Source organism: Hordeum vulgare, chromosome 1H (assembly GCF_904849725.1).
Source record: "Hordeum vulgare subsp. vulgare chromosome 1H, MorexV3_pseudomolecules_assembly, whole genome shotgun sequence".
In the NCBI taxonomy this organism is placed as follows: domain Eukaryota; kingdom Viridiplantae; phylum Streptophyta; class Magnoliopsida; order Poales; family Poaceae; genus Hordeum; species Hordeum vulgare.
Window position 1 is genome coordinate 127061464 of NC_058518.1, and position 144179 is coordinate 127205642.

General features: G+C 44.0%; 1 protein-coding gene across 1 annotated transcript; it reads right to left on the bottom strand.

The window, feature by feature from the left end:
* Window positions 1-56162: 56162 nt before the first annotated feature.
* Window positions 56163-58165, bottom strand: LOC123426939 (acyl transferase 7-like). Its single transcript, XM_045110863.1, has 2 exons — window positions 57574-58165; window positions 56163-57494 (listed from the first exon to the last, which is right to left on the bottom strand). The coding sequence occupies exons 1-2, from the start codon at window positions 58021-58023 to the stop codon at window positions 56643-56645; spliced, it is 1302 nt and encodes a 433-aa protein (XP_044966798.1). The 5' UTR covers window positions 58024-58165; the 3' UTR covers window positions 56163-56642.
* Between the last annotated feature and the right edge of the window lie 86014 nt (window positions 58166-144179).

Below are 144179 nucleotides of genomic sequence, written 5' to 3' on the forward strand. Positions count from 1 at the left end.
GCTTAAGACAGGAGGGTGATAAGAGTTCTTTCATTCATGGCCAATAAAGCGCTATAAAAGACTCTTATAAAAAGTCAGGTCAAATATTTCAAGTCGCCTTAAGGGCGATGTAAAGATTCGTGCAAGAGCTATCATCAAAAACAGTACTGATTTATGGAAAAGGGACCTATTACATGGCTCTCAGGCCAAACTCAATAAATTTACTTTGCTGGCGCCTCGGGATCATCCTGATGTGAGCTCTGGCCGACTTCGATTTGCAAGTCACCCAGTACCCAATTACACCTGGCCAAAGCAGCAAAGTCATCTTCATCAGTCAGAAATGATGCCAGGTCCGCCTCCAAGTCGAAAGGATTCTTGGGTCGCCGAGGAGTTAGGCTGGTCGTCACAAAGGTTGGCGGGCTGACCTTCTTGTTTCTACTATCATAAGCCGCCTGGTATTTTGTTAAGTCAAGGCTTGCGGCAAGTTGAGTTGCGGCCAGCCGAGAATTCTTGACGACTCGCTGATAGTCCACTTCAACAAATTCGGACCCATCGTCCTTGAGCTGAGGAAAGCCTGCGGCTACTTCTTCTACGTTGATTTCTGGGGCATATGCCAAACAGCGACTCACGGCAGTCAGAATACCTCTCCGGGCGGCTGACCGAGTTAACTCGCCAATCTGAGGGGGAAGTGTGGACAAGCAGCCAAGCACCTTCTTGATGGAAGTGATAGGTTCTTTGGCACCCATCACAGCTTTAACTGTCAAGACACTGCCTGTGTATAATTGCTCTATCAGCGTGTAAATCGCCTTCAGCATCAACACACAGTCTTCTTGAAGGTTGGCGGCTCTTGGACCTAAATCATGATAATTAGTGACTTATCATAAGTAAAACAAAGAAGAGAGGAGGAGATCAAAGGTTTAAGTAAAGCTTACCAAAGACGGCTTGCGTCATGTTGGAAATATGACGCTTTAAGCCGGACAATTCCTGTTGTACAGTGGCCAGCCTAGCTTCAGCTTTTTCTGCCCTCTTCAAGGCGGCATTTTGTTCAGCTTGAGCTTCTTTCAACTCGGCCTTAAGTTTTACCAGTTCGGTCAATGCCAATTGACATTTTTCCTCCGACTTAGCTCAGGCGTCTTGTTGTCCAGCTAAATTTTTCCTTAGCTTGCCCAGCGCAGATTCGGTCTGAGCAAGGTTTTCGTATTGAAAGTTTAAAATAAGGACAAGTCTCAAAATTATTGCAAAGCAATATCCCTGACACTTGGGGGCTAATGTATAATTTTTTCAGAAATTATACAAAAAACAAGACCCGGCTCATCTTTGTACTGATGACCCGGCCCTTGGGGGTTACTAGTCGCGAAGCTTTTTCTAAATTTTCGAAGACCCGGCTCATCTTTTTTACTGATGACCCGACCCTTGGGGATTACTGGTCGCGAAGCTTTTTCTAAGTTTTCGAAGACCCGGCTCATCTTTTTTACTGATGACCCGGCCCTTGGGGGTTACTTGTCGCGAAGCTTTTTCTAAATTTTCGAAGACCCGGCTCATCTTTTTTACTGATGACCCGACCCTTGGGGATTACTGGTCGCGAAGCTTTTTCTAAGTTGTCGAAGACCCGGCTCATCTTTTTTACTGATGACCCGGCCCTTGGGGGTTAATGGGAATAATATAAGTAACAAAATTTACCTCATGTTTGTTGTTTAACATCTTCAGCAGGTGTTTCTCTATCTCATAGCTTGCCTCCAGACGACTTGCAAAGCCATAACAGAGTTCCTTAAACTCCAAATTTGCATAGTCGGAAAGTTTCGCCTTGGAGAGCCCAGACTCGGGAATGGCCTGAGAGGATGATGCTACATGTTTGGACAAAACTGTCGATGCCGGCTTAGAAAAGCCAGAGCCAGTAATAACTACAGCATCTGGGTCTTCTGTTGTCATCAATGGGTTCGACGATTTAGAGGCATCCGTTGTTTCCTTCGGCGATTCAGGAAGATCCACTTGAATCGCAGGCTCAGCCTGATCCGGATCGTCTTGAGTCGGAGTTGATTTCTTCAGGGGTTCTGAAGTTGCAGCAAGAGTTGATCCACTGGTTTTTCTTTTCTTGGCTTGTGCCCTAACAAAAAGGAATAAGCACGTTAAGGAATTGAAAAGATCGTTATTCTCAAAAGTCGAGGCAAGGTTATCAAAAGACTTACCCCGGAACTCGAATCATTGGTGGAAGTGTTGACATCACTGAGTCGCTGGAAGTGGGAGGAGAGTTCTGCAAGAGTTATACATCAATAATACAGGCGGGTTACAAATGTGATCCAAAGAAGCACGAATAATGGTTACTCATGAAAGTACCACGCTTGGCTTTCTTTTGTTCGTTGCTGGTAAGCCAGATACCAGATCGCCACAGTGACTCGTGTTTTCCGGTTTGAGGCGTCTTGTGCTTTCTTCAGTAGGAAATTTGGATCCAAATAAGCATTTGGATGTGAGAAGGGAACTTTCCCACATATTCGCTGGGTCGGCTTAGGTGGAAAAGGAGATGAATCGGAGGAAACAGAAATTACCTCAACAGAGTCTTCTTGGCTTTCATTATCTTCATTCTATTACAAGAAGAGAGAAAGATATAAATAAAAGGTTAAAAGTGACAGGTGGCGAGTGAAAAGAGGACGGATTTGTACCTCTGAAAGTGCATCGCCGACTTGAGATCCGTCGACTTCGGATGGCTCAGCCGCAACGGATTTTCCTTTGCCCTTGGCTTTCTTAGAGGGCGGCTTAGCAGTTTTCATGGATTGCTTTTTAGGTCTACTGGACCAGAACTTATCGCTTTTCTGAAAAGGTATATATTATGAAACCATGACAGCAATGAAACATAAGGGATAAATACTGAGGGCGGGTCAGGTTTGGTTACTTTGGGCGCCGGGTTAATCTTGCAAAAAGGCTTAAGGCCGATTTGGTCGCACTTTCCCGCAGGCTCGCCAGTGATCTTTTTGATGATGGCAACAATGTCCTTTTCTGTTAATGCTGTGTGAAAGTAGCATTGAGGATGATCCAGAATGCCATCAAACTCACACATCAGACCACCTCGACGGCTCAGAGGAAGAATCCGCCATTCAACCCAGCAGCGGATTAGGTCAACCCCGGTAAGACCATTGTTCGTCAGGGATCTTAGCTCAGATAATATTGGGATGAACTCCGACTCTTCTTCCTCGGTGAGCTTGTCTAGGAGCTTGAAGTTAACCGGAAGGCGGGTTGACCTGTAACCCAGAAGCTTGTTCTCACCAGCAGGAGACGTCTCTTGACAGTAAAACCAAGATTCGCCCCAGCCCTTGGGATGGCTTGGCATGATGAGTGAAGGGAATGGACTATCCCTACGGCGCTGGACGTTGACGCCGCCTCCAAACTGGGGCCATTGTGGAATTCCGTCTGGCAATTCAGATGAAAAAAATGCCAAAATAGAGGGACAGAAGGCTCGATCCGCAGATAAGCTTCACAAAGAACTTGGAACTGGCTCAAATTGCTTATGGAATTGGGTCCCAGATCCTGGAGTCAGACGTTCATGATGGTCAAAGCGTCCCTAAGAAATTTTGATCCGGGCGGCTTAAAACCCCGTTCCAAATGTTCAACAAAAACTACTATTTCCCCTTCTTTGGGGTTAGGGAGATCTTCTCCCAACCTGGTGCGCCATCCAATGACATCTTGAGGATCCAAACAGCCTGCTTTCACATAATTAGCTAAGACGGCGTCATCATCCTTGGTAGGAAGCCAGTCACTCTTGAAAACGGCGCCCATGCTACAAGTAAGTAAAGATATGATATTACATGTCTTGGACACCTACTATATGGGATGGAATCGGTTCATTTAACCCGCCGAGTACTTTGATTAAAGAAATATTTAACCCGCCAGACCAAGAGGCCGGGTTGGGTTGCTATGGCGACTTATGGAAGTAGGGTTATTCCCAAAGGCTACGTTTCTGAGGATGGTAAAATCTATTCATTCTGAAGCACTAAGGGGGGATGAAGACTACAAACGGCTTTTCGCAAATAGTAAATGAGGAATGGATCTACCAAACAGATGTGAAAACCTACGAATATAACTGGGCACGAACAATTTATTATCAAGTGACGCCCCTCGTTTGGTGAAGACATTGTGTCCAAAGATCCGCGAACACAGCGGATAAGTAAAATTATTCAGGGCACTGGCTACCCTATCGGCGCTCATGCTAATCGATTCGAGGACGATGAGAGACTATGAGCGAAAAGCTTCAAAGGTACGGCAATGTCTCAAGCTCAAGCAAGGGATGAACCTACTCCTAAAAGGTAAATGAAGGCCTAACCTGATGCTCTCGATCGAAGAAGGCCGATGGTGACGGAGATCGTTGAAGAAGCGCGGGGGTCCCGACGAACGAAGAGATCTTCGGCGGCGGCGGAGTTCGAGACGAGCAACGAGGTGGTTGATGATGATGCGGTGGTCAATGGCGGTGGACGGGTTGTCCGCGGTGCGAGGCTTGACGACGGCAACGGCTTATGGGTGGCGCTGAAGTTTCTTGGACGAGGGCAGAAGGTGCGGCCGGCGGCGGAGCCCTCGGGAGACGATGAGGCCTTTTTCTGTGATAATGGGGGAGACTGACGAGACTGGTAGGTGGGAAGCACCAACCCTGTCCCCCCCGCCTATTTATCAGGATGGGCGCTGGAATCGAGGCGCCGTGAGCGGGAACCGCTGGGGAATAAAAAGATTCGCCATGATGACGTCTGAAGATTTTGGGATAACGATGCACTAAAGATCCGTTGGGATTATGTTAGTTTTCCCGAGAATCGAGGGATAAGAAGATGCCACCAGGAAATGGTTTGGCGACTCAAAGATTTTTTAGGTGCCGGATGGCGAGTCACAATTTCTGACGCATGGAGAAAGGCGAAGGAGTGAATCACCTTCAACTGAGCGGAAGCATTGGCATGAAAGTTCAAGTCAATCTGGGGCCTAATGTTGGGGATATTACCTATTAAATGACCCTCCCAAGATGGGCCAGGTTACCAGTAAGGCGATTCATCCTCTAGGTTATTCGGGCTTCGGCCTGGCCGGTTCAAGGCTGCGGGACGGTTATGATTTCTGGAAGGTCTCCGGGTTTTGAAGGACGGCGACTTAGAGACCACAATGGTCACGAGTTGTAAGAAGGAAGGGACTCTTGTAAACCCTAAGGCCTCGACCTATATATAAAGGCGAGTCCTAAGGAGGAGAAGGTCAGGTTAGAAATCATCGAGTGCTAGGTTAGGCGAGTTACGCCTCCCTTGTAATCGAATCCTCATCAATACACACAAAGCAGGACATAGGCTATTACCTCCTCTCGAGGGGCCGAACCTGGGTAAATCGCCGTGTTCCTCCCGCTTAACCCCTTTGAGTCGCCACCAAGGTGCGATGGCTCCCGTACTAAGTCCTTTCACGAGGACATCTGCCGTGACAAAACCACAACAATTATCATCCCTTATGCAGGCCCGAGAGCCGCCAACCTTCAGGACGACTGCATCTTGAGGCTAAAGGCGATTTACACATTGACTGAGCACCTGTATACTAGGAGTGTGCTGGCCGTGAAAGCAGTGATGGGCGCCAAGGAACCAATCACATCAATCAAAAATATGCTTGGCTGCTTATCTACCCTTCCAACTCAGATAGGCGAGTTAACCCGATCAGCCGCCCGGAAAGGGGTCCTGACTATGTTGAGTCGGTGTTTGTCGTATGCTCCAGAACTGAAACCCGAAGAAGTGGCAGCCGGCTTCCCACAACTCAGGGACGATGAGTCAGAATTTACTCAAGATGATTATCAACGTGTCGTCAGGGAATCGCGCTTGGCGGCGACTCAGCTAGCAGCAAGCTTGGACTTGTCAAAATACCAAGCTGCTTATGACGAGAAGAACAAGAAAGTAAACCCGCCAACCTTTGTGACAACCAGCTTGACTCCTCGTCGGCCCAAAAACCCTTTTGATTTAGAGGCGGACCTCTCGGCATTCTTGAATGATGAAGACGAATTTTCCGCTCTACCCAAATGCAATTGGGTGTTGGGCGACTTACAACTTGAAGTCGGCCAGAGCTCAGGCCAAGCTGACCCGGAGGCACTAGCAGAATAGATCTTTACTGAATCGGCCATCCGAGCCATGTAATAGTTTATTGTAGAAAACAATTCCTTGTTGCGATATTGAAAAATCTTGTGTTGCCCTACGGGCGCCTTATGATGCTTTACCCGCCATGTTAGTAGAGATTATGACCATCAACCTGTTGGGCTAAAAACATACATCAAACCATCTTAGTGAGTAATGGATGATAATAAATAATAACTGACTCAAGAAGTTCTGGCGAATTATATGCAGAAGAGCCTGGTTCAAAAAGATCCGCGAGTCGTAAAAAAAATTTGAAACCTCGTGGCCGTGCCAGGAAGGTGAAAGTAAGAATTTCGTCGGCTCGTTCAAGTCGCGACAGGATAGGACGAGTTAGATAAACTCAAGTGCTACTCGAAGGAGACTTTTTTGTGTAAAAAAGCTCAAGTATTTAGACCGGCTGATCAGGCACGAGTCAAGCTTCAGTGAAGCAGGTTCAATGAACTAATGGTTTCTCTATTCTCCATGTGGGGCGCTAGCCGGTACCATGCATGTTTTAACCAAGGTGAGTTCAGGGTCCACAGAGCGGATTGACTCGCCAAGAGTTCATGGGTCCATATGGCGATTCGGCCAACACACAGTCCAGTATAACCATTTGTAATGCGGTAATTTTTTGCTAGCCAAATGGGTAGTAAGGCTGATCTCGGTGAGAGGAAGCCCCCAAGTGACCAATGATTAGGGGAAAGACCGGTCATAGGATTGTAGAAGCGTATACGCTCTTACCACAAAACGACTTGGGAGCTAATAGCCCCCAAGTAAGCCAGCCTAATCCCCAGAATCATATAAGGCGCCCATGTTTGAATCGTGCGCTTGTAACGACTTGATCCTCTTTGGCTTATCGATACCCACTGTTGTAATAAGTGCAGCATGGCGACTTATGCTCTCTGGTATGGATAGCGCCCATGCTTGGGCGACTTGTTGAAGAGCAATAAAGATCCATGCTTTCAATAAGATGAAGTGGCAGGAAAAACCCAGAATTCGTGGGCATCAACTTTATTGCTTTATATAAATGAAAGACTTACAATTTTTTAAAAGATGAGAGAAGAAAAAACGGAGCCAATAGCTCAAGTGTAATAAGGCCACAAGTGGGCTATGCTCCAGGGGCGAGTTGACTCAGCCTCCATGGTTGGCTGATCAGGAAGAAGATTAGCCAGATAGTATGAACCGTTGCGAAGGTTTTTGCTGACGATGAACGGTCCTTCCCATCGTGGTGACAACTTATGCATGCCATTGCGATCTTGGATCAAACGGAGCACTAAGTCGCCCTCCTGAAAAGCTCGGCTCTTGACCCGGCGACTATGATAACGCCGCAAGTCCTACTGATAAATAGCCGCTCGGGAGGCAGCCAGATCACGTGCTTCCTCCAAAGCATCCAAAGAATCCTCACGTGCCAACTCGTTGTCCTGTTCCACATAAGCAGCGACTCTGGGCGAGTCATGCCTAATGTCACTGGGAAGAACGACTTCTACCCCGTACACCAGGAAAAAAGGAGTAAAACCCGTAGAACGGTTCGGGGTGGTCCGGATGCTCCATAATACTGAAGGCAACTCCTCAACCCAACACCCCGGGGTGCGCTCCAGGGGAATCATATGTCGCGGCTTGATTCCTCGTAGTACTTCCTGATTCGCCCGTTTCGCCTGCCCATTAGATTGTGGATGAGCGTCCGCAGATACATCAAGCCGGATGTGCTCACGGTGGCAAAACTCCTGCATCGCTCCTTGTGATAAATTTGTACCATTATCAGTGATAATACTATATGGGTATCCAAACCGGAAGATCAACTTTTTCAAGAATTTGACGGCCGTTTCTGCATCACAGCTGCCGACAGGTTCTGCTTCGACCCACTTGGTGAATTTATCAACCGCCACCAGCAGATGAGTTTTTTTGTTGGATGACATCTTAAAGGGGCCAACCATATCTAACCCCCAGACCGCGAAGGGCCAGGTGATAGGGATCATCCTAAGTTCTTGAGCCGGCACATGGGCCTGTCGGCCATAACGTTGACAGCCATCACATCGACGAACTATCTCTTCCGCGTCCGCATGAGCCGTCAACAAAAAGAATCCATGCCGGAACGCCTTTGAGACCAGGGAACATGACCCGCCATGATGCCCTCAATCTCCGGCATGGATCTCATTCAGAATTACGCACCCTTCATCGGAAGAAACGCATCTTTGAAATACCTCAGAGGTACTTCGCTTATATAATTCGCCGTTGATGATGACCATGGACTTGCTTCGACGGACGATTTGGCGAGCCAACACCTCATCCGAAGGCAACTCGCCTCGTGTAAGGTATGCCAAATAAGGAAGATCCCAATCCAACGTAACACGGAGAACCGCCACCAGCTGGGACTCAGGATCTGGTATCGCCAACTCCTCTTCCGAGGGCAATCTCACGGAAGGATTATGCAAAACGTCCAGAAAAACATTAGGAGGAACCGGCTTACGTTGCGAGCCGAAACGTGAGAGGGCATCAGATGCTTCGTTGAGTCGTCGGTCGATATGATCAACTTGGTAGCCATGGAAATGACCCGCCACATCAGACACGACACTTCTGTAAGCCACCATCAAGTGGTCCCGGGAGTCCCATGTACCCAAAACTTGTTGAGCCACCAGATCAGAATCGCCAAGACATCTGATGCGCGTAAGGTTCATCTCTTTGGGGAGCCGCAAACCATGAAGCAAGGCTTCATACTCCGCCGCATTGTTGGTGCACGGGAATATGAGTCGGAGAACATAACAGAACTTGTCTCCCTCGGGTGAAATCAACACCACGCCAGCCCCCGAGCCTTCCAATTGCCTAGACCCATCAAAATAAATAGTCCAGTACGTGAGGTCACGCCAGTCTTCCGGAATCTGCAATTCGGTCAAATCATTGATGAAGTCGACCAATGCGTGGGGCTTGATGGCCGTGAGAGGAGTATACCACACGTGGTGCGGCCCAAGCTCAATCATGGCGATTCGCCCCGTCTAACATCCCAATTTTCCAAATTGGGAATGTTTTACATTGTAGCTAAGCATCTATGCATATCGATTTAAATAAAGTTTGCATTTGAATTCTTTCGACTTTTGCTTTTGCATTTCTATTTTTTCTTCACACGAGAAGTGCCGGGAAATAATCTCTTGCACGCAAGAGAGAGCGGAGAAAAATGACCCTCCAAAGTGTGAGGCATTTTCGAAATATTTAGAGCCAAGAAAGCCGAAGTTTTATCGTGAAAATAATTGCAAAAAGAAAAATATAGCATAAGGGTTTTTTTCTGAAAAAACATTTTTTTAAAGTTTTTATTTTTGCCTTGGAAAAATGTTAATTGAGTAGAGGATATTTTTCTGATCATTTTGGTGTATAATATCTTATATTAATTATTTTATTTGTTTCCTTTTATTTTCGTTTTAGTTTCAGTTAAAAAAACAAACGGGAGATATATTTTTCCTGGGGCGAGATCCCCAATCTCTCGGAATGCAAATCCCCTGCCCAACCGCAGCGCCAGACCCCCACAGTGCCACCTCTCCTTTCTTTTTTTCATTTTCTTTCACACTTTTCTTTTATTTTTATTCTCTCTCTCTTTCCTTCCCTCTTCTTCTTCCTTCCTTCCCTGTTCTCCCGTGATATTCCTTTCTCCCAGCGAACCTGAAATTTCCATGGCTGGCTTGATTTCTTTCCCCCTCGGCCATCCCCCTTCCCCTATAAAATCCGAACCCCCACGCCGCCCTCGCCCCGTTCCACCCCCACGCCGCCCTGCCCAGCCACCACGCCGCGCCCGCACAGTCGCCGGAGCTCCCCTTCAAGCTCGACCAGCAGAAGTTCTGCTGCCTCCCCCATCGCCCTGCTGCCTTCCCCTAGTGCCTCCCCGACGACCGGAGCCGACTGCCCCCTCCTCCGCCACCCCACCCCCGCCGGCGACCAGCCCCCACCCTCGCGGGAGCAGCCACCGCAGCGCCCAGCTCCTCCCAGCCACGGTGAGCCTTCTCCCTCCTCTAGTTTTTCCTTCTGTTGTTTTTTCCACCGTAGGATCTTAGATCAAAGGGTTAGATTAGATGTGCATACCCCTTCGGTTCTTTTAAAAGAACCGACGGTTTTTCTGTCACTTAAAATGAGCCGAGTAGTTTTCCTTAGATTGCGGCCGTATGTTAGTTTTCCCTCGCAGCAAACACCCATCAGCCAATCAGAAACTGCCACGTGTACCACTGTCTGTTAGAATCTGTTTCTGTTTAATTCCAAAAATGAAAAGTTTCAAATTTGTTTTGATCATAGATTTTGATCCCGAATTCCAATGGAGTTGAAACTTGTTCCAGTAGATCACAATTTTGCTGTAGTTTCTAAAAACATATAATTTGTCTATGTTTGAAATTTTCAAATTTTAATTAGATCAGATTTAGTTTAAACCTTGTTTTGCTTATTCCAGGAGTTTAAAAAAATTATTTTGATTTGATTCTTTTTGCTACTGCTTCCTAGTGATTATATCTTACTGTGATATAAGTTTCAAAGAAATTAAATATTTTTACTTGGGGTTTTAACAGAAAAAACTTTCTGCCTTAGTGACGTATAGTGAGTTCTTTCACTTAGGCCATAGCAACTATTTACTTGTGATGTTATTTTTACTTGTTGTTTGATTGTAGTGCTTAGGGTGTGTATTTTTTTGTATCGGTAGATCACCCGGAGTGCGAAGCTTGTTACTTAGAAGCGCTCGATCAAGACAACTATCATCAAGGCAAGTCATTTTGATCATACTATCTCCTATGTTTTTCGATGCATGGTAGTTTCACCTTTCCTTGCCCAATTGCATGCTGCTTAGGTACATGGAAATTTTAGTATAGGTTGTAGTATCATGTGGTAGGCACACAACAACCCCGATACTTGGCCCCGGGACGACAAATTACATATTGCTATGCTTGAGTAGACGGGATTTCGGTTGAGTGCATAACACGAGTGATGCGAGGATGATTAAATAACCAAGACCGGTTAAGACAAGATTTTCAAGACCTCGTGATGCAATGCAACTCTGGGTGAAGGACGGTTGATCGGCTCCCTGGAGAAACCAGTGGATGACCTGGGATGCTGGAGACGGCCATGACATCTTGCGGAAAGCTTCACCCAGGCTCGAAGAGACGGACGGAGGCTTCAAGACCCAAGGCTTACCTGCACAGCCACAAGTCATTATGGGCTCTGGCTTGGGTGGACAACGCGGCGACTCTGGACAGGCGGTGCTAGCAGATGTAGAAGAACGGTAGGAATGGATGGGCACCGACAGGGATTCATAGGGACCCGTTGAAAGACCATGTTTTGATCATCCGGTCTTCAAACACCCTGAAGTGCGAGGACATACTCGGAGGCGATCAAATCTTGTGGGGAATGTGTGCAAAACTCTACAGAGTGCCCAACCTAATCAATTAGCCGTGTCCACGGTCATGGACAACTTGAGCCGAAGGCATTGAAATTCCCCTGAACTCTCGACACAACTTAATAATGATGTGGGTGTTAACAACAACTCGGGTACGAGAATTGGTTGGCGGAACCATCTCGCTAACAACAAACAATGTAGTAATATTTTGCTTCCAGCCCTCTTGTTGTAGGAGAAAATTGGCTTTATGCAAAACTTGTAGCCCCACCTGCCAAATATGCATGTAGAGATAGTTGATTATTGTTTTACCTCCTATCTTTGATGACTTGCCGGCATATTCCATATGCTGACCTACAGGCTGCAACGTATCATGTTGCAGAGTACTTTTCCGACCAGGAGTTAGTCTATGATCTACGCTCAGCGACATGCCCTGGAGTCGGATGGAATCGTCTACCTGATGCTTCCGCAAGTCTTCGTTAGATATCTCATGAGAAGGCCTTCAGCCACTTTATTGTAATCCATTATTGTAATAAAGTACTCGTTATGATATTTCGATTAATAAAGTTGTGTGATTGAATTCTTGATATATACATTGATGTACTGAGTGTGTACTAGCATGATCTTGGGAAGGTACGGAAACACCAGAGGCTTGACTCGTATTGAGTCTGGTCGCTACAAAAATGGTATTCAGAGCACAAGCTGACCGTAGGACGTAACCTCTAGGAATGGAAAAGCCTTAGGAAGAAAACTATTTTCTTATGTCTATAAATCCTCTATTTCCTATTCTGATCATTTCTGACTTCTCTCCGATTTTCCAATGTTTTAGATGGCCACCTTCATCCCCGTTAAGTTCACGGAGTTTTGCCAACCCGACGCCACTATGCCTTTCGAAAAGGAGCTGCTACAGATCACCAAGGACTTGAGGATTGCTCTACCGACTATCACAGGGAAGCCGACTTCGTCTTACCCGGAGGATTCACGCTACAGGATCGAGGTGCACATTCCCGAAAGGACATTCGAGCCGCGCACTGAGCGAGTAGATTTCAAGTTCATTGCACCCAACTGGATTCTCGGAAGGGACATGGCGGTCCATTGTGCACTCGGACGTATCAAGGAAGTGTACAGAGGCTGCCCTATTTCACCGGACCTATTCACAGTATCCCGGAGAAGAGGAGATGGAGAAATCATCTCAAGCAAGACCAAGGACGCTCTCCTGTCCTATGCCCAGACCTTGGAGAAGCACAGCGGGACTCTGGAGCATCGTGTGATCAAGGACGCCAGGAAGATCAAGCAACTATCGCTCCGCGAACTCGAACTCGAAGAAGCAGCTCGGGAAGCCCACTATGAGCACGAACTGGAGGTGAAGGACTTTCTGGAGAGGATCGAGAAGCTGAAGACTCGAGTTGCATACCTGGAGGAGGAACTGGACATGGGCGAGAATCTTCATCCCGAAAGTGACGTAGCCCCCTTGATCAGCAATGACGAGGACTATGAAGAAAGCTCCACCGAAGGACCCACCACCATGCTTTTCTCAGGAGGACACTTAGACTAGACCACCAAATTTATTTTATCGTTAAACGCTTCGGCCGATGTTAGGTTATCGAATTTTGTATCCCCGTGTGTGAACCTTTGTGATGGTATTGAATAAAATGTGTGGTGTGATACTTGTTTGTTGCATTTCATATGGGTAGTGTAATTACTCTTAGACCATTGTTCTATGCTAATCTCACACCTCTACAAACATCAGATGCCTCCAAGACGTGCCCCTACTTCCAACTTTCCGCCGGAACTCACCCAGTTGATTCAGCAATAGAATACCCTGATGCAGCTGATCATCCAAAACCAAAACAATAACAACAACCATCATGCACCCCAGGCCGACAATCTCACCCGTTTCCTGAGGTTGAACCCTCCGACTTTCTCCAGCAGCATTGAGCCCATTGTGGCAGATGATTGGCTCCGCAAGATGGAGCGGGAACTTATCACTACTGGTTGTAGCGAAGCTGAGAAGGTGCGCTTTGCCGCGCATGAACTTGAAGGCCCTGCAACTACATCGTGGGAGAACTACACCACCACATACCCCATTGCTGGAGCCACTTGGAAGCAGTTCAAGCAAGCCTTCCGCACCGCACATGTCTCAGCTGGTGCAATGAGTCTGAAGAAGCGTGAGTTTCGCAACTTACACCAGGGAAATCGCTCTGTGGCTCAGTATGTCGATGAATTCAGCATGCTCACCCGTTATGCACCTGGAGATGTGGCCGATGATGCGGCCAAGAAGGAAAAGTTCTTGGAGGGACTCAATGATGAGCTGAGCATTCAGCTGACTGTAGCCACCTTCAACAACTACCAGGAGCTGGTAGATAAGGCCCTCATCATGGAGGGGAAACACCAGCAGATGGAGAACCGTAAGCGGAAATATGGGAATGGAAAGTTCAACTCCGGCACTCAGCAGAACCCTTGCTACACCCCCTATTCAGGGAATACCGGGACTGGATCCGGTAAGTTTGGAGGACACGTCCAGCATAACCACCCAGTGCACAACCATGGAGGCCACAACCATGGAGAAAATGGGAACCACCGCAACAACAACAACTTCAAGAATGGCGGTACTGGCACTCAGCATCATTCAGCTCTAGCTCAGAAGGATCTGAATCACATCACCTGCTTCAAGTGTCAGAAGACGGGACACTATGCCACTGAATGTCCCGAGAACAAGCAGGGAAATGGAAACGGCAACGGCAACTCTGCAGCAAAGAAGCCCAATCCTTTTCCTCGAGCTCAGGTGAATCACATTGATGTTGAAGAGGTCTATGATCACCCCGATACTGTGGTTGGTAAGTTTTTGCTAAATTCACGTCCAATATTGGTACTTTTTGATTCCGGTGCAACGCATTCATTCATATCAAGGGTAGTTGTGGAAAAGTATAGTTTGCCAACTAGAACCCTCAGCCAGCCTATTAAGGTCAGTTCCCCAGGAGGCATGATGACAGCCGGTATAGGATGCCATGCTTTGAGTCTCAACATCGGGAACCATAATTTTCCCACCGACCTCATCATATTAGAGTCCCAGGGATTCGATGTAATCCTAGGCATGGATTGGTTGCCCAAGTATGAAGGGAATATTGATTGTGCCCTTAAGTCTATTTTGCTCACCACCCCCGAGCAAAAGCGGATTAAGTAAGTGTCTCAGCGCCCGACACGGAGTAAAGGAGTAAACTCTCTCACGGGAGTAGTCCAGGAGGAAGTACCGATTGTACAGGAATACCCAGATGTATTTCTGGAGGAATTGCCGGGCATGCCACCTGATAGAGAGATTGAGTTCCTGATCGAGCTATTACCCGGAACAGCCCCAATATCCAAGAGACCCTATCGGATGCCCGCAAATGACTTGGTAGAAATCAAGAAGCAAATTAAGGAGTTGTTGGACAAAGGGTATATTCGCCCAAGTTCTTCACCTTGGGGAGCCCCAGTGCTCTTGGTTGAAAAGAAGGATAAGTCCTTGAGAATGGTTGTCGATTATCGTGCATTGAACGAGGTGACCATCAAGAACAAGTACCCCTTGCCGATGATCAATGATCTGTTTGATCAGTTAGTTGGAGCCCGAATATTCTCCAAGATTGATCTTCGATCCGGGTATCATCAGTTGAAGATTCGTGAACAGGATATACCCAAGACAGCCTTCACCACTCGGTACGGCTTGTATGAGTACACGGTCATGTCATTTGGACTGACTAATGCTCCGACATATTTTATGAATCTGATGAACAAGGTATTTATGGAATACTTGGACAAGTTTGTCGTGGTGTTCATCGATGACATACTGATATTCTCCAAGAACGAAGAGGAACACAAGGAACATCTGCGTCTAGTTCTGGAGAAACTTCGAGAGCATAAGCTGTATGCAAAGTTTAGCAAATTTGAGTTTTGGTTGAAGGAAGTCGGATTCCTCGGACACGTCATCTCAGGAGAAGGAATAGCAGTGGACCCTCCCAAGGTCGCAACAGTCACCGAATGGGTAGCACCCACTTCAGTCAAGGAGATCCGCAGTTTCCTTGGACTTGCCGGATATTACCGGAGGTTCATTGAGAATTTCTCAAAGATCACCAAGCCCATGACAGAGTTGTTGAAGAAGGAGTCCAAGTATGTTTGGACTGAGGAATGTGAAACCAGTTTTCAAGAGTTGAAGAAACGTCTGGTTACAGCCCCAGTGCTGATATTGCCGAACATTCGGAAGGATTTCCAGGTTTACTGTGACGCTTCTCGTCAAAGACTTGGAGGAGTGCTCATGCAAGAAGGTAAAGTTGTAGCCTATGCATCCAGACAGCTCATACCCCATGAGTTGAATTACGCCACACATGAGTTGGATCAAGCAGCCGTAGTGCACGCTCTCAAGATCTAGAGACATTTCCTGATCGGAAATAGTTGTGATGTGTACACTGATCTCAAGAGCCTGGAATATATCTTCACACAGAAGGAGTTGAACCTCAGACAGAGGCGATGGCTAGAATTGATCAAGTACTATGACATGAGATTGCATTATCACCCAGGTAAGGCAAATGTTGTAGCCGATGCGTTGAGCCGCAAGAGTTATGTGAACACACTCATAGTAGGAGGGTTACCCCAGGAGTTAGCCGATGATCTCCGAGAGCTCAAATTGGAAATAGTTCCAAGAGGATTTGTTGCCACACTAGAAATTCAGTCCAATTTGACAGAAAAGATCCGCGAAGCACATAAATCAGACAAGGAGATAGCTAAGATTAAGCACAAAATGAAAGACGGGAAGGCTAAAGGTTTTCGTGAGGATGAACACGGAACTTTATGGTTTGAGGATCGCATTTATGTGCCCAATGATCCCGAACTCAGGAAGTTGATACTTCAGGAGGCCCATGATTCCCTGTACTCGATACACCCAGGCAACACCAAGATGTATCTGGATCTGAAAGAAAGTTTCTGGTGGACAGGAATGAAGAAAGACATTGCCGAGTTTGTAGCAATATGCGATGTTTGTCAGCGAGTAAAAGCCGAGCATTAGAAGCCAGCAGGTTTGCTCCAACCTCTGCCGATACCCGAGTGGAAATGGGAAAAGCTTGGTATGGACTTCATCACAGGATTACCCAGGACCCGTTCTGGCTATGATTCTATTTGGGTTGTGGTCGATCGTTTGACCAAGGTAGCTCACTTCATTCCTGTGAAGACTACTTACACGAGTGCCAAGCTGGCCAAGATATATATGACCAGGATCGTATGTCTGCACGGAGTACCGAAGAGCATTGTGTCAGATAGAGGGACTCGGTTCACATCAAAATTTTGGCACCAACTGCATGAAACCTTGGGAACGAGATTGGAGTTTAGTACAACTTTTCACCCACAGATAGATGGACAGACATGTTGACAGCTTGCGCACTAGACTATGGGTCTAGTTGGGATGACAATTTTCCTTATGCCGAGTTCTCATACAACAACAGCTACCAGACCAGTCTAAAGATGGCTCCTTTCGAAGCTCTATACGGAAGGAGGTGCAGAACACCGTTCGAGAGAGTCAATCAGATTCTGGAGGACATGTTGAGAGCTTGCGCACTAGACTATGGGTCTAGTTGGGATGACAATTTGCCTTATGTCGAGTTCTCATCCAACAACAGCTACCAGACCAGTCTAAAGATGGCCCCTTTCGAAGCTCTATACGGAAGGAGGTGCAGAACACCGTTGATGTGGGATGGAGTTGGCGACCGACAACTTTTTGGTCCCGTCCTTATCCGAGATTCTGAAGAGAAGGTCAAGCTAATTCGTGACCGACTCAAGATATCTCAGTCCAGGCAGAAAAGTTATGCTGACAGCAAACGCAAGGAAGTAACATACGAAGTGGGAGACCGAGCATATCTTCGGGTGTCTCCACTCCGAGGAATCAAGAGATTTGGTGTGAAAGGAAAGTTAGCACCCCGATTCATTGGCCCCTACAAAATTCTTGAACGTAGAGGCGAAGTTTCATATAAACTGGATCTGCCGGAAGGATTTTCCGGAGTTCATGATGTCTTCCATGTTTCCCAGTTGAAGAAATGCCACGCTGAGATGGCCGATGTTCCATTGATCGATACAGTGCCCTAGAGGCCATACAGCTTGAAAGTGATCTGACGTATGAGGAGAAACCCGTCAGGATTCTCGAGACTGCCAACAGAGTTACCCGCAGCAAGATTATCAAGTTCTGCAAGGTGTTGTGGAGCCACCACACCGAGGAAGAAGCCACCTGGGAACGAGAAGAGGATCTTCGTTGAGACCACCCGCACCTATTTTCTAGCCAACCCGAATCTCGAGGGCGAGATTCATCTTAAGGTCGGTAGGTTTGTAACATCCCAATTTTCCAAATTGGGAATGTTTTACATTGTAGCTAAGCATCTATGCATATCGATTTAAATAAAGTTTGCATTTGAATTCTTTCAACTTTTGCTTTTGCATTTCTATTTTTTTCTTCACACGAGAAGTGTCGGGAAATAATCTCTTGCACGCAAGAGAGAGCGGAGGAAAATGACCCTCCAAAGTGTAAGGCATTTCTGAAATATTTTGAGCCAAGAAAGCCGAAGTTTTATCGTGAAAATAATTGCAAAAAGAAAATATAGCATAAGGGTTTTTTTCTGAAAAAAACATTTTTTTAAAGTTTTTATTTTTGCCTTGGAAAAATGTTAATTGAGTAGAGGATATTTTTTTGATCATTTTGGTGTATAATATCCTATATTAATTATTTTATTTGTTTCCTTTTAGTTTCGTTTTAGTTTCACTTAAAAAAACAAACGGGAGATATTTTTTCCTCGGGCGAGATCCCCAATCGCTGGGAATGCAAATCCCGTGCCCAACCGCAGCGCCACACCCCCACAGCGCCACCTCTCCTTTCTTTTTTTTTCTTTTTTTCCCACTTTTCTTTTCTTTTTTTTTTCTTCTCTCTCTCTTTCCTTCCCTCTTCTTCTTCCTTCCTTCCCTGTTCTCCCGTGATATTCCTTTCTCCCAGCGAACCTGAAATTTCCATGGCTGGCTTGATTTCTTTCCCCCTCGGCCATCCCCCTTCCCCTATAAAATCCGAACCCCACGCCGCCCTCGCCCCGTTCCACCCCCACGCCGCCCTGCCCAGCCACCACGCCGCGCCCGCACAGTCGCCGGAGCTCCCCTTCAAGCTCGACCAGCAGAAGTTCTGCTGCCTCCCCCATCGCCCTGCTGCCTTCCCCTAGTGCCTCCCCGACGACCGGAGCCGACTGCCCCCTCCTCCGCCACCCCACCCCCGCCGGCGACCAGCCCCCACCCTCGCGGGAGCAGCCACCGCAGCGCCCAGCTCCTCCCAGCCACGGTGAGCCTTCTCCCTCCTCTAGTTTTTCCTTCTGTTGTTTTTTCCATCGTAGGATCTTAGATCAAAGGGTTAGATTAGATGTGCATACCCCTTCGGTTCTTTTAAAAGAACCGACGGTTTTTCTGTCACTTAAACTAAGCCGAGTAGTTTTCCTTAGATTGCGGCCGTGTGTTAGTTTTCCCTCGCAGCAAACACCCATCAGCCAATCAAAAACTGCCACGTGTACCACTATGTGTTAGAATCTGTTTCTGTTTAATTCCAAAACAGAAAAGTTTCAAATTTGTTTTGATCATAGATTTTGATCCCGAATTCCAATGGAGTTGAAACTTGCTCCAGTAGATCACAATTTGTCTGTAGTTTCTAAAAACATATAATTTGTCTATGTTTGAAATTTTCAAATTTGAATTAGATGAGATTTAGTTTAAACCTTTTTTTGCTTATTCCAGGAGTTTGAAAAACGATTTTGATTTGATTCTTTTTGCTACTGCTTCCTAGTGATTATATATTACTGTGTTATAAGTTTCAAATTTTTTAAATACTTTTACTTGGGGTTTTAACAGAAACAAGTTTCTGCCTTAGTGACGTATAGTGAACTCTTTCACTTAGGCCATAGCAACTATTTACTTGTGATGTTATTTTTACTTCTTGTTTGATTGTAGTGCTTATGGTGTGTATTTGTTTGTATCGGTAGATCACCCGGAGTGCGAAGCTTGTTACTTAGAAGCACTCGATCAAGACAACTATCATCAAGGTAAGTCATTTTGATCATACTATCTCCTATGTTTTTCGATGCATGGTAGTTTCACCTTTCCTTGCCCAATTGCATGTTGCTTAGGTACTTGGAAATTTTAGTATACGTTGTAGTATCATGTGGTAGGCACACAACAACCCTGATACTTGGCCCCGGGACGACAAATTACATATTGCTATGCTTGAGTAGACGGGATTTCGGTTGAGTGCATAACACGAGTGATGCGAGGATGATTAAATAACCAAGACCGGTTAAGACAAGATTTTCAAGACCTCGTGATGCAATGCAACTCTCGGTGAAGCACGGTTGATCGGCTACCTGGAGAAACCAGTGGATGACCCGGGATGCTGGAGACGGCCATGACATCTTGCGGAAAGCTTCACCCAGGCTCGAAGAGACGGACGAAGGCTTCAAGACCCAAGGCTTACCTGCACAGCCACAAGTCATTATGGGCTCTGGCTTGGTTGGACAACGCGGCGACTCTGGACAAGTGGTGCTAGCAGATGTAGAAGAACGGTAGGAATGGATGGGCACCGACAGGGATTCAGAGGGACCCGTTGAAAGACCATGTTTTGATCATCCCGTCTTCAAACACCCTGAAGTGTGAGGACATACTCGGAGGCGATCAAATCTTGTGGGGAACGTGTGCAAAACTCTGCAGAGTGCCCAACCTAATCGATTAGCCGTGTCCACGGTCATGGACAACTTGAGCCGAAGGCATTGAAATTCCCCTGAACTCTCGACACAACTTAATAATGATGTGGGTGTTAACAACAACTCGGGTACGAGAATTGGTTGGCGGAACCATCTCTCTAACAACAAACAATGTAGTAATATTTTGCTTCCAGCCCTCTTGTTGTAGGAGAAAATTGGCTTTATGCAAAACTTGTAGCCCCACCTGCAAAATATGCATGTAGAGATAGTTGATTATTATTTTACCTCCTCTCTTTGATGACTTGTCGGCATATTCCATATGCTGACCTACACGACTGCAACGTATCATGTTGCAGAGTACTTTTCCGAACAGGAGTGAGGCTACGATCTACGCTCAGTGACATGCCCTGGAGTCGGATGGACTCGTCTACCTGATGCTTCCGCTAGTCTTCGATAGATATCTCATGAGATGGCCTTCAGCCACTTTATTGTAATCCATTATTGTAACAAAGTACTGTTATGAGATTTCGATTAATAAAGCTATGTGATTGAACTCTTGATATATACATTGATGTACTGAGTGTGTACCAGCATGATCTTGGGATGGTACGGAAACACCAGAGGCTTGACTCGTGTTGAGTCGGGTCGCTACATCCCGTTGCCTCTCGGTTTTGGATGATGTCCCCAAGAGGGGCAGAGCTAACCACCGTGATAGGATGTTCTTGGAAATAGTGTTTGAGCTTCCAACTCGCCATAAAGACCCCATAAACCAACTTCTGCCAGTGCGGGTAACGTTGTTTGGAGAGGGTTAACACCTCGCTGATGAAATACACCAGGCGTTGCACCGGATACTCTTTTCATTCTTCCTTCCGTTCGACAGCTACTGCCACGCTCACCGCCTTGGAGTTCGCTGCAATGTATAGGAGCATAGGCTCCTTTTTAGTCGGGGCGGCTAAAACTGGCGGGTTGACCAGCTGCTGCTTCAGGGCTTCAAAAGCTTCATTGGCCTCGTCCGTCCAGATGAAACGGTCAGATTTCTTAAGCAAATGATAGAGGGGAATAGCTTTCTCCCCCAGGCGGCTTATAAAGCGACTTAAAGCCGCGATGCGACCTGCCATGCGTTGAACTTGATTAATATTCGCCGGTTTCTCGAGAAAAGTAATTGCTTCGATTTTGTCCGGGTTGGCTTCAATGCCGCGTTCGGATACCAAGAAACCCAACAACTTTCCTGCAGGAACGCCAAAAACACATTTGGTGGGATTAAGCTTCATCTGATACACCAGTAGATTGACAAAAGTTTCCTTGAGATCCTCCAAGAGGGTCTCCTTCTTATGAGTTTTAACCACAATGTCGTCAACGTAAGCATGGACGTTGCATCCGATTTGGCCATGGAGACAGTTTTGGATGCAGCGCTGGCAAGTCGCCCCGGCGCTCTTGAGCCCGAACGGCATGGATACATAGCAAAAAGGCCCAAACGGGGTTATGAAAGCTGTCTTCTCCTGATCTTCCACAGCCATCTTGATTTGGTGATATCGAGAGTAGGCGTCCAAGAAACACAAACGCTCGCAGCTCGCCACCGAATCAATGATTTGATCAATGCGGGGAAGGGCGAAAGGATCCTTCGGACAAGCTCTATTGAGGTCGGTGTAGTCGATGCACATGCGGAAAGTGTCGTTCTTTTTTGAGCACCAGGACCGGGTTAGCCAACCACTTAGGGTTGAAGACCTCCACGATGAATCTGGCGGCCAAAAGACGGGCGACTTCTTCCCCGATTGCCTTGCATCGCTCCTCATTGAACCTGCGAAGATATTGCTGAATCGGCTTTGCTTTAGGGTCAACATTAAGGTGGTGCTCAGCGAATTCTCTCGGTACACTAGGCATGTAAGAAGGTTTCCATGCGAAGATGTCCCGATTCTCATGGATGAATTCGATGAGCGCGCTTTCCTATTTGCGATCCAGACCCGCCCCGATAGTAAACTGCTTGGATGAGTCGCCAGGAACGAAGTCCATCATCTTAGTATCATCCGTCGGTTTGAACTTGAGGGGCGGCTCAGCATCTGTTGTCGGCTTCTTGAGAGGTGACATATCTGCCGGATCAACATTGGCTTAGTGATACTAGAGTTCTTCTGCAGCGCAGGCGATTTCTGCGTAAGCCGCATCTCCTTCCTCACACTCCTTTGCTATCCTCCTGTCACCAGGCATCTTGAGTTTAAGGTAAACATAGCAGGGGCGAGCCATGAACTGGGCGTAAGCCAGCCGCCCAAACAACGCATGATAAGGGCTCTTTAGCTTGACCATCTCAAATATAAGTGACTCGCTCCTGTGGTTGGATGTTGTACCAAAAGCTACAGTGAGTTTGACCCGCCCAATTGGGTATGCCGACTTACCTGGGACGATACCATGGAAAACTGTGGTTGACGGCATTAGGTCTTTCTCGAATAGGTTCATCCCTCGAAAGGTGTCGAAATATAATATGTTGATGATGCTGCCACCATCCATAAGCACCTTTGATAGGGTATATCCTCCGACTTGGGGGCACGACCAATGCTAAGTCGCCGGGGTTGTCAATTCTGGGCGGGTGATCCTCCCTACTCCACGAGATAGTCTGCTCGGACCAGTGGAGGTACCTGGGGAGTGCCGGCTCAGATACACTATCTGTTCGGTACTTCACCTTCTTGTCTCGCTTACAGGCACTGGTGGTAAACACATGGTATTGCCCGCTGCTTAATTGTTTGGGATTGCTGCGGAATCCGCCATGATCATCTTGCCCCTGTGGGGGTGGCTGCTGAAACACTCCGGGCGGGTTACACCGCTGCTGGTTATGCATCGAGTACTGGCCACTACTTGGTTGCGAGCCGCCCTAGGCCCCTGGTTCGGGAAAGCCGCTGAACGGGTTCTGGCGTTGATTAGGTGCACCGAATTGTTCCTGCCGTTGGCCCTGGTCACCGGTTTGACCCTTCTTGATTGCCTCTGCCCGAAATTCCTGCATCACGTAACAGTCTTCCCAAGACTGAGTCGCCGGTCCATCCGCCATGGCATGGTGTGGGCAGGGGCCCTTAAGTATCTCATTATAGTTGCGCGGCTTCTTGCCACTGTAACCCCTCTTCTTCTGGCGATGGTTGCCATTATTAGCACTGGTATTGGCGACAAAGTCCGTGGACCCTTCCTGCTGCCTTCTTTTGCCATTCCTGCCATGATTATGGTGGGCGCGTCCCTGAAACCGGGTGTGATTTTTGGATGACTCGCCTTTCCTCGAAAGGTGTCGAAATATAATATGTTGATGATGCTGCCACCATCCATAAGCACCTTTGATAGGGTATATCCTCCGACTTGGGGGCACGACCAATGCTAAGTCGCCGGGGTTGTCAATTCTGGGCGGGTGATCCTCCCTACTCCACGAGATAGTCTGCTCGGACCAGTGGAGGTACCTGGGGAGTGCCGGCTCAGATACACTATCTGTTCGGTACTTCACCTTCTTGTCTCGCTTACAGGCACTGGTGGTAAACACATGGTATTGCCCGCTGCTTAATTGTTTGGGATTGCTGCGGAATCCGCCATGATCATCTTGCCCCTGTGGGGGTGGCTGCTGAAACACTCCGGGCGGGTTACACCGCTGCTGGTTATGCATCGAGTACTGGCCACTACTTGGTTGCGAGCCGCCCTAGGCCCCTGGTTCGGGAAAGCCGCTGAACGGGTTCTGGCGTTGATTAGGTGCACCGAATTGTTCCTGCCGTTGGCCCTGGTCACCGGTTTGACCCTTCTTGATTGCCTCTGCCCGAAATTCCTGCATCACGTAACAGTCTTCCCAAGACTGAGTCGCCGGTCCATCCGCCATGGCATGGTGTGGGCAGGGGCCCTTAAGTATCTCATTATAGTTGCGCGGCTTCTTGCCACTGTAACCCCTCTTCTTCTGGCGATGGTTGCCATTATTAGCACTGGTATTGGCGACAAAGTCCGTGGACCCTTCCTGCTGCCTTCTTTTGCCATTCCTGCCATGATTATGGTGGGCGCGTCCCTGAAACCGGGTGTGATTTTTGGATGACTCGCCTTTCCTCGGCGAGTTGGCTTTGCTGCCTTCCTCTCCTCGATCTTTAGTATCGTCCGCCTCGGCGTACCGAGTGAGGGTGTCCATCAATTCACCCATATCCTGGACCTTGGCTTGAGTCGCCCCAGCTTGTGCACCAAGGGCTCATAGTGGCAGTTTTGCTCCAAGAGCAACACAGCTTGAGCCGCCGTGATGCCATCTGAGGAGTGGATGATTTCTGCAACCCGCCGCGTCCAGTGGTGAGCCGACACATCGGGGCGCTGAACGAAGTGTTGTAAGTCGACTATCGTCATCGGGCGTTTGCAAGTTCCCCGAAAGTTTTTGATGAAACGTTCTTTCAGTTCAGCCCAAGTCCGGATGGAGTTGGGTGGCAGGTTCTTCAACCAAGTGCGCGTCGTCCCTTCGAGCATCATTGTAAAGTACCTGGCACAAACCGCTTCACTTACATCGAGCATGTCCATTGCGATTTCATAACTCTCAACCCATGACGCCCGCTCAAGGTCCGGGGTGTAATTGGGCACCTTCCTTGGTCCTTTAAAATCTTTCGGCATCCGCTCATTGCGAAGGGCGGGGGCCAAGCATGGCACCCCTACTTGCCTGCCGCCTCCGATAAGAGGCGCTTGGCTGGTTTGAATGTCCTGGTGGTCCGGGCCAGGCGGGTCCCGATGGTCAGGCGGGTTAACCTGAGGTAGGTGTCGCGGTCCGCTGGTTATGGTGGGTTGGTCCTCTGGCCGGCTTCTGGTGCGGCTCGTCTGGGGGGTGGAGTGCAGCCGATCGAGGCTGTGCGAGAATTGCGCGTTTTGAACCACCGCCGTCTTCAACATCTCAACGGTGTTTCTTGCTTCTATTTCAGCCGGAGTGTTGCCATAAATCGGAAGGGATTCCTAGTGGCGAGTTGCGGCCAGCACGTTGTCCACGGGGTTGGAAAAGTGGCCCCGAGGCGTCTGGAAACGGGGAACGCGATCAACTGTTGGCTGAAGCAGCGGGTTTGGTGGCTGAGTCGGCCCTCCTCCTAGAACGGTTCCTGCCTCGGGGGTGCGCGGAGTGTCGAAGAGGCGAGTAGGGTTCAGATCAGGGGGTAAATGTCCCTTGGTGCCTGCTCTGGTGAACGGCGTCGGACGCACGCGGATGCCTTTCGAGTCGCCAGTTTTTGGTGTTCAAGCGGGTTGTCTCGGTGGTGATCTGAGCTTGTCGGGTCTCGATCCTGGCGGCTTCTGCCTCAGCATCTCGCTGATCCTTCGCCATCTCATCTCGTAGCTTTGCCAACTCGGCATTTATCGTGCCCTGGTTTTCCGCCGTTACAGGGGTCGCCATGATCCTTGTTATCTCCGCCGATAAGTCCACCAAGATCGCAGCTGGGCTCTTGGATGTTTCGCCAGCCCCGTCGTTGCGTGCAGGGTTTTGCTGGGACTGAGTCGCCCCAGCCATGTATACAGCGATTTGACGGTGGGTCCGGTCGAGCACCTCGTGATCCATTGCCAGTGACAGATCTCCGAGGCAGCCCTCGTGCACAGACTGAATTGAATCTGTGTCGCCCATGGATGACTCGTCGTCCTTGTTGACCGGCGTAGTCTCCTGAGTCGCCGATCGCTCTAGTTCATCAGAGCCCTGCATGAAGCCGACGAAGACCGGCGTGTCAGGTTTGGTATCGCAACGGGACGGATATACCTGGCCGGCTCGATGATGTCGGTGGAGGTGTCCGGCTCAGGCACGGGTACTCCAACCATGCCGATGAAGATGTTGACCTTGCCGAAGGAACTGTGTAGCCGGATTCGATTGAATCGGCCTCGGGCCCTAACTCCATAACAGCAGACCTTCGAAACTAGAAGAATGTTGTTGACGGCCCACCAGCGCATGGGATCGTAGCAGTTTTCGAGGGTAGAGTATTCGACCCAAATTTGTTGGTACGCCTATAGGAGGTGAGAGGATACTCTCAAGTATTAGCAGTTGAATATGTCAGATTCAACAACACCTGAAAGATTAGTATCTGCAAGCAAAGTATCAGTAGCAAAGCAGTATGATAACAACAGTGTCAGAAACGATTTGTTGACACGGCATACTATTTCTAACGATTGTATCAATGGCGCCAAGTTGCCTCATGGACGGAAGTTGTCAGTTCCCGTCAATGACCAGCGAACCAAAATTGTCGCACGTAGTAGTAGTGTAACGAGTAATAGCAGCGGCAAGGAAAAGCAGTAGTGACAGCAGTAGCAACTAGCAATAGTAGCAAGCGACAGTAGTAGCAACAGTAGCAGCAGAGCAAGACAAGTAACAGCAGCAGAGCAAAACAAGTAACAACAGCAGTAGGACAAACTCGTAGGCAATGGGTCGGTGATTTGTTTGGATGATATTCATCATGCAACAGATATAACACGGAGAGATATGTGGCTAGCTCCCGTTCGTCAATGTGATGTAGGCATGCATTTCGTGTGTCGTCATACGTGCTTAGGGAAAAGAACTTGCATGACATCTATTGTCCATCCCTCCCGTGGCAGCGGGGTCCAAATAGAAACTACGGGATATTAAGGTTCTCCTTTTAATAAAGAACCGGACCAACGCATTAGCACTTGGTGAACACATGAACTCCTCAAAATATGGTCATCACCGGGAGTGGTTCCGGTTATTGTCACTCCGGGGTTACCGGATCATAACACATAGTAGGTAACTAAAACTTGCAAGATCGGATCTAAAACACACATATATTGGTGACAGCATAATAATTTCAGATCTGAAATCATGGCACTCGGGCCCTAGTGACAAGCATTAAGCATGACAAAGTAGTAGCAACATCAATCTCAGAACATAGTGGATACTAGGGATCAATCCCCACCAAAACTAACTCGATTACATGATAGATCTCATCCTACTCATCACCGCCCAGCGAGCCTACGAATAGATTACTCACGAACGATGAAGAGCTTCATGGAATTGGAGAGGGAAGAAGGTTGATGATGACGATGGCGATGATTTCCCCCCTTCGGAGCCCAAGACGGGCTCCAGATCTGCCCTCCAGATGAAGAACAGGTTGTGGCGGCGCCTCCGTATCGCAAACGCGACGAAATCTTCCCTTTCTATTTTTTCTCGGACGAAAGTGAACTTATAGACCTGAGATTGGGGGCGACAGAGCTGTGTGGGCCCCACAAGCTTGCCCACCGCCACCAGGGGATGGCGTAGCCAGGGCTTATGGCCCACTGGCCCACCCCCAAGGTGGAACTTGGCGCATATATTTTTCATATTTTCCAAAAATGCTCCCCGTAAATTTTCAGGACGTTTGGAGAACTTTGATTTCTACACAAAAATAACACCAAGGCAGTTCTGCTGAAAACAGTGTATGTCCAGGTTAGTTCCATTCAAATCATGCAAATTAGAGTCCAAAACAAGGGCAAAAGAGTTTGGCAAAGTAGATACGATGGAGACGTATCAGGCCCCCACAGTGAGTTGTCGATGTAGTACTTTCCACGGCGGTTCTGAGTCATGAGCCCAGTCGCGTAGCTCCCTGACCCTGGTAGGGCTCCCTTTGAGAACTCAACTCCACCGTGCGTAGGCCCCACGGTGGGCGCCAACTGTCGTAGTTTTGTCACGGCAGATGTCCTCGTGAAAGGACTTAGTGTTGGAGCCATCGCACCTTGGTGGTGACTCAAAGGGGTTGAACGGGAGCGAGATGCAGATTTACCCAGGTTCGGCCCCTCATGAGGAGGTAAAAGCGTACGTCCTGCTTTGTGTTGTATTGATGATGTTTCTATTACAAGGAGGGCGTAACTCGCCTGACCTAGCTCTCGATGATTTCTAACCTGCCCTCTCTTTCCCTGGGACTCGCCTTTATATACAGGTCGAGCCCTTAGGGTTTACAAGAGTCCTTGCCATCATACAAGTCATGATTCTCTCTATCTCTAAGTCGCCGTGCTTTCCAAGACTGGAGAACTCCCCGATGATCGATTCTCCACGAGGAGCTTGAACCGCCATCCAGCTCCTGGGCCTATTGGGCCAAAGCTTGAATCGCCAAAGGATGAGTCTCCCGCTTGGTGACCCGGCCCAGCTAGGGCGGGTCACACAGCAGATAATATCCCCAACAGAGGGCTGGACCTCCTCAGCCCTCGGGGCGGGCCTTGAAGCCGCTTCGCTAGCTGGCTCCTCCGCGCGAGGATGCGTGGAGAGGTCATGTCTAGCCTTCTCACGCTTCTCCGTCGGCTTCTCGACCCGGCTGGGGCGAGACTAGCCCACGGCCGTCTTCCCCGCAGCCACGTCCCACCGGCGCTTGGACTGCGTCTCAAGCTCCCTGTGGGCAGCATCGGCTGCGGCCCAGCCAGCCCGCTCGGCTGCGGAGGCGGTGTCTTCCTCCACATCCTCTACCTCCCCGTCAAGCAAAGTACTTAAGGAACAAAGCTTCTCACAAGATAAACGAAGAAAAGGGGGAGGAAATCTTACCCCGCTACCATAGGCACTTGCCTCCGGCCAGCACCACGGCATTTCTTGGCACCGCCTGCTCGCTGTCCGGCTGGAGGACCCGGCGCCGGCCGCTTAAGAGCCGGCCGGGATGCTGTGGCACCCTTGCCCCTCCTCCCGACCGCCTCGTCGGCGACGGTCGCTCCGCCCCTTTGACGCCGGCCGCGCCTCATTGACGGGCTGGTGACCTCCTCCACCCCATCGGAGTCCTCCTCAAAGGCTGCACCAGAGAAGAATGAGGGAGTCTCGTCGTCATCCGTCCAGTCTGCGACGGAGGGCCGTGGGTACTCACTAGATGGCTCTGTCCCTTCCGACTCCAAGGGATTCTCCGAGCCGACGGAGGAGTCCGAGCGGGATTCAATCATGCCCTCGTCCTCGATCTCCGAGGCGTCGGACACATCCACGTCGGGGGCGGGCGGACGGAGGGACCCTTGCAAATTCTCATACAACTGTGAAAAGGGATTCGATCGCCAGCTCAGCAACACAACCGGCTACAAGGCAAACGACAAAGAATGAAGAGGCCACCTACCATCGGAGGCGGACGGGACCTGTTGAAGGGGGTCATCCACCACGTCCATTCCCCGCCCTCATCCATGCGGCCAGTGGAGATCAGATTCACCCTTCGCGCTACAGCGCCGGGGGTGAACCTCTTGGTGGACAACCAGCAAGGATCATGCCGGCCGCTCATCTGGCAAACCAGATGCGGCCGCCTCTGCAAGGGCAGGATCCGGCAGGCCACCATGGTGGTGAGCAGGTCACGGCCAACGAGGCCGCCCTTCTCCAAAATGTCGAGGTGGGCACAGATCAGCGCCACCTCAGAAATCAGCTTGGGGGCCTTCGCCGCCCAGTTCAACCTCGTCGGCGGGTCGATGTTGAACGGGGGCATGTTGAGGGTGTCCAGGGCGGGGTCGGCGTTCTTCACATAGAAGAAACCCTTCTGCCACTGCTTGACGGATTCCTGCAGTGGCATCTCGGGGAATCCTGACTTCGAGCGGTGGTGCACCAACGTGGCTCCGCACGGCGTCATCGGGTGCGGCCCCTTGAGCTTCTCCACCTCGGATTTCTCCATGGCGATGGATTGCTGCTTAAAGAAGAACAAGCTGCACCACAGGTCGACGCGGGGCTCGATCCCGACAAAGCCCTCGCACAGGATCACGAAGGCCGATAGCTCCAGAATAGCGTTTGGCGCCAGGTGATGCGGCTGCAGGCCAAAGAAGCAGAGCCATTCGGAGAAGAAGGCGCTGGCCGGAAGCCCGAAGCCCCGGTAGAAATGCTCGGTGAAGACCACGACCTCTCCCACGGCGGGTGTGGAAGCGGTCTTGGCGCCAGGGAGTCGCACCAGCACTTGGGAGGCCGGGGGCAGCAGCCGGTGGTGACGGAGCGCCTCGATGTGCTCCTCACCGACTTTGCTCCCCAGCCAGGCTCCCTGCGACGATGCCTTCTGCGTCGAGGGCCTTTTCGAGGAAGAACTTCCAGCCATGGCTGCGGGCGACTAAAACTCGAAGGGGTTGGTGGCTTCGCGGCGACGAAGACGAGGAAGACGAAGGATACGAGCTATTTCTCTCTGGGCGTAGGGAGGAAGAGGGCGTGGATGCGGGGCAAGAAGGGGGGTGAATCGCCTCCTCGGAACCCCCGCAACCCATTTAAACCCACATGAAGCGTCGTGGGGAGGGGATCCGGTGCACACTGCACCCCCACTAACCCCGTGTATTACGGGTGGTAACGCTTCCCTAAGCCCAACCGTCGCGGAGTAAATCCGCAGAAGATCTCTCGTGCGGAGGCCGAGGGGGCGTCGTGGCGGGGCTCAAGGCCCAGGCCCGGTCCCGTCACCAGTAATCACCATCATTATGTCAGGAGGGGCCTGGCACGTGGCGCTCTCCGAGCGACTTACGACGAAGCCGAGGCGTCCCTTCGAAGCCAGCCGGTTTCAGAGCCGGCGCTCCTCGTCACGAAGAGCGGAAAAAATACCAAGACAAATCATCAAGCCGGTGAGGTCGCCCGCCCGCAGGCGGAGGGCCTCTCCAGCTTCGGGGACTACTGTCGGGGGGATAACCCCGGGGTAGGCTCATCAAGCCTGCTCCTTCATTTTCAGCCCAAAGGACATGAACATATACAGTTTCCTAAGGCCCAAGTCTTCTGGCTGGCTAGGCTGCGCCTACCGGCTAGAGGACGAGGCGGTCATCCCTCTAGCCGGCCACGCAACCCCTGCCGGCTAGAGTTAAGGCGGTTACCTCTTCTGAGCCGGCCTGGTCCAGCCAGTCGGCTAGGAATGAGGCGGCCGCACCCAAGACGGCTAGCCAAGCAGGCTAACCGGCCGAGGATCACAAGTCACATCAGATCCTAGGTCAGGAGGAGATCTTACGATTAAAGGTAGCTACGCGTCAGCAAAGGTACTAGATCGGGGCGTTCTGCAGGTACGAGCGTCGACGGCCACGCCGCTGACCTACCCAGGCTCTGATCCATCACCTAGCATAGTGTCGGACCGTCGCACTCCCACTCCATTACTGCACTCGGCATGGGGAACAGTGGAGGCGGTCGTACTACCTTCCCGTGACGAATCTCGTTGGACGACGCTCGACGTACAGCGCGTGCCCGGCGTCAACCTTACGCGAGAGCCCCATTGGCCAGCCGGTGGGTCCCACTGCCAATCGATAACATGCAGCCGGCGGGCCCCTCAAGCGACAAGACAAGACTCTAGTGGGCCCATGGCCAGCCGGCGAGGCTGCCAGCCGGGTCCCACACTTGTACCCTTTATCCATATTGTAGGCCGGCGGGTTCGTCTATAAAACCCCCGGTCGCCCTCCATGCGGGGGGCCGATCATTCCACAATCGAACAACACTACACACTCACCAACCAGAGAGAGAGGCAGAGACGAGCCGGCTGCTCCCCTCTTCCTCCTCCCAACACAGCTCCAGGAGTAACCATGTACTCTGTTCATACACATCAAACACTCTCGCATGACTATGGGTATTTTCTCTACGGAGAGACCTGAACCTGGGTACATCGTGCGTTCCATGCGTGTACCAACCTCGTTCCCAGCGCCCACCTTTGTCCCTTCGGTTCTCACCGACTTTAGCCTACCTATGGCATATGTTGTGAGTATTCATCGACAAATATCTGCTTGAGCATGAAAATGATATGCATATGGATGAAAGAGATGAGATAGATAAAATTGTTTTAGAATGATACCCTATTCTTAAGAATAATCTTCCTGTTGAACTGCTTGGGGATCCTCCCCCACGAAAGGGTGATCCTGTATTCGAGCTTAAACAGTTACTAGATACACTTAAGTATGCCTATCTTGATGAGAAAGAGATATATCCTGTTATTATTAGTGCTCACCTCTCGAATCACGAAGAGAAGAAGTTATTAAAAACTTTGAGGAAACACTGTGCTGCTATTGGATACACTCTTGATGATCTTAAGGGTATTAGTCCCACTCTGTGTCAGCACAAGATTAAAACTGATCCTGATTCTAAGTCAGTTGCTGATCATCAATGGAGGTTAAATCCTAGGAAGAAAGAGGTCGTGAGAAAAGAAATATTAAAACTTCTCGAAGCAGGAATCATTTATCCTATTGCTCATAGTGATTGGGTAAGTCCAGTACATTGCATACCTAAGAAGGGAGGTATCACCGTCGTTCCTAATGATAAGAACGAACTAATCCCACACAGGATTCTTACTGGCTATAGGATGGTGATAGACTTTCGGAAACTGAACAAGGCAACCAGGAAAGATCATTATCCTTTGCCGTTTATCGACCAAATGCTAGAAAGGCTATCTAAACACACACACTTCTGCTTTCTAGACGGTTATTCAGGTTTCTCGCAAATACCTGTTGCACAATCTGATCAGGAGAAAACCACTTTCACCTTCCCCTTTGGCACCTTTGCTTATAGACGTATGCCTTTTGGCTTATGCAATGCACCTGCCACCTTTCAAAGATGTATGATGGCTATATTCTCTGACTTTTGTGAAAAGATTGTTGAGGTTTTCATGGATGATTTCTCCGTTTACGGTTCTTCCTTTGACGATTGCCTCAGCAACCTAGATCGAGTCTTACAGAGATGCAAAGATACCAACCTCGTCTTGAACTAGGAGAAGTATCACTTCATGGTTAATGAAGGCATCGTTTTAGGACACAAAATCTCTGAGAAAGGCATTGAAGTTGATAAGGCTAAGGTTGATGCAATTGAGAAAATGCCTTGCCCCACAGATATCAGAGGTATACGAAGTTTCCTAGGTCATGTTGGTTTCTATAGAAGGTTCATTAAAGACTTCTCTAAGATTTCTAGGCCTCTTACCAACCTCTTGCAGAAGGATGTTCCTTTTGTTTTTTATGAGGATTATGAGGAAGCTTTCGAAATACTTAAGAGGGCTTTGATAACCGCACCTATTGTTCAACCACCTGATTGGAACTTGCCCTTTGAAATCATGTGCGATGCTAGTGATTATGCCGTTGGTGCTGTTCTAGGACAAAGAGTCGACAAGAAGTTGAATGTTATTTACTACGCTAGTAGAACTCTAGACAGTGCCCAAAGAAACTATGCCACTACGGAGAAGGAATTTTTAGCAGTCGTGTTTGCATGTGAAATGTTCGGATCTTATATAGTTGACTCCAAAGTCATTATTCACTCTGATCATGCTGCTATTAAGTACCTTATGGAGAAGAAGGACGCTAAACCTAGGCTAATCAGATGGGTTCTCCTGCCACAGGAATTTGATTTGCATGTTGTTGACCGAAAGGGTGCTGGTAACCCTGTAGCAGATAACTTGTCCAGGCTAAAGAATGTCCTTGATGACCCATGATCTATTGATGACAGCTTTCCTGATGAGCAATTGAATGTCATCCGTACTTCACATAGTGCACCGTGGTATGCTGATTACGCAAACTATATCGTAGCCAAATACATACCACCCAGTTTCACCTACCAGCAAAAGAAGAAATTCTTCTTTGATTTGAGACACTACTTTTGGGATGATCCTCACCTTTATAAGGAAGGAGTAGATGGTGTTATTAGACTTTGTGTGCCTGAACATGAACAGGGACAGATCCTGCAGAAGTGTCATTCCGAAGCCTACGGATGCCACCATGCTGGAGATAGAACTGCTCGTAAGGTATTGCAATCAGGTTTCTATTGGCCCACTCTCTTCAAGGATGCACGTATGTTTGTCTTGTCTTGTGACGATTGCCAAAGAATAGGGAACATCAGTAAACGTCAGGAAATGCCTATGAACTATTCACTTGTCATTGAACCATTTGATGTCTCGGGCTTTGATTATATGGGACCCTTCCCAAGTTCCAATGGGTATACTCACATCTTAGTGGACGTTGATTACGTCACTAAGATGGTAGAAGCTATCCCCACTAGAAATGTTGATCACCACACCTCTATTAAGATGCTTAAAGAAGTCAATTTCCCAAGATTTGGAGTCCCTAGATATTTGATGACTGATGGCGGTTCACACTTCATTCATGGTGTTTTCCGCAAGATGCTCGCTAAGTATGATGTCAACCATAGAGTTGCACCTCCTTATCATCCTCAGTCTCGTGGTCAAGTGGATTTGAGTAATAGGGAGATCAAAATTGATCTTACAAAAGACTGTCAATAGATCTCGAAAGAATTGGTCTAGCAAACTTGACGATGCATGATACGTCTCCATCGTATCTACTTTTCCAAACTCTTTTGCCCTTGTTTTGGACTCTAATTTGCAAGGTTTGAATGGAACTAACCCAGACTGACGTTGTTTTCAGCAGAATTGCCATGGTGTTGTTTTTGTGTAGAAATGAAAGTTCTCGGAACGTCCTGAAAATACCTGCGCAAAGATCCACCAGAGGGGGTGGGCCAGTGGGCCACAAGCCCTGTTGCCGCGGACACCCCCCTGGCCGCGGCAACCAAGCTTGTGGGGCCCACGTGGCTCTGCCGCCCCCAATCTCAGCTCTATAAATTCACTTTTGCCAAGAAAAAAATCAGAAGAGAAGATTTCGTCGCGTTTGCGATACGGAGGCGCCGCCACATCCTGTTCTTCATCTGGAGGACAGATCTGGAGTCCGTTTTGCGCTCCAGAGAGGGGAAATCATCGCCATCGTCATCATCAACCTTCTTCCCTCTCCAATTCCATGAAGCTCTTCATCGTTCGTGAGTAATCTATTCATAGGCTCGTTGGGCGGTGATGAGTAGGATGAGATCTATCATGTAATCGAGTTAGTTTTGACGGGGATTGATCCCTAGTATCCACTATGTTCTGAGATTGATGTTGCTACTACTTTGCCATGCTTAATGATTGTCACTAGGGCCCGAGTGCCATGATTTCAGATCTGAAATTATTATGTTGTCACCAATATATGTGTGTTTTAGATCCGATCTTGCAAGTTGTAGTTACCTACTATGTGTTATGACCCGGCAACCCCCGAGTGACAATAACCGGAACCACTCCCGGTGATGATCATAGTTTGAGGAGTTCATGTGTTCACCAAGTGCTATTGCGTTGTTCCGGTTCTTTATTAAAAGGAGAACCTTAATATCCTGTAGTATCCTTTTGGACCCCGCTGCCACGGGAGGGATGGACAATAGATGTCATGCAAGTTCTTTTCCCTAAGCATGTATGACTACACACAGAATGCATGCCTACATCACATTGACGAACGGGAGCTAGCCACATATCTCTCCATGTTATAACTGTTGCATGATGAATATCATCCAAACAAATCACCTACACATTGCCTACGAGTTTGTCACACTTCTGTTGTTACTTGTCTTACTTTGCTGCTACTACTTGGCTTGCTGATACTAATCTTTCAGGTGTTGTTGAATCAGACAAATTCAGCTGCTAATACTCGAGAGTATTCTCTCACCTCCTGGCGAATCAACAAATTTGGGTCGAATACTCTACCCTCGAAAACAGTTGCGAACCCATGCGTTGGTGGGTCGTCAACAACATTCTTCTAGTTTCGTTGCCGGGGAGTGCTAGCAGCATTCTTCTGGTGCCGTTGCAGGGGAAGGTCTATTGTCACAGAATCAGCAATCGTCTAGCTATTTCCAGAGAGTGCCAATCAGCATTTTTCTGGCGCCGTTGCCGGAGAGTTAATTGCTATATTCTCTGAGTGACTTGGGATTTATATCTACTGATCACTATGAAGAATCTGAAGGATCCAAAAGCAAAGTCTTGCCCTCAACTACGAGGGGAGGTAAGGAACTGCCATCTAGCTCTGCACTTGATTCACCTTCAGTTATGAGTAAGTTTGCGACATCACCTCCTGCTAGAAATCTTGATATGTCGCCTGTGCTTGATGATGCTTATGATGCTACTGCTAGATATGCTATGCTTGATACTATGCCTGATGCTATGCCTGATACTGCTAGAGATACTATGCCTGATACTGCTAGAGATGTTATGCCTGATACTCCATTGCCTGATGATGCTAGAGATGCTATTTTGCGTGATGATGCTATGCTTGATACTCCTAGAGTTGCTACTTTGCATGATGTTCCACTAGGGGTGTTCCTTGATGCTCATATTGCTAGAGTTACTGCCAATGCTCGTGATGCTTCTGAAACTACCGATACTATTAAGATAGAACCTGCTTTTGCTCCAGCTAGATCTAGCTCTCCTAGATATGAATTGCCTGATATACCTGAGAGTTACGTTATGACGGGAGAGATAGTTGAGGATTTTCTTGCGTGTAAGGGTGCCTATGACGCTGAGAAATTACTTCTCAAGTGGAAGGAAAAATCTCCGAAAGCTAGGATGAAATACGACCCGAAGTTTGCCACTTCACCTATCTTTATCACCGATAAGGATGATGAATTCTCTATCGATCCTGAGATAATCTCTCTAGTCGAATCTGATCCTTTCCACGGTTATGAGTCTGAGAAGGTCGTAGCCCGTCTTACCAAACTACATGATATAGCCACCCTTTTCACTAGTGAAGAGAAGATCCGCCACTATTATATCCTTAAGATGTTTCCTTTCTCTCTAAAGGATGACGCTAAAGCCTGGTTCACTTCTCTTGCTCCTGGATGTGTGAGTAGTCCCCAGGATATGATCTATTACTTCTGTGAGAAATATTTCCCTGCCCATAAGAAGCAAGCTGCCTTGCAGGAAATATACAACTTTGCTCAACTCAAAGAAGAGAGTCTCCCACAAGCTTGGGGGAGGCTCGTCCACCTACAAAATGCTTTGCCTGATCACCCTCTTAAGAAGAATGAGATACTTGATATCTTCTATAACAGACTTGTTGATGCTTCTAAAGACCACCTAGATAGTTGTGCCGATTGTGTTTTTAGGGAACGAACTGTAGAACAAGCCGAGACCCTTCTGAATAACATCTTGATCAACGATAATGCTTGGACTATTCCCGAACCACCTCCTAAGCCAACTCCAAAGAAAAGAGGTATTATATTCCTCAGTCCCGAAGATATGCAAGAAGCCAAGAAATCTATGCAAGAGAAAGGCATTAGATATGAAGATGTCAAAAATCTACCACCTATCAAAGAGATCCATGGTCTCGATAACCCGATAAAGGTAGTAGAAGTAAATTCTCTGCGTAGGTTTGATGAGAGTGATATTCCTTTTGATAAACCTGCTAGCTTATGCTTTGATGAATTTGACAACTTTGTTGCCAAACAACAGAGTTTCAATTATTATGTTAGCAGACATTTGGAACAAAGCACTCGTATGCTTAGCCATTTAAGTGCTTGTGTAGACAGAAATGTCAATGATCTGAAGCTTCTGAGTAAACATGCCTCTATGATTACTACTCAGGTAGAACAAGTACTTAAAGCTCAGAATGACTTGCTCAATGAATTAAATGACAACTCTGTCAGAGTCATTACTAGAGGAGGCAAAATGACTCAGGAACCGTTGTATCCTGAAGGTCATCCTAAGAGAATCGATCAAGATTCTCAAGGAATTAATGCAGATGCACCCAGTCATCCTAAGGAGAAGAAGAAGGATGACAGAAACCTGCATGTTAGTTCACCAAATACTGTCACACCTGAAGAACCAAATTATATTTCTGCGTCTGATGCAGAAACACAATCTGGTGATGAACATGAACCTGGTGACAATATGGACAGCAATGTTCATAATGATGCTCAACCTAGCAATGATAAGGATGTGGAGATTGAACCTACGGTTAATCCTGATAACCCACAACCTAAGAAATACGATAAGAATGACTTCACTGCTAGGAAGCATGGTAAAGAAAGGGAGCAATGGGTTCAGAGACCTATGCCCTTTCCTCCTAAACCATCCAAGAAAAAGGATGATGAGGATTTTGAGCGCTTTATTGAAATGATAAGACCCGTCTTTCTGCAGATGTGGTTAGTTGATATGCTCAAAATGTCTCTGTATGCCAAGTACATGAAAGATATTGTGACCAATAAACGGAAGATATCAGATCTTGAGATCTCCACCATGCTTGCCAATTACACTTTTAAAGGTGGAACTCCTAAGAAACTTGGTGATCCCGGAGTTCCCACTATACCTTGCTCCATTAAAGGAAACTACGTAAGAACTGCCTTATGTGACCTTGGAGCCAGATTTAGTGTTATGCCTCTCTCTCTTTATTGTAGACTTGAACTGGATAAGTTGACACCCACTGAAATCTCTCTGCAAATGGCCAGCAAATCAATTGCTTTCCCTGTTGGCATTTGCGAGGATGTGCCTGTTGTGGTTGCTAACACCACTATCTTGACAGACTTTGTTATCTTGGACATTCCCGAGGACGATGCCATGGCTGTCATCCTCGGAAGACCCTTTTTAAACACTGCAGGGGCTGTTATAGATTGCAACAAAGGCAATGTCACTTTCCACGTCAATGGTAATGAGCATATCGTGCACTTTCCGAAGAAACGATATCAAGTATATTGCATCAATGCTAACGGAAAAACTTCATCGATTCTTATTGGGAGCTTTGAATGCCCTATTCCTCGTGTCAAGATGAAGTATGAATTGCTTGTTGGGGAGATACATATCCCCATTGAGGTGACTTAGTGCCTCTCTCTTGCGATTCAATAAAGTTTTGTCATAAGGATTTGATCAACCCCATTGACGGATTTCTTTCGATGACCATGAAATGGATGAATCAAAGAGCCACATACCTCTATTTTAAGCTTTCACTTTCTTTTGCTTAGAAGAAAAATGATAGGTTTAGTTTAGTTTTTCCTATTTTCTGTCTTACCATCCCTGAGAAAAATACCCCGAAAATAAAAGTTCTCCGATGGTCCTGAAAATATAGTATGATTTTTTCTGGAATATTTGAAAAATACTAGGATAGAGAGCTGGCCTGGGGGCCACCCCAGTGGGCCACAAGCCCTGTCACCGCGGGGTACCCCCCTGGCCGCGGGGAGCAAGCTTGTGGGGCCCACAGGGGGCCCCTCCACTCATTCCAGCTCCCATCCTCTTCTTCTTCCTCCAGAAAAAATTGTTTCGCAGCTCAAACCCGTGTTCTTGCTCATTTGGGTGTGATTTTAGATATCCTTGCTCAAAGCATAATTCTCCGAACCATTTTGGGGAAATTTCTCCTTGGTAAGTGACTCCTCCATTGGTCCAATTAGTTTTTGCTCTAGTGCTTTATCCTTCGCGTATTCTTGCTACCTTGGTGACCCTGTTCTTGAGCTTGAAATGTTGATTTTAGTTGGACCCAAGTAGTTTTAGCGCGTGATACGGTCTCTAGGCACTAGTAGGAGCAGTTGCTACAAGTTGGGTTAATCCTTACTCACTTTTCTTTCGAAGTCTCAAAAAATTTCAGAATTTTTCAGAGCTAGAAAAGGAAAAACGATGAGGAGGTTCTTGAGAGGATCTTCAAGCCGTAACCCCAAGGAGGATGAGAAGAACCTCCCCAAGTACGTGGTTCCTCGAGTCACGGAAGTTCGAGCTTGCGAGTGTCCAAGTGATGAATTTTTACGCGCCGCCGGGCTTTATGAAGACTTTTATCACTTGGTGGAAAACGCAGGTCTTACCGCGTTCATTGAACATAAGTGCTCATAATACCTCCTCCTCACCAATATTTTCGTTCAAAGCTTCAACTTTTATCCGAGGAAGAATCCTCCCATGGTTGAGTTCATGTTGTACGATATCACCCAGTGCATGACACCACAACATTTTTGCAATGCATGCAAATTACCTTATGTTGGAGATATTCATGATCCTCCTCCACGGGACTTGGAGGATTTCATAGGTACTATTGCTGTTGGAGAGGAGAGAGGAGTGTCTCACGCTAGAATCGGTAGCATACATTTTCCTGTGCTTCGGTACTTCTCATTATTTGTGGGAAAATGTTTGATTGGCCGTGGAGAGGCTGGATCACTTAGTTCTCCAGACCTTGCGGTTTTGTGTGAAGGCCTTTATAGAACTAAGACATATAGCCTAGGTGCTATAGTAGCTCAGCGGTTGAACATAAACCGTTCCAAAGGTGTCGTCTATGGAGGTATCTATGCTACTCGTCTTGCTAGACACTTTGAGATATCCATTAGAATTCACGAGGAAGAAGAGATGCTTCTTCCCGAGAAATATCTGGATTATGACAGCATGGTTCGCCATGATTCTCTGGATAGAGATGCTAGTAGACGGATGATTTATAACCTGGTATTTAGTCACGGTACTCGAGAGACTATTACTTTGCCTGCTCCTTCTTTGTTCGATCTTCATGCAGGCAGGTGCACTATTATTCCCTCGGACATCTACGCATATTGGGGCTTAGCCCAACCACACGTGCACGTGCCCGAGCCGCCGGTCGAGTACCAGACGCCAGTTTATTAGTGGGAGCCAGAGGAGCTCAAACAGCAGTGGCATCCACAGTCTGCTCCGGAGTATCCCGGAGCTGGTGATTTCTCGCCTTGGGAGTAGACCAAGCTAGGCCAAAAGCCTAAGCTTGGGGGAGTACGTGTGCTCACCGACCTTACGTTCATGCTTATGCTTTCACTTTGTCGTCGGTGTTCACACTTTGCCACTGTATTATCCATGCTAGTTTATTTTCGTTTTCTTGTTTTCTTGTTTTGTGTCCTTTTGAGAAAACCCAAAAATATTTTCCTTTCTTCTTTTAGCTTTGGGTCAAGGTAGAAGATATTGGTTACAATTTTTAGTAGCTCTTGCATGCATACCTGTTTAGCTTTCAAAGAGCCATATTACTTTGTCTTCTCCTTTGTGTTTGCCTACAGATTCAGCTTAGTCCAATGCACGAGCATGCTTATTATTGTTCACATCGTTTGATCGTGCAAGTGAAAGGCAATAATGATGATATATGATGAAGTGACTGAGACTGGAAAAGCTGGTACGAACTCTATCTATTTTGTTTTTGTAAATATGACTAGCTTGTCGTTCCAGATTCAGCTTTGTTGTGAGAGAACCATGTTTGCAATGACAACTTAGAGATCATAGTTTCTGATGCCATGCTTATTTAGCTAGGAGCTTATAATGGTTTGTCTTGAATGCCAACACAGATTTTGAGATGACTATGATGTAGTATGATAGGATGGTATTCTCCTTTGAATGATTCAAGTCACTTGACTTGGCGCATGTTCATGCATGTAGTTGAGACAAAATCAACATAGCCTATATGATGTTCGTGTTCATGGTGATTTATATCCTGTTCATGTTTGCATTCCATGTTAGTCAAACTCATTGCATCTTGATGACCGTTGCCGCTCTATAGTTGGTCACTTCACAGTCTTTTGCTAGCCTTCACTTGTACTAAGCAGAATACAGCTTGTGCATCCACTGCCATAAACCCAATTTTTTTTCCATGAGAGTCCACCATAACTACCTATTTGCGGTATTTACCTGCCGTTCCAAGTAATTTTGCATGTGCTATTCTCTAAACCTTCAAGAAATAATCTGTTTTGCATGCCCGAACTGCTCATGTGGTGACAGGGGGCTATTGGTATCTTCCATGTTAGGCGTGTTATCCTCGACATGTGTTTATTCACTGTCATTCACGAGAAAGGGGCCGGTAATTGGAATGCCCAATTCCATGCTTAAATCTAGAACATAACTGTAAAACAAGACTCCCCCTGGATTGATGTTAGTATGGACGGTACCCGAGGATTCGGCTAGCCGTGGAGTGTGATTGATTGTTGGTGGGGGAGTTAAAACTTTACTTTTCTGTTTGGGAACCGCCTATAGCATGAGTAGCATGGAAGATATTGAGAACTCTTGGTCATTGCGTTGACAATGAAAGCATGCCACCCAAAATTATTATCTCTGTTTTCAAAGCTTGAGCTTTGGCACCTCTGCAAATCAATGCTTCCCTCTGCGAAGGGCATGTCTATTTATTTTCCTGTTGAGTCATCCTCTTTCTATATAAGCACCAATTAGAGAGAAACTCTGTCATTTTATGCTTTCCTTTTGATTGATATGAATTACAATGTTTAGTCAGCCCTTGATCTTTGAAAGTGCTCTACATTTATGTTTTGCGGTTTCACAAAGAGCCAGCGAGATACCACCTATTCATATTGCTTCATGCTTGTTTTGATTGAATTGTTGGTATCTCAAACTCATTATTATTTGCTCGCTAGCTAATTATACCATTGATATTAGTTCACCGTGAGACCTTTCTATCACTTGCTTATGTGGTTAACTTGTGATCTTGCTGAAATTCTGGTTATGAGTTAAAAATAGTTGCAACAACAAGATCAAACAGAGTTTGTCAAAGTTTTTCTTTCTCTTTCAGTTTGTCAACTGAGTTGCTTGAGGACAAGCAAGGTTTTAAGCTTGGGGGAGTTTGATACATCTCCATCGTATCTACTTTTCCAAACTCTTTTGCCCTTGTTTTGGACTCTAATTTGCATGATTTGAATGGAACTAACCGGAATTGACGCTGTTTTCAGCAGAATTGCCATGGTGTGTTGTCTGTGCAGAAATGAAAGTTCTCGGAACGTCCTGAAAATTTACGGAGAATTTTTCTGGAAAATATGAAAAATACCCGCGCAAAGATCCACCAGAGGGGGTGGGCCAGTGGGCCACAAGCCATGTTGCTGCGGCCACCCCCTGGCCGCGGCAACCAAGCTTGTGGGGCCCACATGGCTCTGCCGCCCCCAATCTCAGCTCTATAAATTCACTTTCACCTAGAAAAAATCAAAAGAGAAGATTTCGTCGCGTTTGCGATACGGAGGCGCCGCCACATCCTGTTCTTCATTTGGAGGACAGATATGGAGTCCGTTTTGGGCTCCCGAGAGGGCAAATCGTCGCCATCGTCATCATCAACCTTCTTCCCTCTCCAATTCCATGAAGCTCTTCATCGTTCGTGAGTAATCTATTCGTAGGCTCGCTGAGCGGTGATGAGTAGGATGAGATCTATCATGTAATCGAGTTAGTTTTGGTGGGGATTGATCCCTAGTATCCACTATGTTCTGAGATTGATGTTGCTACTACTTTGTCATGCTTAATGCTTGTCACTAGGGCCCGAGTGCCATGATTTCAGATCTGAAATTATTATGCTGTCACCAATATATGTGTGTCTTAGATCCGATCTTGCAAGTTTTAGTTACCTACTATGTGTTATGATCCGGTAACCCCGGAGTGACAATAACCGGAACCACTCCCGGTGATGACCATATTTTGAGGAGTTCATGTGTTCACCAAGTGCTAATGCGTTGGTCCGGTTCTTTATTAAAAGGAGAACCTTAATATCCTGTAGTATCCTTTTGGACCCCGCTGCCACGGGAGGGATGGACAATAGATGTCATGCAAGTTCTTTTCCCTAAGCATGTATGACTACACACGGAATGCATGCCTACATCACATTGACGAACGGGAGCTAGCCACATATCTCTCCGTGTTATAACTATTGCATGATGAATATCATCCAAACAAATCACCGACCCATTGCCTACGTGTTTGTCCCACTGTTGCTGTTACTTGTCTTACTTTGCTGCTACTACTTTGCTTGTAGATACTAATCTTTCAGTTGCGGTTGAGTCAGAAAAATTCAGCTGCTAATACTCGAGAGTATTCTCTCACCTCCTGGCGAATCAACAAATTTGGGTCAAATACTCTACCCTCAAAAACTGCTGCGAACCCACGCACTGGTGGGCCATCAACAACACTCTTCTAGTTTCGTTGTCGGGGAGTGCTAGCAGCATTCTTCTGGTGCCGTTGCAGGGGAAGGTCTGTTGTCACAGAATCAGCATTCGTCTAGCTATTGCAAGAGAGTGCCAATCAATGCACTATGGGCTTATAGGACTACTTATAAGAATCCCATGGGCATGTCGCCGTACAAAATGGTTTACGGTAAGGCCTGTCATTTACTTCTTGAGCTAGAACACAAAGCTTATTGGGCAATCAAAGAGCTCAACTTCGATTTCAAACTTTCCGGTGAGAAGCAGTTGTTTGATATTAGCTCATTAGATGAATGGAGGGCCCAGGCATATGAGAATGCCAAGTTGTTCAAGGAAAAGGTTAAGAGATGGCATGATAAAAGAATACAAAAACGTGAGTTCAATGTAGGTGATTATGTCCTGCTATACAATTCTCGCTTAAGATTCTTCGCAGGCAAGCTTCTCTCTAAATGGGAAGGTCCCTACGTTGTCGAGGAAGTATATCGTTCCGGTGCCATCAAAATCAACAGCACGGAAGGTAATTTTCCAAGAGTGGTAAATGGGCAAAGAATCAAGCATTATATCTCTGGTACTCCCATAAATGTTGAGACCAATATCATCAATATCATAACTCCAGAGGAGTACATAAGGGATGTTTATCAACCTGTTTCAGACTCTTAAAACGAAGAGGTATGTGTTTCGGTAAGTAATTGGACTCCAAAACTTTTCCAGTAGGAAATTTTCTCCGTTTTGGAATTTATGGAAAATAGAAAAATAAAAAGCAGTCCGGAGAGCGCACGAGGCGGCCACAAGCTTGGTAGCCGCGGCCTCCCCCCTGGTCGCGGCTACAGGGCTTGTGGGCACCTCGTGTGCCTCCCGGACTCCGTTTTCTTGCGGAGCACTCCTTCTAGTCCAGAAAAATTCATTATATATATGCCCAAGGGTTTTGATCTCCGTATCACGTAGTTTTCCTCTATTTTCGTTTCGAGCCTGTTGTCTGCCATAGATTTAGGTCAAGATGTCTTCTCAAGATTCAGAAGAAGAGATCTATGTGGCCGATGATCATGCTAACTGGAGGATTAATGGGGACTTAGAGCCTTATGGTTGGACCACAAATGAGGAAGAGGATCATGAACCAAAGGGGAAGGACCAAACAAGCTTTGACGAGGAGGAGGCTCCTCTACCTCAACCTGCAAACACCCATGTGGAGTTCAAGAAGTCAAGCCTCCCCAACTCCAGGAAGAAGCATAAAACCTTGTTTATCCCTTCTTGTTTCCTGCAGGAGAGTAAGCAGGAATTATGCCAAAGGGTGTTGAAGCTTGAAGAAGAAAACGACGATCTGAGGGAGCAGAATTTCATGCTCCATTGGAAATTAAACAAGCTCAAGACCTATGCAAAGACTCCACCACCATCACCGCCAAAGGAAGACAACTAAGCATTGGTATGGACAACTCCCTTGACTTGTGCCAAGCTTAGGGGAGTTGCCCTGGTATCGTATCACCTTTACATCTTTTGATTTTACCTTTGTTTTAGTTCTTTCCTTTTCAGTTTTTATTTCTTCTCTTAGTGGGATACGTTTTTAGTGTTTAGTTTGAGTCTTTTGCCTTGTGTCTTCCCAGATGTATTCGAGCTTGCGAGCTACATAATAAAGAGTATCTTAGTCAAGGGCTTTGTTTTGTGTCGTGATCAAAAGTATGAAAAGAACGATAGCATCAAAGATCATGAGATGATCTTATGGAAAGTGATAGCTTCACATATAACAAGTATGATGATTGAAACTTGTTGAGAATAGACCAACATAGACCCCAGTCATTGTTGCAATTACTAAGAAGTAATAAGGAAAGAGAGGTTCACATATAAATATACCATCTTAGACACTTTCTATAGTTGTGAGCACTCACCAAACTATTACATGCTTAGAAGTAGATGTTGGACAAGGAAGACAACATAATGAATTGTGTTTGCTTGGTTCCAAACAATGTTATATGTCTAGAGATCCCTTAGCATGTGACGATTGCTTCCACCTCATATTAGCCAAAACTTTCGTACTAAGTAGAAATACTACTTGTGCATCCATAAACCTTCAACCCAGTTTTACCATGAGAGTCCACCATACCTACCTATGGATTGAATAAGATCCCTCAAATAAGTTGTCATCGGTGCAAGCAATAAAAATTGCTCTCTAATATGTATGATCTATTAGTGTGTGGAAAATAAGCTTTATACGAACCTGTGATGAGGAAGACATAAAAGCGACAGACTGCATAATAAAGTTCTTTATCACAGGAGGCAATATAAAGTGGCGTTCCTCCGCACAAAGAGGACACGCATCCAAACCTCAAAAGCGCATGACAACCTCTACTTCCCTCTGCGAAGGGCCTATCTTGTACCTTTACTTTTGTCCTTGTGAAAGTCATGGTGATCAACACCAATTCCCTATTCCGTCTTCATCTTGGTGAACGTCATATGCTAGGGAAAGACCTATACTCATATATCAACTTGGAGATGAGTACTTATGCTTTATTATTGTTGACTTTACCCTTGAGGTAAATGGTTGGGAGGCAAAATTATAAGCCCCTATCTTTCTCTGTGTCCAACTGAAACTTTGATACCATGAGTACCACGTGAGTTGTAACAATTGTGGAAAACAAAAGAGATGATTGAGTATGTGGATTTTCTTTACAAGCTCTTATTTGACTCTTTCAGATGTGATGATAAATTGCAATTGCTTCAATGACTATGGACTGTTATTGGCTACTTCTTTGTAAGGTTTTTGATTCATACTTTGCTTTGTGAAGGAATTGTTACATTCCCATAAGAATCTTTATGATGTATTTTTGTTCGATGTGTGATCATGATGCCCTCATGTCCATATTATGTTTTATTGACACCTTCATCCCTAAACATGTGGACATGTTTATGGATCTTGGTTTTCGCTTGAGGACAAGCGAGGTCTAAGCTTGGGGGAGTTGATACGTACATTTTGCATCATGCTTTCATGTTGATATTTATCGCTTTATGGACTGTTATTATACTTTGTGGTACCATACGTATGCCTTTTCTCTCTTATTTTGCAAGGTTTATTTGAAGAGGGAGAATACCGGCAGCTGGAATTTTGGACTGGAAAAGGAGCAAGTCTGAGTCCTCTATTCTACACAACTCCATATGCCCTGAAAATCAACGTGGAATTTTTTGGTAATATATAAAGAATATTGGGCCAAAGAAGTGCCACAGGGGAGCTGCCGGGGCCCACAAGCCTGGTAGCCGCGGCTACAGGGCTTGTGGGCACCCTGGTGGCCCACTCGCCCCCTCTTCTGCTATATGAAGGGTTTCGTCTGGAAAAAAAATCAAGGCGGAGCTTTTTCGTGGATTATCCACCGCCACGAGGCGGAACTTGAGCAGAACCAATCTAGAGCTCCGGCAGGACGATCCTGTCGGGGAAACTTCCCTCCCGGAGGGGGAAATCATCGCCATCGTCATCACCAACACTCCTCTCATCGGAGGGGAGTCGTCACCATCAACATCTTCATCAGCACCATCTCATCTCCAAACCCTAGTTCATCTCTTGTAACCAATCTCCGTCTCGCGACTCCGATTGGTACTTGTAAGGTTGCTAGTAGTGTTTATTACTCTTTGTAGTTGATGCTAGTTGGATTGCTTGGTGGAAGAGTTTATGTTCAGATTCTTGATGCTACTCATTACACCTCTGATCATGATTATGATTATGCTTTGTGAGTAGTTACTTTTGTTCCTGAGAACATGGGATAAGTCATGCTAATAGTAGTCATGTGAATTTGGTATTCGTTCGGTATTTTGATATGATGTATGTTGTATTTTCCTCTAGTGGTGTTATGTGAACATCGACTACATAACACTTCACCATATTTGGGCCTAGAGTAAGGCATTGGGGAGTAGTAAGTAGATGATGGGTTGCTAGAGTGACAAAAGCTTAAACCCCAGTCTATGTGTTGCTTTGTAAGGGGCTGATTTGGATCCACTAGTTTAATGCTATGGTTAGACATTGTCTTAATTCTTCTTTTGTAGTTGCGTATGCTTGCGAGAGGGGTTAATCATAAGTGGGATGCTTGTACAAGTAAGGGCAGTACCCAAGCGCCGGTCCACCCACATATCAAACTATCAAAGTAACGAACGTGAATCATATGAACATGATGAAACTAGCATGACAGAAATTCCCGTGTGTCCTCGGGAGTGTTTTTCCTCCTATAAGACTTTGTTCTGGCTTTTCCCTTGCTACAAAAGGGATTGGGCCACTTTGCTGCATCGTTGCTATTACTTGTTACTTGTTGCTTTTCACCTGCTACGTTTCACCTACTGCACCATCACTTGTTACCTCTACTTTCAGTACTTGCAGTTATTACCTTGCTGAAAACCGTTTATCAGAGCCTTCTGCTTCTCATTGGGTTCGACACTCTTACTTATCGAAAGGACTACTTTGTGAAGGTATTGTCACTTTTGGATGAGAGATTCTATGTTGATATTGCTGTTCTAATCATGATCATGATGCCTGCATGTTCGTATCTTGTTTTGTCGACACCTCTCTCCCTAAACATGTGGTCATGTTTATTGATCTAGGCTTTCGCTTGAGGACAAGCGAGGTCTAAGCTTGGGGGAGTTGAAACGTCCATTTTGCATCATGCTTTCATGTTGATATTTATCGCTTTTTGGGCTGTTATTTCACTTCATGGTACAATACTTATGCCTTTTCTCTCTTATTTTGCAAGGTTTACATGAAGAGGGAGAACGCCGGCAGCTGGAATTCTGGCCTGAAAAAGGAGCAAGTTTGAGATACCTATTCTGCGCAACTCCAAAAGCCGTGAAAATCAACGGGGAATTATTTTGGATTTTATGAAAAATACTGGGCGGAAGAAGTGCCAGAGGGGCGCCGCCAGGAGGCCACAAGCCTGCCAGGCCCGGCCTAGCCCCCTGGTCGGGCCTGGGGGCTTGTGGGCCTCCTGTTGCCCCTCCGGCACTCATATTTTTCTATATGAAGGGTTTCATTCCAAAAAAATCAGAAGGGAGCTTTTGGGAGGATCCGCTGCCGCCACGAGGCGAAACTTGACAGAACCAATTTAGAGCTCCGGCAGGACGATCGTGCCGGGGAAACTTCCCTCCCGGAGGGGGAAATCGTTGCCATCGTCATCACCAACACTCCTCTCATTAGAGGGGACTCATCACCATCAACATCTTCATCAGCACCATCTCATCTCCAAACCCTAGTTCATCACTTCTAACCAATCTCCGTCTCACGACTCCGATTGGTACTTGTAAGGTTGCTAGTAGTGTTAATTACTCCTTGTAGTTGATGCTAGTTGGATTATTTGGTGGAAGAGTTTATGTTCAGATCCTTGATGCTACTCATTACCTCTGTGGTCATGAATAGGATTATGCTTTCTGAGTAGTTACTTTTGTTCCTGAGGACATGGGATAAGTCATGCTAATAGTAGTCATGTGAATTTGGTATTCATTCAATATTTTTGATGTGTTGTATGTTGTTTTTGCTCTAGTGGTGTTATGTGAACGTCGACTACATAACACTTTACCATATTTGGGCCTATAGGAAGGCATTGGGAAGTAGTAAGTAGATGATGGGTTGCTAGAGTGACAGAAGCTTAAACCCTAGTTTATGTGTTGCTTCATAAGGGGCTGATTTGGATCCACTAGTTTAATGCTATGGTTAGACTTTGTCTTAATTCTTCGTTCGTAGTTGCGGATGCTTGCGAGAGAGGTTAATCATAAGTGGGATGCTTGTCCAAGTAAGGACAGTACCCAAGCATCGGTCCACCCACATATCAAACTATCAAAGTAACGAACGCGAATCATATGAACATGATGAAAACTAGCATGACAGAAATTCCCGTGTGTCCTCGGGAGCGTTTTTCCTCCTATAAGACTTTGTCCAGGCTTGTCCCTTGCTACAAAAGGGTTTGGGCCACTTTGCTGCACCGTTGCTACTTTTGTTACTTGTTGCTTGCTATGAATCACCTCACCATACAATCACTTGTTACCGATAATTTCAGTTCTTGCGGATATTACCTTGCTGAAAACCACTTGTCAGATCCTGCTGCTCCTCATTGGGTTCGACACTATTACTTATCGGAAGGACTACGATAGATCCCCTATACTTGCGGGTCATCAGGCGTCACAATACCTACCATCATAATCTATTCCACCTATATGTTATGTCCAATGGTTCACGCTCATGTATTGCTGAAGAATAAAATTTTGATGCATATTGAAAAAGTATGATCCAATTGCCTAACTTGGGCACGTTTGTGCTTGAAATTTGTATTAATGTGGTGAAGATGGAGCCATGCCTTGCTATTATAATAATATGAATGGGGGGGGGAAACAATCTTTGAGGATCATATACTTTGCAAGATTAATGATTTTGCTTCTTATAATTATAAGTATTGCTATGTTAATGTTTGTGAATCCATCGTTTTTCAATGAGCATACATGCATAAGGTTACATAACGGGTAGCTTGACACATCAAAAATTCTGTTTTTATCATTTACCTACTCCAAGACGAGCAGGAATTAAGATTGGGGATGCTTGATACATCTCCAATGTATCTATAATTTTTTATTGTTCCATAATGTTATATTATCATTGTAAATACTTTTGGGTATTTATTTACCAATTTATATTATTTTTTAGCACTAACCTATTGACCCAGTGCCTAGTGCCAGTTGTCGTTTTCTGTAAGTTTTTCACTTTTCAAGTTTTCAATACCAAACGAAGTCCAATTAACCTAAAACTTTCTGGACCAAAACAAGGCCAATGAACGTTGGAAGAAGGCTGGAGGCCATCCGATGGCCCCACAAGCCAACACGTCGCGGCCTGGGTCCGCCTTGATGGCCTGTGGGCCCCTCGAGTCCCTCCCGACTTCGTTCTCTTGGTTATAAATTCTCATATATATATCTGAAAAACCCTACAGGCCGTCCGAAAAACACTTTTTACGCCGTTAAAAGTCTTTGTTTTGATTGGAGGCCATCTGGAGCTCCGTTCCGGCACCCTGTCTAAGGGGGGCGGTCGATCACGGAGGGCCTGTGCAACAACCTTGCTTACCTCATGATGATGTGCGAGTAGTTCAGCACAGACCTACGGTTCCATAGCTATCACCTAGACGACAATCTCTCTCTCATGATCTTCAATACAATGATCATCTCATCTTCAATTTGATCGATATGATATAATCCTTTTGTGCGATGCGTTTGTTGGGATCCGATGAATTGTAGGTTTTTGTTCAGAGTATTCATGAAAAATATTGAGTCTTCTCTAAATACTAATATGATTCTCAGGTGCATGATTATGATAGCTCCATATTTCTATCTGATCTATTGAAATAGTTTGGCGAACTAGATTGATATTTCTTCAGTGAGAGAGGTCCGTTCTAGTAGGTTCAACCAGGAAAATTTCTATATCCAAGTGACAAAAGGGGATAAGATGCGTCTTGGTGTTGCTACTACTAAGGATAACACAAATGGGTTTATTCATATTGCTTGGGTTTACTTTCTCTACATCATGTCATCATTCTCCATGCATTACTCTGTTTTACTTAATACTCTAGATGCATGTTGGATAGCGGTCGATGAGTGGAGTAATAGTAATAGGTGTAGGCAGGAGTCAGTATATTTGTTTATGGACGTGATTCCTATATACACATGATCATTGCCGTGAATATCACATAACTATTCGCTTTTCTATCAATTGCCCAACAGTCTTTTGTTTACCCTCCATATTCTGTTTTCATGAGAGATGCCATTCGGGAAAACTATGGCCATCGGGTCTATTCACCATATATTTACAAAACCTTTAATACCTTGCTGCCAATTATTCGTTTGCATTTTATTTTTCAATTTAAAATTATCTACACATCTCACTCGCTTGCAAATAACGAGACCAAGGGGATTCATAATCCTCTTGCCCGCGTTGGGTGCAAGTTGTTTCTTCTTTTGTGTGCAACCACTGAAGACGGTTGTTGTTGATATTCCTATTGGTTCAATAAACTTTGCTTTCATAACTAAGGGAAATACTTACCCACATTGTGCTGCGATAACCCCTTCCTCTTCACGGAAAACCCAACGCAGATCAAAAGTATCAATATGGGGGGGGATGGGGGTGCCTGGACACATTCACCATGTTGTGGACCCGCGTGGAATTGCTCAGAAACCCGATGGTTCGACAGACGCCTCCTCCGGTGGGGGCGGGGGGGTGAAAGGCGCGTGACATCGATCTGGCTCATTGCCAAAGGACAAATCCGGCTATTTAAGGCAACAATGTCACCCAACACTATCCCATCCACATCAACTCTCTCTTCAACGCCAGCCGAGACCATCCACCTCCTCTCTCCTGCTCTGGCACTCTTCCCACGCTCTATGATGGCACCATGGTCCATACAAATATCACCACCTACATCATGCTCACGCCGGAGTGCTGGTACCATATCGAGCAGGAGATCCGGGCACTGTATGCTGCTGTCGGGCTGCATCCGGACTCGCTGGAGTCGGGGAGGAAGAGGAGGTGCAAGCGGAGGAGGAGGAGCGAGATGAGTAGAAGCTCATTCCAATTTAGGAGGAGCAGGCGGACGATGAGGGGGATGAGTCACAACACGAGATGGCACGAGCTGCGGGCTTTAACATGGAGCAGGCAAAGGCAGAGTTTGCCGTCGCTCAAGCAAAGGAGATGGCAGAATAGTTTTCCATCCTCGAGTCCATCCAGGATGAGGCCTATGTGAAGGCCAACCGGCGCTTCATCCGGCAGGAGTGGACAGAGACCGGTGCTCTTTTCGCCGAACTCGACGCGGAGTTGGATGTAGAGGTCGACGAGCCGGACGAGCCACGAGAGCATGAGCTGCAGTTGCCGCCCATGTACGCGGAGCCGGGCACGGAGATATTCGACATCTCCGATGAGGACTAGGATTGATGATCTATTAGTACATGCATTTATATTTGCATGCTTTCGTATTTATATGTGATTTCTAGTCTATCCGGGTGTGGATAAAGAAATTTGAGAACTGACTGCTCAGCGCCCGCAGATGCGTCCGGACACGTCCACAGGCGGTTGAGGGTTGGGATTTGCCCATCGTCGTTGTGGCTACTATAACCATGTGAAGAGGAGGGTATGAGGAGGGCAGGGGAGGGGAGGATGCAGTAAGTGGAGCATTCGAGAGTGTTGACATCGGCCTTGGGTTTGGTGTGAGCCATTGTATATGTGAGGATGGAATAGGCTAGCGGGGGACGACTATCGTGGTGAATGTGTCTAGACGCATCCTGTTTGTTCCATATTCGTCCTAAATATGGACTCGGTTTGAGAGATGCCTAAAAATACAAACTTATATAACCAGTTTGAGACATCCGGTTAGACCATCTACAGCCGAGCGCCCCATACCCACCTCAAACGCTCGATCACTTACCGATCACGAAATATCGACCCAGATGAGCTTTTTAAACGGGCCTAAAATGCGTGTCTGACTCAAGGTGGCAATATTCCATGTGGGGACGGGTACCCACGGGGATTTACCCACCATGGAGCGGGGATGGGGGGCCAATTCACCCCATCAGAATTGCCGGTGGATACCCGTTCGTCTCGCTGGGTGGGGATGGGGATGAAATCCCCTCGTGAGACTCCATTGATACCTGAAAAAACTATGCCATGCATACTACAAATGCATAATATATAGATTAATACCTAGATATTTCACACAATTATTTGTCTCCAACTCTCTCAACAACCATGCTCTCTCCAATCTCGCCTATCCGAGTCAGTTTTGAGATCCCCATGGATTCTCGACGGGTACCGGCACCTGTTATTGATGGGGATGGGGGTGTTTTGTCCCCGCAAAGCTTCATGGGGCTCGCGAGTATGTGGATTGGCGAAGATCGGGACGGGGATGATGGAGTCATCCCCATCCCCGTTGCCACCTGAGGCCTCACACGTATCCCTCATACGCAACCCAAATTTGAAGCGAATATGGGGGCGCCCTGGCACGCCTGCCACGTTGACAACCGACCCTACCGCAAATTGCACCAAATCCTCTAACCCTTCCTCCACCTCCCACCGCCCTCCAACATTTTTGGCACCCGAGCCCTCACTGTCCGCTACCCTTGGTCCCATCCTCACCGTTGACCCGGATCAGCCGCCGTGATGTCTTCCAACCCGTCCCCAACCGCCATGACGGAGCAGCCTGCCGCGTCCGTCGGCGTCCCTTTCCTCCACTGTGTCTTGCAAGGTGGAGAATGTTCCCCAAAAGTTGCGTCATCGCCAACAGCAAGAGAGGGAGATGGCGGCGACATCACATCTAGTGCACACATGGTCAAGAAGATGTCTCTCCCGCCACGCCCGGCTCCCCGCACCCCACCCATCCAAGCGGCACGGCGAATTATGCCTCCCGGCACCCTTGGTACGGAGGAGGATTCGACGGCCTACCAGGCCATTCTTGACAGCTTTCCGTCCACGTAGAAGCCAGTGATCAACGAACGGGAGTCGCCGCCGCTCGTTCGGGAGGGGATAAGCACGGGTACCGCCATCGCCCGGGCTGCACTCGACATATTCGACGAAATGGTAGAACAAGCCCGGGTACGTTTTGTTTGCTCCTATCCTATCAAATATTCAATGTTTTGCATAAACCGCTAGTTCGCACATGATGAATGTGCAAACCATGATCATTTAGGAGGCGTACTTGGAAATCATGATCAATAACAATGAAGATCCGGTCGAAACGGATTATGAATTGGAGGCCACCACCACATTTGTAGTTGTGACAACATCCGATCCCAGTCCGAGCAATAAGAAAAAGAAGAGCAAGACTTTCTCAAGATTTGGGGATGCGAAGATTATGTTGGCGGATGAAACCGTCTTGGGTGAGCATGCGGAGAAGTGGCTTGTGGCTAAGAAGAAGGAGATCAACGACCATAGGGCGATGGAGGCGGTGAGGGCGGCTACGACAGCGGATCATGCAACCACGATACAGGCGGAGCATGTAGCCCACATGCAGGCGGAGATGGTTGCCCAAGCGAAATAGGACAACTGGACGAGCATGAGGCATGAATTGACGTGTCCGATCAGTGATCCGACAAGCACCTAACAATGATTTAATTTTGACATGCCTGGTTTGTTGAACTGTAATTTGATTTAGTTTGTTTCTAATTTGATTTAGTATGTTTTAAACTATTGAATTCAGACAATTTATATGGCATGATTAACGTGCATGAATTGGGTAGATTTAATGATTATATTTGAAATATGTGGATGTACGGTGCAACATATAAAAGAACGGTACACGTTTTTTATAAACGCGTCCGGACGTATGCGCGGACATATAGGGACCGGATTTGCAAGTGAGACTGTAAATGCTCTTGGATGCCTTTGTTTGATTGGACAGTGACCAAAATGTTCGTCCAAGACATGGGGATTGGAGAGGTCCGGTTGCAAACTCTCCTGGTTGATGCGCTGGCAGCTTCGCTCCCAATCTCCCATGTACGTCTACCACGATCTGTTATAGGCTCACCGACACTTGTGTGCGCTGGTTAGGTTCCGTGCAAGCAAGAAGCAACCAAAGCAGCCAAAGATTCCGAGTGGCGAAGGTCCAACGCTAAATCAGCAACACGACACTAACTGCACAGTTAACAACTGGTCACGTCGAAATCGTGTGACACATTCGACACCCGCGAGAAGCGTCATTCTGGTACTTGGGTCGTTGGCTCCGCGCTATCATCCAACAGCACCGAGGTCGTGACCATTCCTTTGTCTCTAACATGAGGACGTACACCTTTGCTGCTTTGCTACTTCAACTTTGATTTTGCTTCTCTCATCACCGAGGCACTAACCCCTACAACGGAGGCTTGGCTGCATCAACTTATCATTCGATGAACTACTTTAGATTGCTTGGAACGCGGGACGTTCTGCACAGGAATTTCAAGTGGATTGTTCGCTGAAGATAAACTGCCTTTGGCATTTCTACCTACTCTTTGATTGGTCTCCGGACGGTAACTGAATGGTCATTTCACCGGTTACAAAAAAGAAAGGTCACCTGTTCTTCCATTTTTGTCGGCCGTGGAACGGCAGAAGGAAGAGAATACACAGACGATGACCACCTCTATCCTGCAGTCAACACTCTAGTCGTCTATGCCAGCCAGCTGGATTGCAAGGACAGGACAAATTGGCGGGTCAAGAATAATAGCGACTCCATGCTTGAGAAGGAATTTAGGGAGAAAAGAAAAGAAAATACAGTACTCGGGAAGGACTAGCAGCCAGCTAGTGTGGACGTTGTGCCATGCATTGGTTAGGTACGTCAATGATGCCAAAAGTTGGAGCAAAATGATACTGTACTCCCATGTAAGTATTGTGAAGATTTTTTCGAACATTTCATACATGTACTCTGTGATGTCAAGTTTATACCCGCCGATCATAATTCTAACCTGTGAAAAAGACAACACGAAGATGAGCTGTTTTTCGATTATACATGGACAAAAACCACTAGAGAATAGTATGTACACCTTACGGGTTTACATATTAAAAAAAAAAGAGAACAGTAGAGTACACAAGTCGAGGGGAGACTAGTTGGTAGCTTCCTACCAAGTCCAGCTTCGATCCTTCAATCCAAACCCCCCAGAAAGAGAAAGAGAAAAGAAGAAAAGGGTGTGGTATACACTTCAAGCAACACACCCGAGACCACCCAAAGGCATTGCCCACTACCATCTACAGTACTAGCTGTGTCTAGATGCCCACCATATCTACGCGTATTCTTCTTCCACTTTATACGTTTCTTCACCATCTGTTTGCTGGAGTATTATTCTTGCTCGGTTTACCATTACTTTCGGTCACCAAATCTGTAACTAGAGAGTGGAAGAATAGGAGGGAACCCGTGAACAAATGGAGGAGTGTGTGTGCGGACTGCGGAGACAGTGTCGAGCTAGTTGGTGTCCACCAAGGCGTCGTGGAAAGCGGCGACACGGTCGGGCGTGACGCACTGCGTGATGAGGCGGGCGCCTGGCTTGTGCACCCAGGGCTTGACGAGGATGCACGTGGCGATGTAGTCCAGGTTTGTCAGCGGCACGACGTGGGCGGGAGGGCCCCAACCGTAGTCCACCTCCGCGAAGCCCAGCCGCGTCCAGTCGGACACGAGCAGCGTCCGGTAGTCGGAGGTGATCTGGTACGGGTCCACGCTGCCCATCTCGCCGGCGCCCCACCGCGCGAACTCCGACGGCAGCCGCTTCTTCCCCTCCTTGATCATCTTGACGACGTCGGTGATGGTGGAGGACGCCACCTTCCCGGCGGTCGAGGAGACGCGCATGATGTAGTAGCAGTTGCCGTAGAAGCCGGCGCCCCCGGACGGGAGGCGGGCTTGGAGGAGCGGCCGCGCGTTCATCGCGAAGCAGAGGTGCACGGGGGAGCCCTCGTCGAAGCAAGCGGCGCGCGTGCGGCTCTGCCAGGCCTTGGCGATGAGTACCTCGAACGCTGAGCACCGGGCGCCGCCGGTGGCCGCCGCGAACTGGCCCTTGAAGTGGTTGATGTAGTCGGCGGAGATGTCTATGGCCAGGTACTCGAGCCGCTTGGCGCCCGCGGGATCCGGGAGGCTGCCGACGAGGGCGCCGGCCGGATCAGGGATCGCGTCGCGCCCCCACACCGGTGCCACCGAGATGCGGCCCGCCCCGCGCGCCAGCTCCCCCACCGCGCCCATGAACTGCGCCGCCCCAGGCCCGTCGGCCACCGCGTGGCTGAACCGGAACCCCACCACGAAGCCGCCGCAATCGAACGTCGTGACCTGCGTCACGTCCACCACGCCAAGTTTAGCTCGCCACCGACACGGCGCAATGCAACTCGAATCCGGCGCAAGTACGTACCTGGACTAGCAAGATGAGCTTGCTCTCCTCCTCACGGCTGGGCTTGGGGCGCGGATGGGGGAGCAGCTCGTCCTTGTCGACGACGAGCGGGTACTCGAGATAGTCCACGTCCTCTAGCCGACACCTGACGGCAGCCTCAATAAACCACACGCCACCGTCACTGCAGTCCACCTGCAGCTCGCCGGTGTCGGTCACCGTGAGGCGGCCCGCCAGCGGGTAGTACTCCACCAGCGCCCTCGCCAGGGCCTGCTCCACGGCCCTCGCGGGGCTATCGCCCTGCCTGGCCATGTCGGGCTTGAACACGTGCAGCGACTCGATGAGAGCCATCTGGGTGGGGTAGCGGTCGAGCCACGACAGGCGCAGATGGCTCTCCGGCGTAGGAGCCGCCGGCGCCACCAGGCGCTGCCCGAGCCTCTCCACTGGCACGGGCTTTGCCGCGGCCGCCGCCATTTGCAACGGGGGAGGACACGCCTTCGGGTTGGTTTGAGGTGTGACGGTGAGCTGTTGTTGCTGGCGGTGGGTACGTGTGTTGATGGAGTGAATTGAATTCAAGTGCGGGAGTTTGGTTTGGATTTAATTCAGCAAGATCCGTGGGAGCCGGGGATTTATATAAGTGTTGTGGTGCTCGGTAGGTAGGCAGGGAGCATGCAGCAAAAAGTCATCTTCTGCCCCAAGCTCAAGGGATGAAAAGTAAAATCAGAAAAAATAAATGAAAAAGCATTCAAATAATTCTGATTTTTTACGCAAACATTTACAAAAATTTTAAGTGCCCACAAAATTTCATCTTCAAAAACATTCGTCCCAGTTGTGAAAAAAAAATACTCCAAAATGTTTCCAAAACTAACACTTTTGAAGCATTTTTTTGCCACAACTTCCAAGAATGTGATTTCAAGATGAAATTTTGTGAGCACGTAAAACTTTTATCAATTCTTTTTTTTTGACTTTTTTCAGGTTTTAATGTCCACCGAGGTCATTTGAGCTCGAGCTCAAAAACTTCACTTCCGCATGCAATATGTTTTTTATTTTTATTTTGTGCGAACTGCATGCACTATAGAGTGTATAAGATACATAAGGCACTTGATAAATAGTAAAATAACCCTATAATAAAAAAAATCCAAATTTAATTGTGCAAGATGCTTGTGTTCCTTGACTCTGTGCAAAATTTTGTAAAAATTGAGCATTTGAGGAGTTCATTGCAAAACATACAGAATCACCGTAAACAACGCGATTTTAAAAAGTTTCTCACACACCTGATCTTTTATCTTCTTTTGCTCCGAGCTTTTTGAATGTCCAAACTTCATCAAATTTTGCATGAGATCACCCATTTGAGAATCTTGCTTGCCAACAAAAAATCTTTTTACTATTGAACGGTTTTACTATACATGCCCGGGCTCATGTGAGCCTAGGAGACAAATCGTCGCACCCATAATTAAGAGCGTCTCTAAGAACAAGCGCATACCAAAATACACATGTGAAGACGGTAAATAGTAAAATAAAAAAATCTGAAACTTTAAGATATCAAACTTGGTCGACCATTTTCTACTCATGTGTGAAGTTTACTGAAGAAATGACACCCGTGATATATTTAATGAAAACTACAATCAAAACCTTATTATTCACTCAAACAATGTTTTATAGCTTTGAATACCACATATATTCTTCTTCGCTAAACAATTTTAGATATTTTTATTATCTTTCCTTGGATTTTTTTTCTGATTTTACTGTTCTAATTGGGAGCCCGTGGAATTATTTTCCAATTATTCCTATCCCAAGTGCCTAAGTGTATTCTTAGTACACATTAGTATCATGCACATGATACTACCATATGTTTGTATTTTAGATGATCTTATTCATATGCATGACGGATAATAGCACACCATTTTATTATGATATGATATCCTGATATGATACCAAACTCTGTTTTTTTAATTGTATGCCACCTGAGTAAAAAATTCTAGGTCATGCATGATACCCATATTACAGATGATCTAAGAGCATCTTCAACGTGGCATGATACGTCTCCAACGCATTTAAATTTTTTGATTGCTTCGTGCTATTATATTAATAATATTATATGCTTTATATGCTATTTTATATTATTTTTATGGACTAACCTATTATTAAAGCATATTTCTCCATATGTGGTTTTGATAATTGATGACAATTCCTATGGACTAATGGTTGCCTTAAGTTATATTAGTAGGATTTGTCCATAGGCACTTCTTGAAGTCCATCTGTTGGTTTCAAAGAGTTTATATGATGACCAAGGTGTGTTTCCATGGGTTTGCGTCAAGAGGAAGTTCTCATTCAACCCATGGAAGATTGTGGTATGCAAGTTCAAGTGGAGAATCACGAAGATATCATGCTTGAATCTTGCCGTCCATTGTGGTGGCAATAGACTTGTGAAGATGTGTTGAAGAGTGCCTCACCCTGATGGGGAACGTTGCTTGGGAAACAAAAAAATTCTTACGCAAACGTAATACCTATCCATGGTGATGATCATCTACGAGAGGCGAGAGTGAATCTACATACCCTTGTAGATCGCTAAGAGGAAGCATATATAACGCGGTTGATGTAGTGGAACATCTTCGCGTTCCAAATCGCAGCCCGTCCCGCGATCTCATCACGATCTGTCCCGCGATCCCATCCCGATATAGTGTCGGACGAATGGCACCTCCGTGTTCAACACATGTACAGCTCGATGAAGATCACCACCTTCTTGATCGAGCAAGAGGGGTAGAGAGGTAGCTGAATTATTCGGCAGCATGACAACGTGGCGGTGATGGTCGTGGAGCTACTCCGGCAGGGCTTCTCTGTGCCGCACCAAACTAGCTACGGGGTGTCACGAAGTGGTGGAGGGAGAGAGGGCTGCACAATGGCTTGGGTGCAAAAAGCCTCTCAAACCTCCACTATATATAGGTGTAACAAGAGGGAGGGTTGCCTTGCCTCCTACTCAAAATAGGAGGGTTCGGCCAAACCAAGAGGGAGGAGTCCTCCTCCAATTCGGTTTGGTGGATGACTCCCTTCCCACTTGTCCACCTCCTTCCTTTTTTTCCTTTTTCCTTTTATTTTGCCTTTGGCCAAAATAGCTTATTGGCCTGGCCTCGCCAACCCACTAAGGGCTGGTGCGCCACCCATAGGCCTATTAGGTCCACTCTCGGGCGAGTGGCCCCTCCCAGTAAAACCCTGGAACCCATTCGTCACTCCCGGTACTTTACTGGTAATGCCCGAAATCTTTCCGGAAGCCAAATGCAACATTCCTATATATCAATCTTCATTTCTGGACCATTCCGAAAATTCTCGCGACGTCCGAGATCTCATGCGGGACTCCGAACAACATTCGGTTACCAACATCAATAATTCAGCTATACCGAAACATCACAAAACCTTAAGTGTGCAGACCCTGTGGGTTCAAGAACTATGTATACATGACCTGAGACACTCTCCGGTCAATAACCAATAGCGGGACCTGGATGCCCATATTGGCTCCTATATATTTTACGAAGATCTTTATCGGTAGAACCTCTATGTCAAGGATTCAGTTAATCTCATATGTTGTTCCCTTTGTCCTTCGTATGTTACTTGCCCGAGATTCGATCGTCGGTATCCCTATACCTTGTTCAATCTCGTTATTGGCAAGTCTCTTTACTCGTTTCGTAATACAAGATCTCATGGCTAACTCCTTAGTCACATTTCTTGCAAGGCTTATTGTGATGTTGTATTACCGAGTGGGCCCCGAGATACCTCTCCGTCATACGGAGTGACAAATCCGAGTCTCGATTCACACCAACCCAACAGACACCTTCGGAGATATCTGTAGAGCACCTTTATAGTCACCCAGTTACGTTGCGACGTTTGATACACACAAGGTATTCCTCCGCTGTCCGGGAGTTGCATGATCTTATGGTCATAGGAACAGATACATTGACATGCAGAAAACAGTAGCAATAAACTAACACAATCATATGCTACGTTCATAGTTTGGGTCTTGTCCATCACATCATTCTCCTAATTTTGTGATCCCATTATCAAGTGACAATACTTGTCTATGTCCAAGAAACCTTGACCATCTTTGATCAACGAGTTAGTCAACTAGAGGCTCACTAGGGACAGTTTGTTGTCTATGTATCCACACATGAATTTGAGTTTCCAATTAATACAATTCTAGCATGGATAATAAACGATTATCATGAACAAGGAAATATAATAATAATAACAATATATTTATTATTGCCTCTAGGGCATATTTTCAACAGTCTCCCACTTGCACCAGAGTCAATAATCTAGTTCACATCACTATTTGATTGTAATGAATCTAACACCCATACAGTTCTGGGGTTCGATCATGTCTAGCTTGTGAGAGAGGTTTTTAGTCAACGAGTTTGAACCTTTCAGATTCGTGTGTGCTTTACAAATCTCTATGTCATCCTATAAATGCTGCTACCATGTGCCATTTTGGAACTATTCCAAATGACTGCTCCACTATATGAATCCGGTTTACTACTCAGACTCATCCAGATTAGTGTCAAAGCTTGTATCGACGTAACCCTTTATGGCAAACTCTTTTATCACCTCCATAATCGAGAAAAATTCCTTAGTCCACTAGTTACTAAGGATAACTTTGACCGGTGTCCAGTGATCCATTCCTGGATCACTCTTGTACCCCTTGACAAACTCATGGCTATGCACTCATCATGTGTGGTACACAACATAGCATACTATAGAGCCTACGTCTAATGCATAGGGGACGACCTTCGTCCTTTCTCTTTCTTCTGCCGTGGTTGGATTTTGAGTCTTACTCAATATTCATACCATACAAACACAACCAAGAACTCCTTCTTTGATTGATCTATTTTGAACTCCTTCAAAAGCTTGTCACTGTATGCATCCACTTGAAAGTTCTGTTAAGAGTTTTGATCTATCTCTTTAGATCTTGATGCTTAATGTTCAAGTAGCTCAATCCAGGTTTTCTTTTGAAAAACACTTTTCAAACAACCCTATATGTTTCCAAAAATATACATCATTTCTGATAAAAAATATGTCAATCACATATACTAATAAGAAATTCTATAGTGCTCCCACTCACTTCTTTGGAAATACAAGTTTCTCATAAACCTTGTACAAACCCAAAAACTTTGATCATATCATCAAAGCGTATATTCCAACTCCGAGATGATTGCTCCATTCCATAGAAGGATCGCTTGAGCTTGCATACTTGTTAGCATCCTTAGGATCAACAAAACCTTCTAGTTGTATTACACACAACCTTTCCTCAAGGAAACCGTCAAGGAAACAATGTTTTGACATCCTATCTGCAAGATTTCATAAATAATGCAACAACTGCTAACATAATTCCAACAGACTTTTAGCACCGCTACGAGTGAGAAAGTCTCATCATAGTCAACTCTTTGAACTTGTCAAAAACATCATTGCGACAAGTCGACCTTTCTTAATGGTGACATTCACCATCATCATCCGTCTTCCTTTTAAAAATCCATATGCACCTAACAGCCTTACAACCATAAAGTAGTTCTTCCAAAGTCTTTACTTTGTTTTCATACATGGATCCTATCCCGATTTCATGGCCTCCAGCCATTCGTCGGAATCTGCGCCCACCATCGCTTCTCCGTAGCTCGTAGGTTCATTGTTGACCAGCAACATGACCTCCAAGACAGGATCACTATACCACTCTAGAGTAGTACATTTTCTTGTCGACCTATGAGGTTTGGAAGTAACTTGATCTGAAGCTTCATGGTCACTATCATTGTCTTCCACTTCAACTAGTGTAGGCGCCACAGGAACAATTTCCTGCGCTCTTCTACTCTTTGGTTGAAGTGACGGTTCAATAACCTTATCAAGTTTCCACCATCCTCCCACTCAATTCTTTCGAGAGAAACCTTTTCTCAAGAAAGGATCCATTTCTACAAACAAACACTTTGCTTCCAGATCTGAGATAGGAAGTATACCCAACTGTTTTGGGTGTCCCATGAAGATGCATTTATCCGCTTTGGGTTCAAGCTTATCAGACTGAAACTTTTTCACATAAGCGTCACAGCCCCAAACTTTTAAGAAACAACAGTTTAGGTTTCTCCAAACCATAGTTCATATGGTGTCATCTCAACAAAATTACGTGGTGCCCTATTTAAAGTGAATGCGGTTGTCTCTAATGCCTAACCCAAAAACTATGGTGGTAATTTGATAAGAGACATCATAGTATGCACCATATCCAATAGGGCGCGGCATGACTTTCAGACACACCATCACACCATGGTGTTCGAAGTGGCATTCGTTGTGAAACAATTTCCACATTGTCTTAAATGTGTACCAGACCCGCAACTCAGATATTCATCTCTATGATCATATCGTATACATTTTATCCTCTTGTCACGACGATCTTCAACTTCAATCCGAAATTACTTGAACCTTTCAATAATTCGGACTTGTGTTTCATTAAGTAAATATACTAGTAACCACTCAACGCATATATGAAGTAAGAACATAGACATATCCACTGCGTGCCTCGGCACTCAATGGACTGCATACATCAAAATGTATTACTTCCAATAAGTTAATTTCTTGTTCCATCTCACTGGAAAAAGGAGGCCTTTAGTCATCTTGCCAATGTGGCATGATTTGCATGTCTCAAGTGATTCAAAATCAAGTGAGTCCAAACGATCCATCTGCATCAATTTTCTTCATGCGTTTAGACCAATAAGCATGGTTCGCATGTCTCAAACAAAAAATGAGTGAGTCCAAAGATCCATAACTATGGAGCTTCTTCATGCATTCTTATACCAATATGACTCAAGCGGCAGTGCCACAAGTAGGTGGTATTATCATTACTACTTTGTATCTTTTGGCATCAATATCATGAACATGTGTATCACTACGATCGGGATTCAATAAACCATTGAAGGTATTTATTCAAGCAAATAGAATAACCATTATTCTCTTTAAATGAATAATCATATTGCAATAAACACGATCTAATCATGTTCATGCTCAACGCAAACACCAAATAACATTTATTTAGGTTCAACACTAATCCCGATGGTAGAGGGAGCGTGTGATGTTTGATCACATCAACCATCAAATTTCTTCCAACACACGTCATCACCTCACCCTTGCTAGTATCCGTTTATTCCGTAGCTTTTATTTCGAGTTACTAACACTTAGCAACCGAACCAATATGTAATATCCTGGTTCTACTAGGAGTACTAGCAAATTACACATCAATATCATTTATATCCAATATACTTTTGTCGACTTTGCCATCCTTCTCATCTATGAAGTAACTAGGGTAGTTCCACTCGAGTGACCGTTCCCCTCATAATAGAAGCACTTAGTCTCGGTTTTGGGTTTAACCTTGTGTTTCTTCACTAGAGCACCAACTGGTTTGCCTTTCATGAAGTATCCCTTCTTACCCTTGCCCTTCTCGAAACTAGTGGTTTTACTAACCATCAACACTTGATGCTCCTACTTGATTTCTACCTTCGCGGTGTCAAACATCGCGAATAGCTCAAGGATCATCATCTCTATGCCTGATATGTTATAGTTCATCATGAAGCTTTGTAACTTGGTGGGAGTGACTTTGGAGAACTATGTCAATCACTATCGTATCTGGAAGATCAACTCCCACTCGATTCAAGCGATTGTAGTACTGAGACAATCCGAGCACATGCTCAACGATTGAGGTTTTCTCCCTTACTTTGTAGACAAAGAATATTGTCGGAGGTCTCATACCTCTCAACACGGGCACGAGCCTGAAATCCCAATTTCATCTCTTGGAACATCTCGTATGTCCTATGACGTTCGAAACGTCTTCAGCGCCTCAATTCTGAGCCGTTTAAGCATTATGCATTGAACTATCATGTAGTCATCAAAAACGTGTATGTCAGATGTTCGCAACATCCACAGACGACACTCGGGGTACAACACACCGAGCGGTGCATTAAGGATATAAGCCTTCTGCGCAACAATGAGGAGAATCCTCAGTTTACGGACCCAGTCCGTATAATTGCTACTATCATCTTTCAAATAAATTTTCTCTAGGAACATATCAAAAATAGTAGAGGTACAACGCAAGCTACAACATAATTTGCAAAGACCTTTTGACTATGTTCATGATAATTGAGTTTAGCTAATCATATTACTAATAAACTCCCACTCAAATTGACATCCCTCTAGTCATTCGAGTGTCGCATGATCCAAATTCACTAACTCAAGTCCGATCATCACGTGAGTTGAGTATAGTTTCAATGGTGAACATCTCCATGTTGATCATATCATCTATATGATTCATGCTCGACCTTTCGGTCTCTTGTGTTCCGAGGCCATGTCTGTAAATGTTAGGATCTTCAAGTTTAACCTGAGTGTTTCGCGTGTGCAACAGTTTTGCACCGGTTGTATGTGAAAGTTGAGTCTATCACACTCGATCATCACGTGGTGTCTCGAAACAACGAACTGTCGCAACGGTGCACAGTCGGGGAGAACACGATTTTATCTTGAAATTTTAGTGAGAGATCACCTAATAATGCTACCATCGTTCTAAGAAAAATAAGGTGCATAAAAGGATTAACATCACATGCAAATCATAAGTGAAATGATATGGCGCTGAACTTGTGCCTCTTGATCTCCATCACAAAAGCACCGTCATGATCTCCATCGTCACCGGCGCCACACCATGATCTCCATGATTGTGCTGCCATCGAGGTTGTCGCACTAAATATGTTGTTACTACTAAAGATACTACTAGCGATAAAGCAAAGCATCTCCAAGCGCAAAATAATCAAAGACAAACCTATGGCTCCTGCCGGTTGACATAGCATCGACGTGCATGTCCATATTTAACTATTACAACATGATCATCTCATACATCCAATATATAATATCATGTCTTTGGCCACATCACATCACATGCATACCCTGCAAAAACAAGTTAGACGTCCTCTAATTTTACGTGGCTGCTATGGGTATCTAGTATGATCACATCTTACTTACGGATAGCCACAATGGTGATATGCTAATTGCTATTGAACCTTCTCCAATAACCGCCTCGGTCAAATCCAATTCATCTAAAGTTGAAGAAATAGACACCCACCAGTCATATTTATGCAACAAGTTGCATGTTAGTCGATGAAACCGGTCTCTCGTAAGCGTACAAATAATTTTGGTCTAGGCCGCTTCAGTCCAACAATACCGCTAAATCAAGAAAAGACTAAGGAGGGCAGGAAATTGAATATCAACGCCCACAAACTCTTTTGCATTCTACTCGAGATATCATCTAGGCATGAACCTAGCTCATGATGCCACTAATGGGTAACGTTGCATGGGAAACAAAAAAAATTCCTACGCAAACGCAATACCTATCCATGGTGATGATCATCTACTAGAAGGGACAGTGAATCTATGGTACGTCTCCAACGTATCTATAATTTTTTATTGTTCCATGCTATTATATTATCTGTTTTGGATGTTTTATATGCATTAATATGCCGTTTTATATTATTTTTGGGAATAACCTATTACTCTAGAGCCCACTGCAAGTTTCTGTTTTTTTCCACGTTTTTGAATATTGCAGATAAGGAATATTAAACGGAGTCCAAACGGAATAAAATCTCCGAAAAGATTTTTCTTGGACCAGAAGAGACCCACGAGACTTGGAGTAGGGGGCAGGGCACCTGCCGGGAGGCCACAAGCCTGGAGGGCGCACCCTTGGGGGGGTCGCGCCCGCTAGCTTGTGTGTCCCCTGCAGGCCTCCTAACCCTATTCTTTGGCCTATAAATTCCCAAATATTCCCGTATCGCAAAAAGAGCCACAAAAATTGTTTTACGCCACTCGGAGCCTGTGTTACCGAGAGATCGAATCTGGGAGCCTTTTCCGATAATCTACCGGAGAGGGAATTGATCACGAAGGGCATCTACATCAACTCCATTGGCCCTCCGATGATGTGTGAGTAGTTCAACACACACCTACGGGTCCATATCTAGTAGCTCGATGGCTTCTTCTCTCTCTTTGATCTTCAGTACCATGTTCTTCATGATCTTCATGGAGATATATCCGATGTAATACTTTTTTGCAGTGTGTTTGTCGAGATCCGATGAATTGTGAGTTTATGTTAAGATTATCTATGACTATTATTTGAGTCTCTTCTGAATTCTTATATGCATGATTTCATATCTTTGCAAGTCTCTTCGAATTATTGGTTTGGTTTGGCCAACTACATTGGTAATTCTTGCAATAGGAGAAGTGCTTAGTTTTGGGTTCAATCTTGCGCTGTCCTCATCCAGTGACAAAGTAGGGGTAGCGAGGCATGTATTGTACTGTTGCCATCAAGGATAACAATATGGGTTTTGTTTCGAAGGAAAATTGTAAGGGAAACCCCTACAATGAGTTTTTTAATAATAAGAACCCAAATTCACGTCCGTGGGGACTTGAACCTGTGTGGCTGGGTTGTACATCCACTCCACTAGCCAAGTGAGCTAGGCTCACTTCTTATTGCTTGACAGTTTTACTCATATTTCTTGAGTTTATCCCTCTACATCATGTCATCTTACTTAATGCGTTACTCTCTTCTTCATGAACTTAATACTCTAGATGCAGGCAGGAGTCGGTCGATGTGTGGAGTAATAGTAGCAGATGCAGAATTGTTTTGGTCTACTTGATACGAATGTGATGCCTATATGCATAATCATTGCCTTAGATATCTTCATAATTATTTGCCTTTTTATCAATTGCTTGACAGTAATTTGTTCACCCACAGTATTATTTTCCTTTATGAGAGAAGCCTCTAGTGAAACCTATGGCCCCCGGGTCTATTTTCCATATTATATTTTCAGATCTATAAACCAAAAATACCAAAAATACTTTGCTGCAATTTATTTACTTTTGTTTCCGCAATCTTTTATACCTATCTCTATCAGATCTCATCCTTGCAAATAACTTTGAAGGGATTGACAACCCCTTTATAGCATTGGGTGCAAGTGTTTGATTATTTGTGTAGGTACTACTATTGGGGCCTTGCATGTTCCTCCTACTGGATTTCTCAACAAACTGAGGGAAATACTTATCGACTTTGCTGCATCACCCTTCCCTCTTCAAGGGAAAACCAACGCAAGCTCAAGAGGTAGCAAGGAGGATTTCTGGCGCCGTTGGCGGGGAGGATACATAGCAATATCACGCCTAGCAAGTACCCATCACAAACTCATCTCTTGCATTTCTTTATTTTCCATTTTCCTCTTGTTTTCCCCTCCCCCACTTCTAAAAGGTTTTTAGAAAATACCAAAAAGATTTTCCTTTTTATTCACCCTTTTTTCGTTCGTCTTTTTGTTTTCTTGCTTGTGTGCTAGATTGCTTGGTTTGTCAAGATGTCTCAAGAGAATACCAAGTTATGTGATTTTCCGCTACTACTAATAATGATTTTATTAGTAATCCGATTGCTCCCGCCACTAGTGCGGAATCTGGTGAAATTAATGCCGCTTTGCTCGATCTTGTTATGAAAGAACATATTTCTGGCCTTCCTAGTGAAGATGCCGCATCCCATCTAAACACTTTCGTTGAGTTGTGTGATATGCAAAAGAATAAAGATGTGGATAATGAAATTGTTAAATTGAAGCTTTATCCTTTCTCACTTCGAGATCGTGCTAAAACTTGGTTTTCATCTTTACCTAAAAATAGTATTGATTCATGGAATAAGTGTAAATATGCTTTTATTTACATGTACTTTCCGCCCGCTATGATTATCTCGCTTAGGAATGATATAATGAATTTTAAGCAACTTGATCATGAGCATGTTGCAAAATCTTGGGAGAGGATGAAACTAATGATTAGGAATTGCCCCGCGCATGGTTTGAGTTTATGGATGATTATACAATTTTTTATGCGGTATTGAATTTTCCTTCTAGAAATATTTTAGACTCTGTCGCGGGTGGTACTTTTATGGAAATCATGTTAGTAGAATCTACTAAACCCATAGTTAATATTATGGATAATTACTCTCAATGGCATACCAAAAGATCTCCTACTTGTAAAAAGTGCATGATATGGAAGAAATAAATACTTTGAGTGGAAAGATGGATTAATTAATGAAATTGTTTGATAGTAAGAGTAGTCCTATTGATCCCAATGATATGCCTTTATGTTCTTTGATTGGAAATAATAATGAATCTATGGATGTGAATTTTGTTGGTAGGAACAATTTTGGCAATAACAGGTATACATGTAATTTTAATCCTAGGACATTTCCTAGTAATTCCTCTAATAATTATGGTAATTCCTACAAAAGTTCTTATGGAAATTATAATAAGATGCCCTCTGACCTTGAGAATAATATTTAAGAATTCATTAGCTCTCAAAAAGGTTTCAATGCTATGTTTGAAGAAAAATTACCCAAGATTGATGATTTGGCTAGGAACGTTGATAGAATTTCTCTTGAGATTGATTTTTTGAAAATTAGATCTATTCCACCCAAGCATGATATTAATGAGTCTTTAAAATCTATGAGAATTTCTATTGATGAGTGTAAGGAAAGAACCGCTAGAATACGTGCTAAGCGTGAATGGCTTGAAAAGGTGTTTTCTTGTGATAATAATGATGAAGATATTAAAGTGATTGGTGTGACCTATTGAACCTTTGTTTTCTAGTATAAATCCTGAAAAATATGGGACTAGATATGAGTCAACTTTAGTTAAAAGGCGTCCCAATGATTCAGAGTTTTAGATCTTAATGATAAGATTGATAATAGCGGGATGGAGGAGGTCAAAACTTTAAATAACAGTGAGCCCACTCTTTCGGATGTCAAGGACTTTAATTATGATAGTTGCTCTTTGATTGATTGTGTTTCCTTGTTAAAATCCATGTTTAATTCTCCGCAAGTTTATAGTCAAAATAAAGCTTTTACTAAACATATTATGGATGCCATGATGAAATATTTTGAAGAAAAACTTGAGCTGGAAGTTTCTATACCTAGAAAGCTTTATGATGAGTGGGAACCTACTATTAAAATTAAAATTAAAGATTACGACTACCATTCTTTGTGTGATTTGGGTGCTAGCATTTCCACGATTCCAAAAAGTTTATGTGATGTGCTAGGATTTCGTGAATTTGATGATTGCTCTTTAAATTTGCACCTAGCGGATTATACAATTAAGAAACCTGCAGGAAGGATTAATGATGTTCTTATTGTTGCAAATAGGAATTATGTTCCCATAGATTTCATTGTTCTTGATATAGACTGCAATCCTACATGTCCTATTATTCTTGGTAGACCTTTCCTTCGAAAAATTGGTGCAATTATTGATATGAAGGAAGGTAATATTAGATTCCAATTTCCATTAAGGAAAGGCATGAAGCACTTTCCTAGAAAGAAAATAAGATGACCTTATGAATCTATTATGATATCTACCTATGGATTGCAAACAAAAGATGACAATACCTAGATCTATTGCATTATGCCTAGCCAGGGGCGTTAAACAATAGCTCTTGTTGGGAGGCAACCCAATTTTATTTGTTTTGCATTTGTTTTTGAGTTATGCACACATTATTTACTCTGTAATAATTTTGTTTTCTTGTTTTAATTAGTGTTTGATCCAAGTAAGACCTTTGGGATGGTCTATGGTGTTTGCAACTTGATTTTGCTGAAAAACAGAAACTTTCGCTCTCAGTCCAGGAATTTTATAAATTCACTGGAACGTTCTTTTGATCTGAATTTGTTACACAGTATTAGGTAAAAAAATTCCCAGATTTTCCTAATTTGTCAGAATTGTTGTATTTACAGAAGTACTCGAAGTAAACAGATTGTTATAAACTGTTCTGTTTTTGACAGATTATGTTTTCTTTGTGTTGTTTGCTTATTTTGATGATTCTATGGGTTGTATCGGGGGATATGAACCATGGAGAAGTTGGAATACAGTAAATATTACACCAATATATATAAATATTGAGTTCACAACAATACCTAAGTGGTGATTTATTTTTCTTATACTAACGGATCTCATGAGTTTTTAGTTGAGTTTTGTGTTGTGAAGTTTTCAAGTTTTGGGTAAAGATTTGATGGACTACAGAATAAGGAATGGAAAGAGCCTAAGTTTGGAGATTCCCAAGTAACCCCAAGTAATATTCAAGGATACCAAAGATCCTAAGCTTGGGGATGCCCGGAAGGCATCCCCTCTTTCGTCTTGAATCGATCGGTAAATTTACTTGAGGCTATATTTTTATTCACCACATGATATGTGTTTTGCTTGGAGCGTGTTGTATGATATGAGTCTTTACTTTTTAATCTTCCACAATCATCCTTGATGCACACATATTTTTAGAGAAAGACACACTGAATCGTGAATTTATTAGAATACTCTTTGTGCTTCACTTATATCTTTTGAGCTAGGCCATGTTGCTCTAGTGCTTCACTTATATCTTTTAGAGGACGGCGGTATTATGTTTTATAGATATTATTAAACTCTCGTACTTCAGTTATATTATTTTTAGAGTTGTTTAAATGGCATGGTAATTGGTTTAGGTTATGAATTTAGTCCTAATATAATAGGCATCCAAGAGGGATATAATAAAAAAATCATATTAAGTGCATTGAATATGATGAGAAGTTTGATTCCTTGCATATAGTTTTGAGATATGAAGATGGTAATATGAGAGTCATGCTAGTAAGTAATTGTGAATTATTAGAAATACTTGTGTTAGAGCTTGTGATTCCCGTAGCATGCATGTATGGTGAACCGTTATGTGATGATCTCGGAGCATGTTTTGTTTAATTATTGTCAACCTGTCACACCCTGTTTTTCACCCCAAGTTTTCTGTGTTGCAAAAATCAGAGCTTGTTAATTTTTTTTCAAATAATGTTGTGAGTGCAATGTCAGACATTGTTTGAGTGTATGCTTGCTTGTTTGATGACTCCAACCCATGAAAAACTTATTATTTTGCTCTCATCAAAAACCCTTTTTCCTTTATATCAAGATCACCTTCATCATGTTGGGATACACTACTAGCTCATGAAGCCAAGTGGCACTTCCAACCAAAGTTGGTGATATGATCCTAATATCATTTTAATTCATTAAAAACATTATTTGGTGATTTAAAATATTATTTTCCTATTTTATATCTATGTCTATTTCTAAGGCCAGTAATGATATTTCCACAAGGAAGATTACTTTCCTGCCTTAGAAAATTCTGAGTAAATTCATGGAAGCTCACAAGTACATATATTTTCCATATATAAGATTTTAAACCCTATTTTATATTATTATTATTATTTGAGTAAAACCCTGAAAACCATTTCTGTCTGTTTTAGCTTTTTGAGATGTTTCCAAAGGAAATTATCTCAGTAAATTCCCATAAAATTATAGGAGCCCTCCCAAACCATATTAGGTGCTCACCTAAAATCTCACCTTGATCCAACGTGGGGAAGTGCACTTAAAGAGCCCAAAACCCTCTCTGTCCAGAGTAGAGTTGGAACAACTCTACGTTGCAAAGTTTCTCCAATGGAGCTGAAACTTTGCAGAGGTGTTTAACACCCCAAATGAGGACTCCACACCAAAAATGGGATTTGTGAGACTCTGTTTGGCCACACTTCCTTTGTAAAGGACAGTACTGGTCATTTAGAGACATTTTCAAGTTTGCAAAGCCAAACTTATTCAATGGAGCTCAGATTTGGTGGAACCCCATGTTTTTACCCCAAGACCAAACCTGTTAAGTTTCATTTACAGTGGTGGAGTGGAAGCACCCCAAGTCACTGTCGAACACCTACTGAGAAGAAGGTAAAAACCTTCCTAGCCACTGTTTTACCCAATGTCAAGGCCCCAAACTTGGTGGGTTAGAGCACCAGAACACCCTGAGCACCCAGTCAATCAGCCCCTCCCCAACTCCAAGCACAAGTGACAAGAACTCCAATTTGAGCTGCAGGACAGTACTGGCAACACTAGTGTTCCTTGCTCCCTTGACCAGCTCGAGCTCCCACTAAACCACAACGGCTAGGCACACTCCCAGCAACACTCAGGACATGGAGGACACGTCCCAAGTGCCCCAGAGCGAGCCAGCATGCCGTGGCATGCCAAAACTGCGCTCTGGGCGCGCTGCAGAGAGCCACCCGCAAGGGGCCGACGCTCCGGCCGGTCCCAGCCTCCCCAGTTATGTCCAAGCGCTCCCCCGACAACCATTCAGTGCAAAGCTACCCCAGGGACCCTCTCCCCCTCGCGCAAGAGGTCAGGGGACGCGTGCCCGTGCGCGCCCGACGCAGCCGAGCATGCACGATCGCTGCAGCTCGTCCCCACTCGCTTTCCCTCTGCGGCCGTTGCCCCAGGAGGCCCTAAACCACGTCCCGAACCCGTGGTTTCGCGGCCAGCACCTCACTGTGCTTGCACGTGTGCCACGGTGAGTCACCGGCGTGCCCGAGTCGGGTCACCGTCGTTGGCCTATAAATAGGTCCCTCCGGCACTCCAGCACCTTCCAAGCAGCCTCAACACAACCAGTAGACCCTCCCTAGCCGCCCAATCAAGCTCGTAGAGCCCCGGTGCTCGAGATCGACCGAGGCCCCTCCGCCTCGGAGCTCCGGTCGATCTCTGGCTACACGTCGGCTACTGTGCTACCCGACCTCTCATTACACTCCCCTCGACACCAGGAACGTTTCCCCTAACTCTCCCGATCAAATCCATACCCCTAGCCCCTAGTTCAACACGAACCCGAAACCCTTCCGCCACGAGCACCTCGTCGCCGGCGACCCAGACCACCTCCGGTGACGTCCCGACCACGAGCAGGTAGGCGGAGGCCTGAGGACAATGGCAGCCTCGCCGGCGTCCATCTCCACCTCTCTGGCTGGAGGTAGGAGAAGGACCCGACAGGTGGAGCCCACCTGTCGGTGTCCTGGGGCAGCCAGCGCGCGCAACCGCCGACGCTGACCCTAGGGGCCCGCAGGTCAGGTTTGAACCTGGCCCGCGCGCGCCTGGTGGCCAGGCTTGCTGGCTGGGCCGGCTGGATCTGTTTCCCCTGGCCTTCTTCTTTTGTTTTAATCCACAAACTAAATGCTTTTTATAAAAATATTTAGCCAGTAGAAAAATATAATTCTTCCACCAGTATTTTCCTAAAAATGAGTAGTATTTGATTCTGTAATAGTTGACATTTATCAAAAACAGAAACTATTTTGGTATAATAAAATGATATTAAAAAGCACTTGTTTGCTTCTGTTTTCTTTTAAATAAATATGCTTAGCTAATAAAACAATAGGAAACATTTTTCAAAATAATATCCTGAATTTATTCAAGCCTTGCAACATTTTTGAAAGCACTTTGTGATCTGTTTTAGTGAGAGCTAGTATTTATTTATTCCTTTCTCGACGGTAGAGTTACCGAGTGACGGAGGATCCGGAGCGGAAGACCTCGAAGACCCCGGATACCTAGCTGACCAAGGCAAGCATGCCCTTTTGCCATGACTTAAGTAAATAAAATGATGCATGCTAGAATAGCAAGTATTTTCTGTTGCATTTGATCACAGTGCCGGTTCATCATTATGGTGATGGTACCGGAGGCTTCTTCGAAGCACTTGCATGTTGATAATGATATTCACATGGTTCCTTGGAGCACAAACATGATGAGCTGACCCTACCATCTACGAGGATCATGCTACTGTCATGTTGACTAGTAGAGTAGAATCACTGCATTGAGCTTGACCCTACCCCGTGAGGGTCATATCATACCATGTTGACAAGTAATGTTAAGGCATATTATCTCAAGCATAATGATGAGTTAAATAAAGAGTTTATAAAAACCCCGTCGGGTGCCACTAATGCCCGAGGGTGATGATGAGTTGGTGATCACTTTTGGTGAAGTGATGCACCGGTGATTTTGGTGTGAGTATGGTTTCAGAAATGGATTAGATTTATGATGTGTCGATCGTCCCAACCTTACCAGTACGACCACGATACCCCTTTATGGGACGGGGCTTTGTTGATTACTCTGGTCGGTGCTAGCAAAGAGCCACATTACTAGTGGCAGGAGTGATCGGTGTCACTCTCGTGATGGGGTCGTGCCAGGTAGGACGATTATGCCATTATTATGAGTTCCAGGCACACCGTTGGTCCTTGCATGGTTGATACAGTCCAGAGTCGGTGCTCGTAAGACGTACAACATGTGGGCTGGGTACCAATCGAGTGGATCTCTTTGTCTAGTATCGTTAGGGGAAAGATGATGATCGGGTACTTACCTCGGGTATATGTGATATACAGCAGGTCGTGGATGACACGGAAGTATTCCGTTTCTCGTGGGTCCAGCGTACTACCTCTGCAGAGTGTAAACTATTCGAATAGCCGTGTCTACGGTCAAGGACAGTTGGGTGGTGCTGCTTAAACTATGTCATGAGTTTCCGCATAAACCAAGTGTGTGTGCATGGTGTTAAAAAGGTGTTGTTATGATAATCACATTAATATGATCAAGTTCGGTGACTTGACATATAGGGTAAACCCGGATGGTTTAGCCCTCATTAATATCTTGAGGATATGACAAGTCTGATGACTTGGCATATAGGGTGAACCCGGTGTGTTCAACCCTTGACAAATATGTCAATATCTGTAACCTGTTCTTCAAAAGTAGTTCTTTAACTTGTTGCATACTTGATCATACCACCACATTGCATTCCACTAAAGATAACTGTTACTGTTATTCCTTATCATATATACATCATGGGCTGTTTGCGAGTACATTCAAAGTACTCATTGGCTTGCCACTGGTTATGTTATTGACCAGACATGGAAGGACCTGAGTTTGGCGATGAGTACGCCGTCGGAGACGGACGTGCGATCTAGGATGCTTCCAAGTCGGAATGCCTGTCGGTGTAGGCTTGATGTCATGGGCACCGCTTAGCCCTTACGAGTTTCCGCTACTCGATGTATCCGTTTTATTTGGCTTTAGGCCTTGCACTTGAACCCGACCTTCTGGTCATTTGATGTAATAATTCGGTACTTGGATGTAAGACTCTATTATTCAGTATCTGTGTTCAGTGAACATTGATCCTTGGGGTCACTGGGCACGGCGAACTCGACTTGCTAGTCGGGGTCCCCACACAACCTTTATGTGGAGGTCGGGATGCGCGATGGTTAACTCCTACCAACCCTTCCCCTAGGAGCATGCTATAATACTTTGCTTCGACAACTAATAGGCTTTTGCAATAAGTATGTGAGTTCTTTATGACTAATGTTGAGTTCATGGATTATACGCACTCTCACCCTTCCACCTTTGCTAGCCTCTCGAGTACCACACAACTTTCGCAGGTACATAAAACCCACCTTCCTCAAAACAGACACCATATATTTTCCTCAAAATAGCCACCATATCTACCTATTTTGGCATTTTCATAACCATTCCGAGATATATTGCCATGCAACACCACCGCCTTGTTTTTATGACACACACCATCACTTCTATATTGCTTATAGAGTCATACTTTGTTCTCGATATCAGGTTGTAATATTCTGAGTTGTAAGTAAATAAAAGTGTGATGATTTGCATTATTAGAGCATTGTCTCGTGTGAGAAAAAGGATGATGGAAGCTATAATTCCCTCACAAGTTGGGATGAGTCTCCGCACTTTACAAAAAAAATAAAAGAGGCCGGCGAAGCCCATAAAAAAATAAAAGAGGCCATAGAAGCCCATCCAAAAAAAGAAATGAAAAAAATGAGAGAAAGAGAGAAGCGACAATGCTACTATCTTTTTCCACACTTGTGCTTCCAAGTAGCACCATGTTCTTCATAGAAAGTCTCCTATTTTGTCACTTCCATATAACTAGTGGTATTACATCTTTTGCAGAACCATTTAGTTTTCTTTTTGAGCTTTCATACACTTATAGCTCTAGTGCATTTGTTGCATAGCAATCCCTACTCACTCACATTAATATCTATTGATGGGCATCTCCATAGCCTGTTGATATGCCTAGGTGATGTGAGATTATCTTCTTCCTTTCTTTTTGCAACCTCCACCACACTCTATTCCACCTATAGTGCTATATCCATGTCTCATGCTTATGTATTGTGTGAGAGTTGAAAAGGTTTTAGAACATAAAAGGTGTGAAACAATTGCTTGATCTTCACCAGGCTGTGCGTGATTTAGATACTTCGTGTGGTGAAGATAGAGCATAGCCAGACCATATGATTTTGTAGGGATAACTTTCTAAGACCATGTTATTTTGAAAGGAAGCAATTACCTTATTAGTATGCTTGAAGTATTATTGTTTTTGTGTCAATATTAGACTTTTGTTTTGAATCTTATGGATCTGAATATTCATGCCACACTAGAGAATATTACATGGATAAATATGTTAGGTAGCATTCCACACCAAAAATTATGTTTTTATCATTTACCTACTCGAGGACGAGCAGGAGTTAAGCTTGGGGGTGCTTGATATGTCTCCAACGTATCTATATTTTTTGATTATTCCATGCTATTATATTATCTGTTCTGGATGTTTTATATACATTAATATGGTATTTTATATTATTTTTGGGACTAACCTATTAATCTAGATCCTAGTGCCATTTTCTGTTTTTGCACGTTTTTTGAATATTGTAGATAAGGAATATTAAACGGAGTCTAAACGGAACAAAATCTCTCGAAAGATTTTTCTTGGACCAGAAGACACCGAGGAGACTTAGAGTAGGGGTAGGGCACCTGCCGGGAGGCCACAAGCCTGCAGGGCATGCCCTGGGGGGTGGTCGTGCCCGTGGCTTGTGGGTCTCCTGCAGGCTTCCTAACCCTATTATTTGGCCTATAAATTTCCGAATATTTCCGTATCACTAAAAAGAGACACGAAAATACTTTTACGCCGCGGGGAGCCTCTGTTCCTGAGAGATCCAATCTTGGAGCCTTTTCCGGTAATTTGTCGGAGAGGGAATTGATCATGGAGGACATCTACATAAACTCCATTGCCCCTCCGATTATGTGTGAGTAGTTCATCATAGACCTACGAGTCCATAACTAGTAGCTAGATGGCTTCTTCTCTCTCTTTGATCTTTAATACCATGTTATTCATGATCTTCATGGAGATCTATCCGATGTAATGCTCTTTTGCGGTGTGTTTGTCGAGATCCAATGAATTGTGAGTTTATGTTTAGATTATCTATGAATATTATTTGAGTCTCTTCTGAATTATTATATGCATGATTTCATATCTTTGCAAGTCTCTTTGAATTATTGGTTTGGTTTGGCCAACTAGATTGGTAATTCTTGCAATGAGAGAAGTGCTTAGTTTTGGGTTCAATCTTGCGGTGTCGTCACCCAGTGACAAAGTAGGGGTAGCGAGGCACGTATTGTGCTGTCGCCATTAAGGATAAAAAGATGGGGTTTTGATCATATCGCTGGAGTTTATCCCTCTACATCATGTTATCTTACTTAATGCGTTACTCTATTCTTCATTAACTTAATACTCTAGATGCAGGAGAGGAGTCGGGTGATGTGTGGAGTAATAGTAGTAGATGCTGAATCGTTTCGGTCTACTTGATACGGACGTGATGCCTATATGCATAATCATTGCCTTAGATATCTTCATAATTATTTGCTTTTCTATCAATTGCTCGATAGTAATTTGTTCACCCACCGTATTATTTTCCTTTATGCGAGAGGCCTCTAGTGAAACCTATGCCCCCCGGGTCTATTTTCCATACTATATTTTCAGATCTATAACTAAAAATACCAAAAATACTTTGCTGCAATTTATTTACTTTTTTTCCGCAATCTTTTATACCTATCTCTATCTCATCTCATCCTTGCAAATAACTCTGAAGCGATTGACAACCCCTTTATAGCGTTGGGTGCAATTGTTTGATTATCCGTGTAGGTACTACTATTGGGGACTTGCTTGATCCTCCTACTGAATTGATACGATGGTTCTGAACAAACTGAGGGAAATACTTATCTACTTCGCTGCATCACCCTTTCCTTATCAATGGAAAACCAACGCAAGATCAATAGGTAGCAATCTACATACCCTTGTAGATCGCTAAGCGGAGGCGTATATAACATGGTTGATGTAGTGGAACATCTTTGTGATCCAAATCGCAATCCGTCCCGTGATCTCATCACGATCCGTCCCGCGCTCCCATCACGATCCATCCCGATCTAGTGCCGAACAAACGACACCTCCGCGTTCAGCACACGTACAACTCGATGATGATCACCGCCTTCTTGATCCAGCAAGAGGGACAGAGAGGTAGCTGAATTATGCAAGGGACGGCGTGGTGGTGATGGTGCTGGAGCTACTCCGGAAGGGCTTCGCCATGCCGTACCGAACTAGCTACGGGGTGTCACGAAATGGTGGAGGCAGAGAGGGCTGCACAATGGCTTGGGGGTGCCAAAAGCCTCTCAAACCTACACTATATATAGGTGGAACAAGAGAGAGGATTTCCTTGCCTCCTACTAAAAGTAGGAGGGTTCTGCCGAACCAATAGGGAGGAGTCCTCCTCCAATTCGGTTTGTTCGAGGACTCCCTTCCCACTTGTCCACCTCCTTCCTTTTTTTCCTTTTTCCTTTTATTTTGCCTTTGGCCGAAATAGCTTATTGGGCTGGCCTCACCAGCCCACTAAGGGCTGGTGCGCCACCCATATCCCTATTAGGTCCTCTCTCGGGTGAGTGGCCCCTTCCGGTAAAACCCCGGAACCCATTCGCCACTCCCGGTACATTACCGTAATGCCCGGAATCTTTCCGGAAGAAAAATGAAACATTCCTATATATGAATCCTCGTTTCTGGACCATTCCGGAAATCCTCATGACGTCTGGGATCTCATCCGGTACTCCTAACAACATTCGGTTACCAACGTCAATAATTCAACTATACCGAAACATCACCAAACATTAAGTGTGCCGACCGTGCGGGTTCGAGAACTATGTAGACATGACCTGAGACACTCTCCGGTCAATAACCAATATCGAGACCTAGATGCCCATATTGGCTCCTACATATTTTACAAAGATATTTATTGGTTGAACCTCTATGTCAAGGATTCAGTAAATCCCGTATGTTGTTCCCTTTGTCCATCGGTATGTTACTTGCCCGAGATTCGATCATCGGTATCTCCATACCTAGTTCTATCTCGTTACCCCCTTTACTCGTCCCGCAGTACAAGATCCCGTGACTAACTCCTTAGTCACATTGCTTGCAAGGCTTATTGTGATGTTGTATTACCGACTGGTGATGACGAGATGATGCATATACTTCTCGCTCCTTGTTGGTTAACCCAAGAGGAAGGTTGAGATGTAGTCAACATTAAATTTTCCCTCACACGGAGACTGTAAGGTTTATTGAACCAGGAGGACTCCTAGGATCAACAAGTAGGTGTCTTTTACCCTCGCGCTAGAAGAAGACATGGACCTGCACACACACAAATAACTTTGCTCCCAACGAGTACAGAGAGGTTGTCAATCTCTCCGGCCTTGTAGTGTGCAAAGGATCAAAACACAAGCGGGAATAGTAATAATGATTGCAATGGGAAAGTAAATGAAAACGGTAAATGATGGAGGTGCAAACAATGAGGGTGATATGGACCGGAGTCACATGATGTTCACTAGTGATATCTCTCTCCCAAAAGACGATAAAAAACTATGCTTGGGTAAACAAATCACAGTTGCGCAATTAACAGAATTATGAACGCACCACGATGCTAATTATGCTATTTGATAGTTAGAGGTTCAATAGTAATGGGCAGTACGCCAAGACAAGTAGACCATTTATTCATTAGCATCTACTTACTAATCATCCACCTTTAGATATCTATCCAAACATCTCGTCGGTATTAAGTTGCGAGCCCCACCCAAACTGTAAACTCAAAGCAACGGACAACTACATTAACGAACTATGCGTAAGGTAAACAATACTTTCAACCGTGGTCACAAGCACCGTTGTTTTCTCCCTGGTGGCAACAGGACATCCCCTTATCTCATGTTTCGGTCACTCAAACTAGACATCGAGGGGCATGAACCCACAATCATGCATAACTCTCCCTCTTGGAGTTACAATCTACTACTCAGCCAAAGCAATAAATAGCAACAGATAACATGCATGAACCACTAAGGAACATAATATAAAAGGATAATCAAATATATTACTCATAACATTCTGAACATAATCTCATAATCCATCGGATACCAACGAACCAACATAAAATAGCAAGAGAATTACATAGATGCCTTGATCATGTAGGGCAGCTCACAAGGACTAACCATTGAAGCACAAGATTGGAGAGAATACATCACATAGCTACTGGTCATGGACCCATGGTCCAAGGAGGACTACTCACAACAGGTCCGGGAAGCATCCATGGCGGTGGAGAAGCTCACGGAGGTCAATCCTCCCTCCGGCAGGGTGCCGGGAAGAGGTCTCCTGACGCTCCCGATCTCAGAAGCGCCGCGACGGTGGAGCGATGGAGAAATTCGCGATTCTGGAAGTTGTGTAATGGTTTTCTCCCGGAGGACTAAATATTGGCCGAAGGAGGGCACCAGAGGAGGTGGGACCTACCCAGACGGCCTCTTAGCGCGACTAGGGGGTAGGCCATGCCAGGAGGTCGCCTCGACGGCCCCTGGCCCCCCTCTGGCCCATCTTCGGTGATTTGGAAGCTTCCGTTACGCTGATTTTTTATATATTTGTCCTGCAATTTTTCGGGCTTCAGAAAATTGGTAAAAGCCCGTGCAAAATTGACATCAACAGACAGAAACTGGCACTGGGTGCACTATGTTAGTCGGTTAGTCAAAATATGTGTAAAATGATATAAAAGTGTAGAAAAACATATAACAATGTCACCCAAAAGATCATGGAACAGGCAAAAATTATAGATACATTTGGGACGTATCAACATCCCCAAGCGTAATTTCTGCTCGTCCTCGCGTAGATAAATGATAACACAATAATTTCTGTCGTGACATGCTAACACACATATAGGAACTTCAAAGTAAAGCAAGTAAGATATGCAATTCAGGTCAAGACAATAACAAGCAAGAGTTTATATCTAGTATTGAAATTAGCAAAGTAAGAACATAAAGGTGCAAGAGCTCTCGCTGTCCGTGACTCGAATGTCTCCAAATGGTGTTTGCGTGCTATAAGTGGGAGATGGGTTGAGATCATAAAGTAGTTTTTTAGTTGATAACTCAATCTACTAAACTTCACACTTAGTCTCCTTCGGAATCTTATTTTGACTCATCCCCAAACCACTAGTCAGGCACAAGTCAAAATGATCCTCTCCCTTTCGACTTTGAGCACTCATGCAATGGATGAGCGTAAGCAAGATATGTTGGCACTTAGGATGGCAAATAGAACAATGATGGGGAATGAAGACAAAAAGGTGTGAAAGGCTCACATCAATGAGGGCAACCATAGGTGAGAGAAAGCCAAATGATAGATATGATGTGAGGAGTAGGGATTTCCATGTAACGGATGCACATATGAGCTAGGGTAAGCTCTCCAATGGAACTAGTGGGGGTGCATCCAACTTGTTTGCTCATGAAGACCTAGAGCTCATTTGAGGAGGCTCATCATTGGAATATGCAAACCAAGTTCTATAGTGTAAGGGTCCCCACATAGTTATGCATGAATGATAATCTCTATGTAGTACAAATATATCAATGGAGTACGAGTGTGGATCTTTCAAAAGGAATAGTAGTGTTCCCCCTTCTCTCCTTTTCTTTTGCTTTTTTTTATTTTTCTCTTTTATTTTTATTTTTTTGCGTTACCTCTTTGGCTCTTTCTTTTTATCTCCCATTTGTCCTCTTTGGGATCTTTTGTTTGTCCCCATTGGGATCTTTTCCTCACTTAAGGGCAACACTCTATGTTTTACATGAATAAAGAGAAGATCATCACACTTTATAAGAAGTACTCAACATAAAGACAAGTGAAAACTATCATGATGTATGCAAATGTATGCCTCTGCCAGTGTAGAAGGATATGCAATGATACTAGCGCGTCATGTAGCAATAATTGGGGCAAAGCCCAGCTATCATGCGGCACTACAATCAAGAAAAAGAATGTATGACATGAAGATCAAGTCATGAGATGGTGGCTATTCCATGGCAATGTATCTCGGAAAGGCTATGGAAATTCCTTAATAGGTAGGTATGGTGGCTGTTTTGAGGAAATATATAATGAGGCTTATGTATGGCATAGCTTAGCATGTCATGGGTTTGGATGCACCGGCGGAGTTTGCACCAACTCTCAATGTGAGAAAGGGCAATGCACGGTACCGAAGAGGCTAGCAAAATATGGATGGTGGAAGTGCCAACAATCGAACACTCACATTAGTCCGAAGAACTCATACACTTATTATCGGTAACTCTCTATCTAGTTAGGAAATTCACAAAGAGACAAGTATCCCGAGAACGAGTGTTTGGGGGTTTGGTTATCCTTGTGCATCCTCGACTCATGGTAACGTGAGGGTACTCTATATATTCCAACCCCTCCAGAGGTTAGCGATCAATTTAGTACCTAAAGTTCTCAACTAATTTTTAGTTTTCGAAACACACACGGATTTACCAAAATATGACGCGTATCACTAATAGGCTTAAGATCTTGGCACCAATAGTCCAAACATTACTCAAATCAATACCTTAAAACTACTGCAAGTTACTACTATACTTAAATAGCAACCTCAATTACCTACTCATGCAAGACACACAACTCAGTGCAACGAGCCAGCTCTCTAAACAAGATAAGCATGATAACTCAAGAGAGTTCCAAAAGCAACCTAAATAAAAGATCTTAAAAATATAAGCATGAAAACTAAGAGCTAAGCATGATAGTAGCTATGGAAAGATGAAGAACACACAAAAAAGATAAGCATGAAAACCTATGTTGTGTTCTAGCGTGGAATGGAGCGTGTTTCTCTCCCAAACAAGGCAGGCTAGGTTCCGACTTATTATGCACAACAAGCAAAACTAAAACAAACTAAAAAGTAAAGAGCGGGACGCTCCAAGCATAGCACATAACATATGAAGTGATTAAAATATAGCATGGAGATGGACGAACTGATGATTGTTGATAGAGAAGGGGATGCACGGGGGCATCCCCAAGCTTAGACGCTTGAGTCTCCTTGAATATTTCTTGGGGTGCATGGGGGCATCCCCAAGCTTGAGCGCTTGACACTCATGTACTTGCTTTCATCATCTCCCATCGCATACTTGAAAACTCCCTTCATACAAAACTCATCATAAGCTCATTAGAGTGGTTAGTGCCCTTAATAAAATAATTCATTACCTGCTGGAAATAAAGATTTTCATGAAACTCTATTGTTTCTCATGACTGCCAAAAGGTTTTTGCAACTAAAAGTAAGCTTAGGATTTGCAAAACAATGAAAACGCAAAACATGACCGAATTTGTGAAAAACAGAACAACATGTAGTAAATAATTTATTTCGAGGCACTTTTGCAACTCAAATAAAAAACTCAGAACAGATGCCAGAAATAAAGTTATATAGATCATGTTGTAAAAAGAATTCAGATGAAAAAGCTGATCTGGTGATTTTTGGTGAATTTTTCCGTCAGGCACACAAAATCTGTTTCTCGACAACATGTCATAAGTTTTGAACTTTCTTGCAATTGGAGGCTAAAACTTGGCACAAAGCTTGAAAATAAAGAACAATGATTTTACTACAGTAGTAATACACATCAAGACCACTAAAAACTGAAAGTAAAAACTCAAAGTAAAGATAACAAGGGTTGTCTCAAAGTAAAAACTCAAAGTAAAAACTCAAAGTAAAGATAGCCATAAAGATAACAAGGGTTGTCTCAAAGTAAAAACTCAAAGTAAAGATAGCCATAAAGATAGGTTTAAGATTTTAATGATGCTCTCGTAGGAATAAGAGTTGTATAACAAATGAGAGCATGAAGAAGAAAATACCAAACACATTTAAGTCTAACAGGCTTCCTATGCATAGGAATATTGCAATAGAATAATTTACTGAAGCACAAAGGAATAAGCATAGGAAGGCAAAACAAGTGCAGCTTCAAAACCTTGAACATAAAAAGAGGGAACTTGATATTATTGAAATATCTATAAGCATATGTTCCCTTATCATAATAATTTTCAGTGGGATAATGAATAAACTCAACAATATAAGTATCACATAAAGCATTGTTACCATGATCCACATGGACTTCATGAAGAGGATAAAACTTGGAGTAAAAGAGAGACTGAATCTCTTCCCAATCCCGTAGGTGAGATTCATCTAGTAGCCTATACCATTCCAATGCTTTTACTTTCAGTGACAAGGCAAATAATTTCCTCATGACTCCATCTCTTGTCAAACCTGAAATCCTAAACAACTCACAAAGTTCTGTAAGTTTCAACAAATGAATACTAGGATTGACTGTTCCCTCTCCTGCATAACAATCATTCCTAATTATTTCAATTATCCCAAGTGGTATTTTGAATGGGATACATTCAGTAGGTGGAGGAGACTTCTCTACCACGTGTGTGGTAAAGCAGCCTTCCCCAAGCAACGAACTAAGAGTGCAGTTTTCCATAAGCCTAACTAGTGAAGTCACACATCTTAGTGTTCTCAGTGGAACCCATAGCAGCAGCAACAAGCAAGAATAAATCAACTATTTTTTTTGTGGTTTTCGGTATAAGACTCTAAAGCAAAAACTAGAAAGCAAACTAACAAGACTAAAAACAAAGGTAAAAGATAGCGTGCTACTCCCCTATATTGAAGACTCTAGTCCCCGGCAACAGCGCCAGAAAACTTTGCTTGATGACGAGATGATGTATATACTTCTTGCTCCTCGTTGGTTACCCCAAGTGGAAGGTTGAGATGTAGTGAGCAGCAAGTTTTCCCTTACACCGAGACTGTAAGGTTTATCGAACCAGGAGGACTCCTCGGATCAACAAGTAGGTGTCTTCCACCCTGGCGCTAGCAGAAGACGTGGACCTGCACACACACAAATAACTTTGCTCCCAACGAGTACAGAGAGGTTGTCAATCTCTCCGGCTTTGTAGTTTGCAAAGAATCAAAACACAAGCGGGAATAGTAATAGTGATTGCAACGGGAAAGTAAATGAAAACGGTAAATGATGGAGGTGTAAACAATGATGGTGATATGGACCGGAGTCACATGATGTTCACTAGTGATGTCTCTCTCCCAAAAGACGATAAACAACTATGCTTAGGTAAACAAATCACAGTTGGGCAATTGACAGAATTATGAACGCACCGCAATGCTAATTATGCTACTTGATAGTTAGAGGTTCAATAGTAATGGGAAGTATGCCAAGACAAGTAGACCGTTTATTCACCAGCATCTACTTACTAATCATCCACCTTGAGATATCTATCCAGAACATCTCGCCGGTGTTAAGTTGCGAGCCCCACCCAAAGTATAAACTCAAAGAAACGGACAACTGCATTAACGAACTATGCGTAAGGTAAACAATCCTTGCAACCGTGGTCACAAGCACCGTTGTTTTCTCCCTGGTGGAAACAGCACATCCCCTAGCCTCATGTTTCTATCACTCAAGCTAGACATCGAGGGGCATGAACCCACAATCATGCATAACGCTCCCTCTTGGAGTTACAATCTACTACTCGGCCAACACAATAAATAGCAACGAAAAACATGCATGAATCACTAAGGAACATAATATAAAAGGATAATCAAATATATTACTCATAACAATATGAACATAATCTCATAATCCATCGGATACCAACAAACCAAGCATAAAATAGCAAGAGAATTACATAGATGCCTTGATCATGTAGGGCAGCTCACAAGGACTAACCATTGAAGCACAAGATTGGAGAGAATACATCACATAGCTACTGGTCATGGACCCGTGGTCCAAGGAGGACTAGTCACAGCAGGTTCGGGAAGCGTCCATGTCAGTGGAGAAGCTCCCAGAGGTTAATCCTACCTACAGTAGGGTGCCCGGAAGAGTTCTCCTGATGCTCCCGATCTCGGATGCGCTTCAATGGCGGAACGATGGAGAAATTCGCGATTCTGGAAGTTGTGTAAGGGTTTTCTCTCGGAGGACTAAATATAGTTCAAAGGAGGGCACCGGAGGAGGTGGGACCCACCCCTGGCCCCCTCTGGCCCATCTTCGGTGATCTGGAAGCTTCCGTTATGCTGCCTTTTTATATATTTTCCTGGAATTTTCCGGGCTTCGGAAAATTGGGTAAAAGCCCCTACAAAATATACATCAGCACACAAAAACTGGCACTGGGTGCACTGAGTTAGTAGGTTAGTCCAAATATGTGTAAAATGATATAAAAGTGTAGAAAAACATATAACAATGGCACCTAAAAGATCATGGAACATGTAGAAATTATAGATATGTTTGGGATGTATCAAGTGGGCCCCGAGATACCTCTCCGTCACACGAAGTGACAAATCCCAGTCTTTATTCATGCCAACCCAACAGACACCTTCGGAGATACCTGTAGAGCACCTTTATAGTCACCCAGTTACGTTGCGACATTCGATACACACAAGGTATTCCTCCGGTGTCCGAGAGTTACATGATCTCATGGTCATAGTAAGAGATAGATTGACATGCAGAAAATAGTAGCAATAAAATGCCACAATCATATCTACGTTCATAGTTTGGGTTTTGTCCATCACATCATTCTCCTAATGGTGTGATCCTGTTATCAAGTGACAATACTTGCCTATGGCCAGGAAACTTTGAGTATCTTTGATCAACGAGCTAGTCAACTAGAGGCTCACTAAGGACAATGTGTTGTCTATGTATCCACACATGTATTTGAGTTTCCAATCAATACAAGGATAATAAACGATTATCATGAATAAGGAAATATAATAATAATCAATTTATTATTGCCTCTAGGGCATATTTCCAACACACCCATAGTGGAGTATGGGGAGCAATTTACAAGTCTTCATCCATCTAGAGCAATCAATAAAGGTCGTCCACCTTGAGGAAGCCAGTATCATTATCATCTAGCTCAAGAGGACTAGGTGCAAGGTATAGGTTTGCCCTTGATAGGTTTTTCTATTTTAGGATAGATTGTCGTACTGTCAAGGAGGGCTCTCAAGTGAGTAGCTTGATCGTATTGTTTGTTGAGAGCTCAAACCATTTGCATCCTTGCATCATATTTCTTGGTTCTTGTTTGATGTTTCTCTTTGTGAGTTTTAGAGCTTATGGTCATCTTCATGACAATCTCGAGTTCATCGAAAACGGAGTCCATATGCATCTTCTATGATGTTTTCGATGTTGGAAGTTTTTGCCAGTTCTTCATTCATGGAGGTCTCACATTTCTATATCATTGACATTTTTCATAACTGCATGTTCTTAAGATTTCCGCATGCAACTTTAGATAGCTCTTGTCGTCCTAAATCTAACAAGCTTGAGTTTGCTCAGTTCTGAACTCATATGCGAAAGTTATGGTAGTTCTGGTATTTCTTGTTCTCTTCCTGACTGGCCGGTTGTACCGCTGCCATGGGCGGTTGTACTGCTCAACCCCTGGGCGTTTGTACTGGCCCAACACCGGTCCACAACCGGCCACCGCTCTGTTTAGCTGCGGTAGTTGGGTGGTGGTGGCCCGGTTGTACGACTATATTAGTTATAGCTCGTACTACCGGTGTTCCAAGCGGTTGTACCGCTTGGGACTTAGCCACGCCCAACGGTCAAGTTTCTGTTTTGGTGCGGTTCTTGGGTGGTGGTTGGGCGGTTGTACAACAATATTGTTGGAAATATGCCCTAGAGGCAATGATAAAATAGTTATTATTGTATTTACTGTTTCAAGAGAATCGTTTATTATCCATGCTATAATTGTATTGAATGAAAACATAAATGCATGTGTGGATATATAGACAAAACAATGTCCCTAGTAAGCCTCTAGTTGACTAGCAAGTTGATCAAGGATGGTTAAGGTTTTCTGAGCATATGCAAGTGTTGTCACTTGATGACTGGATCACATCGTTAGGAGAATGATGTGATGGACAAGACCCAAACTATGAACGTAGCATGTGATCGTGTCATTTTGTTGCCATTGTTTTCTGCGTGTCAAGTATTCATTCCTATGACCATGAGGTCATGTAACTCACTGACATCGGAGGAATACCTTGTGTGTATCAAACGTCGCAACGTTACTCCGTGACTATAAAGGTGCTCTAAAGGTATCTCCGAAGGTGTCCGTTGATTTAGCATGGATCAAGACTGGGATTTGTCACTCCTTGTGACGGAGAGTTATCTTGGGGCCCACTCGGTAATACAACATCACATATAAGACTTGCAAGCAATGTGGCTAATGTTAGTCACGGGATCTGATATTACGGAACGAGTAAAGAGACTTGCCGGTAACGAGATTGAAATAGGTATAGGGATACCGGCGATCAAATCTCGGGCAAGTAACATACCGGAGGATAAAGGGAATGATATACGGGATTATATGAATCCTTGGCACAGAGGTTCAACCGATAAAATCTTCGTAGAATATGTAGGATCCAATATGGACATCCAGGTCCCGCTGTTGGATATTGACCGGGAAGTGTCTCAGGTCATGTGTGCATAGTTCTCGAACCCACAGGGTCTGCACACTTAAGGTTCGGTGACGTTTCAGTATAGTTGAGTTATAGGTGTTGGTGAACGAAGGTTGTTCGTAGTCCCGGATGAGATTGCGAACGTCATGAGGATTTCCGGAATGGCCTAGAAACGAAGATTGATATATAGGATTGTTTCATTTGTCCTCCGGAAAGATTTCGGGCATTACCGACAGTGTACCGGGAGTGACGAATGGGTTTCAGGTTTTTACCGGGAAGGGGCCATCCACCCGGAAGAGAACCCCTAGCCCATGGGTGGCACACCAGCCCTTGGTGGGCTGGTGAGGCCAGCCCAATAGGGCTATGTCGGCGAAAGGAAAAAATCAAAGGAAAAAAGAGGGAGGTGGGAAGGAAGGAGGGGACTCCTCCTTCCCCAAACCGAATTGGAGTTGAAGTCCCCTCCTCCTCCACTCGGCCGACGCCCTAGGGGCCATCTTGATCCCCAAGGCTAGCCCCTCCACTCCTCCTATATATACTAGAGGTTTTAGGGTTTTTGAGACACAACTTTCCCACGTGCAACCCTAAACCTCTACTTCGTAGTTCTTCCTCTAGATCGGTTTTCTGTGGAGCTCGGGCGGAGCCCTGCAGGAATAGATCATCACCATCACCGGCGCGCCATCACGCTGCCGGAGAACTCATACACTTCCCCGTCTCTCTTGCTGGATCAAGAAGGTCGTCATCGAGCTGTATGTGTGCTGAAAGCGGAGGTGTCGTCCGTTCGGTGCTAGATCAGGAAGGATCGTGGGACGACGGTGTTTTGAATCACTAAGTTGTTCCACTACATCAATCGCTTTTCTTAACGCTTCCATCTTAGTGACTCCGTGACAACAGATCTTCCCCTGCAACGACACCAGAAGAATGCTGCTAGCACTCCCCGGCAACGAAACTAGAAGAATGTTGTTGACGGCCCACCAGCGCGTGGGATCGCAGCAGTTTTCGAGGGTAGAGTATTTGTTGATTCGCCAACAGGAGGTGAGAGGATACTCTCAACTATTAGCAGCTGAATTTATCCGATTCAACCACACCTTAAAGATTAGTATCTGCAAGCAAAGAGTCAGCAACAAAGTGGTATAATAACAACAGTGTCAGAAACGATCTGTTGACGATAGACTATTCCTAACTGTCGTATCAATGGCGCAAATGTTGCCCGTTGACGGAAATTGTCTGTTCCCGTAAACGACCAGCGAAACAAAATTGTAGCAGGTAGCAGCAGTGTAACGGGTAACAGAAGTGGCAAGGAACAACAGTAGTGACAGCGGTAGCAAGTAGCAACAGTAGCAAGCGATAGTAGTAACAACAGAGCAAGACAAGTAACATCAGTAGCAGCAGAGCAAGACAAGTAACAACAGTAGTAGTGGGACAAACTCGTAGGCAATGGGTCAGTGATTCGTTTGCATGATATTCATCATGCAACAGTTATAACACGGAGAGATATATGACTAGCTCCCATTCGTCAATGTGATGTAGGCATGCATTCCGTGTGTAGTCATACGTGCTTAGGGAAAAGAACTTGCATGACATCTATTGTCCATCCCTCCCGTGGCAGCGGGGTCCAAAAGGATACTATAGGATATTAAGGTTCTCCTTCTAATAAAGAACCGGAACAACGCATTAGCACTTGGTGAACACATGAACTCCTCAAACTATGATCATCACCGGGAGTGGTTCCGGTTATTGTCACTCCGGGGTTGCCGGTCATAACACGTAGTAGGTAACTACAACTTGCAAGATCGGATCTAAAACACACATATATTGGTGACAACATAATAATTTCAGATCTGAAATCATGGCACTCGGGCCCTAGTGACAAGCATTAAGCATGGCAAAGTAGTAGCAACATCAATCTCAGAACATAGTGGATACTAGGGATCAATCCCCGTCAAAACTAACTCGATTACATGATAGATCTCATCCTACTCATCACCGCCCAGCGAGCCTACGAATAGATTACTCACGAACGATGAAGAGCTTCATGGAATTGGAGAGGCAAGAAGGTTGATGATGACGATGGCGACGATTTCCCCTCTCCGGAGCCCAAAACGGAATCCAGATCTATCCTCCAGATGAACAACAGGATGTGGCGGCGCATCCGTATCGCAAACGCGACGAAATCTTCTCTTCTGATTTTTTTCTCGGTGAAAGTGAATTTATAGAGGCTAGATTGGGGGTGGTAGAGCCACGTGGGCCCCACAAGCTTGGTTGCCGCGGCGAGGCGGGTGGCCGCGGCAACAGGGCTTGTGGCCCACTTGCCCACCCCCACTGGTGGATCTTTGCGCAGGTATTTTTTATATTTTCTAGAAAAATTCTGCGCAAATTTTCAGGACGTTCCGAGAACTTTCATTTCTACACAAAAACAACACCATGGCAATTCTACTGAAAACAACGGTAGTCCGGGTTAGTTCCATTCAAATCATGCAAATTAGAGTCCAAAACAAGGGCAAAAGAGTTTGGAAAAGTAGATACGAAGGAGACGTATCAAACTCCCCCAAGCTTAAAACCTTGCTTGTCCTCAAGCAACTCAGTTGACAAACTAAAAGAGAAAGAAAAACTTTGACAAACTCTGTTTGATCTTGTTGTTGCAACTATGTCTAACTCATAACCAGAATTTCAACAAGATCACAAGTTAACCACATAAGCAAGTGACACAAAGGTCTCACGGTAAACTAATATCAATGGCATAATCAGCTAGCGAGCAAATAATAATGAGTTAATTCAATCAAAACAAGCATGAAGCAATATGAATAGGTGGTATCTCGCTAGCTCTTTCTGAGACCGCAAAACATAAATGCAGAGCACTTTCGAAGATCAAGGGCTGACTAAACATTGTAAATCATAGCAACGAAGATCCAGTCATAGTCATACTCAATATTAATCAAAAGCAAAGCATAAAATTGACAGAGGCGCTCTCTAATTGGTGCTTATATAGGAGGAGGATGACTCAACAGGAAAATAAATAGACAGGCCCTTTGCAGAGGGAAGCATTGATTTGCAGAGGTGCCAGAGATCAAGCTTTGAAAACAGAGATAATTATTTTTGGGTGGCATGCTTTCATTGTCAATGCAATGACCAAGAGTTCTCAATATCTTCCATGCTACTCATGCTATAGGCGGTTCCCAAATAGAAAAGTAAAGTTTTAACTCCCCCACCACCAATCAATCACACTCTACGGCTAGCCGAATCCTCGGGTACCGTCCATACTAACGTCAATCCAGGGGGAGTCTTATTTTACAGTTATGTTTTCGATTTAAGCATGGAACTGGACATTCCAATTACCGGTCCCTTTCTCGTGAATGAAAGTGAATAAACACATGTCGAGGATAACACGCCTAGCATGGAAGATACCAATAGCCCCCTGTCACCACATGAGCGGTTCAGGCATGCAAAATAGAATATTTCTTGAAGGTTTAGAATGGCACATGCAAATTTACTTGGAACGGCAGGTAAATACCGCAAATATGTAGGTATGATGGACTCTCATGGAAAAACTTTTGGGTTTATGGAAGTGGATGCACAAGCAGTATTCCGCTTAGTACAAATGAAGGCTAGCCAAAGACTGGGAAGCGACCAACTAGAGAGCGACAATGGTCATCAAGATGCAATGAGTTTGACTAACATGGAGTGCAAGCATGGACAGGATATAAATCACCATGAACACGAACATCATAGAGGCTATGTTGATTTTGTTTCCACTACATTGTAGCGACCCGACTCAAAACGAGTTAAGCCTCTGTGTATCCATGCCATCCCTGGATCAGTATGCTGGCACACACAGTACATCAATGTATATATCAAAGTGCAATCACATGTAAATAGCATAAAACTGATATATACCTTAAATATTTCAGCGGAAGCAGTCAAGGGAGTGGAGTCCCAATAAACACCAACGACAAGTTGAGTGTAGACCGTAACCCTGAATCGTACACTTACTCGTCGAAGAAAAATATCTGCAACATAAGACGTTGCAGCCGTGTAGGTCAGCATATTGAATATGCCGGCAAGTCACATAAGAGAGGGGTGAAAAGTAATCATCTATACTATATGCATATATGGCAGGTGGGGCTATAAGCTTTTAGCGAAAAGCAAGTTTTCTCCTACATCAAGAGAGGGCTAAAAGCAAAATGTTACTACATTGTTGGTTGTTAACGAGATGGTTCCACCAACCAATTCTCGTACCCATGTTGTCAATAATACCCACATCAATATTATTATTTGTGTTGAGAATTTCAGATAACTTCAGTTCCTTTGGCTCAAGTTGTCCATGACCGTGGACACGGCTAATCGATTAGGTTTGAGTACTCTCCAGAGTTTTGCACACGTTCCCCAGAAGATTTGATCGCCTCCGTGTATGTCCTCGCACTTCAGGGTGTTTGAAGACCGGATGATCAAAAGATGGTCTTTCAACGGGTCCCTCTGAATCCCTGTCGGTGCTCATCCAATCCTACCGTTCTTCTACATCTGCTAGCAGCGCCTGTCCAGAGTCGCCATGTTGTCCAACCAAGCCAGAGCCCATAATGACTTGTGGCTGTGCAGGTAAGCCTTGGGTCTTGAAAATATCCGTCCGTCTCTTTGAGCCTGGGTGAAGCTTTCCGCAAGATGTCATGGCCGTCTCCAGCATCCCGGGTCATCCACTGGTTTCTCTAGGGAGCCGATCAACCGTCCTTCACCCAGAGTTGCATTGCATCACGAGGTCTTGAAAAGTCTTGACTTAACCGGTCTTGGTTATTAAATTATTCTCGCATCACTCGTGGTAAACTCTCAACCAGAATCCCGTCTACTCAAGCATAGCAATATGAAATTTGTCGTCCCGGGCCTAGTAACGGGGTTGTTGGGTGCCTACCACATGATACTACGATATGTAACCATAATTTCCAAGTACCTAGTCAGCATGCAATTGGGCATAGGATGGTAGAACTATGATGCATAAAACATAGGTGATACATGATCAAATGACTTTCCTGGTATTACTTGATGAAGATAGTCACTCTCAAAATCCTGATAATTCTACTCGCCACACTCCGAGCAATCTATCGTAAATGAATAGCATTCAATAAACATTCATGCCAAAAAGGAAGAACAAAGAGAACATAAGAACAAAGCATGTATTGGTGCAAAATAACAACGTACTAAGGTTTAATAAAAAGTTCCTAAGTGTGTTGTAAAGTGAAGGTGCATGAATGAGATCAAAAGAGTTAATGGACGATGAACTATTGCTATATAAGCTCGACTTGCATACACTATGGGAGATGATAAAAAATATTGGGAGAACAACATGAATGTTATTTGACAAATATTATAAGACATACGAATTTATTTGTAGAAATAATTTCTTGAAATGGAGCACTACAACACAAGTTATAGCGAATTGAAGTATGAATTGAATTTGCATTCAAAAGGTCAAGAGAAGTTGAACTGAAGTACCATGGTTACGTACAAAAATATATGACATGAGTGTTTAGGGGTAAAAGGAATCAATTGAAAAGGTGGTACGATTTGCAAGATAAGATCAAATGAATGTTTGAATACAAATTTGAATCGCTCAAATTTGTAAGGTTCAAAGGTCGAAACTAATGATGCTACTGGATATAGGAGATCAATATGAGCGTGTAGAAAAAAGAATTACTAGATTTGAACTAGCGGATCAAAAGATACAAATACTTCAATATAACATTGAATCGGCTTAGAACGATGTGAACACTTTTGGGCACTAATAGATAAATCTGATTTGATCAAAATTATAAGTTGAAAAGTTAAAACTAATGATACAAACGGAAAGATTACTTTGATACGAATCCGACGCAATTGAATTCATCTAAAACGGAGCTACGGATAAAAAGATATGATCAAAAGAAGTTTGAATATCAGTGTGAACAAATTTCGAAATTTGGAAATTTCAAAAAGTTGATATGATAGGTTCACCGGATAGGTGGGATCAAGACAAAACTCTAGGCGTTGGTTTCATCTAATTCGGATAAACGAGTAAAAAGTTATGGCTATTTGAAAAATCAGGGCCAAGCTGTTTTACGGAAGAAAAGTGCTATGTCTAAAAGAATTCTAGTACTAATGTGTAAATACGAAGACTAATTAATATATCTAATTACTCTACCGTATACTATTATAGGAATACTAGTCTAGAAATAATAAACTACGGGAGTAAAAACAAATACGAAGAAAAATACCTTTAGAATGCAGAGTAAGAATTAATTCCAATGAGGAGACGACCTCTAGAAATCCCGCCGAAGAGAAGGAAAAAATATTTTTATTTAATAAATCTAGTTAAACCAAAAGATTGATTTAACCCGAACTAGATGATTTTTGGATGCTCCTATGGGTCTATATTTATAGGTGGAAGGGAGGTCTAATGGTCCATAGATAGGCAATGTGGGACTAAACATATACGTAACGTGGAGATAAAAGAAACAAAGCCTCTCATGGGCCAAGTAAGGGGTTCGGCAGGCCGCAAGAGGCAATTCATGCGAGCCGTGCCCTTTGTTTTTTTCTTTGAACATTGTTTTTTTTCCTTTTTGAAAAAAAGTGAAGAAAACGTAAAAACGAAAATAGAGAGAACATTTTATATAGGCATATTATATATCAAAATTTTCAGAATAAAACTTCCTACAACATGAACATTTTATTTTTCAAAAAATAAAAACTTTATAATTTTTTTTTTAAATTCAATAAAATCCAAATTTTGTCTTTAAATTTTTTGGCACTATTTTTCTTTTGACTTTTATTTTTCTGGGGGGTGTCATGTTACCTCCTCTCTCTCTTGCTTGGCAAGTATATTGTCAAGAAAAAAAATTGTGGTTCAAATCTTGTGCCAAAAATAAAAATTCAAATTAAAAACCAAGGGAAAAAATAAATCAAATGGCACATTCATTCAAATTCTTTATAGTTGAAGAAGTCATGTTATCTTCTCTCACTGATTTTAAATGGATGAATTGGATTTCAGAAGAAAATGGGAAAGTCATTTTATTCCCTCTCATTCAAAAGTTTTAAAAAAGTTTCAAATTCCACTCAAGTTTCAATCACTCAAACAAACAAACTCTCAATCTAATAATTATATTAACATTCCAAAATTTATAATTTTGGGATGTTACATACATGCATGAACATGCGCCAAGTCAAGCCACTTGAATCATTCAAAGGAGAATACCATCCTATCATACTGCATCATAGTCATCTCAAAATCTATGTTGGCATTCAAGACAAACCATTTTAAGCTCCTAGCTAAATAAGCATGGCATCAGAAACTATGATCTCTAAGTTGTCATTGCAAACATGGTTCTCTCACAACAAAGCTGAATCTGGGATGACAAGCTAGTCATATTTACAAAAACAAAATAGATAGAGTTCATACCAGCTTTTCCAGTCTCAGTCACTTCATCATATATCATCATTATTGCCTTTCACTAGCACGATCGAACGATGTGAACAATAATAAGAGTGCTCGTACATTGGACTAAGCTGAATCTGCACGCAAACACAAAGGAGAAGACAAAGTAATATGGCTCTTTGAAAGCTAAACAGGTATGCATGCGAGAGCCACTAAACATTGTAACCAATATCTTCTACCTTGAGCCAAAGAAAAAGAAAACTATTTACACGGGAAAGCTCCCAACAAGCAAAAGAAGAAAGGAAAATCTTTTTGGGTTTTCTCAAGAGGACACAAAACAAGAAAACAAGAAAACGAAAAAATAAACTAGCATGGATAATATAGTGGCAAAGTGTAAACACCGGCGAACAAAGTAAAAGCATAAGCATGAATGTAAAGTCGGTGAGAACACGTACTCCCCCAAGCTTAGGCTTTTGGCCTAGCTTGGTCTACTCCCAAGGCAGGAAATAACCAGCTCCGGGATACTCCGGAGTAGACTGTGGATGCCACTGCTGTGTGAGCTCCTTTGGCTCCCACTGATAAACTGGCGTCTGGTACTCGACTGGCGGCTTGGGCACGGGCATCTGTGGTTGGGCTAAGCCCCAATATGCGTAGATGTCCGAAGGCATAATAGTGTACCTGCCTGCATGAAGATCGAACAAAGAAGGAGCAGGCAAAGTAATAGTCTCTCGAGTACCCTGACTAAATACCAGGTTATAAATCATCCGTCTACTAGCATCTCTATCCAGAAAATCATGGCGAACCATGCTGTCATAATCCTGATATTTCTCAGGAAGAAGCATCTCTTCTTCCTCGTGAAGTCTAATGGGTATCTCAAAGTGTCTAGCGAGACGAGTAGCATAGATACCTCCATAGATGACACCTTTGGAACGGTTTGTGTTCAACCGCTGAGCTACTATAGCACCTAGGCTATAGGTCTTAGTGCTATAAAGGCCTTCGCGCAAAACCGCAAGGTGTGGAGAGCTAAGTGATCCAACCTCCCCACGGCCAATCAAACATTTTCCCACAAATAATGAGAAGTACCGAAGCACAGGAAAATGTATGCTAGCAATTCTAGCGCGAGACACTCCTCTCTCCTCCCCAACAACAATAATACTATGAAATTCTCCAAGTCCCGTGGACGACGATCATGAATATCCCCAACATAAGGTAATTTGCATGCATTGCAAAAATCTTGTAGTGTCATGCACTGGGGGATATCGTAAAACATGAACTCAACCATGGGAGGATTCTTCCTCGGATAAAAGTTGAAGCTTTGAATGGAAATATTGGTGAGGAGAAGGTATTGTGAGCACTTATCTTCAACGAACGCGGTAAGACCTGCGTTCTCCACCAAGTGATAAAAGTTTTCATAAGGTCTAGCGGCACGCAATAATTCATCACTTGGCCACTCGCAAGCTCGAACTTCCGTGACTCGAGGAACCACGTACTTGGGGAGGTTCTTCTCATCCTACTTGGGGTTACGGCTTGAAGATCCTCTCAAGAACCTCCTCATCTTTTTCCTTTTCTAGCTCTGAAAAATTCTGAAAGTTTTAGAGACTTCGAAAGAAAAGTGCATAAAGATTAACCCAACTAGTAGCAACTACTCCTACTAGTGCCTAGAGACCGTATCACGCGCTAAAACTACTTGGGACTAGCTAAATAAACACTTCAAGCTCAAGAACAGGGTCACCAAGGTAGCAAGAATACGCGAAGGATAAAGCACTAGAGCAAAAACTAATTGGACCAATGGAGGAGTCACTTACCAAGGAGTAATTTCCCCAAAATGGTTTGGAGAATGATGCTCTGAGCAAGGAGATCGAAAATCACAGCCAAATGAGCAAGAACACGGGTTTGAGCTGCGAAACAATTTTTTCTGGAGGAAGAAGAAGAGGATAGGAGCTGGAATGAGTGGAGGGGCCCCCTGTGGTCCCCACAAGCCTGCTCCCCGCGGCCAGGGGGGTACCCCGCGGTGACAGGGCTTGTGGCCCACTGGGGTGGCCCCCAGGCTAGCTCTCTGTCCCAGTATTTTTCAAATATTCCAGAAAAATCATACTAGATTTTCAGGACCATCGGAGAACTTTTATTTTCGAGGTATTTTTCTCCGGGACGCTAAAACAGGAAACAGGAAAAACTAAACTAAATATATCATTTTTCTTCTAAGCAAAAGAAAGTGAAAGCTTAAAACAGAGGTATGTGACTCTTTGATTCATCCATTTCATGGCCATCGAAAGAAATCCGTCAAATGGGTTGATCAAATCCTTATGACAAAACTTTCTCGAATTGCAAGAGAGAACGGAGAATTTTCGAATAGCCACTAAGTCACCTCAATGGGGATATGAATCTCCCCAACAAGCAATCCATACTTCATCTTGACACGAGGAATAGGGCATTCAAAGCTCCCAATAAGAATCGATGAAGTTTTTTCGATAGCATTGATGTAACGTACTGGATATCGTTTCTACGGAAAGTGCACGGTATGCTCATTACCGTTGACGTGGAAAGTGACATTGCCTTTGTTGCAATCTATAACAACCCCTAAAGTGTTTAAAAAGGGTCTTCCGAGGATGACAGCCTTGTCATTGTCCTCAGGAATATCCAAGATAACAAAGTCTGTTAAGATAGTGGTGTTAGCAACCACAATAGGCACATCCTTGCAAATGCCAACAGGGAAAGCATTTGATTTGTCGGCCATTTGTAGAGAGATTTTAGTGGGTGTCAACTTATCTAGTTCAAGTCTACGATAAAGAGAGAGAGGCATAACACTAACTCCGGCTCCAAGGTCACATAAGGCAGTTCTTACGTAGTTTCCTTTAATGGAGTAAGGTATAGTGGGCACTCCGGGATCACCAAGTTTCTTAGGAGTTCCACCTTTGAAAGTGTAATTGGCAAGCATGGTGGAGATCTCAAGATCTGGTATCTTCCGTTTATTGGTCATGATATCTTTCATGTACTTGGCATACAGAGACATTTTGAGCATATCAACTAACCGCATCTGCAGAAAGACGAGTCTTATCATTTCAATAAAGCGCTCAAAATCCTCATCATCCTTTTTCTTGGATGGCTTAGGAGGAAAGGGCACAGGTCTCTAAACCCATGGCTCTCTTTCTTTACCATGCTTCCTAGCAGTGAAGTCATTCTCATCGTATCTCTTAGGTTGTGGGTTATCAGGATTAACCGTAGGTTGAATCTCCACATCCTTATCATTGCTAGGTTGAGCAACATTATGAACATCGCTGTCCATATTGTTATCCGGTTCATGTTCATCACCAGATTGTGTTTCTGCATCATACGCAGAAATATCATTTGGTTCTTCAGGTGTGACAGTATTTGGTGAACTAACATGCAGTTTTCTATCATCCTTCTTCTTCTCCTTAGGATGACCGGGTGCATCAGCATTAATTCATTGAGAATCTTGATCGATTCTCTTAGGATGACCTTCAGGATACAAAGGTTCCTGAGTCATTTTGCCTCCTCTAGTAATGACTCTGACAGAGTTGTCATTTAGTTCATTGAGCAGGTCATTCTGAGATTTTTCTACTTGAGTAGTAATCATAGAGGCATGTTTACTCAGAAGCTTCAGATCATTGACATTTCTGTCTACACAAGAACTTAAATGGCTAAGCATACAAGTGCTTTGTTCCAAATGTCTAGTAACATAATCATTGAAACTCTGTTGTTTGGCAAAAAAGTTGTCAAATTCATCAAAGCATAGGCTAACAGGTTTATCAAAAGGAATACCACTCTCATCAAACCTACGCAGAGAATTTACTTCCACTACCTGTATCGGGTAATCGAGACCATGGATCTCTTCGATAGGTGGTAGATTTTTGACATCTTCAAATTTAATGCCTTTCTCTTGCATAGATTTCTTGGCTTCTTGCATATCTTCGGGACTGAGGAATAGAATACCTCTTCTCTTCGGGGTTGGCTTAGGAGGTGGTTCGGGAATAGTCCAAGCATTATCATTGATCAAGATGTTATTCAGTAGAGTCTTAGCTTGTTCTACAGTTCGTTCCCTAAAAACACAACCGACACAACTATCTAGGTGGTCTCTAGAAGCATCGGTAAGTCCGTTATAGAAGATATCAAGTATCTCGTTCTTCTTAAGAGGGTGATCAGGCAAAGCATTCTGTAGCTGGACGAGCCTCACCCAAGCTTGTGGGAGACTCTCTTCTTGGAGTTGAGCAAAGTTGTATATTTCCTGCAAGGCAGGTTGCTTCTTATGGGCAGCGAAATATTTCCCACAGAAGTAATAGATCATATCCTGGGGACTACTCACACATCCAGGAGCAAGAGAAGTGAACCAGGCTTTAGCGTCATCCTTTAGAGAGAAAGGAAACAACTTAAGGATGTAGTAGTGGCAGATCTTCTCCTCACAAGTGAAAAGGGTGGCTATATCGTGTAGTTTGGTAAGATGGGCTACGACCGTTTCAGACTCATAACCATGGAAAGGATCAGATTCGACTACAGAGATTATCTTAGGATCGACAGAAAATTCATAGTCCTTATCGGTGATAAAGATAGGTAAAGTGGCAAACTTCGGGTCGTATTTCATCCTAGCTTTCAGAGATTTTTCCTTCCACTTGAGAAGTAATTTCTCGGCGTCATAGGCATCCTTACACGCAAGAAAATCCTCAGCTATCTCTCCCTCCATAACATAACCCTCAGGTATATCGGGGAATTCATATCTAGGAGAGCTAGATCTAGCAGGAGCAAAAGCAGGTTCTATCTCAATTGTATCGGCAATTTCAGAAGCATCACGAGCATTGGCAGGAACTCTAGCAATATGAGCATCAAGGTACACTCCTAGTGGCACATCAGGCAAAGTAGCATCTCTAGCAGTATCAAGCATAGCATCATGAGGCAAAATAGCATCTCTGGCATCATCAAGCAAAGCAGTATCAAGCATAGTATCTCTAGCAGCATCAGGCATAGCATCAGGCATAGTATCAAGCATAGTATCTCTAGCAGTAGCATCATAAGCATCATCAAGCACAGGCGACATATCAAGATTTATAGAAGGAGGTGATGTCGGAAACTTACTAATAACTGAAGGTGAATCAAGTGCAGAGCTAGATGGCAGTTCCTTACCTCCCCTAGTAGTTGAGGGCAGGACTTTGGTTTTTGGATCCTTCAGGTTCTTCATAGTGATCAGCAGATATAAATCCCAAGTGACTCAGAGAATATAGCAATACCTCCCCGGCAACGGTGCCAGAAAAATGCTGACTCCGTGACAACAGATCTTCCCCTGCAATGGCACCAGAAGAATGCTGCTAGCACTCCCCGGCAACGAAACTAGAAGAATGTTGTTGACGGCCAACCAGCGCGTGGGATCGCAGCAGTTTTCGAGGGTAGAGTATTCGACCCAAATTTATTGATTCGCCAACTGGAGGTGAGAGGATACTCTCAAGTATTAGCAGCTGAATTTATCAGACTCAACCACACGTGAAAGATTAGTATCTGCAAGCAAAGAGTCAGCAGAAAAGTGGTATGATAACAACGGTGTCAGAAACAATCTATTGACGGCAGACTATTCCTAACTGTCGTATCAATGGCGCCAGAAGTTTCCCGTTGACGGAAGTTGTCTGTTCCCGTAAACGACCAACGAAACAAAATTCTAGCAGGTAGCAGCAGTGTAACGAGTAACAGAAGTGGCAAGGAACAACAGTAGTGACAGCGGTAGCAAGTAGCAACAGTAGCAAGCGACAGTAGTAACAGCACAGGAAGACAAGTAACAGCAGTAGCAGTAGAGCAAGACAAGTAACAACAGTAGCAGTGGGACAAACTCGTAGGCAATGGGTCGTTGATTCGGTTGGATGATATTCATCGTCCAACAGTTATAACATGGAGAGATATATGACTAGCTCCCGTTCGTCAATGTGATGTAGGCATGCATTCCATGTGTAGTCAAACGTGCTTAGGGAAAATAACTTGCATGACATCTATTGTCCATCCCTGCCATGGCAGCGGGGTCCAAAAGGATACTACAGGATATTAAGGTTCTCCTTTTAATAAAGAACCGGAACAACGCATTAGCACTTGGTGAACACATGAACTCCTCAAACTATGATCATCACCGGGAGTGGTTCCGGTTATTGTCACTCCGGGGTTGCCGGGTCATAACACATAGTAGGTAACTACAACTTGCAAGATCGGATCTAAAACACACATATATTAGTGACAACATAATAATTTCAGATCTGAAATCATGGCACTCGGGCCCTAGTGACAAGCATTAAGCATGGCAAAGTAGTAGCAACATGAATCTCAGAACATAGTGGATACTAGGGATCAATCCCCGTCAAAACTAACTCGATTACATGATAGATCTCATCCTACTCATCACCGCCCAGCGAGCCTACAAATAGATTACTCACGAACGATGAAGAGCTTCATGGAATTGGAAAGGTCAGAAGGTTGATGATGACGATGGTGATGATTTCCCCTCTCCAGAGCCCAAAACGGACTCCAGATCTGTCCTCCGGATGAAGAACGGGATGTGGCGGCGCCTCAGTATCGCAAACGTGACGAAATCTTCTCTTCTGATTTCTTCTGGGCGAAAGTGAATATATAGAGCTGATATTGGGGGCGGCAGAGCCACGTTCGCCCCACAAGCTTGGTTGCCGCGGCCAGGGGGGTGGCCACGGCAACAGGGCTTGTGGCCCACTGGCCCACCCCCTCTGGTGGATCTTTGCGCAGGTATTTTTCATATTTTCCAGAAAAATTCTCCGTAAATTTTCAGGACGTTGCGAGAATTTTCATTTCTGCACAAAAACAACACGATGGCAATTGTGCTGAAAACAGCGTCAGTCCGGGTTAGTTCCATTCAAGTCATGCAAATTAGAGTCCAAAACAAGGGCAAAAGAATTTGGAAAAGTAGATACGAAGGAGACGTATCATTTAGCGATCTACAAGGGTATGTAGATCCGATCTCCCTCTCATAGATACATCACCATGATAGGTCTTCGTGTGCACATGAGTTTTTTTTCCATGCAACGTTCCCAACAGTGGCATCATGAGCTAGGTTCATGCGTAGATGTAATCTCGAGTAAAACACAAAAGTTATTGTGGGCGTTGATGTTCGATTTGCTGCCCTCCTTAGTCTTTTCTCGATTCGGTGGTATTGTTGGATTGAAGCGGCCCGGAGCAACATTACTCGTACGCTTACGAGAGACCGGTTTCATCGACTAACATGCAGCTTGTTGCATAAAGATGACTGGCGGGTGCCTGTTTCTTCAACTTTAGTTGAATTGGATTTGATCGAGGCGGTCCTTGGAGAGAGGTTAAATAGCAATTTGCACATCTCCGTTATGGTTTTGCGTAAGTAAGATGCGATCATACTAGATACCCATAGCAGCCACGTAAAACATGCACCAACAAATTAGAGGACGTCTAACTTGTTTTTGCAGGGTATGCATGTGATGTGATATGGCCAAAGACATGAAGTGATATATTGGATGTATGAGATGATCATGTTGTAATAGTTAAATATCGACTTGCACGTCGATGCTACGGCAACCGGAAGGAGCCATAGGGTTATCTTTAAACTAATGTTTGTGTTTGCAGATGTGTTTACTATATTGCTAGGTTGTAGCTTTAGTAGTAATAGCATAGATAGCACACCAAACTCGTTGGCGACACGATGATGGAGATCATGGTGTGGCGCCGGTGACGATGAAGATCATGCCGGTGCTTCGGTGATGGAGATCAAGAAGCTCAAGATCATGGCCATATCATGTCACTTATGAATTGCATGTGATGTTAATTCTTTTATGCACCTTATCTTTCTTATAACGACGGTAGCATTATAAGGTGATCCCTCACTAAATTTCAAGATAAAATTGTGTTCTCCCCGATTGTGCACCGTTGCGACAGTTCCTCGTTTCGAGACACCACGTGATGATCGGGTGTGATAGACTCAACGTTCACATACAACGGGTGCAAGACAGTTGCACACACGGAACACTCGAGTTAAACTTGACGAGCCTAGCACGTGCAGACATGGCCTCGGCACAGAAGAGACCGAAAGGTCGAGCACGAATCGTATAGTTGATATGATTAACATAGAGATGTTTACCACTGAAACTACATTCAACTCACGTGATGATCGGACTTGAGTTAGTGAATTTGGATCATGCCACACTCAACTAACCAGAGGATGTCTATTTGAGTGGGAGTTTATTAGTAATTTGATTAGTTAAACTCTAATTGTCTTGAACATAGTCTTAGTCCACTTTACAATATTTTATGTTTGTAGATCAATGGCTCACTCAGTAGCAACCCTGAATTTCAATACGTTCCTAGAGAAAGCTAAGCTGAAAGATGATGGTAGCAACTTTGTAGACTGAGCTCGTAATCTAAGGCTCATCCTACAAGCTGGGAAAAATAATTATGTCCTTGATGCAATGCTAGGAGAAGAACCACGCGCTACGTCTGATCAAGATGTTTTGAATGCTTGGCAAGCATGTAAGGAGGACTACTGAGTAGTTCAATGTGCAGTCTTGTATGGCTTAGAATCGGGACTGCAACGACGCTTTGAACGTCATGGAGTATATGAGATGTTCCAGGAGTTGAAGTTTATCTTTCAGAAGAATGCCCGGATCGAGAGGTATGAGACCTCCGATAAATTCTATGCTTGCAAAATGGAGGAGAATTCGTGTGTCAGTGAACGTTTGCTCAAAATGTCTCGGTACTCAAACCGTCTAGCTGAGCTGGGAGTTGAACTTTCGCAAGAGGCTATCACTGACAGAATTCTTCAATTACTGCCACCTAGCTACAAGAGCTTTGTGTTGAACTATAACATGCAAGGGATGAACAAGTCACCCGGCGAGTTATTCGCGATGCTGAAAGTCGCAGAGTCAGAACTCCGGAAAGAACATCAAGTGTGGATGGTCAATAAGACCACTGGTTTCAAGAGAAACCACAAAGGCAAGAAGGGTAACTCCAAGAAGAGCGGCAAAACTGTTGCCACTCCGACGAAGAAACCCAAGGATGGACCTAAGCCGGAAACATAGTGCTATTATTGCAAAGGGATGGGTCACTGAAAGCGCAACTGCCCCAAGTATTTGGCTGATAATAAGGCGGCCAATGCCAAACCAGGCATATGTGATATACATGTTATTGATGTGTACCTAACCAACTCTCGTAGTAGTGCCTGGGTATTTGATACCGGTTCTGTTGCTCACATTTGCAACTCGAAGCAGGAAGTGCAGAATAAACGAAGGCTGGCGAAGGATGAAGTGCTGATGCGCGTTGTAAATGGTTCCAAGGTTGATGCAATAGCCGTCGGCACAGTCTCACTTCAGTTACCATCAGGATTAGTTATGAACTTAAATAATTGTTATTTGGTGCCTGCGTTAAGCATGAACATTATATCTGGATCTTGTTTATTGCGAGACGGTTACTCATTTAAGTCAGAGAATAATGGTTGTTCTATTTTTGTGAGTAATATCTTTTATTGTCATGCACCCGATTTGCGGGGTTTGTTCATATTGAATCTTGATAGTGATGACACACATATACATAACATTGAGACCAAAAGATGTAGAGTTAACAATGATAGCGCCACTTTTTGTGGCACTGATAATTAGGTCATATTGGTGTAAAGCGCATGAAGAAACTCCATGCTAATGGGCTTATGGAGTCACTTGATTTCGAATCACTTGACACGTGCGAACCATGCCTAATGGGCAAGATGACTAAGACTACGTACTCCGGAAGAATGGAGCATGCAAGTGACTTGTTGGAGATCATACATACTGATGTGTGCTGTCCAATGAGTGTGGAGGCGCGGCGGATATCATTATTTTCTCACCTTCACTGATGATTTGAGTAGGTATGGATATATCTACTTGATGAAGCACAAGTCTAAAACGTTTGAAAATTTCAAGAAATTTCAGAGTGAAGTTGAAAACCATCGTAACAAGAAGATCAAGTTCCTACGATCTGATCGAGGGGGCGAATATCTGAGTTTCGAGTTTGGTGCTCACTAAAGACAATGTGGAATCGTTTCACAATTGACACCGCCAGGAACACCACAGCGTAATGGTGTGTCCAAACGTCGTAACTGTACTTTGTTAGATATGGTGCGATCTATGATGTCTCTTACTGATTTTCCATTATCGTTTTGGGGTTATGCATTAGAGACAGACGCATTCACTTTAAATAGGGCACCATCAAAATCCGTTGAGACAACACCATATGAGCTATGTCATGGCAAGAAGCCAAAGTTATCGTTTCTTAAAGTTTGGGGATGTGATGCTTATGTCAAAAAGCTTCAACCTGAAAAGCTGGAACCCAAAGCGGAAAAGTGCGTCCTCATAGGTTACCCAAAAGAGACAGTTGGGTACACCTTCTATCTTTGATCCGAGGGCAAAGTGTTTGTTGCTAAGAACATAGGTTTTCTTGAGAAGGAGTTTCTCTTGAAAGAATGGAGTGGGAGAAAGATAGAACTTGATGAGGTTGTGGAACCTCTGGTCCAACAGGATGGTGGCGCAGGGCAGAGAGAAATATCCGTCGAGGCAACACCAGGTGAGGAGGAATCTAATGATGATGATCATGAAACTTTAGATCAAGTTACTATCGGACCTCGCAGGTCGACAAGATCACGTACTACTCCTGAGTAGTATGAGAATCATGTCGTATCTATCATGTTGTTAGACAACAATGAGCTTGTGAAATATGAAGAAGCAATCGTGGGCCCGGATTCCAACAAATGGTTAGAGGCCATGAAGTCCGAGATAGGATCTATTTATGAAAACAAAGTGTGGACTTTGGAAGTATTACCTGAAGGTCGCAAGGCTATTCAGAACAAATGGATCTTTAAGAAGAAGACGGACGCGGACGGTAATGTGACCATTTATAAAGCTCGACTTGTGGAAACGGGTTTTTCATAAGTTCACGGAGTTGACTACAATGAGACATTCTCACCGGTAGCGATGCTTAAGTCCGTCCGAATCATGTTAGCAATAGCTGCATTTTTTGATTATGAAATCTGGCACATGGATGTCAAAACGGTGTTCCTTAGCGGTTTTCTTAAGGAAGAGTTGTATATGATGCAACCCAAAGGTTTTGTCGATCCATAGAATGCTAACAAGGTATGCAAGCTCCAGCGATCCATTTATGGACTGGTGCAAGAATCTCGGAGTTGGAATAAGCGCTTTGATGAGGTGATCAAGGCATTTGGGTTTATACAAGTTGTTGGAGAATCTTGTATTTACAAGAAAGTGAGTGGGAGCTTTGTAGTGTTTCTAATATTATATGTGGATGACATATTTCTGATTGGAAACAATGTGGAGTTTTTAGAGAGCGTAAAGGATTACTTGAACAAATGTTTTTCAATGAAATACCTAGGAGAAGATGCTTACATATTAGGCATTAAGATCTATAGGGATAGATCAAGGAACCTAATAGGACTTCCACAAAGCACATACCTTGATAAAGTTTTGAAGAAGTTCAAAATGGAGCAGTCCAAGAAAGGGTTCTTGCCAGTGTTACAAGGTAGACAGTTGAGTAAGACTCAGTGTCCAGTAACTGCAGAAGATAGAGCAAAGATGAGTACCGTCCCCTATGCTTCAGCCATAGGGTCTATCATGTATGCAATGCTGTGCACAAGACCGGACGTTAGCCTGGCCATAAGTATGGCAGGCATATTTCAAAGTGATCCTGGAGTGGAACACTGGGCGGCGGTCAAGAATATTCTAAAGTACCTGAAAAGGACTAAGGAAATGTTTCTCGTTTATGGAGGTGACGAAGAGCTTGTCGTAAAGGGTTACGTCGATGCAAGCTTTGATACTGATTCGGATGACTCTAAGTCTCAAACCGGATACGTATTTATTCTTAATGGGGGTGCGGTAAGCTGGTGGAGTTACAAGCAAAGCGTCGTAACAGATTCTACATGTGAAGCAGAGTACATGGCTGCCTCGGAGGCAGCTAAGGAGGGTGTCTGGATGAAGCAGTTCATGACGGATCTTGGAGTTGTGCCGAGCGCATTAAATCCAATAACTCTATTCTGTGACAACACTGGTGCCATTGATCTAGCAAAGGAACCAAGGTTTCACAAGAAGACCAGACACATCAAACGACTCTTCAACCTCATCCGCGACTATGTCAAAGGAGAGGACGTAAATATTTGCAAAGTGCACATGAATCTGAATGTTGCAGATCCGCTGACTAAACCGCTTCCACGAACGAAGCATGATCAACACCAGAATTGTATGGGTGTTAGATTCATTCCAATTTAAATCACATAGCGATGTGGGACTAGATTATTGACTCTAGTGCAAGTCAGAGACTGTTGGAAATATCCCTACAGGCAATGATAAAATAGTTATTATTATATTGCCTGTTTCAAGATAATAAATTCTTATCCATTCTATAATTGTATTAAATGAAAACATAAATTCATGTGTGGATATATAGACAAAACAATGTCCCTAGTAAGCCTCTAATTGAATAGCAAGTTGATCAAAGATGGTTAAGGTTTTCTGACCATATGCAAGTGTTGTCACTTGATGACTGGATCACATCCTTACGAGAATGATGTGATGGACAAGACCCAAACTATGAACGTAGCATGTGATCGTGTCATTTTGTTGCTATTGTTTTCTGCGTGTCAAGTATTCATTCCTATGACCATTAGGTCATGTAACTTACTGACACCGGAGGAATACCTTGTGTGTATCAAACATCGCAACGTTATTGGCTGACTATAAAGGTGCTCTACAGGTATCTCCGAAGGTGTCCGTTGAGTTAGCATGGATCAATACTGGGATTTGTCAGTCCGTGTGATGGAGACGTATCTCGAGGCCCACTCGGTAATACAACATCACATATATGCCTTGCAAGCAATGTGGCTAATGTGTTAGTCAGGGGATCTTGTATTACGGAACGAGTAAAGAGACTTTCCGTAACGAGATTGAAATAGGTATAGGGATACCAACGATCAAACCTTGGGCAAGTAACATACCGAAGGATAAAGGGAATGATATACGGGATTATAAGAATCCTCGGCACAGAGGTTCAACCGATAAGATCTTCGTAGAATATGGACATCCAGGTCCCGCTGTTGGATAATGTGCGGGGAGTGTCTCTGGTCATGTCTACATAGTTCTCGAACTCGCAGGGTCTGCACACTTAAGGTTCCGTGACGTTTTGGTATAGTTGAGTTATAGGTGTTGGTGACCGAAGGTTGTTTGGGGTCCCGTATGAGATCACGGACGTCACGAGGGTTTCTGCAATGGTCCGGAAACGAAGATTAATATATAGGATTGTTTCATTTGGCCTCAGGAAAGATTTCGGGCATTACCGACAGTGTACCGGGAGTGACGAATGGGTTCCGGGTTTTTACAGGGAGGGGGGAACCCACCAGGGAGAGAACCCAATAGCCCATGGGTTGCACACTAGCCCTTGGTGGGATAGTGAGGCCAATCCAACAGGGCTATGTCGGCCAAAGGTAAAATCAAAGGAAAAATAAAAAAAGAGGGAGGTGGGAAGGAAGGAGGGGACTCCTCCTTCCCCAAACCAAATTGGACTTGAAGTCCCCTCCTCCTCCACTCGACCGACGCCCTAGGGGCTCTCTTGAGCCCCAAGGCTAGCCCCTCGCCTCCTCCTATATATACTAGAGGTTTTAGGGTTTTTGAGACACAACTTTACCACGTGCAACCCTACACCTCTACTTCGTAGTTCTTCCTCTAGATCAGTTTTCTGCGGAGCTCGGGCGGAGCCCTGCAGGAATAGATCATCTCCATCATTGACGCGATGTCACGCTGCCGGAGAACTCATCTACTTCCCCGTCTCTCTTGCTGGATTAAGAAGATGGAGATCGTCATCGAGCTGTACGTGTGCTGAACGCGGAGGTGCCGTCCGTTCGGTGCTAGATTGGGACGGATCGTGGGACGACGATGATTTGAGTCACAAAGCTGTTCCACTACATCAACCACGTTTCTTAACGCTTCCCTCTTAGCAATCCACAAGGGTATGTTGATCTGATCTCCCTCTCGTAGATGAACATCACCATGATAGGTCTTCGTGTGCGTAGGAATTTTTTTGTTTCCCATGCAACGTTACCCAACATATATTAGATAAGCCGATTGTACCGCCCGCATCACCAGTTGTACCGCCCATGTGTATTTCTGCACATAACGGGCAGATTTGTGCTGACCTATTTAATGGGGTCTTCTTCCCCAATGGCCCCCCATCTCTTGAGCTCGCTTTTGCCCCCCATTACTGACCTTCTTAGAGCTTGCTAACTCTCAATCACTCGAATGATTCATGCTCCTTTTTGAGGGAAAAGAGAGAGGAGATCTAGATCCACATTTCCACCAATCACTTTCTCCTCTAAGGGAGGGGAACCCCTTGGATCTAGTTATTGGAGTTCTTGGTGTTCTTCTTTGTTCTTCCTCTCAGTTTCCACCATATCATTAGTTGTTGCAGGGGATTTGGGAGTGAACGACTTGGACACTCCGTGTGCCCTTGCCATTGCATTTGGTGCATAGGTTTGACTGCTCCACGATGACACATGGAAGTGAAGTTTGAGAAGCTTATTAACCTTTGGTACTTGGTACCCTAGAGATTGTTCTTCGTGGATGCTTTGGCGTCCTAGAAGCTTGGTCGTGCGTTGGAGCTCAATCGTTGTGGTGTAAAGCTTCGGGCAAGCATCGGGGTCTCTAATTAAGTTGTGGAGATTGCCCCGAGTATTTTTGGTCACCTTGAAGCCATATGCCATTGTGGTGAAGCTTCGTGGTGTTGTTGGGACCCTCCAATTAAGTTGTGGAGATTGCCCCAACCTTGTTTGTACGGGTTCGGTGACCGCCATCAAGGGTCCCTTAGTGGAATCACATCATCTTGCATTGTGCAAGGGCGTGAGGAGATTACGGTGGCCTTAGTGGTATCTTGGGGAGCATTGTGCCTCCACATGGCTCCAAACAGAGATTAGCATCTGTAAGGGTGTGAACTTCGGGATACATCATCGTCTTCGTGTGCCTTGGTTATCTCTTACCCGAGCTCTTTACTTATGCACTTTACTTTGCGATAGCCATATTGTTTCGTATTATATATCTTGCTATCACTTAGTTGTTTATCTTGCTTAGCATAAGTTGTTGGTGCACATAGGTGTGCCTAGTTGTTTTAGGTTTTGTGCTTGACAAATTAGACGTTAGTTTTATTCCGCATTTGTTCAAGCGTAAACCATAATTATTTTAAAGTGCCCGTTCACTCCCCTCTAGGCGACATCCACGTCCTTTCACCTATTAACTTAGTTCCCAATGCCCGTTTTTGTTTTCTTCCTAATTCTTTGTTTCACACAAAATACATATCAAACAAAGTCCAAGCGCGATGAAATTTTATAGTTATTTTCGAAGGACCAGAAGTGACCCTAGAAGCTCCGAGAGAGGCCAGAAAGCACATGGGGGATCCGTAAGACCAAGGTGTGCGCCCCCAAGGGGTGTCATGTGAGCTTGTGGGCTCTGTGGGCACTGTCCTTACCTAATTCTAGCACTATATACTCTCATATATTCGAAACTCCCAGAGCGAGACCCAAAATAATTTTATCATCGCCGCAAGCCTCTGTTCCTCCATGATCCCATCTAGAGCCCTTCTTCATAGTGTTTTCGGAGGAGGAATCCATCATGGAGTCCATCTTCATCAATGTTGCGACCTCCATGATGATGTGTGAGTAGTTCCCTATATGACCTATGGGTTCATAGCAATAGCTAGTTCTATCTCGCCCGCCCTCCCTCTCTCTCTCTCATTATGATCTTCAATACAATGATCTTTTCAGAAACCCATTCAATGTCTCGTGGCTCGTTTGTTGGGATCCGATGAATTGTGGGTTCATGATCAGATAATCCGTTGAAAGTAAATGCCTTTTCTTACCTGTTATGTGTAATATGATAGCCACACATGCTTTCGGGTCTATAAGTTTTATATGGTCAAGTAAACAAGTAGATCTTTAGAGGGAGTGCTGCATAGTAGTGAGTTCCATCTTGCGGTGTCCTTATTCTATCACAGGAGCTGTTGCAAAGCACATATTGTATTCTTGCCACTAAGGATAAACAACGGGATCTCAACATATTGGTTGGTCTTATTTTGTCTGTATTATGTCATCTTGTTCCAAGAATTAATCTATTTGTTATGAACTTAATACCCTATGATGCATGCTTGATAGCGGTCAATGGGTGGATTAATAGTAGTAGGCGTCACTGTGTTTAATGGTCTACTTATCAGGGACATAATACCTATATACAGATTATGCCATGAAGAATCACAGTCATAACTATGCGCTTTTCTATCTATTGCCCAGCATTAATTTGTTTACCCACCGTATTATGCGTATGAGAGAGATGTCTCTAGTGAACATTATGGCCCCGAGTCCACTTTTCCCATTGAATACCAAAAATATTTTATTATTTACATATCACTACTAGATTTAATCCTTGCAATCGTTGGGAACACAAGATTAACAAGCCTCTTGCCTTCTTTGGTTGTGAGCATTTGTGTTGTGTGTGTGTGTAGGTACCGTTGACGTTATCTGTGTGGTGTTTTATATTGGTTCGATAGCCTTGGTTCTTAACTCACGGAAACACCATATGCTATTATAATGCTTCACCCTTTCCTCTTCGGGGAAAATCCAAAATCTATACAATGTCATAGAAGGTTTTGTGGTGCCGTTCGGGGAGGCTTCACCATTTAATAGAGGTACCTGCACACACACACACACCATATTTTCTTATTTTCTTTCTTGCCTAGTCGTGCTATCTTTATTGCGGACTCAAAAAATAGAACACAAATAAAGATATATCGATCTTAATCTACTTGCTAATATTTTCAAACTAGTTGAATGTTGTAAATCAATAGCTAATAATGAAAGTGATAAATTAAAATGCTATTGAGATACATTTACTCAGTGAAAATAATGATCGCAATGATGTTAATAACAGTTACATGAAAGTCCTTTGTGCTAATGATCATGATTCAGGTCATGATGTTTCTTTTGATCTTGGAAATTTATTTGAGCCTTATAATTAATCTATTATTGGTAATAAAATTTGCAATACTATTAAAAGTGGGTTTGTAAGAGCGACAATTTTTAAAAAGAATCCCACTACTTTGGAGAACTTTCAATGTGCAGAATTTTTGATAAAACCGAGTTCACACAGGTCATGACTTTAGTTGATGTTAATCCCACTATCTTGAAAGATTATAAAACATGCATGTATGTGGAACATGTAGAGAATATTTAATATAATAGTAATATATTTGGATTTTATTATGATCCTACATGTAATATTCTGGGAGAGGCAAATATGGTCATAAAAATCTTCATGTCACTAAATTACCTCTCTTTGTGTTGCAATTATTAATGCCTCATTCTTCCTATGTGCATAGGCCATATTTTTCTTGTCTTGACATTTTGTTTTCCTATAAAATTCATATACCTAGGAAGATGGTTAGACTTGTATGTGTTAATGTTTTATGATGCTCTCTTTGTGCTTCAATTCTTACCTTTCAGGTGAGCATCGTTAAAATCTCAAGCCTATCATAATGGCTATAAAGAAAGAGCTTCTTGGGAGACGACACAATATTTATTCTTTTTTACTTTATGTTTTGTGTATCAACATGATTATTTCTACTGTAGTAATTATTTTTGTATCTTTTATTGTGATTTTTGTGCCAAATAAAGCCTTTGGGATAGTTTGAATATGTGTTGATTTGATCTTGTGTAGAAACAAAAACTTTTACGTCCAATAATTGAATTCATTCTGTACTTTAGCGTGATCAATTACTGATTTATTTACAAAGTATTAGGCTGAAAATATTTTATGTTTTCCAAATTTTAAAGATTTTTGGAGTTGCAGAACTATGGCAAAAAATTCTCTCATTACGTATTGTTCTATTTTAGATAAAATATTTTTTTATTGCATAGTGTGTTTGTTTTGGAGTTTTTACATATTGTATCAAGGTGGGGGGGGGGTACATGATTTTTTTTACGAATGCATCTCACTAGGTTTTGTTGAGTCTTGTGGGATTGAATTTTTCAAGTTTTGTGTGATATCACGGTGGAGAAAAGAATAAGGAGCGAGAAGACCCTAAGCTTGGGGATGTGAGAGGCACTCAAGGTAATATTCAAGGATATCCAAGAATCTAAGCTTGGGGATGACCTAGTAGGGATCCCCTCTTTTGTCTGAATCTATTGTTAACATTAGTTGGAGCTATATTTTTGTCTATCACATGATACGTGTTTTGCTTGGAGCGTCGTGTTGTGTTTGTTTGCTTATTTCCACAAACATTGTTTCCTGATTGCACCTATTATGAGAGTCACTTATTCATCATAATTTATACAATGCCCATTATGATTCACTTATATCTTTTGAGTTAAGTCAATTTCCTCTTGCGCTTCACTTATATCCGTAGAGCACAACATAACTTATATTCTATGGAAACCATTTGCACTCTTATGCTTCACTTATATCTTTAAGAGAGTTGAATAGGAAGTGCAGTATAATAAAAATATGCATGTAGATCACTGAATATGTTGCGGTTGATCAATGGTATTGAGGTTATAATACGAAGTCTTACTAGTAAATAATCTTGGTCTAGTAAAAATATCGATGTTAAGGTTTGTGATGTCCCACTCATTAAAGCATCACTCATGGCATGTCTAGGAAGGTGGAGCGTAATTTATCCTAGATTGATATCTCTTTTGTTGTCCAGATTGAGAGCACGTGATGGTTAACTGCTCCCAAACTCCCTCCTAGGAGCATGCAAGATTACTTTGCTTCAAGGGCAAATAAAACTTTCACAATAAATACTTGAGTTTTTTTATGACTAATGTGAGTTTGTGGAGTCTAAGCACTTCCATCTTTCCATATTTTGCTAGCCTCTTCGATATCGTGGATTGCCCGTTCTCACCTCGATCAAGGCTTTATGCAAACTTTGCTGGTGCATCCAAACCCGTGATATGATACACTCTATCACACATAAGGCCTAGTATGTCCTTACTCAAAACAACCACCATTCCTACCTATTATAACATTTCCATAGCCGTTCTGAGATATATCACCATGCAACTTTCATTGTTACTGTTCATTTCATGACTTGAGCATTAGTTGTCATTTGATTTGGATGATCATATAGACCTAACATGGTATTTGTGGCAAAGCCACTATTCATCATTGTTGTACATGTTACACTAGATCATTGTACTTCGTGGTACACCGCTTGCGGCATTCATATAGAGTCATGTTGATTCGGTTTATCGAGTTGTAAGTAAATGGAAGTGTGATGATCATTATTAGAGTGTTTACCCTATATATGAGGATATTAGAAAAAGAGGAAAAAGTTCCCATAAAAGAGAGGACAAATACCCCACCAAAAATGTGAGAAAAAGAGAGAGCGGGTAACATTACTATCCTTTTCCACACTTGTTTCAAAGTAGCACCATGTTCTTCATATAGAGAGTCCTCGTGATTTGTCATTTCATACTACTGGGAATTTATAAAATATAGAACTTGGCTTGCATATTCCGATGAAGAGCTTCTTCAAATGCTCGAGGACTTCATGAGCAAGCAAGTTAGATGCACATTGATAACCCACAAGTACAGGGGATCACATCAATCTTCGCGGGTAGTATTACACCTTATTTATTGAGTCTACACAAAGGGAGCTAAATAATATTTATTGGTCTTGGCATTTGAGTTTCCAATTCAACCACACCAAGAATATGTGTCTGTAGCAGAAGTTTTAGTAGCATAACAAAATAGTACTAGTAACGATAACAGTACTAGAAACAATTTTGTAGCGATTGTAACAATAGTAGCAGCAATAGTAACTCAACAAGATTCAGTATGTGAAAAGGATAGGCATGTTGATCGGTGATGGATAATGATTTAGATGACATTCATCATGTAACAGTTACACACTAGAGCGACATAGAACTAGCTCCAATTCATCAATATAATATAGGCATTCCATATATAGTCATACATGCTTATAAAAAGAACTTGCATGACATATTTTTTCCTACCCTCCCGTGGAAGCGGGGCCCATAAGGAAACTAAGGGATATTAAGGCCTCCTTTTAATGGAGAACTAGAATAAAGCATTAACACATAGTGAGTAAATGAACTCCTCAAACTACGACAATCACCGGAAAGAATCCCAATTATTGTCACCTTGTGGTATGCGGATCATGACACATAATACATGCATATAACTTGCAAGATAGGATCCAAAACACTCTCATATTCATAAAATAATAAAATGTTCACATCTAAAATCATGTCACTCAAGCCCTAGTGACAAGCATTAAGCATAGCAAAGTCGTAGCAACATCCATCTCAAAATATACTGGATACTAGGGATCAAGCCCTATAAAAATAACTCGATTACATGATCAATGTCATCCAATCTCATCACCGTCTAGCAAACCTACAACGGAATTACTCACTTCCAGCGGTGAGCATCGTGATGGCGTTGATGGAGAAGGGTTTGTGATGACGACGGCGATGGATCTCCTTCTCCGGAGCCCTGATACGTCTCCAACGTATCTATAATTTTTAATGGTTCCATGCTAGTATCTTGTCAACTTTGGATGTTTTGTATGCATGATTATGCTATTTTATATATTTTTTGGGACTAACCTATTAACTCAGTCCCAAGTGCCAGTTCCTGTTTTTTCCGTGTTTTTGACCCTTTTCAGAGAAGAATATTAAACGGAGTCCAAACTTTACAAAACCTTCGGAAAGATTTTTTCGTAACACAAGATACGCATGGAACTTGAGAACCAAGGCAAAGGTTCCCTAGGGAGGCCACAAGCACCCTAGCCACGGCCTGGGGGGGCGCCTTATACGCTTGTGGCCCCCCTGTGGCTCCTTTTCCCTACTTCTTCCGCCTATAAATTCCCTAAAAATCCAAAACTACCAGGGGAGCCACGAAAATACTTTTCCGCCGCCGCAAGCTTCTATCTCCGCAAGATCACATCCGGGGGACGTTATGGTGCCCTGCCGGAGGGGGGATTCAGACACGGGGGGCTTCGTCATCAACACCATTGCCTCTGTGATGATGCATGAGTACTTCACCACAGACCTTCGGGTCCATAGCTAGTAGCTAAATGGCTGCTTCTCTCTCTTGTATCTTCAATACAAAGTTCTCCATGATCTTCATGGAGATCTATCCGATGTAATATTATTTTGCGGTATGTTTGTCGAGATCCAATGAATTGTGGATTTATGATTAGAATATCTATGAATATTATTTGAGTTTCCTCTGATCTCTTATATGCATGATTTCGTATCCTTGTAATTCTCTTCGAGTTGTGGGTTTCGTTTGGCCAACTTGATCTATAATTCTTGCAATGGGAGAAGTGCCTGGTTTTGGGTTCATACCATGCGGTGTCCTCACCTAGTGATAGAAGGGGTAGCGAGGCACGCATCGTGTTTTTGCCATCAAGGGTAAAAAGATGGGGTTTATCTCTATTGCATGAATTTATCCCTCTACATGATGTCATCTTGCTTAAGGCGTTACTCTGTTTGTTATGAACTCAATACACTAGATGCATGCTGGATGGCGGTTGATGTGTGGAGTAATAGTAGTAGATGCAGACAGTATTGATCTAGTTGTCTCGGACGTGATGCCTATATGTACGATCACTGCCTTAGATATCGTCATGACTTTGCGCGGTTCTATTAATTGCTCGACAGTAATTCGTTCACCCACCTCAATACTTTCTATCATGAGAGAAGCCTCTAGTGAACTCTATGGCCACCGGGTCTACTTCACATCATATTTTCAGCTCTACACTTTTACTTTGTTGAATTTTCCACCTTCAGATCTCACCTTGCAATAAATCGTGAAGGGGTTGACAACCCCTTTATTGCGCTGGGTGCAAGTTTGTTTGTTTTTGCATAGGTACTTTGGTGACTTGCCTTGATACTCCTACTGGACTGATACCATGGTTCTCAAACTGAGGGAAATACTTACTGCTACTGTCGTGGGTATAAGCCTGACAGTAGATGTGTAGGGTACAAAAAGGACGGGCAGAGTCCTAGCTTCGGCGAGGTTGTATGAGTTCAGGCCCCTCTGCGGTGGAGGTAACAGCCCTACGTCTCAGTGCTCAGGGAGCTTTGTTGTTGAGTGGAATAGAGAATACAATGAATTGCTAACCCCTTTACCAGTGGGGGAGGGTGGCTTATATAGAGTACACTGCCCTCCACAACGGTTCGGGTATAGGGGTGGCGTAGTGGCGATTGAATGTGTACGTTACAGGTAACGTATGTCCTTAATGCTAATAAATGCACCCGGAAACGTACGATCGTTTCCCTCCAGGGGGGTTACGATGTACCGAGTGGTAACCAGTCGGTTGACTCGACGTCCTCCGAATGCTAGTCGCCGACTGGAGGGCCGAAGGTATGTTACCGACTGGAAGACAAGGATTGCTTAATTTAGTCGGAGTTGACTAAGGGTCTTGTCCTCTGTGGGGGGTAGTCCCTGGGTAGGACCTGCAGGGCAGGCCTATAACCCTACCCTAGGACTATAACCCCATCAGCTACTGTGCTGCATCACCCTTTCCTCTTCAGGGGAAAAACCAACGCAAGCTCAAGAGGTAGCAAGAAGAATTTCTTGCGCCGTTGCCGAGGAGTATCAACTCAAGAATAGTCTCCCTTCAACGTGTCAATTTCTGGCATCGGGGATTATTCTAAGTGAAGCTTATCCAAGTAACTGTCGCAAACTCATGTCTTGCATTTACTTTTTTGCCTTTTGCCTCTCGTTTTCCTCTCCCCCACTTCTGAAAAACAAAAATTTACAAAAATATTTGCCTTTTTCGTTCACCCTTTTCTTTTGCTTGCTTTCTGTTCGCTTGTGTGCTTGTGTGCTTGCTGAAGTCACCATGACTTAAAGAACAAAATTGTGTGACTTCTCGAATACTAATAATAATGATTTTATTAGTACTCCGATTGCTCCCGCCTCTAGTGCGGAATCATATGAAATCAATGCTGCTTTGCTGAATCTTGTTATGAAAGAGCAATTTTCTGTCCTTCCTAGTGAAGATGCCGCATCCCATCTTAATACCTTCATTGAGTTATGCGATATGCAAAAGAAGAAAGATGTGGATAATGATGTGACTAAATTGAACCTATTTCCGTTCTCATTACGAGATCGACTAAAATCTTTGTTTTCATCTTTTCCCAAAAATAGTATTGATTCTTGGAAAAAGTGCAAAGATGCTTATATATCCAAGTATTTTCCACCAGCTAAGATTGTCTCCATCCATAATGATATCATGAATTTTAAGCAACTAGATCATGAACATGTTGCACAATGTTGGGAGAGAATGAAGTTGATGATTAGAAATTGTCCCGCTCATGGCTTGAGTCTTTGGATGATTATACAAATATTCTATGCTCATTTGATTTTTGCTTCTAAAAATGTCTTAGATTCCACCTCCGGTGGAACTTTCATGGAAATCACATTAGGAGAAGCCACAAAACTCCTAGACAATATCATGACAAACTATTCTCAATGGCACACGGAAAGGTCACCTGCTAGTAAAAAAGTGCATGCTATAGAAGAAATTAACTCGTTGAGTGCTAAGATGGATGAGTTAATGAAATTGTTTGCTAGTAAAGGTGCTCCTCTAGATTCAAATGATATGCCTTTGTCTTCCTTGATTGAGAATAGAAATGAGAGCTTGGATCTTAATTTTGTTGGTAGGAATAATTTTGGCAACAACAATGCTTATAGAGGTAACTTTATTCCTAGGCCTTTTCCTAGTAATCCCTCTAATCACTTTGGCAATTCCTACAACAATGCTCATGGAAATTACAATAAATTACCCTCTGATCTTGAGAGTAATATAAAGAGTTTATCAACTCGCAAAAGATTTTCAATGCGTCCATAGAAGAAAAACTCCTCAAAATTGATGACTTGGCTAGGACTGTTGATAGAATCACTAGTGGAATTCAGAAATTTGTCGTCTGCCTTTCCTTTGCCGTCTGCTGACACATGGCAGAGGGCTTCTTTGCCATCAGCTGGCACAAAGCAGACGACAAAGACAACACCTAAGGCAAAAAATTTCTTTGCCGTCGGCCTTCCCTATGCCGTCGGCCAGCGGACGGCAAAGGAACCACAGGCGGACGGCAAAGTGGTGGCACACGGCAAAGGGGGTGCCACCGTACACCCCTCCCACCCCATAACGGGCGCTCCCTTTGCCGTCTGCCCTCCTTCTCTTTGCCGTTGGGGGGCGGACGTCAAAGCGAGCCCCCATAACGGTCGTCTCCCTCTCCCTCTCACTCTCACTGGCCAGTCTCCTCCGCTCCGACAGTTTCTCTCAGCCGCTCCTCCCCCGCCCACCGGCCGCCTCCCCTCCCACCGGCACCCTCCTCCCCTCCTGCGGCACCCCTCCCCCCGGCCGCCGGTCGCCTCCCCTCCCGCCCCCTCCCCCCACGGCCTCCTCCCCGCGCCCTCCTCCCCGCGCCCGCCCGCGGAACCCCTCCTCCCCGCCCGCCGGCCGCCTCTGCTCCCACCTGCCGGCCGCCTCCCCTCCCCCCCGCCGGCCGCCTCCCCTCCCGGCCGCCGACCGCCTCCCCTCCTGCCCCCTCCTCCCCGCGCCCTCCTCCCCACACCGTCCTCTCCGCCCGCCGGCCACCTCCCCTCTCGCCTGCCAGCCGCCTCCCCTCCCGCTCGCCGGCCGCCTCCTCTCTCGGCAGCCGGCCGCCTCCCCTCCCGCCCCTCCTCCCCGGCTAGGTGAGTTTTTTTATTTAATTAGATTTAGTTAGTTGATTTAGTTATTTGATTTAGTGGTAGTTGATTTAACTAGTTGTTTCAATTAGATTTAGTTAGTTGATTTGAATAGTAGGTTTAGTTAAATAGTAGGTTTAGTTAGTTATTTGATTTGTTAATTTAGAGGTAGATTCTATCTTGTTAATTAGTGGTAGATTCTTTTTTAGTTAATGATTGGTAGATTTTGTTTTTGTTATTTTTTTTGCTGTTTAGAGCTATATAGGTTTAGTGATAGGTTTAGTGATAGGTTCAGATTGTACATAGTCATAATTGAAATAAGTAGAAAAAAGATGAAGAATAAAAGAAGAATAAGTAGATAAGGGAAGAAGAATAAGAAGAAGAGCAGGAGGAGGAGGAGGAGGATAAAAGGAAGAAGAAGAAAAAGAGGAGAGAGGAGAAGAATAAAGAAGACGAAGAAGGAAAAGAAGGAAGAAGATGAAGAAGAGGGAAATGGAAAAGAAGGAAGAAGAAGAAGAAGAAGAAGAAGAAGAAGAAGAAGAAGAAGAAAAGGAAGGAAGGAAGGAAGAAGAAGAAGAAAAGGAAGAGGAGGAAAAAAAGAAGATGAAGAAGAAGAAAATGACACCCTGACACCTCGACACCCCGACACGATGCCCGCAACCCCGACACGACATCCTGACGACACCTTGGCAGAATACGCCGCCCCCGACGCCACTGACCCCCAAACCCCGACCTCCGACACCTCTTGGGCCTCTTGTTAACCAAAAAGTCCCCCGACCACCGACCCCTGACGCCACTGACCCTGGACCCCCGACGACACTGACCCCCGACCACCGACGCCACTAACCCCCGAACCCCGACGCCACCAACAACCCACACCACCGACCCTCGACGGCACTGAGCCCCGACGCCACTAACTCCCGATCCCCAACAACTCTTGTGCCTCCGGTTGAACGAGAAGGTGCTTTTCGGCCTTCCATAAACCGACGGGGTCATAGTTTTGTAAATTATGAGTTAGGTCACATATTTTCCGATTATGTTAATTATAAAACATCATATTTGTGTTGATCGTGTGAATTTCAATGTGCAGTTGTTCGACGACCTCCACGTGCGTTGGACGAGCTCCGTCCTTGCGTTTGTTGGTGAGCACAAATGACTTCTCCTCCTACCCCCTTAATTTGCTCCGTCCCGGTCTTCGTGCCGATGAAACTTGCTAGCTATAGGTTTCTTCAATCATGAGTATGCACGACCAGTATGCGTCTCCCGTTCGAAAGGGCGACATCTATAAATATGCATTTCTTTGCATATTTATAACCGCCATCCTTTCGAATTGTCCAACATTATCCATGGACAGCCCGAGTATGTGTAGATTGGGTTTGTTTTCCCGTATGCTGTGCTCCGGATCCGATGCGGAATTTCGTCAGTTCCTCTCCTGTTGTTCTTCGGGTACACATCCTCTCTGCTTATTGCCGAGACGTGTATCAGGAGAACAACGGGGAGGTGCTGCCAAAATTCTGCGTCGCATCTGGAGGAGAGCATGGGAAAACGAACCCAATCTACACATAATCGGGTGGGATTAGGACCTATCTTTACCTATTAGCGTGTAGGTTGCATGGACGTAATAAAACTGACAAACTTGATTAGCGTATGAATATAGATGATGAGTTATATATTTATTTCTTGTGCCCCCATAGGTAGCTAGGCAACATGAGTGATCGTGCTTGGATGTACACTGGTCACCCTAGTCAGAAAGACATGACCCATGAATGGTTAACAAAAAACAGGGGGTTTGTGAGAGCCGCATTTGCAAATGGCCAGCAAGAAACATGGTGCCCCTGTCCCAACTGCGACAACTGGAAAAAGCAGACAGAGTTTGAAATGGGTAAACACCTGCAGAAGTGGGGTTTTACGCCTAATTATTCGGTGTGGACTTCTCATGGTGAGTCTGACCAACGTGCCAGAGCTGAGGTGATTCGTCGTCGCACCGACGAGCAAGGTACCGGGATTGAAGACATGGTGCAAGACTTTGATGATGCTCGGGATTCGGACGAAGAGATGGAGGAATCTGCAAAGGCCTTCTATGAAATGTTGGAGTCTTCAAAACATCCTCTCCACGAGCAGACTGAGCTTTGTTAGCTAGATGCCATCGTGCAAGTAATGGCTCTAAAGGCTCAATTCAACCTAGGCAGAGAATGCTACGACACGATGATGACGATATTTGGACGATTTCTACCCAAAGGCCATGTACTGCCTGCAAACTTGTACCAGTCAGAGAAAATCCTTCGTGTACTTAAGATGCCCTATGAGAAGATACATGCGTGTGAGAATGGATGTGCCTTATTTAGGCTTGAGTATGCGGCCTTGAACTATGGCCCCATTTGCAATTCTTCCAGGTATATTGTGGTAGACAACAACATGGGTGAGAAGAATCAGACCAAAATCCCCATTAGTGTTCTTCGGTATCTGCCAATCGTACCAATACTTCAACATCTTTTCATGGTCGAAGAGACGGCCAGACAGATGACATGGCACAAATTGGGCAAAAGAACCGAACTAGATGCGGATGGGAACAAGATGCTGGTACACACTTCAGATGGTTTTGCGTGGAGGCACTTCGATGCATTACATAAGGATAAATCAGAAGATCCAAGGCAACCTAGAGTTGCCATCAGCACGGATGGGTTCAATGTGTATGGTATGACGGCAACACAATACAGTTGTTGGCCTGTATTTGTCATTAAATTTGCCACGAGGAGAGATTATGAAAAGAAAGAACATTTTCCTGACGTTGATAATTCCAGGGCCCAACTATCCGAGGAAGAATATGAATGTGTACATGTAGCCGCTTAAGGACGAGTTGCAAGAAGCCTGGGATAATGGGATCAAGACCTACGACGCGGCTACCAAAACAAATTTCAAAATACATGTGTGGTACATGTACTTGACGCATGATTATCCGGCGTTTGCGCTATTCGGTGGCTGGTGTGTGCATGGAAGGTTCCCGTGCACCACATGCAAGGCAGCTCTTTAGTTCCGTTGGCTGCAGGCTGGTCACAAGTATTCTTGCTTCGACATGCATAGACAATTCCTGGATCCTGACCATAAGTTCAGAAAAGACAAGAAGAATTTCATCAAAGGTAGAGTTGTTAAAAACACTGCACCAGCTGCGTTGAAAGGCCTACAGACCCTTGATCAGTTAAACGCTCTCGAGCCTGATCCTTTGCGTCCAGGATACTTCAAAGGGTATAATATGGAACACGCCTGGACTCACAAGTCATGCTTATGGGATCTGCCTTACTTCAAAGACCTCCTTTGCCCACACAACATTGACGTGATGCGCAGTGAAAATAATATTGCGGTGGCCATTTTTGGTACATTGTTCGGCATAGAGGGGAAGTCAAAAGATAATCCTAAGGCTAGAATCTACCTGGAGGCTCTATGTGATAGACTGTTGCAAAACTTGCGACAACGGAAAGGAAAGCAAAGCATAGCAAAGAAAAAGGCATGGTTCAATCTTGAAAGGCCAACTATGAGGGAAATGCTATTGTGGGTGAAAATGCGGTTGTTGTTCCCCGATGGGTATGCTGCGAATCTAAAGAGGGGAGCGAGTCTTGAGAAATTGAAAATATTTGGGATCAAGAGTCATTATTGGCACATATGGATTGAGCGGGTAATGCCGGTGATGTTGTGTGGCTTTATCGTTGAGGATGAATGGCTAGTACTGGCAGAGCTGAGCTATTTCTTCCGTTCTCTTTGTGCGAAAGAACTATCGCCTGGCGTGCTAGATGAAATGGAAGAGTTGGCGCCGGAGTTGATCTGCAAATTAGAAAAGATCTTTCCATCGGGTTTCTTTAATCCAATGCAACATTTTATTTTGCATCTCCCGACCGAGGCAAGAATGGGGGGGGGGGTGGTCAAAATCGATGGTGCTACTCAACTGAGAGGATGCAGAAGACGCTTCGAGCTAAGTGTAAAAATAAATGTAGAATTGAAGCATCGATGGCCGATGCATTCATTAGTGAGGAGGCGGCAAACTTCGTGACAGCACACTACAAAGCCAAAAATCATCATTTGCATAACTCGAAGCCTCGGTACAATGATGCGATCGAAAAAAAGTTCGATCCAACCTCACCCTATTAAAAGGTAAGCTTGCACCATCCGGTGCTCCAAAAGGCCTATTTCATTGTATATCTTCACCAACCTAACAGAAGTGCGGCCGTACATCGAGTAAGTTCTCGGTAATTTATTGTTCCGCAACTTCTAATTGCTTTGAACTACTCTTATTCCTGGATATTTGATATAGTCGATACGTCGCCGAATTCTAGGATGGAGCGGTCACCGAAAAGGATTCCGTCGAAGAGTATGAGCTTCTCGCAAAGCATGGTGGCGACTATCCGGGTTTCATCTCTTGGTTCAAACAAAGGTTAATTAATTACCATTAAGGGCCCATTTGATTTCTTGGTCTAATTTGCGGCTAACGCATCCATTCTTTCGTATTAAACTTGTAGGCTGATTTAGAGTCTATGGACGCCGAGTTGAGACAAGTCGCTAATGGTTTTGACTATAAGGTCCGTTCATTTGACAAATACAACATCAACGGGTATCACTTTCGTACCTTTGGCAAAGAGCTATCTATGCCCGACATAAGGACTACAAATTGTTCTGTCTCTGCTATCGGCGAAGGAGACACCGAGTATTATGGAAGAGTTGAAGCAATTTATGAAATTCTATTCTGTGGTGAAAACCCACCGACCGTCGTAGTCTTCAGATGTTATTGGTTTGAGCCGAGGGAGACTAGAAGGACTCATGAACATATAGGACTAGTCGAAATCAACCAAAACACCCACTTAGATGTTCTCGATGGCTATATTACGGCTCAACAGGCGACACAAGTTTTCTATCTACCGTGGGCCTACCAAACTGATCCAAATCTCAAAGGTTGGGATGTCGTTTATGAAGTGCCACCACATTATAGACCACCTACCCTCAATGAAGAGGATTACGAACCTCACATTAACCCAGACACATATGAAGGAGATTTCTTCCAAGAAACACGTATGTCCAAGAAACATTTCAAGAACCGCTCTACTTCACCCCAGAACATTGAAGTAGACAGCGACAGTGAATCCGTCTTAACCCCTGAGCCCGAATAGGAAGAGCTGGAAGAAGAAGAGGTTACTGCTACGGATGACCTGTCACTTCTTGACCGATTACATAATGGTGGCCTTCCACATGTTCTTCGTGATAGTGATGATGATGATGCATTTATTGATGATAGTGATGATCATGATGCATTTATTGACCCCCAAGCATATATAGACGAGCACGCTTGTTATTAGTTCATGTCAGGTATTCAACTATTATACTATATATAAATTTTGAGTTCATGTTAGGTATTCAATTTTTATTAGTCATGTTGGTATTTATGACGACGATACACTTAAATTATATACATTTTATTACTCATGTTGGTATTTATGTCGACTAATTTCATTTAACCTTTGTCATGACAGGCGTTGAAAGATGGTGGGAAAGGGCTGAAAGCACTCCGCGGCTCCTTCTTCGTTGGCGGGTGATGGGATGGGTACTTCCATTCCTGCCTCGCCTCTTCGGAGAGCGTTGCTCTCTACTCTGCAAGGAGCGCCCCCCATGAGAGGAGGTCGACCCCCCGCGAAGCCAAGAGGTACTAAAGGTAAGCGTTGTATTTATGTTGGTATTTATGTTGTACTCATGTTGTATGCATATTGGTATTTATATACATTTTATTACTCATGTTGGTATTTATGTTGTACTAAAGGTACACGTGGCCGCGGGAGAGGTAGGGCGGTGGCTGCCACGCCTTCTGAGGTGGCGGCTACACGGTCTCCGCCACTACCTCAAGCTGATTCACCTGAGCACAGGACTTCTTGGGTGGATTCGTTTGAGGTGGAGGCTACATGGTCTCCGGTTCACGAGCCTTGGGTCGACGAGCCTTCGACCCGCGAGACTCGTGTCCCAAAGGCTTCCTTCCAGGCGACTCCAGAGCAAAGCAGGGGTGAGGGTACGTCCCAAGAGACCCAGTGGGATGCTGGTAGCGACAAGGAGCTGGGTGAGGGGGCTATCATCTACCAGCGTGGTAGTTCGGGGCTCCCGCTCGTGCCAGTGACCCCCGAGCAGAGGTGGTCGATTAGGCCAAATGGGTACAAGTAAGTTAATTTACTCTTATTTAACCTTTTGCCTTCGCGTTTTCTCAAATATCTAATGTTTTGGCTTTAATTTTTCATACTGTAGGGGTTGGATTGTTGCCAAGGGTGTCTGCAAGCCCAACAGCGTCCTTCGTGTTCTTTGCCGTAAAAACTTCCGTGGGTTTGTTACGTTTCCCGGTCGGGAGCAAGAGGTAGGAATGACCTGGGAGCACTACTTGGGTGCCCCGGCCCCGCCGGAGGTGGAGATCGACGGTGTTTTGTGCGACACGAGGGCGGACATGGTGATCCTAAAGTTCTGGGTAATTTCTCCTTCACACAATTATAAATCAACCATAGCTATTTATTGTACTAATCTGTGTTGTCTCGTTTGGAGACCTACTACATGTGTGAGGCGGGATATGAGGAGGACGCCGCAAAGGTTATTGAAACCGAATGTCGCCGCCTACTTCAAAACTTTCGGCACGAGGCTCGGGTGCAGGCTGTTCGAGACTAGTATGCCACGCGGCGTATTAGAATTGACAAGGCGAAGTGCCATGATGCTAAGATGGAGAAGGAGCATTACATGAAGGTAATTACATATTATTAAGGCTTTGTAGTTAGTTTCCTTGATTTGGTTCTTACGCGCTCAAATTTCTCTTTATTAACTTAGGTGCCCACGAGATGGTGTGTGGATAAGATGGATTGTTGGGAGGCCTTGGTGGATCAGTGGTGCTCCAAAATGTGGGAGGCCAGCCACAACAACGGCAAGGAGAGGCGTGGCAAAATGGTTGGTGTGCCACACCATCAAGGGAGCGTCAACTTAATCCAATTTGGCGAGAACTGGGTATGTGGTTTGCTTCATGCCTCATGCAATTCATTCTTAATGCTATCCTGTGCCCTTTACTAATACAATTTTCCTCTCTCTCTCTCTTTTAGGCGCGTCACAATAGGACGGAGGCGCCACAGATGTACGACCTGTATGCGATGAACCATACTGCCTTGTACAAGAAGGTCAAGGCATTCTCTGAGTCTGACCTTCAGCATCCAAAAAACTTCACCAACATCTCCTCCCACCACAAGCTCGTGAAGTACAGATATCACGGGAAGGTGAGGAAAGGGGAGGACTTTAACCCGAGCGAGGGGCCTATTGATCTAGAGCTGGTGATGATAGCTGGCAACGGGAGGCCCCATGGCTCGATCGCCATTGGAGATGACCTTATACGTTGTCCTAGCACTCTCCGGAAGATAAAGGCACACCAAACGAGCTCTTGTCCGGAGATAACTTGTCGTCCACGGCCAGTCAAGCTCGCCATCGAGGTTAGTTTAATGGACTCAACTATCTTTCCACATTATGTTGTGCGTTGGAACCAATATGATTACATTGCTAACAATGAGTTGTGTTGTAGGCTGCTATTCAGAAAGAGAGAGAGAGAGAGGCAATGCAGGCGGCTATGGCGGAGAAGGATAAGGAAATTAGGGAGCTGGAGGAGGGGACGACTGCATTGGTGGAGGCGGAGAGGGCACGGAATGATGCGTCTAACAGGGCCATATACGAGCTCTTCGTGGTAAGTTTCTTCTTCATGTTATTTCAAATCTTGCATTTGAATGTGTGTTTCATTAATAAATAAAAAGTTTGACTTGTCGAAACCAAATGTACAGTCTATGTGCGAGAAGAGCGGCCAAGTCCCTGTGCCGATGCGAGTCATTAACGTGGCGGGGACGGTGAGTTTCATTTCAGTGCAGTGCTCTTAAGAGTGTCCTCATGCTAACTACACATTGCAAACGATGTTTGGTGCAGAATATCTCCCGAAACGCATCGCACAACCCTTCTACAGTCGAGCCTTCTCGAGGGCAGTCTTCTCGAGGGGAAACAAGCCAGAGCCACCGTGCTTCACCGCTGTGATGACGATAATGGTATGTTATTTCTAGTGTTTTAATAAAAAATAGCTAGACTTCCATCTAAATGACATAATTAGCTTAGTTAGCTCCAAGAAAGGCTAAATTGGCTAATTATCCTACGAAATGACATAATTAGCTTAGTTAGCTCCAAAATGACCTATTTAATAAAAAATGACCTATAGTTAGCTAAGTTCTCTCCTAAATGACATAATAAGGCTTACGTAGCTGCAAGATGACCTATTCCCCCAAACTTAGGTATTACATGGCCTATAATTAGCCTAGCTAGATCCAAAATGGCTTAATAAGCATACTTTGCTCCGGAATGACCTATTTTACCCAAGTTAGCTCCGAAACGACATATAGTTAGCTAGGGTTCCACCTAGATGACATTATTAGCTTAGTTAGCTCCTAAATGGTCTATTTAATAAAACATGACCCATACTTAGCCAATTATCCTCAAAATTATATAATTATCTCCAAAAAGGCATTGTTAGCCCATTTAGCCCGAAGAAGGGGACAAGAGGAGAAGAAAGAGGAAAAATGAAAGGAAGGAAGAAGAAGAAGAAGAGAAGAAGAAGAAGGAGAAGGAGGAGGATAAGAAGAAGGAGAAGAAGGAGGAGAAGAAGGAGAAGGAGCTCCTCCTTCTCCTTCTTCTTCCTCCTTCTTCCTCCTTCTCCTTTTCCTTCTTCTTTTCTTCTTCTTCTCCTCTTCCTTCTCCTTCTCCTCCTCCTCCTCCTCCTCCTCCTCCTCCTCCTTCCTTTACTTCTTCTTCTCTTTCTCTTCTTCTACGTAGCTTAGACTCATCCAAGAAGGGCTAAATTTGCTAATTATCCTACGAAATGACATAATTAGCTTAGTTAGCTCCAAAATGACCTATTTAATAAAAATTGACCTATAGTTAGCTAAGTTCTCTCCTAAATGACATAATAAGGCTTACGTAGCTGCAAGATGACCTATTCCCCCTAACTTAGGTATTAAATGGCCTATAATTAGCCTAGCTAGATCCAAAATGGCTTAATAAGCATAGTTTGCTCCGGAATGACCTATTTTACCCAAGTTAGCGCCGAAACGACGTATAGTTAGCTAGGGTTCCACCTAGATGACATAATTAGCTTAGTTAGCTCCTAAATGGTCTATTTAATAAAACATAACCTATAGTTAGCTAATTATCCTCGAAATGACATAATTAGCTCCAAAAAGGCATTCTAAGCCAATTTTGCCCGAAGAAGGGGACAAGAGGAGAAGAAAGAGGAAAAATGAAAGGAAGGAAGAAGAAGAAGAAGAGAAGAAGAAGAAGGAGAAAGAGGAGGATAAGAAGCAGGAGAAGAAGGAGGAGAAGAAGGAGAAGGAGCTCCTCCTTCTCCTTCTTCTTCCCCCTTCGTCCTCCTTCTCCTTCTCCTTCTTCTTTTCTTCTTCTTCTCCTCTTCCTTCTCCTCCTCCTCCTCCTCCTCCTCCTCCTTCTTTTACTTCTTCTTCTCTTTCTCTTCTTCTACGTAGCTTAGACTCATCCAAGAAAGTCTAAATTGGCTAATTATCCTACGAAATTATATATATATATCCTAATTATTGTTAGAAATGCTGGATATAATAAAAAAAATCAAAAAGGGGCTGGTTCCCCCCTTTGCCGTCTGCCCCCACATGGCAAAGGGGGGATGGCCGACGGGAAAGGGGGGAATTTGCCCCCTCTCTCCCCTCTTTGCCGTCTGCCCCCACATGGCAAAGGGGTGTAGATAGACGGCAAAGGGGGGAATCTGCCCCCTCTCTCTCCCCTCTTTGCCGTCTTCCCCCACATGGCAAAGGGGGGGTTTGCAGACGGCAAAGGGGGGAATCAGCCCCCTCTCTCCCCCCTCTTTGCCGTCTGCCCCCGCATGGCAAAGGGGGGATGGAAGACGACAAAGAGAGGAGGCCTGCATTTAACACTTAACGGGGCCGTTGCACTATGTGCCGTCCCATTTTGTTTGCCGTCTGCCCCCTCATGGCAAAGGTTCTTTGCCGTCCGCTTTACAAAAGCAGACGGCGAATAACCTATTCATCGGATTTTTTTACCGTCTAGTTTGTCGTATGCTGACCGACGGCAAAGCCTTTGCCGTCCTTGGTTCCCCCCTTTGCCGTCTGCCATGCCTGCCTTTAACACTTAACGGGGCCGTTGCACTATGTGCCGTCCCATTTTTTTTGCCGTCTGCCCCCTCATGGCAAAGATTCTTTGTCGTCCGCTTTACAAAAGCAGACGGCAAATAACCTATTCACCGGATTTTTTACCGTCTAGTTTGCCGTATGCTGACCGACGGCAAACCCTTTCCCGTCCGTGGTTCCCCCCTTTGCCGACTCCCATGGAAGACGGCAAATTTCTGAATTTCAGTAGTGAATGTCTCTTGATATTGATTCTTTGAAATTGATCTGTGCTCCTCCCAAGATTAATATGGATGAACCTTTGAAAGCTATGCATGTTTCCATGAATGAGAGTAAAAAAGAACCGCCCAAATTCGTGCCAGACATGAATGGCTTAAAAAGGTGTGTTCTCGTGATGAGAATCACGAAGATCTTAAAGTGCTTGGTGTGACTCCTATGGAATCCTTGTTTTCTAATGTAAAACCTAATGATGATGGGGCTAGATATGAATCCACTTTGGTTGAGAAACGCCCCAATGATTCAGAGTCTATCTATCTTGATGCTAAAAGCACTAAAAGTGGAGTAGAGTATATCAGAACTTTGAGTAGTGATGAAATTACTACTTTGGATTTCAAGGAATTCAATTATGATAGTTGCTCTTTGATTGAATGTATTTCCTTGATGCTATCCATGCAAAACTCTCCACATTCCTATAGCCAAAATAAAGCCTTTACCGATCATATCGTTGGTGCTATGATGAAATCTCTTGAAGAGAAACTTGAGTTGGAAGTTTATATTCCTAGAAAACTTCATGCTGAGTGGGAACCTACTATCAAAATCAAGATTAAAAACTATGAATGCAATGCTTTGTGCGATTCGGGTGCTAGTGTTTCCGCCATTCCAAAGTCTTTATGTGATGTTCTAGGCTTCAACGAGATTGATGAGTGCTCTCTTAATTTGCATCTTGCGGATTCTACTGTTAAGAAATCTATGGGAAGGCTAAATGATGTTCTTATTATTGCAAATAGGAAGTATGTGCCCGTGGATTTCATTGTGCTTGATATTGATTGCAATCCGACATGTCCCATCATTCTTGGTAGACCTTTCCTTAGGACTATTGGTGCTATCATCGATATGAAGGAAGGGAATATTAGATTTCAATTTCCATTAAAGAAGGGCATGGAACATTTTCCTAGAAAGAAAATAAGATTGCCTTATGAATCCATGATGAGGGCTACTTATGGTTTGAGCACCAAAGACGACGATACTTGATTCTATCGCCTTGTGCCTAGCTAAGGGCGTTAAATAATAGCGCTTGTTGGGAGACAACCCAATGAATTTATCTTTGCTTTTTTCTTTTTGTTTTGTTGTGTCCACACCATCATAATTCTGTTATGATTGTGTTTTTGTGTTTATTTTTGTGTTTGTGCCAAGTAAAATCTTTATGACTAGTTTTGGTGTTGGTTGTTTGATCGTGCTGAAAAGGACAGAAACTTTGAGCTCAAGAAATTATTTTTCATTCCTATCCAGAAGGAGCTTTTGAGTTGATTCTTTTTGCTGCTAGTTGATATGCGAATTTCACTAATTGTCGTAATTGTTTGGAATTTGTGCGATACCAGAAGTATACGAAGTATACAGATTGCTACAGACTGGTCTGTTTTTGACAGATTCTGTTTTTGTTGTGTTGATTGCTTATTTTGATGAAACTATGGATAGTATTGGGGGGTACTAGCTATGGAAAAGAGAGAATACAGTAATATAACACCAATATAAATAGAAATCAAGATTACTATAGTACCTAAAGAGGTGGTGGTTTGTTTTCATATGCTAATGATATCATGAGTTTGTGTTTCAGTTTTGTGTTGTGAAGTTCTCAAGTTTTGGGTGATGTTCTCATGGACAATGGGATAAAGAGTGGAAAGAGCTCAAGCTTGGGGATGCCCAAGGCATCCCAAGATAAATTCAAGGACACCAAAAAGCCTAAGCTTGGGGATGCCCAGGGAAGGCATCCCCTCTTTCGTCTTCAATCCATCGGTAACGTTACTTGGAGCTATATTTTTATTCACCACATGATATGTGTTTTGCTTGGAGCGTCATGTATTATAGTAGTCTTTTCTTTTTGTTGTGTCACAATCATCCTTCCTTCACACCTTTTTGAGAGAGACATGCACTCATCGTGAATTTGCTAGAATACTTATTGAGGTTCACTTATATCTTTTGAGTTAGGCAATTTAGCTCACATGTGCTTCACTTATATCTTTTGAGCTAGATAATTTTGTTCTAGTGCTTCATTTAGATCTTTTTAGAGCACGGCGGTGTCATATTTTGGAGAAATAAAAACTCTCGATCTTCACTTATATATTTTTGAGAGTGCTCTCTCTGAGTAACTTGGTAGTTGGCGTGTGCCATGAAAGAGTCCTAAAGATGATATGCATCCAAAGAGGACATAATACAAATTTCCATATTCATGTGCATTGATTAGAAAGAGAAGTTTGATTCCTTAGAATTAGTTTTGAGATATGGATCTGGTGATATTAGAGTTATGTTAGTAGGGTGTCGTAAATCTAGAAATACTTGTGTTGAAGTTAGTGATTCCCGTAGCATGCACGTATGGTGAACCACTATGTTAGGAAGTCTGAGCATAATTGATTTATTGATTGTCAACCTTTGTGTGGCGGTCGGGATCGCGCGATGGTTAACACCTACCAACCCTTCCCCTAGGAGTATGCGTTTAGCACTTTGTTTCGATTACTAATAAAACTTTCGCAATAAGTATGTGAGTTCTTCATGACTAATGTGAGTCCATGGTATAGATGCACTTTCACCTTCCACCATTGCTAGCCTCTCTAGTGCCGCACAACTTTCGCTGGTGCACAAACCCACCATATACCTTTCTCAAAACAGCCACCATACCTACCTATTTTGGCCCTTTCATGGCCATTCCGAGATATATTGCCATGCAACTCCCACTGTTCCGTCTCATGACATGTGCCGTCACTTTCATATTGGCATTGCATGATCGTAAGATAGCTAGCGAGATATTTCAACGTCATACGCTAAGCTAGATCATTGCATATCCCGGTACACTGTCGGAGGCATTTCCTATAGAGTCATCATTGCTCTAATTGTTGAGTTGTAAGTAAATAAAAGTGTGATGATTATCATTATTAGAGCATTGTCCCATGTGAGGAAATAAAAAAAAGAGGCCAAAGATGCCCACCAATTTTTTTTGAAAAGAGGCCAAAGAGCCCAAACAAAAAAAAATAGCGAGAAGGGACAATGCTACTATCTTTTTCCACACTTGTGCTTCACAAAAGCACCATGTTCTTCATGATTGAGAGTCTCTTGTTTTGACACTTCCATATACTAGTGGGAATTTTCATTATATAACTTGGCTTGTATATTCCAATGATGGGCTTCTCAAAATTTCCCTAGGTCTTCGTGAGCAAGCAAGTTGGGTGCACACCCACTAGTTCTCCTTTTGAGATTTCACACGCTTATAGCTCTCGTGCATCCGTTGCATGCTAATCCTTACTCATTCACATTGATATCTATTGATGGGCATCTCCATATCCTGTTGATACGCCGAGTGGATGTGACCATCTCCTCCTTTTTGCCTCACAACCTCCACCACACTCTATTCCACCTATAGTGCTATATCCATGACTCACGCTCATGTATTGCGTGAGAGTTGAAAAAGTTTGAGAAAGTAAGAGTGCGAAAACAATTACTTGGCCAATATCGGGGTTGTGCATGATTTAAATTCGTTGTGTGGGGATGATGGAGCATAGCCAGACTATATGATTTTGTAGGGATAACTTTCTTTTACCTTGTTACTTCAAAAGTTCATGATTACCTTGCTAGTTTGCTGGAAGTATTATTGTTTTCATGTCTATAGCAAACTATTGTTTTGAATCTTACGGATCTGAACATTCATGTCACAAGAAATAAGTTGCAAAGGACAAATATGTTAGGTAGCATTCCACATCAAAAATTCAATCTTTATCGCTTCCCTACTCGAGGACGACATGAGTTAACCTTGGGGATGCTTGATACGTCTCCAACGAATCTATAATTTTTTATGGTTCCATGCTATTATCTTGTCAACTTTGGATGTTTTGTATGCATGATTATGCTATTTTATATCTTTTTTGGGACTAACCTATTAACTCAGTGCCAAGTGCCAGTTCCTATTTTTTTCGTGTTTTTGACCCTTTTTCAGAGAAAAATATTAAACGGAGTCAAAACGGAATAAAACCTTCGGGAAGATTTTTTTTCCGTAACAGAAGATACGGAGGGAACTTGAGAACCAAGGAAAAGGTTCCCGAGGGAGGTCACAAGACCCCTAGCCGTGGCCTCAAGGGCGCCTACCAGGCTTGTGGGCCCCCCGTGGCTCCTTTGCCCTACTTCTTCCGCCTATAAATTCCCTAAAAATCCAAAACTACCAGGGGGAGCCACGAAAATACTGTAAGCTTCTGTCTCCGCAAGATCCCATCTGGGGCACGTTCTGGTGCCCTGCCGGAGGGGGGATTCAGACACGGAGGGCTTCTTCATCAATACCATTGCCTCTCCGATGATGCATGAGTAGTTCACCACAGACCTTCGGGTCCATAGCTAGTAGCTAGATGGCTTCTTCTCTCTCTTGGATTTTCAATACAAAGTTCTCCATGATCTTCATGGAGATCTATCCGATGTAATATTCTTTTGCGGTGTGTTTGTCGAGATCCGATGAATTGTAGATTTATGATCAGATTATCTATGAATCTTATTTCAGTTTCTTCTGATCTCTCTTATGCATGATTTCATATCCTTGTAATTCTCTTCGAGTTGTGAGTTTTGTTTGGCCAACTAGATCTATGATTCTTGCAATGGGAGAAGTGCTTGGTTTTGGGTTCATACTGTGTGGTGTCCTCACCCAGGGACAGAAGGGGTAGCGAGGCACGCATCGTGTTGTTGCCATCAAGGGTAAAAAGATGGGGTTTATATCTATTGCATGAATTTATCCCTCTACATCATGTCATCTTGCTTAAGGCGTTACTCTGTTCGTTATGAACTCAATACACTAGATGCATGGCGGATAGCGGTCGATGTGTGGAGTAATAGTAGTAGATGCAGACAGTATCGGTCTACTTGTCTCGGACGTGATGCCTATATGTATGATCATTGCTTTAGATATCGTCATGACTTTGCGCGGTTCTATCAATTGCTCGACAGTAATTTGTTCACCCACCTTAATACTTGCTATCATGAGAGAAGCCTCTAGTGAACACTATGGCCCCCGAGTCTACTTCACATCATATTTTTAGCTCTACACTTTTACTTTGTTGCACTTTCCACCTTCAGATCTCAGCTTGCAATTAATCGTGAAGGGATTGACAACCCCTTTATAGCGTTGGGTGCAAGTTTGTTTGTTTTTGCGTAGGTACTTTGGTGACTTTCCTTGATACTCCTACTGGATTGATACCTTGGTTCTCAAACTTAGGGAAATACTTACTCCTAATATGCTGCATCACCCTTTCATCTTCAAGGGAAAAACCAACGCAAGCTCGAGAGGTAGCAAGCCCCAAACGGACTCCACATTAGCCCTCCCAAGGAAGAACATGGGGTGGCGGCGGCTCAATCTTGTAAAACGCGTTAAAAACTTCTCCCCATTTTTTCTCCCGGATTAGGAATTTATAGGACTGGAATTAGGGTCGGAGGAGCCATGAGGTGGTCCCAGGCCAATAGGGCACACTCAAGGGGGGGGGGTGGCCGCGCTGGTGGGTCTTCACTCCAATATTTTTTATGTTGTCCATAAAAATCTCCAAAAAGTTTCATCCAATTCCGAAAACTTCTATTTCTGCACAAAAACAACACCATGGCAGTTCTGCTATAAACAACGTGTGTCCGGATTAGCTTCATTCAAATCATGCAAATTAGAGTCCAAAAAAAGTGCAAAAGTTGTTGGAAAAGTATATACGTTTGGGACGTAGAAACTCCCCAAACTTTACCCATTCCTTGTCCTCAAGAAATTCAGTTGATAAACTGAATGTGATATAGAAAACTTTTACAAACTTTTTTGTTCTCATTGCCATATATGTGCTTAGCTGGTGTTCAAGTTTTTAGCATAGATCATAAATAACCATATCCATGATAACAATTAAACAATATATTCACTTATGCCAATAATATAACCAATTAGCGGGAAATAATAAAATATCTCACATGCAACAATTTGTCGAAATAATCATGATATAATCTGATGACATGGTATCTCGCTACAGCTTTCTGAGACGGCAAAACATAAATGCAGAGCATCTTTGAGGTTCAAGCAGCGACAAAACATTGTAATTCATTGTAAGTCATACTCAAATCCAACATTAACTGCACTCAATGCATAAGAATGACACTAGTGCTCTCATGTCTGGTGCTTTTGTGAGAAGATGATGACTCAAATAAAACAAAATAACATGAAAGTAAGTAAAATAAAAGTGAATAGAGAGGCCCTTCATGGAGGGAAGCATTAATTTGTAGAGGTACTAGTGTTCAAGGTTTAATACTAATATGAAATTGTAATTTTGGGCGGTGTGATTTTCCTATCAATGCCACTACATATATTTCGGCATCTTCCATGCTAAAAACATTATTGGTAGTTTCCAAGCAAAAATATAAAGTTTACACCCATCCACCGTACATACACAAGCCATGGTTGACCGAATCCTCCGGTGCCCTCTAACATTTCAACTGTCCCGAGAGTTTTGTCTAATTTATTTTTATTATGGAGGACCGGGCATCCTTCTTATCAACCTCTCTCATGCAATGACATGAGAATAAACGCCCATCTTGAGAATAACCCGCTTAGCATGGAAGATACTCACCTCCCCATCACTCCATGAGCGGCATGACCGCAAAAAACAGATGTTTATTTGAATGTTTAGATGTGGCACATGCAAATTTCCTTGGAACCATAGGGTAATACCACATATATGTAGGTATAGTGGACTCATTTGGCAAAACAATAGATTGAATGCACATATATGTAGATATAGTGGACTCATTTGGCAAAACAATATGTAGGTATAGGGTTTAGGAGTTTGGATTCACAAGTAGTATTCCTGCTTAGTACATGTGAAGGCCCACAATAGATTGAGAAGCGGCCAGGTAGAGAGCAAAAACAGTCATAATCATGCATTGAGAATAATTAATATTGAACACTATCATGAGTAGGATATGAACACTCTGATTTTAAATATCATGAAGGCAGCATTGGTTTTGAATCAACCACATGTTATCACATGGGACAAGTCAAGCCGCTCAAATTACTCTCAGGAGGATACCATACTACCATACCACATCACAACCATTTTAGTGCATGTTGACACACAAGATAAATAATTATTCACTCCTAGGTATTTAACCATGGCATGAACAACTATAATCTATAATTGTCATCATAAATGTGTTTACTCATAACATGTTGAATCACGATCGAATGAGCTAAACATATTTACAAAAAAATAGAAAATAAGAAGACTTCATACCGGCTTCCTTTACCATGATCACTTCATCAAATATTGTCATTATTTACTTTCACTTGCAAGAGTGAATGTTGTAAAAATAATAATAGTGCAAGTGTGCCATTGACTAAGCTGGAATCCGGGAAAAGTTTATATATAGGAGAAGAGGAGGTAATATTGGCTCTTTGTTAGATCAAAAACAAACCATATGAGAGCCACTCATCATTTTCATCATGGTCTTCTCTTTTCAATGACTCAACAATAGGAAAAGAATCTGAGAGAAACACACTGGATATTTTTGCAGTTTTTCTTTTTTTCGACTAAAGCAAATAAACAAAGGGAAAACAAGATGAGAAAAATCATTTACACATGAAAGCTCCCAACAAACAAGAGAAATATTTTTGGGTTTTATTTTAATACTACAAACTGCCAAAATAACAAAGAAAAAATAAAAAGAAGCAAGAAATATTTCTTTAGGATTTTTGAAGCTTTTCAAACACACAAGAAGAAGGGGAAAACAAAACTAAACATGGATATACAATGAAAGAGGATGGACACCGACAGTTGATATGAAATGTGTGAATATGAATGTAATGTCAGTGATAAATACGTACTCCCTCAAGTTTAGGCTTTTATCCTAGCTTGGTAATCACCACTACTGGTCCAGGTAATAATCAAAGTGATAGCTTATGGAGGCGTTTCGTGCCGCCTCCTTAGCGAAGAGAGCGGCTTCCACTACTGCGTTGTACTCATGCACTTCACTCTCATAAATGAAACATCTTTGTTTGTTCTGAAAATCAAAGAGAGCAGGAGCATGCAACATGACAGAGACAATACGATATTTATCAAATGTCAAGTTATAATCATAGCCCTCAACCCTGTCTTTAATAAAGTCATGGGGATGCATTGCCTCAATATCTAAATATTTATTAGGCAACATAGGATCGTTAGTTTGAGGTGAGACCCATAGCCTCGCGGCCACATGGGAAGCATAAATTCCTCCGTACAGGTAACCATTGCCCGCATTAAGATGCAGCCTACGGGCAACAATTGACCCAAGATTAAATCGCTTCTCACGAGTTAAAGCGGTATGCATAATGCTCATGCCAGGGGCACACAAAGCACCGCAATCCTACTTTCCCACAATGTATTTCCCAATAAACAAGGCAAAGTAGCGGACCAAGGGAAATTGGATACTCTTGATTATAGCTTGTGTAACTCATCTATCCTCACCACTACAAAGGATCTCAAGGAACATATTATAATTAGCGTTTTCCGGTTTGTCAAGCGAGCCCCAAGATGGAAGTTTGCATGCATCACAATTTTTTTCTAGGGCCATACTATAAGATTTATCATAAATATGGAACAAGACTCTCGAACTACGAGAGTAATAATCAAACCTCTCTGTGAACGGACCTCTAAGATTGTAATGCTGGGGACACTTACGTGCGAGGAAGGCGACGAGGCTGGTATTATAGATATATTGATCAAATTGTTCCTTCATACCGACACCAGTCATGAACTCATTGACGACCAAGGACATGATTTAGCATTGGCCATGACTACTAAATTATTCCTTGGTTTAATATAAGCTTGTTGTACCGAGCCCTCACTCGATGACTCGCCAAAGGAGTATCTTCTTGAAGATCTCTAATAGTTATGATCTGTGTTGGGTTTTTTGTGAAGAGGAACGGGTTATCGCAGCACAATGTGGGTAAATATTTCCCTAAATTATGAGACCAAGGAATATCGAACCCATAGGAATATCAAAAATGATGACCCACAAGTGTAGGGGATCTATCATAGTCCTTTCGGTAAGTAAGAGTGTCGAACCCAACGAGGAGGAGAAGGAAATGACAAGTGGTTTTCAGCAAGGTATTCTGTGCAGGCACTGAAATTATTGGTAACAGATAGTTGTTTGACAAGATGATTCGTAACGGGTAGCAAGTAACAATAGTAACAAAGGTGCAACAAGATGGCCCAATCCCTTTTGTAGCAAGGGACAAGCCTGGACGAACTCTTATGTAAGGTAAAGCGCTCCCGAGGACACATGGGAATTTCTGTCAAGCTAGTTTTCATCATGTTCACATGATTCGCGTTCGCTACATTGATAGTTTGATATGTGGGTGGATCGGTGCTTCGGTGCTGTCCTTACATGGATAAACATAACATTAAACTGGTGGATCCAAATCACCCCCTTACAAAGCAACGCATAAACTAGGGTTTAAGCTTCTGTCACTCTAGCAACCCATCATCTACTTATTACTTACCAATGCCTTCCTCTAGGCCCAAATAATGGTGAAGTGTCATGTAGTCGACATTCACATAACACCACTTGAGGAAAGACAACATACAACACATCAAAATATCGAACGAATACCAAATTCAAATGACTACTTATAGCAAGACTATTCCCTTATCCTCGGGAACAAACGTAACTACTCACAAAGTATAATTATGTTCATGTTCAGAGAGGTATTGAATAGCATTAAGGATCTGAACATATGATCTTCCACTGAGTAATCCAACTAGCATGAACTACAAGGAGTAATTAACACTACTAGCAACCTTACAAGTACCAATCGGAGTCGCCAGACGGAGATTGGGTACAAGAGATGAACTAGGGTTTGGAGATGAGATGGTGCTGATGAAGATGTTGATGGAGATGAGTCCCCTCCAATGAGAGGAGTGTTGGTGATGACGATGGCGATGATTTCCCCCTCCGGGAGGGAAGTTTCCCCGGCAGGACGGCCCTGCTGGAGCTCTAGATTGGTTTTGCTCAAGTTCCGCCTCGTGGCGGCGGCGTCTCTTCCCTAAAGCCCTCTCTTGATTTTTTGGGATGAAACCCTCCTTATAGCATAAGATGGGAGCCGGAGGGGTAACAGGGGGCCCACAAGCTACCCAGGTGCGCCCACGGGGGTAGGGCGCACCTGGCAGGCTTGTGGCCTCCTGGTGGCTCCCCTCCAGTACTTCTTCCGCCCAGTATTTTTTATATAATCCAAAATAATTCCTTGCTGATTTTCATGGCTTTTGGAGTTGTGTAGAATTGGTATCTCAAACTTGCTCCTTTTCCAGCCCAGAATTCCACCCGTCGGCATTCTCCCTCTTCATGTAAACCTTATAAAATAAGAGAGAAAAGGCATAAGTATTGTACCATAATGTGAAATAACAACCCATAGTGCGATAAATATCAACATAAAAGCATGATGCAAAATGGACGTATCAACTCCCCCATGCATAGACCTCGCTTGTCCTCAAGCGGAAGCCGAGATCAATAAATATGCCCACATGTTTAGAGATAGAGGTGTCGATAATAAAAATTCGGACATGCGGGCATCATGATCATATTTAGAACAACAATATCATCATATAATCTCTTATTCTAAAGTGACAATTCCTTCAAAATGTAAAGTATGGATCAAGAACCTTATTGAGAATTATCAACCAATAGTCTTTAGTCATTGAAGCAATTGCAATTTATCATAACATCGGAAAGAGTCAAATAAGAGCTTGTAAACCAAATCCACATAGTCAATCATCCTTTAGTCTTCTATAATTGCTAAAACTCATGTGGTACTCATGAGATCAAAGTTTCAGTTGGACACAGAGAAAGATAGGGGCTTACAGTTTCGCCTCCCAACTATTTGCCTCAAGGGTAATGTCAACAATAATGATTCATGAATACTTACTTCCAAGTTGACATATGAATATAGATCTTTCGCTAGCACATGAAGCTAGCCAAGATAATGGCGAAAAAAGGAGTTGGTGTCAATCACCATGACACTTTTAAAGATAAAAAGTAAAGGTACAAGATAGGCCCTTCGCAGAGGGAAGCACAGGTTGTCATGCGCTTTTGAGGTTTGGATGTGTGATCTCTTAGTGTGGAGGAACGTCACATTATATTGCCTCCTGTGATAAAGAACTTTATTATGCAGTTTCTCGCTTTTATGTCTTCCTCATCATAGGTTCGTACAAAGTTTATTTTCCACACACTAATAGATCATACATATTTAGGGAGCAATTTTTATTTCTTGCACCGATGACAACTTACTTGAAGGATCTTATTCAATCCAAAGGTAGGTATGGTGGACTCTCATGGCAAAACATGGTTGATGGTTTATGGATGCACAAGTAGTATCTCTACTTAGTGCAGAAGTTTTGGCTGATATGAGGTGGAAGCAAGCGTCACATGCTAAGGGATCTCTAGTCATATAACATGGTTCAGAACCAAGCAAACATAATTCATTATGTTGTCTTCCTTGTCCAACATCTACTTTTTAGCATGTAATAGTTTAATGAGTGTTCACA

What these genes read in the sequence shown, in the direction of transcription:
- LOC123426939 (XM_045110863.1), bottom strand. Translation starts at nt 58,023, where the DNA reads ATGGCGGCGGCCGCGGCAAAGCCCGTGCCAGTGGAGAGGCTCGGGCAG. An exon ending in AGCTCATCTTGCTAGTCCAG is followed by an intron (nt 57,495 to 57,573) that starts GTACGTACTTGC and finishes GACGTGACGCAG; the next exon opens with GTCACGACGTTCGATTGCGG.